Source organism: Podarcis raffonei, chromosome W (assembly GCF_027172205.1).
Source record: "Podarcis raffonei isolate rPodRaf1 chromosome W, rPodRaf1.pri, whole genome shotgun sequence".
Classification (NCBI taxonomy): domain Eukaryota; kingdom Metazoa; phylum Chordata; class Lepidosauria; order Squamata; family Lacertidae; genus Podarcis; species Podarcis raffonei.
Genome location: NC_070620.1, coordinates 30,075,110 through 30,219,288, shown reverse-complemented (window position 1 = coordinate 30,219,288; position 144,179 = coordinate 30,075,110).

Genomic DNA, 144,179 nt, shown 5'->3' with positions numbered 1-144,179 from the left:
GCTTCCGAAGTATTCAACAACCAAGGTTCCCCTGTAATGCTTTTTATAGAGTGGGACTGTAAGAGGCACTGGGGATGAGTCTATGGAACCAAGCGGGCAGCAGCCCCAGAAAGTTTGGGAACCACTGGCTTAGAAATCCAGAGTATGGTACAGGCAATCCTAGTTTTGCGTAAGGGTTTAGTTCCGGACCTCTGTGCAGCTTGGCGGACCGCATGTTCACTCCTTTTTTCACTCCTTTTTGTGACGTCTATATGACGTTTTAGGGCTATTTCTGGGTTTGGAGCCCTGCATGTGAGCAATATGAGGAACAAAATCAGATGAGCTTACGAAAATAAACTCATGAGAGTTTAGCATATTATGCTTGTCACAAATACACAAACACACACTCAACAAATGAAAAGAAAAAGCCACATGTTTTAACTTTATTCTCTTCTTTGGAGTTCTTAGTGTTAAGAAATATGATGAGATGCTACTTGAAATGTGTTTTACATGCAGTATTTCTTTTGATCAACATAACACCACAATGTGCAACTTACCTAGCATAAAAGTGTTGTCATGTGTGTCATTTAAACCTCTTTTTAGGACTGCCATAATCACTTCCCTGACTTTACCTTACAAGATTGCCAAAAACACAAGTTGGCCCTCGTGCTTCTGCTTTATTTGGGTTCCCAACTTACTATAACTATGTTTAAAAAATACAATATGCATTTAAACATGACATTCTTGCTTTTGTCTTGAGAAACTTTATTTGAAAAGCTATCAGTCACGATTACAATTAGATGATATAGCAATAACTGCAGAAATCAGTTTCTTGCACAACAGCAATTATTATTTGCTAAAGTAATAGTTCTGCTGCTCTGGTTCACCAGAAGCGGCTTAGTCATGCTGGCCACATGACCTGGAAGCTGTACGCTGCCTCCCTCGGCCAATAAAGCGAGATGAGCGTCGCAACCCCAGGTCAGGGGTCCCTTTACCTTTATCTTTTTCTCTCTAAGCCTGACACTTGTTTAAAGAAAATGTGGGGTGCATTTTTACAGGCACTTACAAGAGGGTCAATCTTGCTGAACTCAGTGGGGCTACTCAGTGAGTAAAACTGCTCAGGGTTGCACAGCTGGTCAATTAAATGTATGTGCTTCGGAAGTCGAATGGACTTCCGGAACAGATTACATTCAAGAACCAATGTACCACTGTACTATCAAATTCCAAATCCACATGAAAAAAACCCTCAGCATTCTAGCAGATTCCTTACAGGACTATAATTCCACACTGTATATATCACAATAAGAGACAGCATGCCTTCAACACATGGGCATCCAGTTCCTTAAACTGCATCAAGTCCATCAGTACCGATTTCCCATCAGATTGTTTCTGGGACAGAGTTGATCCTTGTTCCCCTTTCCTCTTGAAAGGCTACAAAATGGTTATCCTTGGGATGAGACAATATGTACATTAAAACATATATTGCAATGCCCACCATCCCTGACCATTAGCCATGCTGGCTGAGACCATCTGTATGGCCACAGATTGCCCGGCCCTGATATTTTATTTTTATGGGTTTTCCACACACATCTGCTCAGCTTCTGTGAGAACAGGATGCTTGAATAGTTGGGCCATTGGCCTGATCCAGCAGGCTCTTTTTATGTTCTTACGTTAGAGGTATGCTGCCTTTGTGCACGGCTGTTCCACTTACCTCTCATGTTCAAGCCATAATAAACCAGTGAGTGCCTGAGCATGTGCAGAGTGCCACCCTCCCTCAGTGGTGAAATAAATAATCACTACTTTTACTTGAAGCCCTGATAGCCATCGCACCCAGCAGCTCTGGTATGTTTCGTGCACACAATAGAGCACCCTTGATGGATCAAGACCGATGACACAATGCCACGTTGTGTTTCTGTTCCGTAGAAGTTGCTTCAACTTTTGTGCACGCAATTTCTGCTTTTGATGGAGACCTTGGCATTATGATAAGAGTAACAGGAACAGCACTTACAGCGCCAAAACAAAAGTGAAAGCAGAACAAGTTTGGACAAAACAGCACAGCAGTGTGTCAAAGTTCCCTGGAGTCCCAATTGCACATTTCCTCCCCTGCCAGGTAGATTTTGGCAATTCATAGTCTATGTTTTATGTGGCTCTGCCCACATATAATTAATGGAAAGGTCCATCTCCTGTTCCCATTGCCGATTGATATAAGAGGTGTGCTCAGTTTGTTTTTAGGGCGTCCTTCTTTTTGCAGGGAATGGGGTGTAGTATTTTTTGGTATTAATTCCTGTCAGGGAACTGCCATCGGAACGAGAGAAGGAGGAGGGGCTCCACGACGATGCTGGAGAGGGGCCAAGTAGGGAGAGAGGCAGGTCTCCTGTTGGGGAAGAAAATCAGTGCGACACCAGGGATGGAGGGAGGCCAATGGGGGAAGCGGAGAGCAGGCTCAGAGACTCTTCACTGGACACCAGCGGGGAGAGCACAGGTCCTCCGCTACCCACGCCCACCCTGCGCAGAAGGCTTCCGCGCAGGGAGGCTAGGAGGAGACTGGGCGTCAAAGAACTTTTATGTTGGAAAAGGTTGAAGAAACGCCCACTGTCGGATTCTGCCAGCGACTGAACAGCCACGAAGTGAGGGGCTGTCCAGTCAGGAAAGGTTTAACCAGGCCACCTAGCCAGGAGTGGCGGCAACTTACGCACGAGCAACCCCATAACCATTATAATTCCTATACTATTTTCATCGTCGTCATCGTCATCATCATCATCATCATTTATTACTTATACCCCGTCCATCTGGCTGGGTTTCCCCAGCCACTCTGGGAGGCTTCCAACAAAATATCAAAAATACAAGAAAACATCAAACATTAAAAACTTCCCTAAACAGGGCTGCCTTCAGGTATCTTCTAAAAGTATAAGTTACATATCATTCATAATTCCACTTCATATCATTTTCATATAATTTAATTGTGATATTATGTTTTCAATACAGTGGTACCTTGCTTCTCGAACTTAATCTGTTCCGGAAGTCCATTCGCCTCCCAAAACCATTTGAAAACCAAGGCGCAGCTTCCGATTGGCTGCAGGAGCTTCCTGCACTCAAGCGGAAGCCGCGTCGGACGTTTGGCTTCCGAAAAACTGGAACACTCACTTCTGGATTTGCGGCGTTTGGGAGCCGATTTGTTTGGGAGCCAAGCCGTTTGACTACCAAGGTACAACTGTAAGTCTGATTGAATTTGGTGGGGCTTACTCTCAGGCAAGTGGGTTTAGAATTGCAGCCTAAAGCAGCTTTGGAGGCTGGCTGTGTCCACACGATGAACTTAGGACTTGCCTGCACCAGAGCAGAATTTGCAGTCTAGAGTAGATTTGCATCACCCTGTCTCCCCATGAATATATGGGCCTTCAGATGAGATACTTCCCACCCCATTGTTCTCCTGGACCTTTTGCCCTTTAAATTCAGGGTTTTTCAGTCCTCAGAAAGTCCAAAATGGGCATGATCGAGAAACCCCTTTGCACGTAGTACAAGAAACATAGAATAAATTTTCCCCATCATATTTGGGAGACAGATAAAACTATAACAAAAGATTATTATTTCTTTTTCTTACAGAGGAACAGCACAATTCTATGTGTCTTTGCTTTAGGAAAGACATCTAGGAATTTCTGGTTACAAATCAAAACTTAGCCACTGTAATGCGTATGGGTTGCTCGTGCGTAAACTGCCGCCTCTCCAGTCTAAATTGCCGTGTTAAACCTTTCTGTCTGGACAGCACTTCTCACCGTGGCTGCCTCAGTCGCTAGCAGAATCCGTCAGTGGGCGTTTCTTAAACCTCTTCCAACATAAAAGTTGTTTGACGCCCAGTCTCCTCCTCCTCTCACTGCGCGGGAGTCTTCTGCGCAGGGAGGGCGTGGGTAGCGGAGGACCTGTGCTCTCCCCGCTGATGTCCAGTGAAGAGTCCTGGAGCTCTCCCGCCGACTCCCCCATCTGCCCCCCTGGTGTAGCGCTGATTTGCTTCCCCCTCTACTGAGCTGCCTCTCCCCCTGCTGGGCCCTTCGCCAGCATCATCTGGGAGCCTTCCCATCGCCTCTCGCTCTGATGTCAGTTCCCTGACATCCACCTCCCCCCCAGGACCCCCTCCACCCCCTGCCCGACCTGTAGAACCAACTTCGTCCCTTTCTTCGGCCGACGAGGCGGGGAACCCCCGGAAGGAGCTGTCGCCATCCTCGGAGGATTCGAAACCTGCTTCCCACCCGCTCTGATTCCTGCCTACAGGTTGGGCCTCCCAGTCTGATTCTTCTTCCTCCGAAACCTCTCCTCCCTCCCCCTCGGAGGCAGAAAACCCCTCAAAATCCTCTTCATCATCTGTGGTTCCAAATTGCTCTTCCCAGAATCTCGCTAGGGGTTTGGGTTTGTCCGGGAACAGGCGGTGGAATTCCTCCACCAGATACCTGTCATCGATTGCTTCCGCGGGAACCCACGTGTTTTCCGACCCGGGTTCCCCCTCCCAAGCTACCAAGTACTCCACCTGGCGTCCTCGCCACCTTGAGTCAAGTATTTCCGTGGCCAAGTGGTGGTGTTCCCTTTCTTCTACCTGCGGGTGTGAGGTGACTTCTCCCTCTCGCCCCGGGAATTCCCGCCCCTCCCTGTGCGGTGAGAGTAGGGACCTGTGGAACACCGGGTGTCTTTTCATGCTGTCAGGCAACTTGAGCTTAAATGCCACGGGATTCACCTGCTGTGTTACCTCAAATGGTCCCAGCCGCCTGGGCTGCAACTTCTTGCACCCCCCTTAAAGGGTAACCCTTGGGTGGACAACCACACCCGGTCCCCCACCCGTATGGTCTCCCCTTCCCTGCGGCGCTTCTCTGCCTGCCTCTTGTAAATTTCCTTGGCCCGCTCCAAGTTCATCTTAAGTTGCTGGTGCAGGGCCTCCATTTCTTCCACAAACTGCTCTGCCGCAGGTACGCTCCAGCTTTCCTCCCCACTCCCCGGGAAGGCCCTGGGATGACACCCATAATTGGCCATGAACGGGCTCATTCCCGTGGACACGTGTTCAGCGTTGTTGTATGCAAATTCCGCAAGCGCTAGTTTCTCTACCCAATCGTTCTGCCTCTTGCTGACGTAGCAGCGTAGGTATTGCTGTAGTATACTGTTCGCTCTTTCTGCTTGCCCGTTGGTCTCCGGGTGTCTCGCCGTCGAGAAGCCCACTTCGACCTGCAGCAAGCTCATGAGCTTCCTCCAGAACCGGGAAGTAAATTGTTTCCCGTGGTCGGAGATAACCCTCGAGGGAGCGCCATGCAACCTGAAGATGTGCTCCACAAACAACCGGGCTGTTTCCTCTGCCGTTACCGCATGTGAGCAAGCTATAAAATGGCACATTTTTGTCAGTAGATCGACCACTACCATGACCGCTGTCTTTCCCCAGGACTTGGGCAAATCAGTCATAAAATCAATGGACACCACCTCCCAGGGTTTTCCCGGCGTGGGTAAGGGTTCTAGTAATCCTGCGGGGGCAGCCCGCTCCCCCTTTGCCCTTTGGCAGCGGTCGCACCCCCGTACATATTCCCGTACATCCTCCCTCACCCTGGGCCACCAGAACTGCCTGGTGACAAGCATCATGGTTTTGTGCTGTCCAAAGTGCCCAGCTGTGGGGTTGTCGTGGAGTTGTTTGAGTACCTTTCCCCTCAGGGTCTCCCCCGGTACATACAGCGCCCCCTTATAGTACAGCACCCCTTCCTTCTCCTCAAACCCTCCTGGGGTTTCTCTTCCGTCTCAGAGTTCCCGGATTTTAGTTTGTGCGAACACGTCGTTTCTGGTAAGCCCAGCCAGTTCTCGTTTCCCCACCAAGGTTCCCCCACACACCCATCGGTCCTCGGGAATCACGTGTCGTTTCTCCGGCGGCCCCTCTCCTTCCATGTACTCCGGCTTCCGGGAGAGAGCATCTGCTCTTACGTTTTGCTCTCCTGGCACGTATCGGATTTCGAAGGAAAACTTGGAGAACTCCTGTGCCCACCGAATCTGTCTCTGGTTGAGTACTTGTGCGGTCCTCCAGTACTCCAAGTTCTTGTGATCTGTGCACACCTGGATCTGGTGTTGCGCCCCTATCAGTAGATGGCGACATCGACGAAAGGCCGCATAGATCGCAAGCAGTTCGCGGTCATACACGGTATAGTTTTGCTCCGACTTGCTCAGCTTTCTCGAGAAAAAGGCACACGGTTTCCATTGCTGCTTGCTCCTCCCTGGCTGCAAAAGGACCGCCCCAATGGCTCTGTCGGACGCATCGGTCTCTAGCCTCATGGGTTTCTCCAGATCTACGTGCAGGAGTTGCTCTTCCGATGCGAACACCTTTTTCAGTCTTTCAAAGGATTGCTGGGCCCCCTCTGTCCAGACGAACTTCCTTTTGCTTCTGAGACAATCTGTGATGGGCGCTGTCAAGTGGGCGAAGTTCTTGATGAACTTCCTGTAGAAGTTGCTGAACCCTAGGAACCTCTGCACGTCCTTCCGGGTTTTGGGAGCCTTCCACTCCAGCACTGCCTGCACCTTGCTTGGGTCCATCGCTAGGCCCTTGTCTGACAACTTGTACCCCAGAAACTCGACTTCTCTGGCGTGAAACTGACATTTTTCCAGCTTGACCCACAACTGGTGCTTCTGCAGTCGTTTTAGCACTTCCCTGACGTCTCTGACATGTTGCTCCTCATTGTCCGAATAAATTAAGACGTCATCCAAGAAGGCTACGCAGTTCTTGTACAGCAGAGACCCCAACACGTGGTGCATGAAAGCTTGAAAACAGGTGGAGCCCGACTGTAATCCAAAAGGCATAACTAAGTACTCAAAGGCCCCTAGGGGTGTGAAGATTGTGGTCTTCCATTCATCCCCCTCCCTCATCCTAATCAAATTGTATGCTCCCCTGAGGTCCAGCTTGGTAAAAATTTTCCCCTTCCTCACTCGTGTTAAAATGTCGCCAATCCTGGGCATTGGGAAGGTCACGGGTTCCGACACCAAATTGACGGCCCTATAGTCCACAACGAGCCTGGGTTTATTAGTGTCTTTTTTGTCCACAAAGAACACCGGACTGCCTCCCACCGCTTTTGATTCTCTTATGAAGCCTCTTTTCAGGTTCTTGTCAATAAATTCCCGCAACTCCTTCATCTCCCTGTCCGACATGGCATACAGTTTACCCACCGGCAGCTGCGCCCCCGGGAGCAAGTTGATCTGGCAGTCAAAGGGCCTATGGGGGGTAGTCTACCCGCCTCCTTCTCGCTGAAGACCTCCTGCAGATCCGCATATTGTGGTGGCACCTCCCCTTTCCGCTCCACAGCCATCCCAGCCACCCTGGCCATGGTCATCCTTGGGGTTTCCCCTCCTAGACAGTGTTCCAGGCAGTAAGCGGACCCAAAGGTGACTGTCCTCTGATGCCATGCCACCACTGGATCATGTTGTGCTAGCCAGCTCATCCCTAATATTATTGGGGGCCCTGCCAGTGAGGCGACGTGAAAGGCGATGGTCTCCGAGTGCCTGGAAACCCTCATTCTCATTGGTGGGGTCTGGTGTGTCACTTCCCCTCCCAGAAGCTCCCTGCCATCAATGGTGGTTACTTGCAAGGGGAAATCCAAGGGCAGCAGGTGGAGCTGGTGCTCTAGTGCAAAGTCCTTGCTGAAGAAATTGCAGGAACTGCCTGAATCCAACAGCCCTTTCACCTTGACTGGGTGCCCATTCGGGAGTTCTAGCACCACTTCTATGGCTATAGCCGCCCTGGGGGGGTCTGGTTGGGGCACTTCTACTGGTTGCTGGCCTGGCTGCTGTGCCCGCTGAGTGGCAGCCAAGCGTTCCCGTTTCCCTGCTCCTGCCCCTTTTCCACCTCCTCCTCACCCCCTGCAGCTCCCACCATTCCTTGCCAGGCCTTCCTTTGAGGATAGACCCTGGCAAAATGTCCTGGCCGCTGGCAAAGGAAACACTTCTTGGTGGTTTTCCAATCCTTTCCCTCCTTCTTGCAACCTTCGCTGGAACTTGAAATTTCCCCCGTGCGCGCCCCATCTATTTCCATTGGCTCCGCCGGCGGGAAAGGCTGCCTTGGTATTTCAGGAATGCGGTAGTCATGGCAACGTTGCTCTCTCCCTTCCCGCTTCTCCTGGGCCCGCGCTTGCCAATCGCAAGCACAGCCTTGGTCAGCTGATCCATCGACTGCGGGCGGGGTGCGCGGGAAAGCTCATCCTTCACCGTTGGGGACAACGCCTCCTCGAATAACATTTGTATGGGTTCAGAGTCCAGTTGCCACCCCAGCCGGTGAACTATCATGGCAAAGCGTGACCAGTAGTCTCTAACTGACTGGTTCCCCTGTTTACAGTTCATCAGTTCCCGCCGAGTCACACTTTGTTGTACATCACTGGAAAACATTGCATCCATTGCCTGAAAGAATTTCCTCAGGTCCTTCAAGGCGGCATTCTGCGTCGCCATTAGGGGCCTGATCCATTCTCTGGCCCCATCCTGCAGGTGACCTACAATATAGGCAACCCTCGCCCCATTGTCTGCAAAATCATCGTGCTGCAGTTCCAACGCGTACTCTATTTCCGTTCGGAACGCACTATAGTCCTGGGGCTTCCCTCAAAATTTGTGTACCAATCCCGGTACCTTCCTTGCTATGGGGGTGGGTCTGACCTGTGCATCTTGAGTCCGCCTTTCATCCAGCCGCGCCGTCAGAAGGGCCACATGCTGTTCCAAATCTCGGTTCCTCTCCACCAGATTTTGCCCTCCAGCTGCTCCCTCCGTGGCGTTCGCTTCTCCGGTTTTGCTCATGATGCTGCCTGCCTGCTGCTGTGCACAAGCAACTTCAGGGACTGACGGATTGCTGTAATGCGTATGGGTTGCTCGTGCGCAAACTGCCGCCTCTCCAGGCTAAATTGCCTTGTTAAACCTTTCTGACTGGACAGCCCTTCTCACCGTGGCTGCCTCAGTCGCTAGCAGAATCCGTCAGTGGGCGTTTCTTAAACCTCTTCCAACATAAAAGTTGTTTGACACCCAGTCTCCTCCTCCTCTCACTGCGCGGGAGTCTTCTGCGCAGGAAGGGCGTGGGTAGCGGAGGACCTGTGCTCTCCCCGCTGATGTCCAGTGAAGAGTCCTGGAGCTCTCCCGCCGACTCCCCCATCTGCCCCCCTTTATCCCTGGTGTAGCGCTGATTTGCTTCCCCCTCTACTGAGCTGCCTCTCCCCCTGCTGGGCCCTTCGCCAGCATCATCTGGGAGCCTTTCCTTCGCCTCTCGCTCTGATGTCAGTTCCCTGACAGCCACCATGCTGAAAATAATGCAGGGCCTACCGTAGCTTCATGGATCACTGCCTTGCCGTGGCGAAGGGTCTTGAATAACTCAGGGAAGCTATGAGCTATGCTGTGCAGGGCCACCCAAGATGGACAGGTCATAGTGGAGAGTTTTGACCAAACGTGATCCACCTGGAGCAGGAACCGGCAAGCCACTCCTGTATCCCTGCCAAGAAAACTCCATGGACAAAGACAACAGGCATATGAAAGTTATGATGCTGGAAGATGAGCCCCTCAGGTGGGAAGGCGTCCAACATGCTACTGAGGAAGAGCGGAGGACAAGTACAAGTAGAGTCAGAGCTGATGAAGCGGCTGGGCCAAAGCCGAAAGGACGCTCAGTTGCGGATATGCCTGGAAGCGAAAGGAAAGTCCAATGCTGTAAAGAAAAAATATTGCATAGGAACCTGGAATGTAAGAACCATGAACCTGGGTAAGTTGGATGTGGTCAAAAATGAGATGGCAAGAATGAATATTGACATCCTGGGCATCAGTGAACTAAAATGGATGGGAATGGGTGAATTCAGTTCGGATGACCATCATATCTACTACTGTGGGCAAGAAACCCGTAAAAGAAATGGAGTGGCCCTCATAGTCAACAAAAGAGTGGCGAAAGCTGTACTGGGATGCAATCTTAAAAATGATAGAATGATCTCGATACGAATCCAAGGCAGACCTTGGATCTGTAACATCACAGTAATCCAAGTTTATGCACCAACTACCAGTGCTGAAGAAACTGAAATTGAGCAATTCTATGAAGACTTACAACACCTTATAGAAATGACACCAAAGAAGGATGTTCTTCTCATTATAGGGGATTGGAATGCTAAAGTAGGGAGTCAAGAGATAAAAGGAACAACTGGCAAGTTTGGCCTTGGAGTTCAAAACGAAGCAGGGCAAAGGCTAATAGAGTTCTGCCAAGAGAACAAGCTGGTCATCACAAACACTCTTTTCCAACAACACAAGAGACGACTCTACACATGGACATCACCAGATGGGCAGCATCGAAATCAGATTGATTTTATTCTCTGCAGCCAAAGATGGAGAAGCTCTATACAGTCAGCAAAAACAAGACCTGGAGCTGACTGTGGCTCAGATCATCAGCTTCTTATAGCAAAATTCAAGCTTAAACTGAAGAAAGTAGGAAAAACCACTGGGCCGGTAAGATACAATCTAAATCAAATCCCTTATGAATACACAGTGGAAGTGAGGAACAGGTTTAAGGATTTAGATTTGGTGGACAGAGTTCCTGAAGAACTATGGATGGAGGCTCGTAACATTATACAGGAGGCAGCAACTAAAACCATCCCAACGAAAAGGAAATGCAAGAAAGCAAAGTGGCTGTCCAACAAGGCCTTACAAATAGCGGGGGAGAGAAGGCAAGCAAAATGCGAGGGAGATAGTGAAAGATACAGGAAATTGAATGCAGATGTCAGGGAACTGCCATCAGTGCCGGAGGGAGAGAGAGAGCTCCAGAGGGATCCCAGAGAGCGTCCCGGGATTGGGAGAGGCAGCCCATCTTCTGGGGAAGGGAATCAGCTCAGCTCCAGTGGAGAAGGGGGGCAGACTGAGAGGGAGTCACATGACTCCTTGCCGGGAACCAGCGGGGGAGGAAGGGTCCTCCGCTGCCTACGCCCTCCTTGCGCAGAAGGCTTCCGCGCAGGGAGAGTAGGAGGAGACTGGGTGTGAAAGAACTTCTATGTTGGAAGAAGTTTAAGAAACGCCCACTGACGGATTCTCCCAGCGATTGAGACAGCCACGGGTGAGTGGCTGTCCGGACAGGAAAGGTTCACTCAGGCAACCCAGCCAGGTGTGGGCACCGGCTTACGCACAAGAAACCCCTAGAACCATTACAGCAATCCGTCAGTCCCTGATGTTGCTTGTGCGCAGCCCCGGAGAGGCAGCACGATGAGCCAAACAGAGCCGGCCGGAGGAACGGAGCAAGAAGCCTGGGTGTGAGGTCTGGTCGAGAGAAACCGAGACCTGGAGGCGCATGTAGCTACCCTGACGGCGCGGCTAGAGGAGAGACGGGCTCAGGATGCACAGGTCAGAGCCACCCCAATAGGGAGGAAGGTTCAGGGGCTGGTACACAAATTTGGTGGAAAGCCCCAAGACTACAATGCATTCCGAACGGAAATCCAGTACGCTTTAGAACTGCAGAAAGATGACTTTGCTGATGACGGGGAGAGGGTGGCTTACATTGTGGGACATCTGCAGGATGGGGTGCGTGAGTGGGTCAGGCCCCTAATGGCGACGCAGAATGATGCATTGAAAGATCTCAATAAATTCTATGTCACACCTACTGTGATTTTTAGATTTTTTACCTCTGTTTCCATATATGTCATAAATTTATTCCATTCTTTGTTAAACTTTATGTCTTTTTGATTTCTTATTTTCTGTGTCATTTTTGCCAATTCTAAATAATCAAATAGTTTGGATTGCCACTCGTTTATAGTTGGGATTTTTGATGTCTTCCAATTCTGCGCTATTAGAGTTCTAGCAGCCACTGTCGTGTACTGAAAGAGTGTTTGATCTTCCTTTTTGATTTCTTCTCCAATTATCCCCAGCAAAAAGGCTTCGGGGTTTTTTATAAAGGTATATTTAAAGATTTTTTTTAGTTCATTGTAAATAGATTCCCAGAATTTTTTGATAGGCTCACACAACCACCACATATGATAAAAATCGCCCTCCTTGATCTTACACTTCCAACATAATTTATCACCAGTTTTATATATTTTTTCCAATTTTACGGGCGTTACGTACCACCTGTACATCATTTTATACATATTTTCCCTGAGTGTTGTGCATGCCGAGAATCTCATACCTTTGTTCCATAATGCCTTCCATTTGTCAAACTCTATATTATGTCCGAAGTCCATTGCCCATCTCACCATTACCTCCTTTACTTCTTCATCCTTGGTGTCCCATTCAAGTAACAGGCTGTACATTTTCGATAGGAGTTTTGTTTTATTTTCTAGTATTTCAATCTGGAATCTAGATTTTTTCTCACTTATCCCATTCTTTTTATCTTCAGTCCATATAGAATTAATTTGGTGAAATTGGATCCATCCTGTCAATTTGTTCTTTATTTCTTCATAAGGCCTAATCCTCCAACCAGTCTCTGTTTTTACTAGCAAGTCTTCATAGGTCCATCTTTCTCCTTCAATGTTTGTTTTTTTTATTGTCAGGATATCAATTGGCGATAGCCACCAAGGGGTCTTTTGTTCCAATATTTTTTTATTTCTTTCCCACACTTCCAGCAGTGGTCCTCTAAAAATGTGGTTAGAAAAACCTTTATGAACCTTTCCCTTGTTACGCCATAGGTAAGCGTGCCAACCAAATCTTATATTAAATCCTTCTAGATCTAACAGGTCTTTATTTTTAATAACAATCCAATCTTTGACCCAACAAAGACACGAGGCTTCGTAATACAACTTTAAATTTGGGACTGCGAATCCTCCCCTATCTCTTTGATCTGTAAGTAATTTGAATCTAATTCTGGGCCTTTTCCCTTGCCAGATAAATTTAGAGAGTATTTTCTGCCAATCTTTGAATACTGAGGTTCCCCTGATTATCGGTATATTTTGGAATAGGAATAACAGTTTCGGTAGTAAACTCATTTTAATCGCCGCCATTCTGCCCGACCAAGAAAGTTTTATTCTATTCCAGGTATCTAAGTCCTTCCTTATTTCTTTCCATGTGGTTATGTAATTATCTTCCATCAAATTTATATTCTTCATCGTTAACCAGATTCCAAGGTATTTTACTTTTTTAGTTACTTTAATACCAGTTTGGGATTCAAGATGGTTTTTTACCTCCTCTTTCACATTTTTAGTCATCATTTTAGTTTTTGTTCTATTTAATTTAAAACCAGATAATTTTCCAAATTCTTCTAACAAATCTAACACCTTACTAACACTCTCTTTTGGATCCTCCAAAGACAACATAAGATCGTCAGCATACGCTTTCAGTTTGTATTCTTTCACTCCAATTTTTATTCCGCGTATCTCTGGGGTTTTCCTTATCTTATTTGTAATTGCCTCTAACATCATGATAAACAGAAGAGGTGACAGAGGGCACCCCTGCCTTGTACCTTTCGAAATTTCAAAGGGTTCTGTTAAGTTATTATTAATAATTAATTTAGCACTTTGTTGTGAGTAAATTGCTTTTATTCCTTCAAGGAATGTGCCCTCTATCCCTGTCTTTTCCAGACATTTTATAAGAAGACGCCAGGATACATTATCAAAAGCCTTTTCGGCATCAATGAACATTAAAGCTGCGGGGATTTCATTTTTGCATTCTAAGTACTCAATAATGTTTATTGTATGTCTTATGTTGTCTTTTATTTGCCTATTAGGTAAAAAACCAGCCTGATCGGTATGGATGAGGTTAACTAAACACTTTTTAAGTCGGGTCGCCATTACGTCTGCGAAGATCTTATAATCATTATTCAATAATGAAATCGGTCTATAGTTCTTAATACTCAGTCTATCCGAATCAGGTTTCGGTATCAACGTAATGTATGCTTCTTTCCAGGACGCTGGTGTTCTTCCTCCTCCTAGAATCTCATTCATTACTTCACATAGCACCGGTGTTATAAGTTCTTCTAGGACTTTATAGTACTTGGCCGATAAACCATCTGGGCCTGGGGCTTTCCCCAGTTTCATCCTCTTTATCGCCTCTTGAATTTCCTCTGCTTTTATGGGTTTATGTGACGTAACACTTGTGATGTAAAGAGTTTTTTAAGGAAAAGAAACGGCAGATAAAAAATCATATAATATATTCTGAAACCGAGATGAAGGGAAGTCAATTAGTGTTGTGTGTTATTTAGTAAATGTAACCTAATTTGTTGGTATTTTATGTTAGGAGATGTTTTTTCTTTTGTTTTCTTTATTATTATTTCTCTTTTCTTATGTATTTCTTTTTTGTGTGTATGTGTTATGTATGTTTTTTTTCGTTTGTTTTAATGTTTGATGTAGCAAAACGAATTAAAATCAATAATAAAAAAAAGAAGAAAGAACTTCTATAGGAAGTTCATAAAGAACTTCGCTCACTTGACAGCACCCATTACGGATTGTCTTAGTAGCAAAAAGAAGTTTGCGTGGACAGAGGGAGCACAGCAATCCTTTGAAAAACTGAAGAGGGTGTTTGCCTCGGAAGAGCAGCTCCTGCACGTGGATCCGGAGACGCCCATGAGACTGGAGACGGACGCGTCCGACCGCGCCATTGGAGCGGTCCTTTTGCAGCCTGGGGTCAAGCAGAACTGGATGCCGTGTGCCTTTTTCTCGAGGAAGCTGAGCAAGTCAGAACAAAACTACACAGTGTATGACCGAGAACTGCTTGCCATCTATGCGGCTTTTCGGCAATGGAGACATCTGTTGATAGGGGCGCGGCACAAGATCCAGGTCCGAACTGACCACAAGAACTTGGAATACTGGCGGACCGCGTGGGTGCTCAACCAGAGACAGATCAGATGGTCCCAGGAGTTCGCCAAGTTTTCCTTCGAGATCCGGTACGTGCCGGGAGAGGAAAACGTAAGGGCAGATGCTCTCTCCCGGAAACCGGAGTACGTGGAAGGAGAGGGGCCACCAGAGACCAGGCACGTGTTCCCCGAGGACCGGTGTGGGGGGGGGGAGCGTTGGTTGGGAAACGGGAACTGGCAGGGCTCACCAGAGACGATGAGTTTGCTCAGACCAAAATCAGGGAACTCGGGGCCGGAAAGGAAGTCAGTGGAGGGTTCAAGGAAAAGGAAGGGCTATTGTACTATAAGGGGGCGCTGTATGTACCGGGGGAGACTTTGAGGTGGAAGGTACTTAAACAACTCCACGACAACCCAACAGCTGGGCACTTTGGGCAGCACAAGACCATGCTACTTGTCACCAGGCAGTTCTGGTGGCCAAGGGTAAGGGAAGACGTAAGAGAATATGTACGAGGGTGCGACTGATGCCAGAGGGCTAAGGGGGAAAGGGCGGCCCCTGCGGGGTTACTGGAACCCTTACCCACACCGGAAAGGCCCTGGGAGGTGGTGTCCATCGATTTTATGACAGATCTGCCCAAGTCAAGGGGAAAGACAGCGGTCATGGTAGTAGTCGATCTACTGACCAAAATGTGCCATTTCGTAGCGTGCTCGCATGCAGCAACGGCAGAGGAGACAGCCAAACTGTTTGTGGATCACATTTTCAGACTGCATGGGGCTCCCTTGAGGGTAATCTTGGATCGCGGGAAACAATTTACTTCCCGGTTCTGGCGGAAACTCATGAGCTTGCTACAGGTCGAGGTGAGCTTCTCGACGGCGAGGCACCCGGAAACCAACGGACAAGCCGAAAGAGCGAACGGCATACTCCAGCAATACCTGCGCTGCTATGTCGGTGAGAGACAGAACGATTAGGTAGAGAAATTAGCTTTGGCTGAATTTGCGTACAATAACGCTGAACACGTGTCCACGGGCATGAGCCCTTTCATGGCCAATTACGGGTGTCACCCCAGGGCATTCCCGGGGCGGGGGGAGGAAGGATGGAGCGTACCAGCGGCTGAGCAATTTGTGGAGGAAATGGAGGCTTTACACCAGCAACTCAGGCTGAACTTAGAGCGGGCCGAGGAAGTTTACAAGAGGCAGGCAGACAGGCACCGCCGGGAGGGGGAGGTCATACGGGTGGGTCATCCCAAGGGTTGCCCCTAAAGGGAGGGTGCAAGAAGTTGCAGCCTAGGCGGCTAGGGCCTTTTGAGGTCATGCAGCAGGTGAACCCAGTGGCATTTAAACTCAAGTTGCCTGACAGCATGAAGATACATCCGGTGTTCCACAGGTCCCTACTTTCACCGTACAGGGAGGGGCGGGAATTCCCGGGACGGGAGGGAGGGGTTACCACCCACCCCTGAGTCGAGGAGAGGGAACACTGTAACGAAGCCACAGAAATACTCGATTCAAGGTGGCGAGGTCGCCAGGTAGAGTACTTGGTAGCCTGGGAGGGGGAACCCAGGTCGGAAAACACGTGGGTCCCTGCTGAATCAATCACTGCAGAGTAGCTGGTGGAAGAATTCCACAGTTTGTTCCCGGATAAGCCCAAACCATTAGCTAGATTTTGGGAGGAAGAATTTGGACCCACAGACGACAAAGGGGACTTTGTGGGTTTTCCTGCCTCCGAAGAGGAGGGAGAGGAGGTGTCCGAGGGAGAAGAATCAGACTGGGAAGTTCAACCAGCGGGTAGAGATCCCAGTGGATGGGAGGCTGGTTTTGAATCCTCAGAAGAGGATGACGGCTCCTTTAGTGGATTCCCCGCATCATCGCCGAGGAGAGAGAGGAGGTTGTGTCGGAAAATCGCGCCGGGGGTGGGAGGGGTCCTGGGGAGGAGGTGGATGTCAGGGAACTGCCATCAGTGCCGGAGGGAGAGAGAGAGCTCCAGAGGGATCCCAGAGAGCGTCCCGGGATGGGGAGAGGCAGCCCATCTTCTGGGGAAGGGAATCAGCTCAGCTCCAGTGGAGAAGGGGGGCAGATGGGGGAATCTGAGAGGGAGTCACATGACTCCTTGCCGGGAACCAGCGGGGGGAGGAAGGGTCCTCCGCTGCCTACGCCCTCCTTGCGCAGAAGGCTTCCGCGCAGGGAGAGTAGGAGGAGACTGGGTGTGAAAGAACTTCTATGTTGGAAGAAGTTTAAGAAACGCCCACTGACGGATTCTGCCAGTGATTGAGACAGCCACAGGTGAGTGGCTGTCCGGACAGGAAAGGTTCACTCAGGCAACCCAGCCAGGTGTTGGCACCGGCTTACGCATGAGCAACCCCTAGAACCATTACAGCAGATTTCCAAAAAATAGCAAGGAGAGACAAGAAGGCCTTCTTAAACGAGCAATGCAAAGAAATAGAGGAAAACAATAGAATGGGAAAAACCAGAGATCTGTTCAAGAAAATTGGAGATATGAAAGAAACATTTCGTACAAGGATTACCATAATAAAAGACAAAAATGGAAAGGACCTAACAGAAGCAGAAGACATCAAGAAGAGGTGGCAAGAATACACAGAGGAATTATACCAGAAAGATATGGATGTCTCGTACACCCCAGGTAGTGTGGTTGCTGACCTTGAGCCAGACATCCTGGAGAGTGAAGTCAAATGGGCCTTAGAAAGCACTGCAAATAACAAGGCCAGTGGAAGTGATGGTATTCCAGCTGAACTATTTAAAATTTTAAAAGATGATGCTGTTAAGGTGCTACACCCAATATGCCAGCAAATTTGGAAAACTCAGCAGTGGCCAAAGGATTGGAGAAGATCAGTCTACATCCCAATCCCCAAGAAGGGCAGTGTCAAAGAATGCTCTAACTACCGCACAATTGCACTCATTTCACACGCTAGCAAGGTTATGCTTAAAATTCTACAAGGCTGGCTTAAGCAGTATGTGGACCGAGAACTCCCAGAAGTGCAAGCTGGATTTCGAAGGGGCAGAGGAACCAGAGACCAAATTGCAAACATGCGCTGGATTATGGAGAAAGCTAGAGAGTTCCAGAAAGACATCTACTTCTGCTTCATTGACTATGCAAAAGCCTTTGACTGTGTTGACCACAGCAAACTATGGCCACCTAAACATTAGGAAGAACTTCCTGACAGTAGGAGCTGTTCGACAGTGGAATTTGCTGCCAAGGAGTGTGGTGGAGTCTACTTCTTTGGAGGTCTTTAAGCAGAGGCTTGACAACCATATGTCAGGAGTGCTCTGATGGTGTTTCCTGCTTGGCAGGGGGTTGGACTCGATGGCCCTTGTGGTCTATTCCAACTCTATGATTCTATTCTAAGTTCTTAAAGAAATGGGAGTGCCTGATCACCTCATCTGTCTCCTAAGAAATCTCTATGTGGGACAAGAAGCTACAGTTAGAACTGGATATGGAACAACTGATTGGTTCAAAATTGGGAAAGGAGTACGGCAAGGCTGTATATTGTCTCCCTGCTTATTTAACTTATATGCAGAATTCATCATGCGCAAGGCTGGGCTGGATGAATCCCAAGCTGGAATTAAGTTCGCCAGAAGAAATATTAACAACCTCAGATATGCAGATGATACAACCTTGATGGCAGAAAGTGAAGAGGAATTAAAGAAACTTTTAATGAGGGTGAAAGAGGAGAGCGCAAAATATGGTCTGAAGCTCAACATCAAAAAAACGAAGATCATGGCCACTGGGCCCATCACCTCCTGGCAAATAGAAGGGGAAGAAATGGAAGCAGTGAGAGATTTTACTTTCTTGGGCTCCATGATCACTGCAGATGGTGACAGCAGTCACGAAATTAAAAGACGCCTGCTCCTTGGGAGAAAGGCGATGGCAAACCTAGACAGCATCTTAAAAAGCAGAGAAATCACCTTGCCAACAAAGGTCCGTATAGTTACAGCCATGGTTTTCCCAGTAGTGATGTATGGAAGTGAGAGCTGGACCATAAAGAAGGCTGATCGCTGAAGAATGGATGCTTTTGAATTATGGTGCTGGAGGAGACTCTTGAGAGTCCCATGGACTGCAAGAAGATCAAACGCATCCATTCTTAAGGAAATCAGCCCTGAGTGGTCACTGGAAGGACAGATCATGAAGGTGAGGCTCCAATACTTTGGCCACCTCATGAGAAGAGAAGACTCCCTGGAAAAGATCCTGATGTTGGGAAAGATGGAGGGCACAAGGAGAAGGGGACGACAGAGGAAGAGATGGTTGGACAGTGTTCTCGAAGCCACAAACATGAGTCTGACCAAACTGCGGGAGGCATTGGAAGATAGGAGTGCTTGGCGTGCTCTGGTCCATGGGGTCACGAAGAGTCGGACACGACTAAACGACTAAACAACAACAAATTAGCTTTGCAAATAAGCCCACAAGTTACTAGCCCTCAACATTTCACTTGTTCGCCTTGACCTCATTAAGTAGAGAAGTGTACTGTCATTTTGTGACAGAGAAGTTTCCTCCAAGGCAACTGTCCTAGAATGCCAGTCTGCAAAATTTGCCAGTCACCATTAAGTAGATATCTCATTCGCGAAGTCAGTTGTTTCATTTCACAAATGCTGTTTTTGTAAGAGACCCAAAGAAATCGGGATGCTCTGCTTACCTTTTGGCGTCGATGCTCAGTGAGGACGTCCAGGTGATGATTGTTCAACTTTGAAGATTGGGTATTGCTGCAGGAGTCTCTGTTTCTCTCGAGGTAAATGATTCCTTAAGCTATTACATTATTTCTAGAGGGTGGAGGAAATGCTTGTGCTTTCGGTTTAGAGAGCGAGGGGGAATTCAAGCAAAGAACGAAGCGTCAAAAGAGAGCTTTGTGGCTTGAGTATGACTTGATCTCAGTCCAGACAGATCAACCATATGTGGCCAGTTTACAAGCCCCCCTACCCCTGGTACCCTTTCTCCCTGTATTGCTGCTCCAGAACTTTTCACTGCTTAGAAATGTAGGACACAATATTGGATTGTCGGAGGGGTTGGATTCCTATTGGATCGGTTAGTCTAGGCTTAGCAGAGTGAGCAGGGCAGGCAGCCCCTAGCGCCGTATTTACATGTAAGCTAAACAAGCTATAGTTTAGGGCCCCACTCTCTTGGTCCCCCCCCCCTCAAATTTAAAGGAAATAAAACCTGGATGTACATTTCCAAAATATAAGGTAATAAAAACAAAAATAAAACCTACAGACAGCAACAGTGTTTTGTGTTGTGTAGGGACGCGGGTGGTGCTGTGGTCTAAACCACTGAGCTTCTTGGGCTTGCCGATCAGAAGGTCGGCGGTTCGAATCCCCGCGACGGGGTGAGCTCCCGTTGCTCGGTCCCTGCTCCTGCCAACCTAGCAGTTCGAAAGCACGTCAAAGTACAAGTAGAAGGTAAACGGCATTTCTGTGCGCTGCTCTGGTTCGCCAGAAGCGGCTTAGTCATGCTGGCCACATGACCCGGGAAAACTGTCTGCGGACAAATGCCAGCTCCCTCGGCCTATAGAGCGAGATGAGTGCGCAACCGCAGAGTCGTCCGCGACTGGACCTAACGGTCAGGGGTCCCTTTACCTTTTAGCCATCACAAATAATACTGCTTTCTCTCAAAGTTGACACCTTTCACGAAAACTGATAAGTTACCTGTTGTAGGGAATCATTTCTCCTCTTTTCTTAATCCAAACCCACACTTTTAAGCCACTTACTTAAGCAAACTTAGACAAATTCTTTTCGAAGAATAGCAAGGGTTGAGAGGAGGGCTAGATGTTACCTGGTTTTCAAAATTGTGATAGAGCACCAGCTAAATTTTGCAATGTACCAATATATCACCATGTCTGCAATCAGGATGGAGCTATGTAGAGGCACTAGCTGGCTTCACAGTTTTTCCCGCATGGTGATTTTTACATAGAGCACACACACATACTTTAAGGCTGGGCAATGTATCAATACATTTGGGGGTGAGGAAATAAGCCTCAAAAATGAGCCTCAAAAATAATAATCCTGCATTGCTGGGGGTTAGGCAAAATGACACTTGTGGTCCCTTCCAACTCTATAATAACTCTATAACTTTATAACGTTAACCACAGCTGAGAGTCTGGGGTGGTGTGCTAAACCAGCCTTCGCCACTCTGATTTCCTCCAGATGTTGCTGAATTCTTATGTCCCATCAACCACATGATAGTCAGGGATGACGGCTTCCAACAGGAGCTTTAAAATACATTAAAACATCAGTCATTAAAAAACTTCCCTAAACAGGGCTGCCTTCAGATGTCTTCTAAACATCAGATAGTTGTTTATTCCTTTGACATCTGATGGGAGGGCGTTCCACAGGACGGGAGCCACTACCGAGAAGGCCCTCTGCCTGGTTCCCTGTAACTTGGCATCTCGCAGTGAGGGAACCGCCAGAAGGTCCTCGGGGCTGGACCTCAGTGTCCGGGCAGAACGATGGGGGTGGAGACGCTCCTTCAGGTCTACTGCACCGAGGCCGTTTAGGCGGCTTTCAAGGTCAGCACCAACACTTTGAATTGTGCTCGGAAATGGACTGGGAGCCAATGTAGGTCTTTCAAGTTCTGTGGTCTGGGCGGCCGCTCCCAGTCACCAGTCTAGCTACCGCATTCTGGATAAGTTGTAGTGCAGGACCTCTGAAAGGGCCTCTGGTTCTCCATCCCTGTTATATACACTGCAGTAACAGCTTGTACGTGAGGCTGATTGTGGATGTAACTGTGATATCAAAGGGAACAAGATAGATGCTTCTAATTGACTTTACCCATTTTCAGTGCTTGATGTTCTTATGACTGCGACGGTCAGTCCTTCTGCATTTAAGTCAGATCATGCTGATGCTCCAGTGTCACCGTCTGTTTCAGAAGCTGCCACTTGGGGTCCTCAGGGAAGTGCTTCTTAATAAACAGAGCGGGGTGAGTAAGGAAGTAAAACTCATTGTACCTGCAAAAGGAGAAGGCGCAATAGTCTAGTATTTCATAATAATGCCTAAATCAGCACCAGGGCCAGACAGGCAAACAGAGTGGTGATCCAGAGCAGCTGGAGGGCATCTGGTTGAGGAAGCTGCTGTGTTGCAACAATCCCGCCTCCAGAACCCCCAGATTTTACACATGTAGCCCAGAATAAGCACAACACTCCAGAACTGTTCAAAGAGGATAAATAGATGGTATCTATCCCTGCCATCAGGACACTCCATGCCCATGGCTTAATAATAATAATAATAATAATAATAATAATAATAATAATAATAATGAAGAAATATTACTTATACCCCCGCCCATCTGGCCGGGCCTCCACAGCCACTCTGCACGGAATAACACTTCAAACAGTAAAAACTTCCCTAAACAGGGCTGCCTTCAGATGTCTTCTAAAAGTCAGATAGTTATTGTATTTCATTGACATCTGATGGGAGGGCGTTCCACAGGGCGGGCGCCACTACTGAGAAGGCCTGGTTCCCTGTAACCTCATTTCTCACAGTGAGGGAACTGCCAGAAGGCCCTCAGAGCTGGACCTCAGGCTGAAGGATGGGGGTGGAGACACTCCTTCAGGTATACTGGGCCGAGGCCATTTAGGGCTTTAGAGGTCAGCACCAACACTTTGAATTGTGCTTGGAAATGTACTGGGAGCCAATGTAGGTCTTTCAGGGCCGGTGTTATATGGTCTCGGCGGCCGCTCCCAGTCAGAACTTCCGGGTTAGCGCCATCGGCTAATGGCGGATTCCCTCCGAGCTCCGGAGGGAATCGGCTCCGTAGGAGTTGGGTCTTGCCGCGGCGGCGACGCGGGGACCCTCAGAAATCACAGGCAGTGAAGCCTGTGAACCTGGTGACTCGGCGGGCACCATTAGCGCCCCCCCGACCCGCGAAGTAGCCTTTTTAAAGGCTGCGGAACGGGGGACGGGGTGAGTGGCGCGCTGCTGAGAGTCTATTGCTTCTCCTGCGGAGTGAAGCCGCGCTGCCATGGCCGGAGAGCGCTGACTTTTTCTTGTGATTTGGACCTAAAAACAACAACCCGTGAGTAGTACGGAATTTGGATTTGTAAAGAAAATTTCTTGTGAATTAGGCACGATCGGGGAAGACGTAAACAGGAAGCCAGTCTCCCCGTCCTGTAAACAACCTAAAACAAGGACCTGCTAACTAAGGTCGTGAGAACTCTTTCTTTTATTGGGCAAAAGACATTAATTTCACGATTTGGCACTACAAGTAATTGTACTGGAGGATAAGAGCTAATTTTGAGCTGAGGTACCACCCCACCTCAGACCCGGGAGTGATCCGCGAGAAAGCCTGTTGGGAAGGTACTGAAGAATTTGACAGCTGTCAAACTAGCTGTCAAGACGGAAAAAGGGAACTTTGTTTCTACTGCTTCTGCTGGCTATATCTGTAACAATTTGATTATACTTTGTTGAAAATAAGGAAGAACTGATACAAACTAATTTGACTTTTGGATTTGAACTGTAAGGAACACTAAGTAACCAAAATCCCTCTAGAGGGGGTTTGGGACATTACAAGAATGGCTGAAGGAAGGGAAATTCAAGCTAAGTTGGACAGAGTTTTTGTTCTCTTGGGAAAGCTACAAGGCCAAGTGGATGTTTTGACTACAAATGTTGAAACTCTGGAGTTAACAGTAAACAAATTCATTGAATTTGATAAGGATTTGACCCAGGAAGCCTATGCAGCTGGCCAAGAAGAGAAACTTGAGAGATTTGAGAGTGAGGGGGAAGAGGTATATGTTGTTCCGGAGGAAAAGGAAGGAGAAGCTGTAATGTTGTTAAAGATAAAGGAAGGCCAGAGGCCTGACATGACGGCTACAAAGGAAAATAAGAACTTGATGAAGAAAATCTGGTTTGAATCGGAAACTGAAAAATGGAGGGATCTCCTTATGTGGAGATCTGAAGACCTAAGGATTACAAATTTGATCAAGGTGGAAAGTGGAGCTTTGGGGACATTTGGACTTGAAAGGATTAAGAAACAAGGTTCAGGCTCCACTTTTAAGTATGGAGGTCTGGCTGGAAGAAACATGGACCATATTGGACTAGAGCTCCTCCGAGATTTGGTGTTTAATACCAAGGACTATCAAAAAAACCGGCAGAGAGGAATGGAGAGAGAATTAAGAGCCTCGGACGTGAGGTCTCCAGGCTGATAGTAGATGGACTGATGGACGTTTGATGGGGATTGAAACCGGAAAAGGGGGAGGTGCAGTTTGGGAATCCAAAGGGTGTATAATCTAACTTGTTCTGTTTTTATTTTGTTTGGATATCTATATGAAAATTGGGGAAATCGTGGAAGGGAATTTAGGCCGACTTTAGGAAAAGGTTTAAAGAATAAGCAATGATGTATTAATATGAAGTCTATAAGGCAAAATTGGTTTTTTAGAAAAAGGAACTAAATATAAAAAGGTTTAAAAATAGGGATAAGAGCTTGTTGAACCAACAATCTGACCTGGAATACAAGAGGGAGAGGTGTGGGGAAGTCAGGGAAATATGTTATAGAAAATAAGGATTGTGAACCGTATGTGTTTTTAATTTTTTTTTGTTTTTTCTTTTTCTTCCTTTTTGATTTTTTATTGTATTACGGTGGAAAATTTTAATAAATATCATTTAAAAAAAAATAAAAAATTGCAAACTCTGACAAGTGGTCAAAGCAAAACAAAACCGCCTGAAAGCAAATGAAGTTAACTGTGAGAGCCAGTGTGGTGTAGTGGTTAAGAGCGGTGGACTCGTAATCTGGGGAACCGGGTTCGCTTCCCTGCTCCTCCACCTGCAGCTGCTGGGTGACCTTGGGCTAGTCACACTTCTCTGAAGTCTCTCAGCCCCACTCACCTCACAGAGTGTTTGTTGTGGGGGAGGAAGGGAAAGGAGATTGTTGGCCGCTTTGAGAGTCCTTAGGGTAGTGAGAAAGCGGGATATCAAATCCAAACTCTTCTTCTTCTGCTATCCCCTCAGTGTGTCCCACGCTCTGCCTGGTCTGCCTAACAACGTACCTGAAAGTGAACTTGCTAAAAGCAGTATTCACAGAGCCACTTCCCCAGGTGCAGTCTAAGAGATGCCACCTTCCATCAATGCGGACAGCATTCCAGGCATGGTCGCTCTTCCCCTTTACGCTGCAGCTGCCTATCAAATACTGGCACTGTATCCCTGCAATACTGAGAGGGGAAGGAAGGTATTCAGGAACAGTGTTGCTACCAAGAGGACAAGTGGTTGCTTTCACCGCTTTGATAGGCTGGAGTGGCCGTCCTTCATTTTGCTGGATCAGAGAAAACAGCAATCAGGTTCTCCACAGATTCTCATTTGCTCCAATTTGGCAGGAAAACACAACTTTTCCTGGGATGAAACAACAACAACAACATTTGGACACGGACCTGGAAAGCCAGGACCTGTGCCTATAAAGCACAGAGCAAAGGTAAGTATGGATGAGGAACTAAGTCACACAGCGAAGAGACCCATTAAATTCAAGTAATTTTTAAGTCTATGGATTCCAGTGGATCTACTCAATTCAATGCAGCCCTATATATGCAAGTTTGCTTCAGGATCATTCACAGTGTGGGCATTCCTCCACTTACATGGTGGGTCATGTTCCGGAACTCCATGCACATAAGCAAAAATTGTGTAAGTAGGTTAAGTTAAGTCCAGTCACAGACAACTCTGGGGTTGCGGCACTCATCTCACTTTACAGGCCGAGGGAGCCGGCGTTTGTCCGCAGACAGTTTTTCCGGGTCATGTGGCCAGCCTGACAAAGCCGCCTCTGGCGCAACAGAACACCGAAACCAGAGCAGCACACGGAAACGCCGTTTACCTTCCCGCCTATTTATCTACTTGCACTTTTTGGCATGTTTTCGAACTGCTAGGTTGGCAGGAGCTGGGACCGAGCAACGGGAGCTCACCCCGTCGTGGGGATTTGAACCGCCGACCTTCTGATCGGCAAGCCCAAGAGGCTCAGTGGTTTAGACCACAGCGCCACCCGTGTCCCTGTGTAAGTAGGGAGCACACACTAAAAAAAGCTCATTTTTCCCTGCTCTCCAGCTCTCTCTCCCCACAACACTCCTTTCAACTAGAGTTGAAGCTCTGGAGCTGGCTGGAGGACCTGTGGAAAAGCAGCAGCAGCTGCCATGCTGTGACGTGTGTCAGCTACTAGGTGGGGAGGCTGAGCAGCCTAAACAAAGCCCCACTGTGCCTCCGTTCTCTTTGGGGCTTCCTCCGCTCCCACTGAAGTCCTCTTTGGGTTCTGGGGAGGGTCTCCTCATGAGCCATGAGGACTCTCCAGCTCTCTCCCGCCATTTTCTGCTTAGAATCTATTGACTTACTTATTTCCAAGGGCTGTCACGTGCGAGTTGATCACGCCTAAGCATGGAGATAGCTGCCTAGGGCAAGGGGTGGGGAACCTGTGGCTCTCCAGATCTCCTATCGCTACAGCCAAGTAACAACCACTTGCCATGATGGCTGGAGCCAACAGAAGTTACCTGCACATTTCTTGAAAGAGTCGAGCATATCCACCGCAAATAGCCTTTCCTGACTGAAGGACATCAGCTGGTTTAAATGACACCTTGTCCAGGTTATAGCAGCCTTCCACATCATATTCTGTAGAAATAAAGACAATGAGCACCCATTCTGATTTGCTTGTGGGGTGGCAACACTTTCCATCACTTTCCATCGTGTTTCTCGATATCTTTCCTGGTTTCCAAAATCTGATTGGGGGGTGGGGTGGCTTGTCTTGCAAGAGCTCCAAATGAACTTTTGATTGCACAACATGAATTTGCCCATATGTGATTGAATCACACCTCAAAAGAGAAAGTCTGGAAGCACTCGTAAATCTGCTTTGTGTAGACCCAGGGTCTTGTTGCCAAATAAAAATGCACACTGGTGCAAGGGTTAGGAGTCGGGAGACACCTCCTCTCCTCCCGTGCTGCGACCTTTACTTTATTTTGACAAAGTAATAAGAATAAATAAATAAGAATAAAAATGTGCACCCCACCAGCGAGACCATTCCATTGTAACTATCCAACCTCCCAAAATTTCAACACCTCTAGCGATGGTTTGACCCCTTTCCGTTGTAACAGTACAAATTCTACAAACACCCTCCATATCTCCTCAAAATCATTCCTCCTGCATATTCCCCGTCTTACCTTAATGGCACATGTTCATTTATCATTAATAGCTATATATCCCACACCTCTTCATACCATTTTTCCATTTTATATTCTGCTTGCCCCTTCCACTTGCTAGCTATCATAATTCGTGCAGCTTTCAATAAATTTGTGAGCGAGTCCTTCACAGCCTGCAAACCTTCCACCCCATCGTAAATTGATAATAATGCTACCGCGGCACTTTCAGTGAGCTTTAACCCAGTGATTTCTGTTATCAATGAGCACCTCCTGATCCCTTCTGAGATTCATGGCTGAACAGAGATCCCAGTCAAGCTCTGTGTGAGCCAAACACCAAATCACTGATCCACACAGGTTACAATCCAGAATCCTTTGTGCAAATGGAGCTGACATGACTGGCTATGAAATGGTGAAAATGCCCGAGACAGCTGCAAAGAAGCCATGCTCGGAGTAGACCCACTAAATTTAATGTCCATGAGTTACTTACATCCTTTGATTTCAGCCGGTCTACTCTGAATATAACTTGCTTTGATATGCCCTTACGTATCCATCTTCCTTGGCTGGCAATCACTGGACTGGGTGTCTGCTAAAGAACTCTGCTACAGAGCTGGATTCATGGGCGCAGGGCAGTGACAAAGGCTGATCTTTTAATGCCGGAAGTTGTCAGAGGCAAGGGGACTCAAGTATGCAGAAAGGTGCTACCCCCACCTACCTATATGGTGGCAGATCCACATCCAAATGGCTCACACTTTCTCTTTTTTTTTTAATAAATATTTATTAAAATTTTCCGTTTTATACAAACAAAAAGAAGAAAGAAAAGAAAGCACAAAGAAAAAAGACAATATTAAAAACACATACCGGTAATTTTCAAAACCTGATTTCCAAACCATCGTCCCTTGACTTCCTCATACCTCCCCTTCTTGTTTTCTAGTTCAAATTATTTATCCAGCAAATCCTAATCTCCTAACTGCGCAATTAATTAACACCTTATTTTCTATTCAGCTTCTTAAATTATTATAACTTAAACCTTATTGAAACAAGAGAAAAAAGAAAAACATTTCTTCCATATTCTTTTACCATAGCAGCTAGAAACCATTAGTTTCAATCCAACTCCCTTCAAGATTCAGTAATGTTACAGTATTTCTTTAAATAGTCCTTAAATTTCTTCCAATCTTCTTCTGCCGACTCTTCTCCCTGGTCGCGGATTCTGCCAGTCATTTCTGCCAATCATATACAGTCAATCAGCTTCGTCTGCCATTCTTCCAGAGTGGGTAGGTCTTGCGTCTTCCAGTGCTTTGCTATAAGTATTCTTGCTGCTGTTGTTGCATACATAAAAAAAGTTCTATCCTTCTTTGGCACCAATTGGCCGACTATGCCCAAGAGGAAGGCCTCTGGTTTCTTCAGGAAGGTATATTTAAATACCTTTTTCATTTCATTATAAATCATCTCCCAGAAAGCCTTAATCTTTGGGCACGTCCACCAAAGGTGAAAGAATGTACCTTCAGTTTCTTTACATTTCCAACATTTATTATCGGGCAAATGGTAAATTTTTGCAAGCTTGACTGGGGTCATGTACCACCTGTATATCATTTTCATAATATTCTCTCTTAAGGCATTACATGCCGTAAATTTCATACCGGTGGTCCACAACTGTTCCCAGTCAGCAAACATAATGTTATGACCAATGTCCTGTGCCCATTTAATAATTGCAGATTTAACCGTTTCATCCTGCGTATTCCACTGCAACAGCAAGTTATACATTTTTGACAAAATCTTAGTTTTAGGTTCTAGCACTTCTGTTTCTAATTTAGATTTTTCCACCTGGAAGCCAATTTTCTTGTCTAGATTGTACGCCTCCATTATCTGATAATAATGTAGCCAGTCCTGCACTTTATTTTTTAGCTTCTCAAAACTCTGTAGTTTCAACCTGTCTCCTTCTTGTTCTAGAATTTCCCAATATTTCGGCCAATTGGCCTCCATATTGAGCTTTTTCTGAGCTTTCGCTTCCATTGGCGACAACCACCTTGGGGTTTTGTTTTCCAATAAATCCTTATATCTAATCCAGACATTAAACAGAGATCTCCTAACAATATGATTTTTAAACGCTTTGTGTGCTTTAACCTTGTCATACCACAAATATGCATGCCACCCAAAAACATTATTAAAACCTTCTAAGTCCAAAATGTCTGTATTCTCAAGAAGCAACCACTCTTTCAGCCAGCAAAACGCTGCTGACTCATAATAAAGTTTAAAGTCTGGCAGGGCAAATCCACCCCTTTCTTTTGCATCAGTTAAAATCTTAAATTTTATCCTAGGTTTCTTGCCCTGCCAGACAAATTTAGAAATATCTTTCTGCCACTTCTTGAAACAGTCCATCTTGTCCACAATTTGCAATGTTTGAAACAAAAACAACATTCTAGGCAATACATTCATCTTTATAGCTGCAATTCGACCCAACAAGGAAAGCTTCAGATTAGACCAAATTTCTAAATCCTTTTTCACTTCCGACCAACATTTTTCATAGTTATCCCTAAACAAATTCCCATTTTTAGATGTCATATTGATCCCCAGGTATTTCACTTTCTTCACAACAGTTAAGCCTGTTTCATTCTGAAACTTCTCTCTTTCAAACAATGTTAAGTTTTTCTCTAAAACCTTAGTTTTTGACTTATTCAGTTTAAATCCCGCCACTTGACCAAATTCTTGAATTAATTCTAAAACTCTTTTAGTACTAGATTCTGGCTCCTGTAATGCCAAAACTAAGTCATCTGCAAATGCTCTTAATTTATACTGTTTGGCTCCAACCTGTATACCTTTAACCAACCGGTCCTTTCTAATCATGTTCAGCAAAACCTCCAGGACCGATATAAAAAGTAAAGGGGAAATTGGGCACCCTTGTCGTGTCCCTTTTTCTATCTTAAATTGCTCCGTAACCATATTATTTACAATTAATTTAGCCTTTTGTTCACCTATACCATTTTCAAAACCTTGGCCTACCCCCATACCCTGTAGATTCTTTTTCATAAAACTCCAAGAAATGTTGTCAAAGGCTTTCTCCGCATCCACAAATATCAAAACAGCTTTAGTGTTTATGTTCACTTCTAACTTTTCCAAAATGTCAATTACATTCCTCAAATTGTCAGATAGGTGTCTTCCCGGCAGAAAGCCCGCTTGGTCCTTATGAATCTCTTCAATCAATACTCTTTTCAGTCTCTTAGCCAAAATATCAGCAAAAATTTTGTAATCCACATTTAATAAGGATATGGGGCGGTAGTTCTTGAGTCTTTTCAGTCTCTGTTTTCGGTATAAGTGTAATATAAGCCTCTTTCCACGTTTCTGGTGCCCTTTTCCCTTCCAAAATTTCATTGCAGACCTCCTTCAAAGGTTGAATTAACCAGTCCTTCAAAGATCTGTAATATCTGGAAGTCAGCCCATCTGGTCCCGGAGATTTGCCCAGCTGCATATTTAGAATGGCCCCTTCTATCTCTTGGTCAGAAATTTTACAGTTCAACAATACTTTACTTTCTTGTGAAATTTTTTGTAATCCATTTGTTTTTTAAAATTCTTCGATATCCCTCTCATTCTGTGGCCCTTGTGCATATAATTGTTTAAAGTACTTCTGGAAACAGTTTCTAATCTCATTTGGATTATGTATATCTTTTCCTTCTACTTCCAAATTTGTAATGGTGTTTAATTTTTGTCTTTTCTTCAGTTGCCAAGCCAGTAATTTCCCACATTTATCTGCTGATTCAAATGTCTTCTGTCTCATCTGTTTAATTTTCCATTCTATTTCCTGGTTCATAAGTTCCATATATTGAATTTGGTGGACCTTTATTTCTCTTAAAATCTCCTGTGACTTTGGCTTGGCTCTCAATTTTTTCTCACCTTCTTTTATTTTCTCCAAAATTTTATCTTTTTTCTCATTTTGCCTTCTCTTTTTTAATGCATTCTGTTGTATCAAGAACCCTCTCATCACGGCTTTACTTGCGTCCCAGATTACTCTTTTTTCCACATTTGTTGCCAAGTTTATTTCAAAATAGTCTCTTAAGGTCTTTGGGGCCTTATTGTACACTTCTTCATCTCTAAATAAGGTGTCATTCATCCTCCATCTAAAGGTGCCGGTTGTTGTTTGTTTCATCTCCATCTTTACAGCATTATGGTCAGAGCAGGTTTTAGGGCAGATCTCCACTTTTTTTATCTTCGGTGCCATTCCTCTAGTAATCCAAATTTGGTCAATTCTGGTCCATGTCATTTTGGCTTCAGAGAAAAAAGTTCCCTCTCTCCCCAGGGGGTTCTTAATTCTCCAAATATCAGTCAAATCCATGTTGTCAGTCATTTCAAAAAAAGTTTTTGGTAGTCTACCATCTTTAGTGACTACCTGTTTTTGCGCCTTGTCCATAAAGGTAGATACAACTCCATTCATGTCTCCCATCAAAATTATATTGTAATCCATAAAGTCCATAAGAGTCTCATGCAACTTCTTAAAAAATTCCGATTTCCCCTCATTCGGTGCATACACCCCTACTATCATAAATTTTTCTCCTTGAAACTGAATTTCAATTGCCAAATATCTTCCTTGCTCATCTTTAAAAATAAATTTCGGTAAAAGTTTCTCCTTAGCGTATATCACCACTCCTCTCTTTTTGTCAGACGAAATAAACTCTTGTCCTAATCTTTTATTAATAAGAATTTTCCTGTGTAGCCTCATTACATGTGTTTCCTGTAAGCAAATCAAACCCAATTGTTCTTTTTTCAATATGTGAAAGACAGCTTTTCTCTTTCTAGGGGAATTCAGTCCATTACAATTCCAGCTTAAGAGTTGCAGAGACATGATTGGTTATTTAGGTTTCCCTCCCACAGCACCAAGTTGTTGTTCTTCTTCTGTCGGTGGCTTGTCTTTCCCTGAACCAGGGAATCCAAATGATAAGTTTGCTATGTCCAAAATTCCTTTTCCTAACGCTGATGTGTCCTCTCCAGATTCCACTTCCTTCTGTAAATCCTCTTCGTAGTCTTTCAGAAATTTGTCCTTGTCATTTACTGTCCTTATTCTTATTTTTTCCCTCTGAACTTAAAAGACACACCCTGGGGAAATTCCCACCTGAAAAGTATTTTATTTCTCCTCAACAAGCCAACCAAGTCTCTGTAGTAGACCCTTACGTCCAAAATATGTTTAGGTATGTCCTTGAAAATTTCCACAAAAGCGTCTTCAATTTCTAAGGTCCTTTGGTAATGCAGGTTCAAAATTTTATCCCTTTCGTCCTTTGTTCTTAAGGCAATCAAACAGTCTCTTGCTTTATTCTTTCCTTGTCTTCTACCAAGTCAAAATGCACTCACTACCTTGAATTCTTCCTCACCCAGGCCTTGCTGCCAAAATTGTAACAGTTCCTTTGTGAGAAAGTCTGCCAAATTATCTTTCTCACTTTCTGGTACGCCCCTTAGTCTTAAATTCCTCTCCTTCCTTTGTAACTCTATCATAGACAATGTCAGGTCGTGCTCTTCTAATTTCTTATATACCGGTGGTATCTTCTCTTGGATCTCAGTTGAGATGTTTTTGGCTTCCTCGGCTAACTTTCTAGTTGAGGCCGATTCCTCCAATAATTTATCAATAGACTGTGTATTAGAATTCACCTTTTTCCCCAATTCATTGATACTTGAAGTGTTCAAGTCAATTTTTGCTGAGGCCTCAGCCACTTGTCTGTTTGTCTCTGCAACCTGGTTGGCTAATTTCTCCAAAGATGCATCTATCTTGCCCAGTGCTTGCGCCAATAACTCTTCAGATGACATAGCTTTTGTTTTTGCCTGTGAGGCAGCAACTCCTGCTGTACCCGCTACACCAGCTGTTGAGGCCCTTCTCTGATGTGTAGTATCAGTCTTGTATTGTCTACCAGACCTGGTGGTTTTTTCCTGTGACAGCTCTATCTTCCCTTTTCCATCTGCCATAACACTCTCATTCAAAACCCAAGGTCAGTCCCACGCCAAGGAAGTTTGTTTTAAGAAGGAATTTTCCACTGCTTGGTTACTTGACTCAGATGTTATTGCAACATAATACCTCTAGGGGACACATTCCAGCTTCATATTGCAACTTTAAAACAACTAAAGTCCTAATAGGTCCCCAATAACAAAAGTCCAATTTTTCCAAGTCTTAAAAAGTTACTTTCAATATGATTCTAAACAAAGTATCCTTTACAGAGTTGAATCAAAACTTTTTTACAAATGACATATCTAGATTTGTCTGGCAGGGCAAAAAGCCCAGAATAAAATTTAAGATATTAACTGATGCAAAAGAAAGAGGGGGGTTTGCCCTGCCAGACTTAAAACTGTATTATGAATCAGCGGCTTTTTGCTGGCTGAAAAATTGGCTACTTCTTGAGAATACAGACATTTTGGATCTGGAAGGGTTTAACAACAGGTTTGGTTGGCACGCATATATATGGTATGACAAGGTTAAAACTCACAAAGGTTTCAAAAACCATATTGTTAGGAAAGCACTATACAATGTTTGGATTCGGTATAAAGATCTGTTGGAAAATAAAACCCCTAGGTGGTTGTCACCAATGGAAGCTAAGGAAGTGAAAAAACTTAATATGGAATCTAAATGGCCAAAATATTGGGAAATTATAGAACAAGAGGGTGGAAAAGTGAAATTACAGAGCTATGAGAGATTGAAGTCTAAAGTAAGAGATTGGCTTCATTATTATCAGATAAATGAGGTGTTCAAACAAGACAGGAAAATTGGCTTTCAGGTGGAGAGATCAAAATTAGAAACAGAATTGTTAGAACCCAATACTAAGAATTTGTCAAGAATGTACAACTTGCTGTTGAAATGGAATACACAAGATGAAACGGTTAAATCAGCTATGATTAAATGGGCACAAGACATTGGTCATGACATTATGTTTGCTGACTGGGAACAGTTATGGACCACCGGTATAAAGTTTACGGCATGTAATGCCTTAAGAGAGAATATTATGAAAATGATTTATAGGTGGTACATGACCCCAGTCAAGCTTGCAAAAATCTATCATTTGCCCAATAATAAATGCTGGAAATGCAATGAAACTGAAGGTACTTTCTACCACCTTTGGTGGACGTGCCCAAGGATTAAGGTCTTCTGGGAAATGATCTATAATGAAATTAAGAAGGTTCTTAAGTGCACCTTTCATAAGAAACCAGAAGCCTTTCTCCTGGGTATGGTAGGCCAATTGGTGTCAAGGAAAGATAGGATGTTTTTTATGTATGCTACAACAGCAGCAAGAGTTCTTTTTTTTTATTATTAAATATTTATTAGCATTTTCAAATAACACACAACAAACAAAAACAAAAAATAAACAAAACAAAAAACACAAAAATACATAACATTCAAAACTAAACAGAAAAATAGAAAAAACACATAAAGTTTCTAATACTTATTATTCTTAACCTTATTTCTCAGACTTCCTCACACCTCCCCTTCTTGTATTCCAATTTAAATTGTCAGTTCAGCAAGTCCTTAACTTATTTCTTTACCTTAGCTTAAACATTTGTTCTAACATACTATTGCTTTACTTTACTTCTTTTTTCCATTTCTTCAATTTATTTTTAACAGCCTTATTTTCAGTTAATTTAAAAAGAAAAGAAACCAATTTTACCTTATTAAAATTACACATCAATACTTATACCTCATTGATTATTCTTAAACCTTTTTCCTAAAGTCGACCAAAATTTCCCTTCCACGATTTACCCAATTTCCTTACCACTAACAAAAAATATAAAAAGCAAATTATCCTTATGTACCCTTTGGATTCCCAACCTCCACCCACCCTTTTCCCGGTTCCAGTCCCCAACCAATATCCATCAGTCTTTATATTATTTATTTAGCCTGGAGATCTCACATCCGAGGCCCTTATATCTCTCTCAGTTCCTTTCTGCCGGTCTCTTTGATAGTCCTTGATGTTAAACCCCAAGTCTCGGAGGGGCTCCGGCCCAACAGAATCCCTGTCGCTTCCAGCCAGTCCTCCATACTTAAAGGCAAAGCCTATGGGGTGCTCCAACTCTTGTTTCAAATTTCTTTCAAATCCAGATGTCCCCAAAGCTCCAACTTTCACCAACAAATTTGTAATCCTCAGGTCTTCAGATCTCCTCCAAAAGGGATCTCTCCATTTTCCAGACTCCCATTCAGGCCAGGCTTTCCACATCCACTTTTTATTATCCTTTTTTATCATCATGTCAGGCCTCATATTGTAACTCTCCTTTGACTCCTGCAAATCTCCTGCTCCTCCTTCATTTTCTTCAAAAACAACATATTGCTCCATCGTATCTACACTTTCAGTTTCATTTATTTGTTCAGTTGAATGGGCTTCCTGTTTCAAGTCCTTATCAGGCTCAAAACTGTTGTTTACTGTCCAGTGTAGTAGTGATACCTTTGTAGACAAAGCATTGTACTCATCTTGCAAGTTTCCCAAGAGAACGAGTGCTCTGTCCAATTCTGCTTGGATTTTACATACTCCAGCCATTTTTGTGATGTAATGTCCCTATTACCCCTCTAGGGGGATTTTAGTTCCTTGTTGTTCCTTTCAGCTCAAAACCAAAAGTCCAGTTATTTTGTATCAGCCCTCCTTATTTTCAACAAGTTATACCAAGTAAACCAGCAAAAACAGCAGAAACAATGTTCTCTTTTTCCAGCTGACAACTAGCTGACTAGCAGCTCACTTGACAGCTGTCAAAATCTTCAATGCAACAGGCTTTCTCATAGGACGTTCCCGGGTCTCGGGGGGGGGGTGAAATTTCAACTCCCAAAATTCTTTTTATCCTCCAGTAAGTCTTCTTATAGTATCAAAACCGTGAAGTCAGGATCTTTCATTAAAAAACAAAAAACAGATTCTCTCGACCTTAGCTGCCCAGTCCTTTGCTTTAGATTGTTTACAAAGAGGGGGGGGGTGAACTTCCTTTTTAGCCCCTTCCCGCTCGTTCCAAATCCAACATTAAAAATTTTTAAAGTTCCAATCTCCGTATTACTCACGGGTTTATATTTTGGAGTCCAATCGGTCTTGGAAGAAGTTGGCGCTCTCTGTCAATGGCATGCGGCTTCACTCCGTAGGCGAGGGAGTACTCTCAGCACCACGCCTCACCATGCCTCCGTTCCGAAGCCTTTAAAAAGGCTCCGTCGCGGATTGGGGGGGTGCAAATGGTGCCCGCCGAGTCTCTGTGTTCACAGGCATCCGCGCCTGTGATTTTAAGGGTCCCCGCTTCGCCGCAGCGGCCAGACCCAGACGCTACGGAGCCGATTCCCTCCGGAGCTCGGAGGGAATCCGCCATTAAACAATGGCGCCAACCCGGAAGTTCCAGCAGCAAGAGTTCTTTTAGCAAAGTATTGGAAGACACAAGAACTACCCACGCTGGAAGAATGGCAGACGAAGGTGATAGACAACATGGGACTGGCTGAGATGACTGGCAGAATCCGTGACCAAGGAAAAGAGACGGTGGAAGAAGATTGGAAGAAATACAAAGTTTACCTTAAGAACTGTTATAAAATTAATGAGTGCTAAAAAGTCAAGGGTATTAAAAAAACCAAACAGAATTACAGCTGAAAATGACTGGGTAAGAGAAGAAGGATTAAAGAAAGTGAGTTATAAGTTAACTGAAGTGAGGGGTTGCTGAAGAAAATTTTAAAATAGGGATGCAGAAAAGGGAGGCATGGGGAAGTCGGTGAAATAAGGTTTATGAAAAAGAGGTTATGAAATTATACGTGTTTATATGTTTGTTTGTCTATGTATTGTGAATTGTAATGTGTTTAATTTATGTTGGAAAACCAATAAAAATTTTTTTAAAAAAACCAAAACTTTTTTACAAATGGCTCGCACTTTCTCCAGGTCACTGTGGGCTTTTTGGAGCAAGACACTCACCAGGTTTTTCACTCTATTCCTGACATTCACCTGTTTCACAGAAGGTAAATAGACTTGGAAGCAGTTAATATGGACGAGGGGGTACCAGTTCCTTTCTTCTACCTAAGTCCACTTGTTTAAAGAAATTTTAGGGTGCAATCCTGCGTGCACTTACAAGAGTGTCTCTTGCTGAATTCACCGGGATTGCACAGTTAGTCGATTAAGTGTATGTGTTTTACTTGATTGATCAATCAAAGAATTTATTATACTTGCCAAAAGTGTACCCTTGGGGGGGGGAGTTGCTCTGAAGGCAGACGCATGATTAACCTTTCCTTTTTTCAGGGTTCACAGGCATGTTATTTCTACAATCTTCAGCTGAAACCCAAATCCTCTTTGCTACTGTCTCCCCACAAGTGCAGAGTTCCCCCATTGCTACTGGCAGAGGAACGGGGGGGGGGGAGCGCACTGCCCCCGGCACCATCGGGGAGGGGGTACCATTGCGGCCGCCCCGACATGCACCGCGCACCCCCCCACCGTGCCGGGCACCACGCCCCCAGGATGCATGTCACGCCCCCGCAGGCGATGTGCCACGCCCCCGGGACACACGCCAGCCACGCCCCTGCCTGCTCTCCGCCCCTGGTGCCAGAGCATGCAGCTTCGCCACTGCCCATTGCACCTTTGGGTGGGTGGAAGTACAACGGGGAGGGGCATTCTGGGGGCAGGGAGGGACCAAGGCAACCCTGGATCCTGAGCCGGCCCTACTGTTGTCACTTGACAGCACTGGGGGAAACCCAGGGCTGATTACTGCGCCAGTATATTAATTTTATGCCAGTTTAATTCTGGCGAGGCCCCCCAGAGATTCCTGGGAGTTGTGGTTTGGCAAGGGCCCTGAGAATGTTCTGTTAATGACTGCTAGCCTTGTTCACAGAAGTATAGTACTCGGAGTTCCCCGAGGAGAGGAAATAACTACCAAATCAATTTCAGTCTGTAGTATAAATACGATCGAAAGTGAATTGTGAAAGAGAGAGGAGTCGTTCAAACCCTTTCATATTGCCTATGATTGCTAGCTCTCCTCCGAATTGACTTTGGAGCTATCTCCTGAATTTTTAAAGCAAAGCAATGCTGCAAAATAACTAAATATGGGTGTATATACATGCATTTAATTCACGCACGCACAGAGAGAGAAAAAGAATCCTGTGGTTTGTTAAGGGTTCTAGGATTTGTAGCTCTGTGAGGGGAAAACTACAGCTCCCATAGTTCTTTTGGGGAGTTGGTGTTCTTTAAATGCATGGTGCGTGCAGCCCATGTGAATAGGTGCTCCACCGTGTTAGTTTTCTGGAAAACAGGAGCAGCGTCTTGTGACTCATGATGTTCCCAGTTCGGACCTTCCATCTGAACAGAAGTAATTGCCTCCTATCAGGAGAGGACACTTGAAAGCACTCTCAAATTCCAAATGCACATTAAAAACCTCAGCATCCTAGCAAATTCCTTGCTGCATATATCACAATAAGAGACAGCATACCTTCTGTGCATAGGCATCCAGTTCCTTAAACTTTGCCAAGTCTATTTGTATTGATTTCTGATTGGATTTATCCCATGGATAATCTAGGAACAAAAATGGAAAAGTCATTCTTGAAACAGTGGGGAAAGGGAGGGGGAGCAAAGGATGACCTATGATGTGATTTAAAGGGTTGGAATACAGGGAACCAATAGGGAATAGAGATAGGGAGCCTTTTCTGCTTCTCCCCAAGGGAAATACAGCAGCAGGGAGTAGACCAACGTTGCTCTGCTTAAAAGGACACAGACAGAAGGAAGGAGAGGGAGAATGCTGAACCAGGTAGGATTTTGATCTGATCTTGCAAGACCATTTTGAGTACAGTACACAAGGCGTATGGCATGGTTTGCACTTCCCACTGGAAGAGCTGGTACCTCCTTAGAGAAGCCCTCTTCGCAGCAAACATCTGGCTTTGATAGGAATCCCTTAACCCCGGCTGCAAATTTCACTGCATCCGTCTGCAATATGCATTCAACAGAACGCCAACTGCAAGCTCATTTCAGGAACTATAATGGTAGCATAACAAGAACACAAACAGGGCTGCTTGAGGTGAGGGAGAAAATGTACCCACCCACCCACATGCCACATATTGAAGCTCCAGCCTTAGAGGAAAAAAATATAGTGCAGCTTTCCCCCCCCAGCCAGAACTCACTGGAACTGAGTTCTGGCACCTCTCAGGTCGGTGCCATTGCCATTGTAAAAGAACAAGGGAAGCGTTCGTGGTGAGTTCTGGCACCTCTTTTTCTAGAAAAATAACACTGAGCGCAGTTAATTTTTACCATTCAAGCCTTGTTCCCAGGATATCCCAAGAGGTGGGTGCAGAGATGTAGCTGGGGGGGGGGAGGGGGCACTGGGCGCCACACCACAGGGGGCAGCACTTCCCGCGGGGCCAGAAGCGCGCCCGAGCCACGCATCTCTCCTGGGAGTGACGTGGTGGCTTGGGCCCCTGAGCGGCTAGCTACGCCACTGGGTGGTTGAGTGACGGGCTCATAAAATGATTTCCTAAGATACGCAGCACTACTAAGTAGTATTAATATATACAGCAGGTGTAGGGGATCTTTGGCCCTCCAGATGCTGGGGAACTACAGCTCCCATAATCCCTGGCCATGCTTGCTGGGACTAACAGGTGTTGTCACCCAACAACATCTGGAGGGCCAAAGGTTCCCTGCAGCTGACACAGAGGATCCAGATCAATAGCCATACATAAGCTTCTATTTACCATACAGATCTTCTTCCTGAGGCAGCATTGATGCTTGTACTCCTCCCATCTTGAAAGCCTACTTGAAAGGCGCTCCTTGGAGGAACAGTTAAGTGCTTCGAGCCAGGAATGAAATGCCCAACTGGAGGGATGAGGGAAGAGCATGGCTTGATCTGGGTTTATCAAACCCTTGCTTGGAGACCTTGGCATTAGGAGACGAGTAGCAGGAAGAGCATCCATGAAGTCAAAACAAAGGGGGAAAGCATAACATGTTTGAGCAAACCAGCGCTGGAGTGTGTCAAAGTTCCCTGCGTGGGGAAGCGCAGATACAGAAGGTGTCCCCATTGCTCATTTCCTCTCCCCTCCTGTGGTTTCCAGCAACTGGTATTCAGAAGCATTTCTGCCTCCAACTGTGAAGGCAGAGCATAGCCATCAATGCTAGTAGCCATTGATAGCCCTCTCCTCCAAGGACGTGTCTAATGCTCTTTTAAAGCCATCGATGTTTCGAGGCCTTCACTGTCTCTTGTGGGAACAAGTTCCATAGTTTAACTATGTGCTCCATGAAAAAGAATATATATTTAGTAATTAGATGCTTTTTTTAGGTTAGCTATCAGACGCATCAGCCTTGTTAGAATTTCTATTTCGCTGCCAGGCCCCCATCCTATTTCTTGAAGCATCTGGATAGAAGCTTGTGCCAGCTTCCTCAGGTTGGCTCTCTCCAGCTAGGCTGAATAGGAAGGGAAAAGGGCACCGGAGTCGTGGAAGGAAGCGTATATCACACTTATACCGAAAACAGAGACTGAAAAGACGCAGCTCAAGAACTACCGCCCCATATCACTGCTTAATGTGTATTACAAAATTTTTGCAGACATTTTGGCAAAAAGATTAAAAAAAGTATTAGTGGAAGAGATTCATAAAGATCAAGCAGGCTTTCTCCTGGGTAGACACTTGTCTGATAATACGAGAAACATAATTAACATTTTAGAAAAATTGCAAGTGAATATTAATACCAAGGCAGTTCTGATATTTGTGGACACGGAGAAAGCTTTTGACAATATTTCCTGGAGTTTTATGAAGAAGAACCTACAGGGGATGGGGGTTGGTCAAGGTTTCGGAAATGGTATAAGTGCAATATATTCTGAACAAAAGGCCAAACTAATTGTTAATAATGTGGTGACGGAGGAATTTAAGAGAGAGAAAGGGACACGACAAGGTTGCCCAATTTCCCCATTGCTTTTTATATCGGTCCTGGAGGTCCTTTTAAATATGATTAGAAGGGACCAATTGGTTAAGAGTATACAAGTCGGAGCTAAACAGTACAAATTGAGAGCATTTGCAGATGACTTAGTATTGACATTACAGGAGCCAGAATCTAGTACTAAAAGAGTATTGGAACTGATTCAAGAATTTGGTCAGGTTGCAGGATTTAAGTTGAATAAGTTAAAAACCAAGGTTTTAGAGAAAAATCTAACAGCGATTGAGAGAGAGAGGTTTCAGAAGGAGACAGGTTTAACACTGGTTAAGAAAGTGAAATACCTGGGGGTTAATATGACAGCTAAGAATGTGAATCTATTTAAAGATAACTATGAGAAATGCTGGACGGAAGTGAAAAAAGATTTAGAAATATGGTCAAATCTGAAGCTTTCACTGCTAGGCCGTATAGCTGTGATAAAAATGAATGTATTGCCAAGAATGTTGTTTTTGTTTCAAACACTGCAAATTTTGGATAAAATGGACTGTTTCAAGAAGTGGCAGAGAGATATTTCTAGATTTGTCTGGCAGGGCAAGAAGCCTAGAATAAAATTTAAAATACTAACGGATGCAAAAGAAAGAGGTGGATTTGCCCTGCCAGACCTTAAACTTTACTATGAGTCGGCCGCATTTTGCTGGCTGAGAGAATGGCTGCTTCTTGAAAACACAGACATTTTGGATTTAGAAGGTTTTAACAATATATTTGGGTGGCATGCATATCTGTGGTATGATAAGGTCAAAGCACATAAAGCATTTAAAAACCATATTGTCAGGAAAGCATTGTTTAATGTCTGGATAAGATATAAGGATTTACTTGAAAATAAAACCCCAAGGTGGTTGTCACCGATGGAAGCGAAGGCTCAGAAAAAGCTCAATATGGAGGCCAAATGGCCGAAATATTGGGAAATTCTGGAACAAGAGGGAGATAAATTGAAATTGCAGAGCTTTGAAAAACTAAAAAATAAAGTGCGAGATTGGCTTCATTATTGCGTGGCAAGTACCCTCCCCCATGTGAAATAAAGACACGGACACAGTAATTAAGGTTAATGGGCGTAAAAGGCCACAACTTTATTGATTAGAGAATTGAAGGTATTGGCCTTAGGCATTGGCTCCTATCGACTACCCGGCATGGTGAGCGGGAAGGGTTGCACACAAGCCGTGGGGGTCCTGTTGAAGTACGCCAACTAGGATCCCACGGGTGTCACCGCTCGGGGGCGTGCCGGAGGCCCTTACCTTCCAAGGTTTCGGACAAGGCAGCGCCCCCCGGAGTCCTCTACCGGACTACCCTCTCCATTGGGGGAAGGTGATGGCAGTTCCTTCCCCCCCGACCATTTGCATAACAATTAACCCCTGCCAATGCCTAACCGCCACTCGAGCAGAGCTCGCCGCCAATACCTTCAACCCTGTAACCAACTCCTAATCCCTGCTACGATGTCCCCCAACCACATATCGTTACCGGCATCAGACAGATGCACGCCATCCCATCTGTAGAGGGCCTCGTTGCTGTACTGGATGCCTGGGTGATCTATGATGCACCCCCCCAGAGCCGCCACTCTACGTTCCACTGCCCGCTCCAAGACCTTTCTTGCCTTATTGATACCCACCGGGCTCACACAATCCCTCCATGTCCTCCTCTCAAGCAACGAGGACCACAAGATAGTAATGTTTGGGTAAACCGCGGTCAGGTCCGCAAAATCGTCAAAATTGTTCCATCTTAGGTCAATAGCTTTGCGGTACGCCAGGTCATTTTCCCCCAATTGGACAACCAGGGCGTCGGGTGGCCCCTGAGCGGCAGCTCTCGCCATCACTGCTGGCTTGAATTCGCTCCAGCGCATCCCTCCACGCGCTATCCACGCCAGCTCCACATTTTCAGGAAGGTTCAAATTTTGTCCCAACCCTGAGCCCATGGCACGCTTCCTGGCCCAATGCACTATGCTGTGGCCCACCAACCAAATGCGCACTCTCTTGCGTTCTGTAAGGCAAATGGATAGAAAAACCAAGGTCAGGCATACCCATGCTAGTCAAAGATTCTTTCTGACATAAGCTCTGTACGCATTGGATTTCCACCTCCCCAAGTCCTTTATCCTATCGGTGGAGAGCCCCAGGTGAACCGCAGTGGTAGCCGCCCCAATCCGAAAGGAGTGAGCCGCGAATTCAGCCGCGGGCAGTCCGCATGCTGTTAATGCCATGCGCATCACTCGCGTGAATTGGTGTCTGGCCAAGAGGGATCCATCCGCGTGTATAAGAAGGGGGCCAGGGCCAGGGCCATTGGGTCTTAAATAGAGGAAACGCCTCATGTCCCTAACCGGACAGGGCCCCTTGCCCTGTGCCGCTGGTAACTGGAGGAGGGCCCCTTTCCCCTGTTGGTCTGTCTTGGAGCTGCGCACCCGAACGAACAGATCAGACTCACTCGGAAAGGGTCAGATCGCTTAAAAGAATGCCCCTTTGAGAGTGGGCGACTCCCCCCTCGCAGACTACCTCACCCACTCGCAAGGCACCAAAGAAGGCAATGGAGTAAGCGGCAGAGAATAGGCGAGCTTCATATTTGGACCAGCATATAGCTCGCAAGGTTTTGTGTATCTGGGTCAGGATATCATATGTTATGGGCCTCCTCTTATCTGATCCTGGAGGTTGCTGCCGGCGCCAACCCTCCAAAGACTTATGCACGATGAATGCCGCGCAAGGGTCAGTGGCGAAAAAGGCTTTACAAAAATATGATATGCCCGCGGACTGAATATTGAGCGTCTTTGGTGCCCTGCCAAGCTGTTTCAGGTGGGCTAAGTATCGGAGAACCTCCTTTGTTGTGGGAATGGAATGCTGCCTTGTGCTGGCTATCCCGCTGCGAAACATTAAAAAGTCAGCCCAAGCCTTTTTATATGATCTCATTGTGGAAGGGGCCACTGCTCTGAATACTCCCTTGATCACTTCATGCTCCCAAGACTCCAGAGATGCTCCGGGAAAGGCATTGATGATGGCTCTGCATCCGGCGCTAATGAGCGGAAGCGCTCCATCTGAAAACGAGACAGAGCGTCGGCGATGTCATTATTAACGCCAGGTACGAATTTGGCTGAGAAATATATATTTCGCTCCAGGCACAGAAGGACGAAGGATCGTAAAAGGTTTCCTACCCTGGTGGAGCGCGCAGACTGTCTAGCAAGAACCGATACTACTGCCTGGTTATCTGTATTGAAACAAACCCTGTGGTTGCGAAACTGCTCTGCCCAAAGGTGTACAGCCACTACAATAGGGAAAAACTCCAAGAATGTGAGATCCCGTGTGATGGGCTGGCCCTGCCAGTCGGAAGGCCAATTTTGGGCACACCACTGGCCCCTAAAATAAACCCCGAAACCCAATGACCCTGCAGCGTCTGACTGGACCTGGAAGTCCGCCTCGAGTGCCATGGAATCTTGCCATAAGGATATCCCGTTGTACCTGTCAAGGAATTGCAGCCAGATACCCAGATCCGCCTTAACTTCTTTGGAGAGACGTACCCTATGCTGCGGTGCCCTGAGACCCGCTGCCAATCTGGCCAGGCGGCCACAAAAGGGGCGACCTGGTGCCACCACCCTACAAGCGAAGTTTAAGTGACCCAGCAGGGATTGAATTTGCCTTAGGGTAATCTTCCTTAGGGGCATTAGCTGTGTGATCAGAGCCTTAAGTGCAGCCAGTTTTTTATTGGGCAACCTAGATGTTTGGGCCACTGTGTCTAACTCGATGCCTAGGTAGACCATAGTAGTAGCTGGCCCTTCCATTTTTTCGGCGGCCAGGGGCACCCCTAGTTCTGCTGCCAGGGTTGTGAAAGCCTCCAAGAGGGCGGAGCACCGCGGGGTACTGTCTGCCACCAAAATAAAATCATCAAGGTAATGAGACACTCCCGACGACCCAGTCCTGTGGCGCAAGGCCCAATCGAGGAATGTGCTAAACGTCTCAAAGGCTGAGCAAGCAACGGAGCAGCCCATCGGCATTGCTTTGTCAATGAAATACGCCCCCTCAAATCTAAAGCCCAACCAACGAAAGTCATCAGGATGGACGGGAAGAAGGCGGAACGCCAACTCAATGTCACACTTGACAAGAAGAGCCCCTTGCCCAAACTTGCGAATCATTTTTACTGCCTTGTCAAAGGAGGCGTATTTCACTGTACAAAGTTCGTGGGGGATGGCGTCATTAATCTCAAAATTAGCTCTTATCCTCCAGTGAAATTACTTATACTGCCAAATCGTGAAATTAATGTCTTTTACCCAATAAGGAAGAAGAAATTCTCTCGACCTTAGTTAGCTAGTCCTTGCTTTAGATTATTTATAAGACTGGGAGACGGACTTCCTGTTTGCGCCTTCCCCGATCGTGCCTAATTCAAAAAAAAAAAATTTCCTTTACAAATCCAATTTCTGTATTACTCACGGGTTGTTGCTTTTAGAGTCCAATTGTTCACAAGAAGAAGTCAGCGCTCTCCGACCATGGCATGCGGCTTCACTCCGCAGGGGAAGCAGTCGACTCTCAGCACCACGCCGCTCACCCCGTCCCCCGTTCCGAAGCCTTTAAAAAGGCTCCTTCGCGGGTCGGGGGCGCAAATGGTGCCCGCCGAGTCACCAGGTTCACAGGCTTCAGTGCCTCTGATTTCTGAGGGTCCCCGCGTCACCGCAGCGGCAAGACCCAGATTCTGCGGAGCCGATTCCTTCCGGAGCTCGGAGGGAATCCGCCATTAGCCGATGGCGCTAACCCGGAAGTCGGATTTAGTGGCCTATTTGGCTCACGTGAGGCGGGCGCACTCACTCGCAGGAGAAAACGCTGCTTTAACGTATGATGAGAATTTTTGTAGGAATGCCTCTCTCCTGCCGTCTACCCGTTGGGACCTAACTGATCCTAACTACTGGGGCGAGGACGTCAATCCCTACATTGAAAAGAAAATCCAGGACCCAGCCAAAGTGGGTAAGACTGAAGCAAAAGGGCGCCGCCAGTGCTGGGAGTTCAATGGGGGGGTGTTCTCGCCCCTTTTGTAAGTATATCCATGAATGCGAGCGGTGCTGGGGTAACCACCCCGCCTCGTGTTTTAAGAATAAGCAGCAGCCCTTTCGGGGGGCAGGGGGTACTTCCACAACAACGCCAGAGGTGCCCCCGGACGCTCCCACCAGGGACCCGGTAACCGCCAGTAATTACAACCTCGGTCTAGCTTTTTCCCCTATTCGTCTTCAGCCCCTAAAAACCCTGCTGGATCAATATCCCAACAGAAAAGCCGCGCAATACCTCTGGGAGGGGTTCTCTTTGGGGTTCAGAATCCCCGTTGCTTCATCCCCTAGCACCGGAGAACCGCAAAACCAAAAATCAGTTAGGGAGAGGCCCGATATAGTCCAAAAGAAGATAGTGAAAGAAATTAAAGCGGGAAGGGTTGCAGGCCCCTTTTCCAAACCTCCCTTGGAAGGACCTCACCTATCTCCTCTGGGCATTGTACCAAAAAAGACCCCGGGGGAATTCCGTATGATCCATAACCTATCTTACCCTAGGGGGGGTTCGGTCAATGACGCCATCCCCCACGAACTTTGTACAGTGAAATACGCCTCCTTTGACAAGGCAGTAAAAATGATTCGCAAGTTTGGGCAAGGGGCTCTTCTTGTCAAGTGTGACATTGAGTCGGCGTTCCGCCTTCTTCCCGTCCATCCTGATGACTTTCGTTGGTTGGGCTTTAGATTTGAGGGGGCGTATTTCATTGACAAAGCAATGCCGATGGGCTGCTCCGTTGCTTGCTCAGCCTTTGAGACGTTTAGCACATTCCTCGATTGGGCCTTGCGCCACAGGACTGGGTCGTCGGGAGTGTCTCATTACCTTGATGATTTTATTTTGGTGGCAGACAGTACCCCGCGGTGCTCCGCCCTCTTGGAGGCTTTCACAACCCTGGCAGCAGAACTAGGGGTGCCCCTGGCCGCCGAAAAAATGGAAGGGCCAGCTACTACTATGGTCTACCTAGGCATCGAGTTAGACACAGTGGCCCAAACATCTAGGTTGCCCAATAAAAAACTGGCTGCACTTAAGGCTCTGATCACACAGCTAATGCCCCTAAGGAAGATTACCCTAAGGCAAATTCAATCCCTGCTGGGTCACTTAAACTTCGCTTGTAGGGTGGTGGCACCAGGTCGCCCCTTTTGTGGCCGCCTGGCCAGATTGGCAGCGGGTCTCAGGGCACCGCAGCATAGGGTACGTCTCTCCAAGGAAGTTAAGACGGATCTGGGTATCTGGCTGCAATTCCTTGACAGGTACAACGGGATATCCTTATGGCAAGATTCCATGGCACTCGAGGCGGACTTCCAGGTCCAGTCAGACGCTGCAGGGTCATTGGGTTTCGGGGTTTATTTTAGGGGCCAGTGGTGTGCCCAAAATTGGCCTTCCGACTGGCAGGGCCAGCCCATCACACGGGATCTCACATTCTTGGAGTTTTTCCCTATTGTAGTGGCTGTACACCTTTGGGCAGAGCAGTTTCGCAACCACAGGGTTTGTTTCAATACAGATAACCAGGCAGTAGTATCGGTTCTTGCTAGACAGTCCGCGCGCTCCACCAGGGTAGGAAACCTTTTACGATCCTTCGTCCTTCTGTGCCTGGAGCGAAATATATATTTCTCAGCCAAATTCGTACCTGGCGTTAATAATGACATCGCCGACGCTCTGTCTCGTTTTCAGATGGAGCGCTTCCGCTCATTAGCGCCGGATGCAGAGCCATCATCAATGCCTTTCCCGGAGCATCTCTGGAGTCTTGGGAGCATGAAGTGATCAAGGGAGTATTCAGAGCAGTGGCCCCTTCCACAATGAGATCATATAAAAAGGCTTGGGCTGACTTTTTAATGTTTCGCAGCGGGATAGCCAGCACAAGGCAGCATTCCATTCCCACAACAAAGGAGGTTCTCCGATACTTAGCCCACCTGAAACAGCTTGGCAGGGCACCAAAGACGCTCAATATTCAGTCCGCGGGCATATCATATTTTTGTAAAGCCTTTTTCGCCACTGACCCTTGCGCGGCATTCATCGTGCATAAGTCTTTGGAGGGTTGGCGCCGGCAGCAACCTCCAGGATCAGATAAGAGGAGGCCCATAACATATGATATCCTGACCCAGATACACAAAACCTTGCGAGCTATATGCTGGTCCAAATATGAAGCTCGCCTATTCTCTGCCGCTTACTCCATTGCCTTCTTTGGTGGCTTGCGAGTGGGTGAGGTAGTCTGCGAGGGGGGAGTCGCCCACTCTCAAAGGGGCATTCTTTTAAGCGATCTGACCCTTTCCGAGTGAGTCTGATCTGTTCGTTCGGGTGCGCAGCTCCAAGACAGACCAACAGGGGAAAGGGGCCCTCCTCCGGTTACCAGCGGCACAGGGCAAGGGGCCCTGTCCGGTTAGGGACATGAGGCGTTTCCTCTATTTAAGACCCAATGGCCCTGGCCCTGGCCCCCTTCTTATACACGCGGATGGATCCCTCTTGGCCAGACACCAATTCATGCGAGTGATGCGCATGGCATTAACAGCATGCGGACTGCCCGCGGCTGAATTCGCGGCTCACTCCTTTCGGATTGGGGCGGCTACCACTGCGGTTCACCTGGGGCTCTCCACCGATAGGATAAAGGACTTGGGGAGGTGGAAATCCAATGCGTACAGAGCTTATGTCAGAAAGAATCTTTGACTAGCATGGGTATGCCTGACCTTGGTTTTTCTATCCATTTGCCTTACAGAACGCAAGAGAGTGCGCATTTGGTTGGTGGGCCACAGCATAGTGCATTGGGCCAGGAAGCGTGCCATGGGCTCAGGGTTGGGACAAAATTTGAACCTTCCTGAAAATGTGGAGCTGGCGTGGATAGCGCGTGGAGGGATGCGCTGGAGCGAATTCAAGCCAGCAGTGATGGCGAGAGCTGCCGCTCAGGGGCCACCCGACGCCCTGGTTGTCCAATTGGGGGAAAATGACCTGGCGTACCGCAAAGCTATTGACCTAAGATGGAACAATTTTGACGATTTTGCGGACCTGACCGCGGTTTACCCAAACATTACTATCTTGTGGTCCTCGTTGCTTGAGAGGAGGACATGGAGGGATTGTGTGAGCCCGGTGGGTATCAATAAGGCAAGAAAGGTCTTGGAGCGGGCAGTGGAACGTAGAGTGGCGGCTCTGGGGGGGTGCATCATAGATCACCCAGGCATCCAGTACAGCAACGAGGCCCTCTACAGATGGGATGGCGTGCATCTGTCTGATGCCGGTAACGATATGTGGTTGGGGGACATCGTAGCAGGGATTAGGAGTTGGTTACAGGGTTGAAGGTATTGGCGGCGAGCTCTGCTCGAGTGGCGGTTAGGCATTGGCAGGGGTTAATTGTTATGCAAATGGTCGGGGGGGAAGGAACTGCCATCACCTTCCCCCAATGGAGAGGGTAGTCCGGTAGAGGACTCCGGGGGGCGCTGCCTTGTCCGAAACCTTGGAAGGTAAGGGCCTCCGGCACGCCCCCGAGCGGTGACACCCGTGGGATCCTAGTTGGCGTACTTCAACAGGACCCCCACGGCTTGTGTGCAACCCTTCCCGCTCACCATGCCGGGTAGTCGATAGGAGCCAATGCCTAAGGCCAATACCTTCAATTCTCTAATCAATAAAGTTGTGGCCTTTTACGCCCATTAACCTTAATTACTGTGTCCGTGTCTTTATTTCACATGGGGGAGGGTACTTGCCACGCAATAATGAAGCCAATCTCGCACTTTATTTTTTAGTTTTTCAAAGCTCTGCAATTTCAATTTATCTCCCTCTTGTTCCAGAATTTCCCAATATTTCGGCCATTTGGCCTCCATATTGAGCTTTTTCTGAGCCTTCGCTTCCATCGGTGACAACCACCTTGGGGTTTTATTTTCAAGTAAATCCTTATATCTTATCCAGACATTAAACAATGCTTTCCTGACAATATGGTTTTTAAATGCTTTATGTGCTTTGACCTTATCATACCACAGATATGCATGCCACCCAAATATATTGTTAAAACCTTCTAAATCCAAAATGTCTGTGTTTTCAAGAAGCAGCCATTCTCTCGGTCCCTTCTAATCATATTTAAAAGGACCTCCAGGACCGATATAAAAAGCAATGGGGAAATTGGGCAACCTTGTCGTGTCCCTTTCTCTATCTTAAATTCCTCCGTCACCACATTATTAACAATTAGTTTGGCCTTTTGTTCAGAATATATTGCACTTATACCATTTCCGAAACCTTGACCAACCCCCATCCCCTGTAGGTTCTTCTTCATAAAACTCCAGGAAATATTGTCAAAAGCTTTCTCCGTGTCCACAAATATCAGAACTGCCTTGGTATTAATATTCACTTGCAATTTTTCTAAAATGTTAATTATGTTTCTCGTATTATCAGACAAGTGTCTACCCAGGAGAAAGCCTGCTTGATCTTTATGAATCTCTTCCACTAATACTTTTTTTAATCTTTTTGCCAAAATGTCTGCAAAAATTTTGTAATACACATTAAGCAGTGATATGGGGCGGTAGTTCTTGAGCTGCGTCTTTTCAGTCTCTGTTTTCGGTATAAGTGTGATATACGCTTCCTTCCACGACTCCGGTGCCCTTTTCCCTTCCTATTCAGCCTAGCTGGAGAGAGCCAACCTGAGGAAGCTGGCACAAGCTTCTATCCAGATGCTTCAAGAAATAGGATGGGGGCCTGGCAGCGAAATAGAAATTCTAACAAGGCTGATGCGTCTGATAGCTAACCTAAAAAAAGCATCTAATTACTAAATATATATTCTTTTTCATGGAGCACATAGTTAAACTATGGAACTTGTTCCCACAAGAGACAGTGAAGGCCTCGAAACATCGATGGCTTTAAAAGAGCATTAGACACGTCCTTGGAGGAGAGGGCTATCAATGGCTACTAGCATTGATGGCTATGCTCTGCCTTCACAGTTGGAGGCAGAAATGCTTCTGAATACCAGTTGCTGGAAACCACAGGAGGGGAGAGGAAATGAGCAATGGGGACACCTTCTGTATCTGCGCTTCCCCACGCAGGGAACTTTGACACACTCCAGCGCTGGTTTGCTCAAACATGTTATGCTTTCCCCCTTTGTTTTGACTTCATGGATGCTCTTCCTGCTACTCGTCTCCTAATGCCAAGGTCTCCAAGCAAGGGTTTGATAAACCCAGATCAAGCCATGCTCTTCCCTCATCCCTCCAGTTGGGCATTTCATTCCTGGCTCGAAGCACTTAACTGTTCCTCCAAGGAGCGCCTTTCAAGTAGGCTTTCAAGATGGGAGGAGTACAAGCATCAATGCTGCCTCAGGAAGAAGATCTGTATGGTAAATAGAAGCTTATGTATGGCTATTGATCTGGATCCTCTGTGTCAGTTGCAGGGAACCTTTGGCCCTCCAGATGTTGTTGGGTGACAACACCTGTTAGTCCCAGCAAGCATGGCCAGGGATTATGGGAGCTGTAGTTCCCCAGCATCTGGAGGGCCAAAGATCCCCTACACCTGCTGTATATATTAATACTACTTAGTAGTGCTGCGTATCTTAGGAAATCATTTTATGAGCCCGTCACTCAACCACCCAGTGGCGTAGCTAGCCGCTCAGGGGCCCAAGCCACCACGTCACTCCCAGGAGAGATGCGTGGCTCGGGCGCGCTTCTGGCCCCGCGGGAAGTGCTGCCCCCTGTGGTGTGGCGCCCAGTGCCCCCTCCCCCCCCCAGCTACATCTCTGCACCCACCTCTTGGGATATCCTGGGAACAAGGCTTGAATGGTAAAAATTAACTGCGCTCAGTGTTATTTTTCTAGAAAAAGAGGTGCCAGAACTCACCACGAACGCTTCCCTTGTTCTTTTACAATGGCAATGGCACCGACCTGAGAGGTGCCAGAACTCAGTTCCAGTGAGTTCTGGCTGGGGGGGGGAAAGCTGCACTATATTTTTTTCCTCTAAGGCTGGAGCTTCAATATGTGGCATGTGGGTGGGTGGGTACATTTTCTCCCTCACCCCAAGCAGCCCTGTTTGTGTTCTTGTTATGCTACCATTATAGTTCCTGAAATGAGCTTGCAGTTGGCGTTCTGTTGAATGCATATTGCAGACGGATGCAGTGAAATTTGCAGCCGGGGTTAAGGGATTCCTATCAAAGCCAGATGTTTGCTGCGAAGAGGGCTTCTCTAAGGAGGTACCAGCTCTTCCAGTGGGAAGTGCAAACCATGCCATACGCCTTGTGTACTGTACTCAAAATGGTCTTGCAAGATCAGATCAAAATCCTACCTGGTTCAGCATTCTCCCTCTCCTTCCTTCTGTCTGTGTCCTTTTAAGCAGAGCAACGTTGGTCTACTCCCTGCTGCTGTATTTCCCTTGGGGAGAAGCAGAAAAGGCTCCCTATCTCTATTCCCTATTGGTTCCCTGTATTCCAACCCTTTAAATCACATCATAGGTCATCCTTTGCTCCCCCTCCCTTTCCCCACTGTTTCAAGAATGACTTTTCCATTTTTGTTCCTAGATTATCCATGGGATAAATCCAATCAGAAATCAATACAAATAGACTTGGCAAAGTTTAAGGAACTGGATGCCTATGCACAGAAGGTATGCTGTCTCTTATTGTGATATATGCAGCAAGGAATTTGCTAGGATGCTGAGGTTTTTAATGTGCATTTGGAATTTGAGAGTGCTTTCAAGTGTCCTCTCCTGATAGGAGGCAATTACTTCTGTTCAGATGGAAGGTCCGAACTGGGAACATCATGAGTCACAAGACGCTGCTCCTGTTTTCCAGAAAACTAACACGGTGGAGCACCTATTCACATGGGCTGCACGCACCATGCATTTAAAGAACACCAACTCCCCAAAAGAACTATGGGAGCTGTAGTTTTCCCCTCACAGAGCTACAAATCCTAGAACCCTTAACAAACCACAGGATTCTTTTTCTCTCTCTGTGCGTGCGTGAATTAAATGCATGTATATACACCCATATTTAGTTATTTTGCAGCATTGCTTTGCTTTAAAAATTCAGGAGATAGCTCCAAAGTCAATTCGGAGGAGAGCTAGCAATCATAGGCAATATGAAAGGGTTTGAACGACTCCTCTCTCTTTCACAATTCACTTTCGATCGTATTTATACTACAGACTGAAATTGATTTGGTAGTTATTTCCTCTCCTCGGGGAACTCCGAGTACTATACTTCTGTGAACAAGGCTAGCAGTCATTAACAGAACATTCTCAGGGCCCTTGCCAAACCACAACTCCCAGGAATCTCTGGGGGGCCTCGCCAGAATTAAACTGGCATAAAATTAATATACTGGCGCAGTAATCAGCCCTGGGTTTCCCCCAGTGCTGTCAAGTGACAACAGTAGGGCCGGCTCAGGATCCAGGGTTGCCTTGGTCCCTCCCTGCCCCCAGAATGCCCCTCCCCGTTGTACTTCCACCCACCCAAAGGTGCAATGGGCAGTGGCGAAGCTGCATGCTCTGGCACCAGGGGCGGAGAGCAGGCAGGGGCGTGGCTGGCGTGTGTCCCGGGGGCGTGGCACATCGCCTGCGGGGGCGTGACATGCATCCTGGGGGTGTGGCGCCCGGCACGGTGGGGGGGTGCGCGGCGCATGTCGGGGTGGCCGCAATGGTACCCCCTCCCCGATGGTGCCGGGGGCAGTGCGCTCTCCCCCCCCGTTCCTCTGCCAGTAGCAATGGGGGAACTCTGCACTTGTGGGGAGACAGTAGCAAAGAGGATTTGGGTTTCAGCTGAAGATTGTAGAAATAACATGCCTGTGAACCCTGAAAAAAGGAAAGGTTAATCATGCGTCTGCCTTCAGAGCAACTCCCCCCCCCCCCAAGGGTACACTTTTGGCAAGTATAATAAATTCTTTGATTGATCAATCAAGTAAAACACATACACTTAATCGACTAACTGTGCAATCCCGGTGAATTCAGCAAGAGACACTCTTGTAAGTGCACGCAGGATTGCACCCTAAAATTTCTTTAAACAAGTGGACTTAGGTAGAAGAAAGGAACTGGTACCCCCTCGTCCATATTAACTGCTTCCAAGTCTATTTACCTTCTGTGAAACAGGTGAATGTCAGGAATAGCGTGAAAAACCTGGTGAGTGTCTTGCTCCAAAAAGCCCACAGTGACCTGGAGAAAGTGCGAGCCATTTGTAAAAAAGTTTTGGTTTTTTTAAAAAAAAATTTATTGGTTTTCCAACATAAATTAAACACATTACAATTCACAATACATAGACAAACAAACATATAAACACGTATAATTTCATAACCTCTTTTTCATAAACCTTATTTCACCGACTTCCCCATGCCTCCCTTTTCTGCATCCCTATTTTAAAATTTTCTTCAGCAACCCCTCACTTCAGTTAACTTATAACTCACTTTCTTTAATCCTTCTTCTCTTACCCAGTCATTTTCAGCTGTAATTCTGTTTGGTTTTTTTAATACCCTTGACTTTTTAGCACTCATTAATTTTATAACAGTTCTTAAGGTAAACTTTGTATTTCTTCCAATCTTCTTCCACCGTCTCTTTTCCTTGGTCACGGATTCTGCCAGTCATCTCAGCCAGTCCCATGTTGTCTATCACCTTCGTCTGCCATTCTTCCAGCGTGGGTAGTTCTTGTGTCTTCCAATACTTTGCTAAAAGAACTCTTGCTGCTGGAACTTCCGGGTTGGCGCCATTGTTTAATGGCGGATTCCCTCCGAGCTCCGGAGGGAATCGGCTCCGTAGCGTCTGGGTCTGGCCGCTGCGGCGAAGCGGGGACCCTTAAAATCACAGGCGCGGATGCCTGTGAACACAGAGACTCGGCGGGCACCATTTGCACCCCCCCAATCCGCGACGGAGCCTTTTTAAAGGCTTCGGAACGGAGGCAGGGTGAGGCGTGGTGCTGAGAGTACTCCCTCGCCTACGGAGTGAAGCCGCATGCCATTGACAGAGAGCGCCAACTTCTTCCAAGACCAATTGGACTCCAAAATATAAACCCGTGAGTAATACGGAGATTGGAACTTTAAAAATTTTTAATGTTGGATTTGGAACGAGCGGGAAGGGGCTAAAAAGGAAGTTCACCCCCCCCCCTCTTTGTAAACAATCTAAAGCAAAGGACTGGGCAGCTAAGGTCGAGAGAATCTGTTTTTTGTTTTTTAATGAAAGATCCTGACTTCACGGTTTTGATACTATAAGAAGACTTACTGGAGGATAAAAAGAATTTTGGGAGTTGAAATTTCACCCCCCCCCCCCGAGACCCGGGAACGTCCTATGAGAAAGCCTGTTGCATTGAAGATTTTGACAGCTGTCAAGTGAGCTGCTAGTCAGCTAGTTGTCAGCTGGAAAAAGAGAACATTGTTTCTGCTGTTTTTGCTGGTTTACTTGGTATAACTTGTTGAAAATAAGGAGGGCTGATACAAAATAACTGGACTTTTGGTTTTGAGCTGAAAGGAACAACAAGGAACTAAAATCCCCCTAGAGGGGTAATAGGGACATTACATCACAAAAATGGCTGGAGTATGTAAAATCCAAGCAGAATTGGACAGAGCACTCGTTCTCTTGGGAAACTTGCAAGATGAGTACAATGCTTTGTCTACAAAGGTATCGCTACTACACTGGACAGTAAACAACAGTTTTGAGCCTGATAAGGACTTGAAACAGGAAGCCCATTCAACTGAACAAATAAATGAAACTGAAAGTGTAGATACGATGGAGCAATATGTTGTTTTTGAAGAAAATGAAGGAGGAGCAGGAGATTTGCAGGAGTCAAAGGAGAGTTACAATATGAGGCCTGACATGATGATAAAAAAGGATAATAAAAAGTGGATGTGGAAAGCCTGGCCTGAATGGGAGTCTGGAAAATGGAGAGATCCCTTTTGGAGGAGATCTGAAGACCTGAGGATTACAAATTTGTTGGTGAAAGTTGGAGCTTTGGGGACATCTGGATTTGAAAGAAATTTGAAACAAGAGTTGGAGCACCCCATAGGCTTTGCCTTTAAGTATGGAGGACTGGCTGGAAGCGACAGGGATTCTGTTGGGCCGGAGCCCCTCCGAGACTTGGGGTTTAACATCAAGGACTATCAAAGAGACCGGCAGAAAGGAACTGAGAGAGATATAAGGGCCTCGGATGTGAGATCTCCAGGCTAAATAAATAATATAAAGACTGATGGATATTGGTTGGGGACTGGAACCGGGAAAAGGGTGGGTGGAGGTTGGGAATCCAAAGGGTACATAAGGATAATTTGCTTTTTATATTTTTTGTTAGTGGTAAGGAAATTGGGTAAATCGTGGAAGGGAAATTTTGGTCGACTTTAGGAAAAAGGTTTAAGAATAATCAATGAGGTATAAGTATTGATGTGTAATTTTAATAAGGTAAAATTGGTTTCTTTTCTTTTTAAATTAACTGAAAATAAGGCTGTTAAAAATAAATTGAAGAAATGGAAAAAAGAAGTAAAGTAAAGCAATAGTATGTTAGAACAAATGTTTAAGCTAAGGTAAAGAAATAAGTTAAGGACTTGCTGAACTGACAATTTAAATTGGAATACAAGAAGGGGAGGTGTGAGGAAGTCTGAGAAATAAGGTTAAGAATAATAAGTATTAGAAACTTTATGTGTTTTTTCTATTTTTCTGTTTAGTTTTGAATGTTATGTATTTTTGTGTTTTTTGTTTTGTTTATTTTTTGTTTTTGTTTGTTGTGTGTTATTTGAAAATGCTAATAAATATTTAATAATAAAAAAAAAGAACTCTTGCTGCTGTTGTAGCATACATAAAAAACATCCTATCTTTCCTTGACACCAATTGGCCTACCATACCCAGGAGAAAGGCTTCTGGTTTCTTATGAAAGGTGCACTTAAGAACCTTCTTAATTTCATTATAGATCATTTCCCAGAAGACCTTAATCCTTGGGCACGTCCACCAAAGGTGGTAGAAAGTACCTTCAGTTTCATTGCATTTCCAGCATTTATTATTGGGCAAATGATAGATTTTTGCAAGCTTGACTGGGGTCATGTACCACCTATAAATCATTTTCATAATATTCTCTCTTAAGGCATTACATGCCGTAAACTTTATACCGGTGGTCCATAACTGTTCCCAGTCAGCAAACATAATGTCATGACCAATGTCTTGTGCCCATTTAATCATAGCTGATTTAACCGTTTCATCTTGTGTATTCCATTTCAACAGCAAGTTGTACATTCTTGACAAATTCTTAGTATTGGGTTCTAACAATTCTGTTTCTAATTTTGATCTCTCCACCTGAAAGCCAATTTTCCTGTCTTGTTTGAACACCTCATTTATCTGATAATAATGAAGCCAATCTCTTACTTTAGACTTCAATCTCTCATAGCTCTGTAATTTCACTTTTCCACCCTCTTGTTCTATAATTTCCCAATATTTTGGCCATTTAGATTCCATATTAAGTTTTTTCACTTCCTTAGCTTCCATTGGTGACAACCACCTAGGGGTTTTATTTTCCAACAGATCTTTATACCGAATCCAAACATTGTATAGTGCTTTCCTAACAATATGGTTTTTGAAACCTTTGTGAGTTTTAACCTTGTCATACCATATATATGCGTGCCAACCAAACCTGTTGTTAAACCCTTCCAGATCCAAAATGTCTGTATTCTCAAGAAGTAGCCAATTTTTCAGCCAGCAAAAAGCCGCTGATTCATAATACAGTTTTAAGTCTGGCAGGGCAAACCCCCCTCTTTCTTTTGCATCAGTTAATATCTTAAATTTTATTCTGGGCTTTTTGCCCTGCCAGACAAATCTAGATATGTCATTTGTAAAAAAGTTTTGATTCAACTCTGTAAAGGATACTTTGTTTAGAATCATATTGAAAGTAACTTTTTAAGACTTGGAAAAATTGGACTTTTGTTATTGGGGACCTATTAGGACTTTAGTTGTTTTAAAGTTGCAATATGAAGCTGGAATGTGTCCCCTAGAGGTATTATGTTGCAATAACATCTGAGTCAAGTAACCAAGCAGTGGAAAATTCCTTCTTAAAACAAACTTCCTTGGCGTGGGACTGACCTTGGGTTTTGAATGAGAGTGTTATGGCAGATGGAAAAGGGAAGATAGAGCTGTCACAGGAAAAAACCACCAGGTCTGGTAGACAATACAAGACTGATACTACACATCAGAGAAGGGCCTCAACAGCTGGTGTAGCGGGTACAGCAGGAGTTGCTGCCTCACAGGCAAAAACAAAAGCTATGTCATCTGAAGAGTTATTGGCGCAAGCACTGGGCAAGATAGATGCATCTTTGGAGAAATTAGCCAACCAGGTTGCAGAGACAAACAGACAAGTGGCTGAGGCCTCAGCAAAAATTGACTTGAACACTTCAAGTATCAATGAATTGGGGAAAAAGGTGAATTCTAATACACAGTCTATTGATAAATTATTGGAGGAATCGGCCTCAACTAGAAAGTTAGCCGAGGAAGCCAAAAACATCTCAACTGAGATCCAAGAGAAGATACCACCGGTATATAAGAAATTAGAAGAGCACGACCTGACATTGTCTATGATAGAGTTACAAAGGAAGGAGAGGAATTTAAGACTAAGGGGCGTACCAGAAAGTGAGAAAGATAATTTGGCAGACTTTCTCACAAAGGAACTGTTACAATTTTGGCAGCAAGGCCTGGGTGAGGAAGAATTCAAGGTAGTGAGTGCATTTTGACTTGGTAGAAGACAAGGAAAGAATAAAGCAAGAGACTGTTTGATTGCCTTAAGAACAAAGGACGAAAGGGATAAAATTTTGAACCTGCATTACCAAAGGACCTTAGAAATTGAAGACGCTTTTGTGGAAATTTTCAAGGACATACCTAAACATATTTTGGACGTAAGGGTCTACTACAGAGACTTGGTTGGCTTGTTGAGGAGAAATAAAATACTTTTCAGGTGGGAATTTCCCCAGGGTGTGTCTTTTAAGTTCAGAGGGAAAAAATAAGAATAAGGACAGTAAATGACAAGGACAAATTTCTGAAAGACTACGAAGAGGATTTACAGAAGGAAGTGGAATCTGGAGAGGACACATCAGCGTTAGGAAAAGGAATTTTGGACATAGCAAACTTATCATTTGGATTCCCTGGTTCAGGGAAAGACAAGCCACCGACAGAAGAAGAACAACAACTTGGTGCTGTGGGAGGGAAACCTAAATAACCAATCATGTCTCTGCAACTCTTAAGCTGGAATTGTAATGGACTGAATTCCCCTAGAAAGAGAAAAGCTGTCTTTCACATATTGAAAAAAGAACAATTGGGTTTGATTTGCTTACAGGAAACACATGTAATGAGGCTACACAGGAAAATTCTTATTAATAAAAGATTAGGACAAGAGTTTATTTCGTCTGACAAAAAGAGAGGAGTGGTGATATACGCTAAGGAGAAACTTTTACCGAAATTTATTTTTAAAGATGAGCAAGGAAGATATTTGGCAATTGAAATTCAGTTTCAAGGAGAAAAATTTATGATAGTAGGGGTGTATGCACCGAATGAGGGGAAATCGGAATTTTTTAAGAAGTTGCATGAGACTCTTATGGACTTTATGGATTACAATATAATTTTGATGGGAGACATGAATGGAGTTGTATCTACCTTTATGGACAAGGCGCAAAAACAGGTAGTCACTAAAGATGGTAGACTACCAAAAACTTTTTTTGAAATGACTGACAACATGGATTTGACTGATATTTGGAGAATTAAGAACCCCCTGGGGAGAGAGGGAACTTTTTTCTCTGAAGCCAAAATGACATGGACCAGAATTGACCAAATTTGGATTACTAGAGGAATGGCACCGAAGATAAAAAAAGTGGAGATCTGCCCTAAAACCTGCTCTGACCATAATGCTGTAAAGATGGAGATGAAACAAACAACAACCGGCACCTTTAGATGGAGGATGAATGACACCTTATTTAGAGATGAAGAAGTGTACAATAAGGCCCCAAAGACCTTAAGAGACTATTTTGAAATAAACTTGGCAACAAATGTGGAAAAAAGAGTAATCTGGGACGCAAGTAAAGCCGTGATGAGAGGGTTCTTGATACAACAGAATGCATTAAAAAAGAGAAGGCAAAATGAGAAAAAAGATAAAATTTTGGAGAAAATAAAAGAAGGTGAGAAAAAATTGAGAGCCAAGCCAAAGTCACAGGAGATTTTAAGAGAAATAAAGGTCCACCAAATTCAATATATGGAACTTATGAACCAGGAAATAGAATGGAAAATTAAACAGATGAGACAGAAGACATTTGAATCAGCAGATAAATGTGGGAAATTACTGGCTTGGCAACTGAAGAAAAGACAAAAACTAAACACCATTACAAATTTGGAAGTAGAAGGAAAAGATATACATAATCCAAATGAGATTAGAAACTGTTTCCAGAAGTACTTTAAACAATTATATGCACAAGGGCCACAGAATGAGAGGGATATCGAAGAATTTTAAAAAACAAATGGATTACAAAAAATTTCACAAGAAAGTAAAGTATTGTTGAACTGTAAAATTTCTGACCAAGAGATAGAAGGGGCCATTCTAAATATGCAGCTGGGCAAATCTCCGGGACCAGATGGGCTGACTTCCAGATATTACAGATCTTTGAAGGACTGGTTAATTCAACCTTTGAAGGAGGTCTGCAATGAAATTTTGGAAGGGAAAAGGGCACCAGAAACGTGGAAAGAGGCTTATATTACACTTATACCGAAAACAGAGACTGAAAAGACTCAAGAACTACCGCCCCATATCCTTATTAAATGTGGATTACAAAATTTTTGCTGATATTTTGGCTAAGAGACTGAAAAGAGTATTGATTGAAGAGATTCATAAGGACCAAGCGGGCTTTCTGCCGGGAAGACACCTATCTGACAATTTGAGGAATGTAATTGACATTTTGGAAAAGTTAGAAGTGAACATAAACACTAAAGCTGTTTTGATATTTGTGGATGCGGAGAAAGCCTTTGACAACATTTCTTGGAGTTTTATGAAAAAGAATCTACAGGGTATGGGGGTAGGCCAAGGTTTTGAAAATGGTATAGGTGAACAAAAGGCTAAATTAATTGTAAATAATATGGTTACGGAGCAATTTAAGATAGAAAAAGGGACACGACAAGGGTGCCCAATTTCCCCTTTACTTTTTATATCGGTCCTGGAGGTTTTGCTGAACATGATTAGAAAGGACCGGTTGGTTAAAGGTATACAGGTTGGAGCCAAACAGTATAAATTAAGAGCATTTGCAGATGACTTAGTTTTGGCATTACAGGAGCCAGAATCTAGTACTAAAAGAGTTTTAGAATTAATTCAAGAATTTGGTCAAGTGGCGGGATTTAAACTGAATAAGTCAAAAACTAAGGTTTTAGAGAAAAACTTAACATTGTTTGAAAGAGAGAAGTTTCAGAATGAAACAGGCTTAACTGTTGTGAAGAAAGTGAAATACCTGGGGATCAATATGACATCTAAAAATGGGAATTTGTTTAGGGATAACTATGAAAAATGTTGGTCGGAAGTGAAAAAGGATTTAGAAATTTGGTCTAATCTGAAGCTTTCCTTGTTGGGTCGAATTGCAGCTATAAAGATGAATGTATTGCCTAGAATGTTGTTTTTGTTTCAAACATTGCAAATTGTGGACAAGATGGACTGTTTCAAGAAGTGGCAGAAAGATATTTCTAAATTTGTCTGGCAGGGCAAGAAACCTAGGATAAAATTTAAGATTTTAACTGATGCAAAAGAAAGGGGTGGATTTGCCCTGCCAGACTTTAAACTTTATTATGAGTCAGCAGCGTTTTGCTGGCTGAAAGAGTGGTTGCTTCTTGAGAATACAGACATTTTGGACTTAGAAGGTTTTGATAATGTTTTTGGGTGGCATGCATATTTGTGGTATGACAAGGTTAAAGCACACAAAGCGTTTAAAAATCATATTGTTAGGAGATCTCTGTTTAATGTCTGGATTAGATATAAGGATTTATTGGAAAACAAAACCCCAAGGTGGTTGTCGCCAATGGAAGCGAAAGCTCAGAAAAAGCTCAATATGGAGGCCAATTGGCCGAAATATTGGGAAATTCTAGAACAAGAAGGAGACAGGTTGAAACTACAGAGTTTTGAGAAGCTAAAAAATAAAGTGCAGGACTGGCTACATTATTATCAGATAATGGAGGCGTACAATCTAGACAAGAAAATTGGCTTCCAGGTGGAAAAATCTAAATTAGAAACAGAAGTGCTAGAACCTAAAACTAAGATTTTGTCAAAAATGTATAACTTGCTGTTGCAGTGGAATACGCAGGATGAAACGGTTAAATCTGCAATTATTAAATGGGCACAGGACATTGGTCATAACATTATGTTTGCTGACTGGGAACAGTTGTGGACCACCGGTATGAAATTTACGGCATGTAATGCCTTAAGAGAGAATATTATGAAAATGATATACAGGTGGTACATGACCCCAGTCAAGCTTGCAAAAATTTACCATTTGCCCGATAATAAATGTTGGAAATGTAAAGAAACTGAAGGTACATTCTTTCACCTTTGGTGGACGTGCCCAAAGATTAAGGCTTTCTGGGAGATGATTTATAATGAAATGAAAAAGGTATTTAAATATACCTTCCTGAAGAAACCAGAGGCCTTCCTCTTGGGCATAGTCGGCCAATTGGTGCCAAAGAAGGATAGAACTTTTTTTATGTATGCAACAACAGCAGCAAGAATACTTATAGCAAAGCACTGGAAGACGCAAGACCTACCCACTCTGGAAGAATGGCAGACGAAGCTGATTGACTGTATATGATTGGCAGAAATGACTGGCAGAATCTGCGACCAGGGAGAAGAGTCGGCAGAAGAAGATTGGAAGAAATTTAAGGACTATTTAAAGAAATACTGTAACATTACTGAATCTTGAAGGGAGTTGGATTGAAACTAATGGTTTCTAGCTGCTATGGTAAAAGAATATGGAAGAAATGTTTTTCTTTTTTCTCTTGTTTCAATAAGGTTTAAGTTATAATAATTTAAGAAGCTGAATAGAAAATAAGGTGTTAATTAATTGCGCAGTTAGGAGATTAGGATTTGCTGGATAAATAATTTGAACTAGAAAACAAGAAGGGGAGGTATGAGGAAGTCAAGGGACGATGGTTTGGAAATCAGGTTTTGAAAATTACCGGTATGTGTTTTTAATATTGTCTTTTTTCTTTGTGCTTTCTTTTCTTTCTTCTTTTTGTTTGTATAAAACGGAAAATTTTAATAAATATTTATTAAAAAAAAAAGAGAAAGTGTGAGCCATTTGGATGTGGATCTGCCACCATATAGGTAGGTGGGGGTAGCACCTTTCTGCATACTTGAGTCCCCTTGCCTCTGACAACTTCCGGCATTAAAAGATCAGCCTTTGTCACTGCCCTGCGCCCATGAATCCAGCTCTGTAGCAGAGTTCTTTAGCAGACACCCAGTCCAGTGATTGCCAGCCAAGGAAGATGGATACGTAAGGGCATATCAAAGCAAGTTATATTCAGAGTAGACCGGCTGAAATCAAAGGATGTAAGTAACTCATGGACATTAAATTTAGTGGGTCTACTCCGAGCATGGCTTCTTTGCAGCTGTCTCGGGCATTTTCACCATTTCATAGCCAGTCATGTCAGCTCCATTTGCACAAAGGATTCTGGATTGTAACCTGTGTGGATCAGTGATTTGGTGTTTGGCTCACACAGAGCTTGACTGGGATCTCTGTTCAGCCATGAATCTCAGAAGGGATCAGGAGGTGCTCATTGATAACAGAAATCACTGGGTTAAAGCTCACTGAAAGTGCCGCGGTAGCATTATTATCAATTTACGATGGGGTGGAAGGTTTGCAGGCTGTGAAGGACTCGCTCACAAATTTATTGAAAGCTGCACGAATTATGATAGCTAGCAAGTGGAAGGGGCAAGCAGAATATAAAATGGAAAAATGGTATGAAGAGGTGTGGGATATATAGCTATTAATGATAAATGAACATGTGCCATTAAGGTAAGACGGGGAATATGCAGGAGGAATGATTTTGAGGAGATATGGAGGGTGTTTGTAGAATTTGTACTGTTACAACGGAAAGGGGTCAAACCATCGCTAGAGGTGTTGAAATTTTGGGAGGTTGGATAGTTACAATGGAATGGTCTCGCTGGTGGGGTGCACATTTTTATTCTTATTTATTTATTCTTATTACTTTGTCAAAATAAAGTAAAGGTCGCAGCACGGGAGGAGAGGAGGTGTCTCCCGACTCCTAACCCTTGCACCAGTGTGCATTTTTATTTGGCAACAAGACCCTGGGTCTACACAAAGCAGATTTACGAGTGCTTCCAGACTTTCTCTTTTGAGGTGTGATTCAATCACATATGGGCAAATTCATGTTGTGCAATCAAAAGTTCATTTGGAGCTCTTGCAAGACAAGCCACCCCACCCCCCAATCAGATTTTGGAAACCAGGAAAGATATCGAGAAACACGATGGAAAGTGATGGAAAGTGTTGCCACCCCACAAGCAAATCAGAATGGGTGCTCATTGTCTTTATTTCTACAGAATATGATGTGGAAGGCTGCTATAACCTGGACAAGGTGTCATTTAAACCAGCTGATGTCCTTCAGTCAGGAAAGGCTATTTGCGGTGGATATGCTCGACTCTTTCAAGAAATGTGCAGGTAACTTCTGTTGGCTCCAGCCATCATGGCAAGTGGTTGTTACTTGGCTGTAGCGATAGGAGATCTGGAGAGCCACAGGTTCCCCACCCCTTGCCCTAGGCAGCTATCTCCATGCTTAGGCGTGATCAACTCGCACGTGACAGCCCTTGGAAATAAGTAAGTCAATAGATTCTAAGCAGAAAATGGCGGGAGAGAGCTGGAGAGTCCTCATGGCTCATGAGGAGACCCTCCCCAGAACCCAAAGAGGACTTCAGTGGGAGCGGAGGAAGCCCCAAAGAGAACGGAGGCACAGTGGGGCTTTGTTTAGGCTGCTCAGCCTCCCCACCTAGTAGCTGACACACGTCACAGCATGGCAGCTGCTGCTGCTTTTCCACAGGTCCTCCAGCCAGCTCCAGAGCTTCAACTCTAGTTGAAAGGAGTGTTGTGGGGAGAGAGAGCTGGAGAGCAGGGAAAAATGAGCTTTTTTTAGTGTGTGCTCCCTACTTACACAGGGACACGGGTGGCGCTGTGGTCTAAACCACTGAGCCTCTTGGGCTTGCCGATCAGAAGGTCGGCGGTTCAAATCCCCACGACGGGGTGAGCTCCCGTTGCTCGGTCCCAGCTCCTGCCAACCTAGCAGTTCGAAAACATGCCAAAAAGTGCAAGTAGATAAATAGGCGGGAAGGTAAACGGCGTTTCCGTGTGCTGCTCTGGTTTCGGTGTTCTGTTGCGCCAGAGGCGGCTTTGTCAGGCTGGCCACATGACCCGGAAAAACTGTCTGCGGACAAACGCCGGCTCCCTCGGCCTGTAAAGTGAGATGAGTGCCGCAACCCCAGAGTTGTCTGTGACTGGACTTAACTTAACCTACTTACACAATTTTTGCTTATGTGCATGGAGTTCCGGAACATGACCCACCATGTAAGTGGAGGAATGCCCACACTGTGAATGATCCTGAAGCAAACTTGCATATATAGGGCTGCATTGAATTGAGTAGATCCACTGGAATCCATAGACTTAAAAATTACTTGAATTTAATGGGTCTCTTCGCTGTGTGACTTAGTTCCTCATCCATACTTACCTTTGCTCTGTGCTTTATAGGCACAGGTCCTGGCTTTCCAGGTCCGTGTCCAAATGTTGTTGTTGTTGTTTCATCCCAGGAAAAGTTGTGTTTTCCTGCCAAATTGGAGCAAATGAGAATCTGTGGAGAACCTGATTGCTGTTTTCTCTGATCCAGCAAAATGAAGGACGGCCACTCCAGCCTATCAAAGCGGTGAAAGCAACCACTTGTCCTCTTGGTAGCAACACTGTTCCTGAATACCTTCCTTCCCCTCTCAGTATTGCAGGGATACAGTGCCAGTATTTGATAGGCAGCTGCAGCGTAAAGGGGAAGAGCGACCATGCCTGGAATGCTGTCCGCATTGATGGAAGGTGGCATCTCTTAGACTGCACCTGGGGAAGTGGCTCTGTGAATACTGCTTTTAGCAAGTTCACTTTCAGGTACGTTGTTAGGCAGACCAGGCAGAGCGTGGGACACACTGAGGGGATAGCAGAAGAAGAAGAGTTTGGATTTGATATCCCGCTTTCTCACTACCCTAAGGACTCTCAAAGCGGCCAACAATCTCCTTTCCCTTCCTCCCCCACAACAAACACTCTGTGAGGTGAGTGGGGCTGAGAGACTTCAGAGAAGTGTGACTAGCCCAAGGTCACCCAGCAGCTGCAGGTGGAGGAGCAGGGAAGCGAACCCGGTTCCCCAGATTACGAGTCCACCGCTCTTAACCACTACACCACACTGGCTCTCACAGTTAACTTCATTTGCTTTCAGGCGGTTTTGTTTTGCTTTGACCACTTGTCAGAGTTTGCAATTTTTTATTTTTTTTTAAATGATATTTATTAAAATTTTCCACCGTAATACAATAAAAAATCAAAAAGGAAGAAAAAGAAAAAACAAAAAAAAATTAAAAACACATACGGTTCACAATCCTTATTTTCTATAACATATTTCCCTGACTTCCCCACACCTCTCCCTCTTGTATTCCAGGTCAGATTGTTGGTTCAACAAGCTCTTATCCCTATTTTTAAACCTTTTTATATTTAGTTCCTTTTTCTAAAAAACCAATTTTGCCTTATAGACTTCATATTAATACATCATTGCTTATTCTTTAAACCTTTTTCTAAAGTCGGCCTAAATTCCCTTCCACGATTTCCCCAATTTTCATATAGATATCCAAACAAAATAAAAACAGAACAAGTTAGATTATACACCCTTTGGATTCCCAAACTGCACCTCCCCCTTTTCCGGTTTCAATCCCCATCAAACGTCCATCAGTCCATCTACTATCAGCCTGGAGACCTCACGTCCGAGGCTCTTAATTCTCTCTCCATTCCTCTCTGCCGGTTTTTTTGATAGTCCTTGGTATTAAACACCAAATCTCGGAGGAGCTCTAGTCCAATATGGTCCATGTTTCTTCCAGCCAGACCTCCATACTTAAAAGTGGAGCCTGAACCTTGTTTCTTAATCCTTTCAAGTCCAAATGTCCCCAAAGCTCCACTTTCCACCTTGATCAAATTTGTAATCCTTAGGTCTTCAGATCTCCACATAAGGAGATCCCTCCATTTTTCAGTTTCCGATTCAAACCAGATTTTCTTCATCAAGTTCTTATTTTCCTTTGTAGCCGTCATGTCAGGCCTCTGGCCTTCCTTTATCTTTAACAACATTACAGCTTCTCCTTCCTTTTCCTCCGGAACAACATATACCTCTTCCCCCTCACTCTCAAATCTCTCAAGTTTCTCTTCTTGGCCAGCTGCATAGGCTTCCTGGGTCAAATCCTTATCAAATTCAATGAATTTGTTTACTGTTAACTCCAGAGTTTCAACATTTGTAGTCAAAACATCCACTTGGCCTTGTAGCTTTCCCAAGAGAACAAAAACTCTGTCCAACTTAGCTTGAATTTCCCTTCCTTCAGCCATTCTTGTAATGTCCCAAACCCCCTCTAGAGGGATTTTGGTTACTTAGTGTTCCTTACAGTTCAAATCCAAAAGTCAAATTAGTTTGTATCAGTTCTTCCTTATTTTCAACAAAGTATAATCAAATTGTTACAGATATAGCCAGCAGAAGCAGTAGAAACAAAGTTCCCTTTTTCCGTCTTGACAGCTAGTTTGACAGCTGTCAAATTCTTCAGTACCTTCCCAACAGGCTTTCTCGCGGATCACTCCCGGGTCTGAGGTGGGGTGGTACCTCAGCTCAAAATTAGCTCTTATCCTCCAGTACAATTACTTGTAGTGCCAAATCGTGAAATTAATGTCTTTTGCCCAATAAAAGAAAGAGTTCTCACGACCTTAGTTAGCAGGTCCTTGTTTTAGGTTGTTTACAGGACGGGGAGACTGGCTTCCTGTTTACGTCTTCCCCGATCGTGCCTAATTCACAAGAAATTTTCTTTACAAATCCAAATTCCGTACTACTCACGGGTTGTTGTTTTTAGGTCCAAATCACAAGAAAAAGTCAGCGCTCTCCGGCCATGGCAGCGCGGCTTCACTCCGCAGGAGAAGCAATAGACTCTCAGCAGCGCGCCACTCACCCCGTCCCCCGTTCCGCAGCCTTTAAAAAGGCTACTTCGCGGGTCGGGGGGGCGCTAATGGTGCCCGCCGAGTCACCAGGTTCACAGGCTTCACTGCCTGTGATTTCTGAGGGTCCCCGCGTCGCCGCCGCGGCAAGACCCAACTCCTACGGAGCCGATTCCCTCCGGAGCTCGGAGGGAATCCGCCATTAGCCGATGGCGCTAACCCGGAAGTTCTGACTGGGAGCGGCCGCCGAGACCATATAACACCGGCCCTGAAAGACCTACATTGGCTCCCAGTACATTTCCAAGCACAATTCAAAGTGTTGGTGCTGACCTCTAAAGCCCTAAATGGCCTCGGCCCAGTATACCTGAAGGAGTGTCTCCACCCCCATCCTTCAGCCTGAGGTCCAGCTCTGAGGGCCTTCTGGCAGTTCCCTCACTGTGAGAAATGAGGTTACAGGGAACCAGGCCTTCTCAGTAGTGGCGCCCGCCCTGTGGAACGCCCTCCCATCAGATGTCAATGAAATACAATAACTATCTGACTTTTAGAAGACATCTGAAGGCAGCCCTGTTTAGGGAAGTTTTTACTGTTTGAAGTGTTATTCCGTGCAGAGTGGCTGTGGAGGCCCGGCCAGATGGGCGGGGGTATAAGTAATATTTCTTCATTATTATTATTATTATTATTATTATTATTATTATTATTATTAAGCCATGGGCATGGAGTGTCCTGATGGCAGGGATAGATACCATCTATTTATCCTCTTTGAACAGTTCTGGAGTGTTGTGCTTATTCTGGGCTACATGTGTAAAATCTGGGGGTTCTGGAGGCGGGATTGTTGCAACACAGCAGCTTCCTCAACCAGATGCCCTCCAGCTGCTCTGGATCACCACTCTGTTTGCCTGTCTGGCCCTGGTGCTGATTTAGGCATTATTATGAAATACTAGACTATTGCGCCTTCTCCTTTTGCAGGTACAATGAGTTTTACTTCCTTACTCACCCCGCTCTGTTTATTAAGAAGCACTTCCCTGAGGACCCCAAGTGGCAGCTTCTGAAACAGACGGTGACACTGGAGCATCAGCATGATCTGACTTAAATGCAGAAGGACTGACCGTCGCAGTCATAAGAACATCAAGCACTGAAAATGGGTAAAGTCAATTAGAAGCATCTATCTTGTTCCCTTTGATATCACAGTTACATCCACAATCAGCCTCACGTACAAGCTGTTACTGCAGTGTATATAACAGGGATGGAGAACCAGAGGCCCTTTCAGAGGTCCTGCACTACAACTTATCCAGAATGCGGTAGCTAGACTGGTGACTGGGAGCGGCCGCCCAGACCACAGAACTTGAAAGACCTACATTGGCTCCCAGTCCATTTCCGAGCACAATTCAAAGTGTTGGTGCTGACCTTGAAAGCCGCCTAAACGGCCTCGGTGCAGTAGACCTGAAGGAGCGTCTCCACCCCCATCGTTCTGCCCGGACACTGAGGTCCAGCCCCGAGGACCTTCTGGCGGTTCCCTCACTGCGAGATGCCAAGTTACAGGGAACCAGGCAGAGGGCCTTCTCGGTAGTGGCTCCCGTCCTGTGGAACGCCCTCCCATCAGATGTCAAAGGAATAAACAACTATCTGATGTTTAGAAGACATCTGAAGGCAGCCCTGTTTAGGGAAGTTTTTTAATGACTGATGTTTTAATGTATTTTAAAGCTCCTGTTGGAAGCCGTCATCCCTGACTATCATGTGGTTGATGGGACATAAGAATTCAGCAACATCTGGAGGAAATCAGAGTGGCGAAGGCTGGTTTAGCACACCACCCCAGACTCTCAGCTGTGGTTAACGTTATAAAGTTATAGAGTTATTATAGAGTTGGAAGGGACCACAAGTGTCATTTTGCCTAACCCCCAGCAATGCAGGATTATTATTTTTGAGGCTCATTTTTGAGGCTTATTTCCTCACCCCCAAATGTATTGATACATTGCCCAGCCTTAAAGTATGTGTGTGTGCTCTATGTAAAAATCACCATGCGGGAAAAACTGTGAAGCCAGCTAGTGCCTCTACATAGCTCCATCCTGATTGCAGACATGGTGATATATTGGTACATTGCAAAATTTAGCTGGTGCTCTATCACAATTTTGAAAACCAGGTAACATCTAGCCCTCCTCTCAACCCTTGCTATTCTTCGAAAAGAATTTGTCTAAGTTTGCTTAAGTAAGTGGCTTAAAAGTGTGGGTTTGGATTAAGAAAAGAGGAGAAATGATTCCCTACAACAGGTAACTTATCAGTTTTCGTGAAAGGTGTCAACTTTGAGAGAAAGCAGTATTATTTGTGATGGCTAAAAGGTAAAGGGACCCCTGACCGTTAGGTCCAGTCGCGGACGACTCTGCGGTTGCGCACTCATCTCGCTCTATAGGCCGAGGGAGCTGGCATTTGTCCGCAGACAGTTTTCCCGGGTCATGTGGCCAGCATGACTAAGCCGCTTCTGGCGAACCAGAGCAGCGCACAGAAATGCCGTTTACCTTCTACTTGTACTTTGACGTGCTTTCGAACTGCTAGGTTGGCAGGAGCAGGGACCGAGCAACGGGAGCTCACCCCGTCGCGGGGATTCGAACCGCCGACCTTCTGATCGGCAAGCCCAAGAAGCTCAGTGGTTTAGACCACAGCACCACCCACGTCCCTACACAACACAAAACACTGTTGCTGTCTGTAGGTTTTATTTTTGTTTTTATTACCTTATATTTTGGAAATGTACATCCAGGTTTTATTTCCTTTAAATTTGAGGGGGGGGGGACCAAGAGAGTGGGGCCCTAAACTATAGCTTGTTTAGCTTACATGTAAATACGGCGCTAGGGGCTGCCTGCCCTGCTCACTCTGCTAAGCCTAGACTAACCGATCCAATAGGAATCCAACCCCTCCGACAATCCAATATTGTGTCCTACATTTCTAAGCAGTGAAAAGTTCTGGAGCAGCAATACAGGGAGAAAGGGTACCAGGGGTAGGGGGGCTTGTAAACTGGCCACATATGGTTGATCTGTCTGGACTGAGATCAAGTCATACTCAAGCCACAAAGCTCTCTTTTGACGCTTCGTTCTTTGCTTGAATTCCCCCTCGCTCTCTAAACCGAAAGCACAAGCATTTCCTCCACCCTCTAGAAATAATGTAATAGCTTAAGGAATCATTTACCTCGAGAGAAACAGAGACTCCTGCAGCAATACCCAATCTTCAAAGTTGAACAATCATCACCTGGACGTCCTCACTGAGCATCGACGCCAAAAGGTAAGCAGAGCATCCCGATTTCTTTGGGTCTCTTACAAAAACAGCATTTGTGAAATGAAACAACTGACTTCGCGAATGAGATATCTACTTAATGGTGACTGGCAAATTTTGCAGACTGGCATTCTAGGACAGTTGCCTTGGAGGAAACTTCTCTGTCACAAAATGACAGTACACTTCTCTACTTAATGAGGTCAAGGCGAACAAGTGAAATGTTGAGGGCTAGTAACTTGTGGGCTTATTTGCAAAGCTAATTTGTTGTTGTTTAGTCGTTTAGTCGTGTCCGACTCTTCGTGACCCCATGGACCAGAGCACGCCAAGCACTCCTATCTTCCAATGCCTCCCGCAGTTTGGTCAGACTCATGTTTGTGGCTTCGAGAACACTGTCCAACCATCTCTTCCTCTGTCGTCCCCTTCTCCTTGTGCCCTCCATCTTTCCCAACATCAGGATCTTTTCCAGGGAGTCTTCTCTTCTCATGAGGTGGCCAAAGTATTGGAGCCTCACCTTCATGATCTGTCCTTCCAGTGACCACTCAGGGCTGATTTCCTTAAGAATGGATGCGTTTGATCTTCTTGCAGTCCATGGGACTCTCAAGAGTCTCCTCCAGCACCATAATTCAAAAGCATCCATTCTTCAGCGATCAGCCTTCTTTATGGTCCAGCTCTCACTTCCATACATCACTACTGGGAAAACCATGGCTGTAACTATACGGACCTTTGTTGGCAAGGTGATTTCTCTGCTTTTTAAGATGCTGTCTAGGTTTGCCATCGCCTTTCTCCCAAGGAGCAGGCGTCTTTTAATTTCGTGACTGCTGTCACCATCTGCAGTGATCATGGAGCCCAAGAAAGTAAAATCTCTCACTGCTTCCATTTCTTCCCCTTCTATTTGCCAGGAGGTGATGGGCCCAGTGGCCATGATCTTCGTTTTTTTGATGTTGAGCTTCAGACCATATTTTGCGCTCTCCTCTTTCACCCTCATTAAAAGTTTCTTTAATTCCTCTTCACTTTCTGCCATCAAGGTTGTATCATCTGCATATCTGAGGTTGTTAATATTTCTTCTGGCGATCTTAATTCCAGCTTGGGATTCATCCAGCCCAGCCTTGCGCATGATGAATTCTGCATATAAGTTAAATAAGCAGGGAGACAATATACAGCCTTGCCGTACTCCTTTCCCAATTTTGAACCAATCAGTTGTTCCATATCCAGTTCTAACTGTAGCTTCTTGTCCCACATAGAGATTTCTTAGGAGACAGATGAGGTGATCAGGCACTCCCATTTCTTTAAGAACTTAGAATAGAATCATAGAGTTGGAATAGACCACAAGGGCCATCGAGTCCAACCCCCTGCCAAGCAGGAAACACCATCAGAGCACTCCTGACATATGGTTGTCAAGCCTCTGCTTAAAGACCTCCAAAGAAGTAGACTCCACCACACTCCTTACAAGCCTGGTAGATGAAGGGAACGCAGTGGATGTAGCCTACCTTGATTTCAGCAAGGCATTTGACAAGGTGCCCCATGATATTCTTGTAAAGAAGCTGGTAAAATGCGGTCTTGACTATGCTACCACTCAGTGGATTTGTAACTGGCTGACTGACCGAACCCAAAGGGTGCTCATCAATGGTACCTCTTCATCCTGGAGAAGAGTGACTAGTGGGGTGCCACAGGGTTCTGTCTTGGGCCCGGTCTTATTCAACATCTTTATCAACGACTTGGATGATGGACTTAAGGGCATCCTGATCAAATTTGCAGATGACACCAAACTGGGAGGGGTGGTTAACACCCCAGAGGACAGGATCACACTTCAAAACGACCTTGACAGATTAGAGAACTGGGCCAAAACAAACAAGATGAATTTTAACAGGGAGAAATGTAAAGTATTGCACTTGGGCAAAAAAAATGAGAGGCACAAATACAAGATGGGTGACACCTGGCTTGAGAGCAGTACATGTGAAAAGGATCTAGGAGTCTTGGTTGACCACAAACTTGACATGAGCCAACAGTGTGACGCGGCAGCTAAAAAAGCCAATGCAATTCTGGGCTGCATCAATAGGAGTATAGCATCTAGATCAAGGGAAGTAATAGTGCCACTGTATTCTGCTCTGGTCAGACCTCACCTGGAGTACTGTGTCCAGTTCTGGGCACCACAGTTCAAGAAGGACATTGACAAACTGGAACGTGTCCAGAGGAGGGCAACCAAAATGGTCAAAGGCCTGGAAACGATGCCTTATGAGGAACGGCTAAGGGAGCTGGGCATGTTTAGCCTGGAGAAGAGGAGGTTAAGGGGTGATATGATAGCCATGTTCAAATATATAAAAGGATGTCACATAGAGGAGGGAGAAAGGTTGTTTTCTGCTGCTCCAGAGAAGCGGACACGGAGCAATGGATCCAAACTACAAGAAAGAAGATTCCACCTAAACATTAGGAAGAACTTCCTGACAGTAAGAGCTGTTCGACAGTGGAATTTGCTGCCAAGGAGTGTGGTGGAGTCTCCTTCTTTGGAGGTCTTTAAGCAGAGGCTTGACAACCATATGTCAGGAGTGCTGTGATGGTGTTTCCTGCTTGGCAGGAGGTTGGACTCGATGGCCCTTGTGGTCTCTTCCAACTCTATGATTCTGTGATTCTGTGATTCTGTGATTCCTTGGCAGCAAATTCCACTGTCGAACAGCTCCTACTGTCAGGAAGTTCTTCCTAATGTTTAGGTGGCCATAGTTTGCTGTGGTCAACACAGTCAAAGGCTTTTGCATAGTCAATGAAGCAGAAGTAGATGTCTTTCTGGAACTCTCTAGCTTTCTCCATAATCCAGCGCATGTTTGCAATTTGGTCTCTGGTTCCTCTGCCCCTTCGAAATCCAGCTTGCACTTCTGGGAGTTCTCGGTCCACATACTGCTTAAGCCAGCCTTGTAGAATTTTAAGCATAACCTTGCTAGCGTGTGAAATGAGTGCAATTGTGCGGTAGTTAGAGCATTCTTTGACACTGCCCTTCTTGGGGATTGGGATGTAGACTGATCTTCTCCAATCCTTTGGCCACTGCTGAGTTTTCCAAATTTGCTGGCATATTGGGTGTAGCACCTTAACAGCATCATCTTTTAAAATTTTAAATAGTTCAGCTGGAATACCATCACTTCCACTGGCCTTGTTATTTGCAGTGCTTTCTAAGGCCCATTTGACTTCACTCTCCAGGATGTCTGGCTCAAGGTCAGCAACCACACTACCTGGGGTGTACGAGACATCCATATCTTTCTGGTATAATTCCTCTGTGTATTCTTGCCACCTCTTCTTGATGTCTTCTGCTTCTGTTAGGTCCTTTCCATTTTTGTCTTTTATTATGGTAATCCTTGTACGAAATGTTTCTTTCATATCTCCAATTTTCTTGAACAGATCTCTGGTTTTTCCCATTCTATTGTTTTCCTCTATTTCTTTGCATTGCTCGTTTAAGAAGGCCTTCTTGTCTCTCCTTGCTATTTTTTGGAAATCTGCTGTAATGGTTCTAGGGGTTGCTCATGCGTAAGCCGGTGCCAACACCTGGCTGGGTTGCCTGAGTGAACCTTTCCTGTCCGGACAGCCACTCACCTGTGGCTGTCTCAATCACTGGCAGAATCCGTCAGTGGGCGTTTCTTAAACTTCTTCCAACATAGAAGTTCTTTCACACCCAGTCTCCTCCTACTCTCCCTGCGCGGAAGCCTTCTGCGCAAGGAGGGCGTAGGCAGCGGAGGACCCTTCCTCCCCCGCTGGTTCCCGGCAAGGAGTCATGTGACTCCCTCTCAGATTCCCCCATCTGCCCCCCTTCTCCACTGGAGCTGAGCTGATTCCCTTCCCCAGAAGATGGGCTGCCTCTCCCCATCCCGGGACGCTCTCTGGGATCCCTCTGGAGCTCTCTCTCTCCCTCCGGCACTGATGGCAGTTCCCTGACATCCACCTCCTCCCCAGGACCCCTCCCACCCCCGGCGCGATTTTCCGACACAACCTCCTCTCTCTCCTCGGCGATGATGCGGGGAATCCACTAAAGGAGCCGTCATCCTCTTCTGAGGATTCAAAACCAGCCTCCCATCCGCTGGGATCTCTACCCGCTGGTTGAACTTCCCAGTCTGATTCTTCTCCCTCGGACACCTCCTCTCCCTCCTCTTCGGAGGCAGGAAAACCCACAAAGTCCCCTTTGTCGTCTGTGGGTCCAAATTCTTCCTCCCAAAATCTAGCTAATTGTTTGGGCTTATCCGGGAACAAACTGTGGAATTCTTCCACCAGCTACTCTGCAGTGATTGATTCAGCAGGGACCCACGTGTTTTCCGACCTGGGTTCCCCCTCCCAGGCTACCAAGTACTCTACCTGGCGACCTCGCCACCTTGAATCGAGTATTTCCGTGGCTTCGTTACAGTGTTCCCTCTCCTCGACTCAGGGGTGGGTGGTAACCCCTCCCTCCCGTCCCGGGAATTCCCGCCCCTCCCTGTACGGTGAAAGTAGGGACCTGTGGAACACCGGATGTATCTTCATGCTGTCAGGCAACTTGAGTTTAAATGCCACTGGGTTCACCTGCTGCATGACCTCAAAAGGCCCTAGCCGCCTAGGCTGCAACTTCTTGCACCCTCCCTTTAGGGGCAACCCTTGGGATGACAACCACACCCGGTCTCCCACCCGTATGACCTCCCCCTCCCGGCGGTGCCTGTCTGCCTGCCTCTTGTAAACTTCCTCGGCCCGCTCTAAGTTCAGCCTGAGTTGCTGGTGTAAAGCCTCCATTTCCTCCACAAATTGCTCAGCCGCTGGTACGCTCCATCCTTCCTCCCCCCGCCCCGGGAATGCCCTGGGGTGACACCCGTAATTGGCCATGAAAGGGCTCATGCCCGTGGACACGTGTTCAGCGTTATTGTACGCAAATTCAGCCAAAGCTAATTTCTCTACCTAATCGTTCTGTCTCTCACCGACATAGCAGCGCAGGTATTGCTGGAGTATGCCGTTCGCTCTTTCGGCTTGTCCGTTGGTTTCCGGGTGCCTCGCCGTCGAGAAGCTCACCTCGACCTGTAGCAAGCTCATGAGTTTCCGCCAGAACCGGGAAGTAAATTGTTTCCCGCGATCCAAGATTACCCTCAAGGGAGCCCCATGCAGTCTGAAAATGTGATCCACAAACAGTTTGGCTGTCTCCTCTGCCGTTGCTGCATGCGAGCACGCTACGAAATGGCACATTTTGGTCAGTAGATCGACTACTACCATGACCGCTGTCTTTCCCCTTGACTTGGGCAGATCTGTCATAAAATCGATGGACACCACCTCCCAGGGCCTTTCCGGTGTGGGTAAGGGTTCCAGTAACCCCGCAGGGGCCGCCCTTTCCCCCTTAGCCCTCTGGCATCAGTCGCACCCTCGTACATATTCTCTTACGTCTTCCCTTACCCTTGGCCACCAGAACTGCCTGGTGACAAGTAGCATGGTCTTGTGCTGCCCAAAGTGCCCAGCTGTTGGGTTGTCGTGGAGTTGTTTAAGTACCTTCCACCTCAAAGTCTCCCCCGGTACATACAGCGCCCCCTTATAGTACAATAGCCCTTCCTTTTCCTTGAACCCTCCACTGACTTCCTTTCCGGCCCCGAGTTCCCTGATTTTGGTCTGAGCAAACTCATCGTCTCTGGTGAGCCCTGCCAGTTCCCGTTTCCCAACCAACGCTCCCCCCCCACACACACCGGTCCTCGGGGAACACGTGCCTGGTCTCTGGTGGCCCCTCTCCTTCCACGTACTCCGGTTTCCGGGAGAGAGCATCTGCCCTTACGTTTTCCTCTCCCGGCACGTACCGGATCTCGAAGGAAAACTTGGCGAACTCCTGGGACCATCTGATCTGTCTCTGGTTGAGCACCCACGCGGTCCGCCAGTATTCCAAGTTCTTGTGGTCAGTTCGGACCTGGATCTTGTGCCGCGCCCCTATCAACAGATGTCTCCATTGCCGAAAAGCCGCATAGATGGCAAGCAGTTCTCGGTCATACACTGTGTAGTTTTGTTCTGACTTGCTCAGCTTCCTCGAGAAAAAGGCACACGGCATCCAGTTCTGCTTGACCCCAGGCTGCAAAAGGACCGCTCCAATGGCGCGGTCGGACGCGTCCGTCTCCAGTCTCATGGGCGTCTCCGGATCCACGTGCAGGAGCTGCTCTTCCGAGGCAAACACCCTCTTCAGTTTTTCAAAGGATTGCTGTGCTCCCTCTGTCCACGCAAACTTCTTTTTGCTACTAAGACAATCCGTAATGGGTGCTGTCAAGTGAGCGAAGTTCTTTATGAACTTCCTATAGAAGTTGCTGAAGCCTAGGAACCTTTGCACATCCTTTCTGTTTTTGGGGGCTTTCCATTCCAGCACTGCCTTCACCTTGCCCGGATCCATGGCTAGTCCCTTGTCTGACAGCCCGTACCCCAGGAACTCGACCTCCCTGGCGTGGAATTGGCATTTTTCCAGCTTGACCCACAACTGATGCTTCTTCAATCTCTGTAGCACCTCCCTGACGTCTCTGACGTGTTGCCTTTCATCGTCTGAATAGATTAAGACGTCATCCGAAAAGGCTACGCAATTCTTGTACAGCAGGGGCCCCAACACATGGTGCATGAATGCTTGAAAGCAGGCCGAGCCCGATTGTAATCCAAAAGGCATAACTAAGTACTCAAAAGCCCCCAGGGGGGTGAACATGGTCGTTTTCCATTCGTCCCCCTCCCTTATCCTAATCAGATTGTACGCTCCCCTGAGGTCTAGCTTGGTAAAAATCTTCCCCTGCCTCACACGTGTCAAAATATCGTCAATCCTGGGCATTGGGAAAGTCACGGGTTCTGATACCAGGTTCAGGGCCCTGTAATCCACGACTAGTCTGGGCTGATTAGTCTCCTTTTTGTCCACAAAGAACACTGGACTGCCCCCCACCGCCTTAGATTCCCTTATGAAACCTCTCTTCAGATTCTTGTCAATGAACTGCCTCAGCTCCTGCATCTCCCAGTCAGACATGGCATACAGCTTACCCACTGGTAACTGAGCCCCTGGAAGCAGGTTGATTTGGCAGTCAAAGGGCCTGTGGGGGGGGTAGTTTGTCTGCCTCCCTTTCACTGAAGACCTCCTTCAAATCAGCATATTGTGGTGGCACCTGCCCTTTTTGCTCCAGGGCCTCCCCGCCACTCTGGCTACAGTCAATCTTGGCTCCTCCCCCCCCCGACAGTGTTCTGAGCAGTAAGCTGACCCAAAGGTGACCGACCGCTGATGCCATGACACCACCGGGTCATGCATTGCCAGCCAGCTCATTCCTAGTATTATTGGGGGTCCTGCCAACGTGGCCACGTGAAAGGCAATGGTTTCCGTGTGCCTGCCGACCCTCATTCGCATTGGCGGTGTCTGGTGTGTCACTTCTCCTCCCAGGAGTTCCCTGCCATCTATGGTGTTCACCTGCAAGGGAAAATCTAGTGGCAACAGGTGGAGTTGGTGCTCCAGAGCGAAGTCTCTGCTGAAGAAATTACACAAGCTGCCAGAATCTAGCAGTCCCTCCACCTTGACGGGGTGCCCGTTTGGGAGTTCTAGCACCACCTCTATGGCTATTGCTGCCTTGGGAGGGTCAGGCTGGGGCACTTCTATTGGTTGCTGGCCTGGCTGCTGGCCCCACTGGTTGGCAGCCAGGCGTTGGCTTTTCCCTGCGCCTGCCCCTCCTCCCCCTTCTTGTCGTGGCCTGCAGCCCCCATCATGCCTTGCCAGGCCTTCCGTTGAGGGCAGACCTTTGCAAAATGTCCCGGTCGCTGACAGAGGAAACACTTCTTGGTAGTTTTCCAGTCCTTCCCCTCCCTCTTCCGACCTTCGCCAGCGTTTGAAACTTCGCGCACGCGCTTGCTGCATCAATTTCCATCGGCTCCGCCGCCTGGGAAGGCTCCCTCGGCATTTCAGGAATGCAGTTGTCATGGAAACGTCCCGCTCTTATCTCCCGCTTCTCCTGAGCCCGCGCTTCCTGGCGTACACCGATCGCAAGGACAGTCTTTGTGAGTTCATCCATCGACCGCTGGTGGGGCGCTCGGGACAATTCGTCTTTCACTTCAGGGGACAAACCCCCCTCAAACAACATTTGCATTGGTTCAGAGCCCAGATCCCACCCAAGCTTGTGGACTAACATCGCAAAACGTGACCAGTAGTTTCTGACGGACTGGCTCCCCTGCTTGCACCCCATCAGCTCCCGGCGCGTCACGCTTTGCTCAACCTCGCTGGAGTACATCGCGTCCATCGCGTGGTAGAATTTATTGAGATCTTTCTTTTTTATTATTATTGATTTTAATTCGTTTTGCTACATCAAACATTAAAACAAACGAAAAAAAACATACATAACACATACACACAAAAAAGAAATACATAAGAAAAGAGAAATAATAATAAAGAAAACAAAAGAAAAAACATCTCCTAACATAAAATACCAACAAATTAGGTTACATTTACTAAATAACACACAACACTAATTGACTTCCCTTCATCTCGGTTTCAGAATATATTATATGATTTTTTATCTGCCGTTTCTTTTCCTTAAAAAACTCTTTACATCACAAGTGTTACGTCACATAAACCCATAAAAGCAGAGGAAATTCAAGAGGCGATAAAGAGGATGAAACTGGGGAAAGCCCCAGGCCCAGATGGTTTATCGGCCAAGTACTATAAAGTCCTAGAAGAACTTATAACACCGGTGCTATGTGAAGTAATGAATGAGATTCTAGGAGGAGGAAGAACACCAGCGTCCTGGAAAGAAGCATACATTACGTTGATACCGAAACCTGATTCGGATAGACTGAGTATTAAGAACTATAGACCGATTTCATTATTGAATAATGATTATAAGATCTTCGCAGACGTAATGGCGACCCGACTTAAAAAGTGTTTAGTTAACCTCATCCATACCGATCAGGCTGGTTTTTTACCTAATAGGCAAATAAAAGACAACATAAGACATACAATAAACATTATTGAGTACTTAGAATGCAAAAATGAAATCCCCGCAGCTTTAATGTTCATTGATGCCGAAAAGGCTTTTGATAATGTATCCTGGCGTCTTCTTATAAAATGTCTGGAAAAGACAGGGATAGAGGGCACATTCCTTGAAGGAATAAAAGCAATTTACTCACAACAAAGTGCTAAATTAATTATTAATAATAACTTAACAGAACCCTTTGAAATTTCGAAAGGTACAAGGCAGGGGTGCCCTCTGTCACCTCTTCTGTTTATCATGATGTTAGAGGCAATTACAAATAAGATAAGGAAAACCCCAGAGATACGCGGAATAAAAATTGGAGTGAAAGAATACAAACTGAAAGCGTATGCTGACGATCTTATGTTGTCTTTGGAGGATCCAAAAGAGAGTGTTAGTAAGGTGTTAGATTTGTTAGAAGAATTTGGAAAATTATCTGGTTTTAAATTAAATAGAACAAAAACTAAAATGATGACTAAAAATGTGAAAGAGGAGGTAAAAAACCATCTTGAATCCCAAACTGGTATTAAAGTAACTAAAAAAGTAAAATACCTTGGAATCTGGTTAACGATGAAGAATATAAATTTGATGGAAGATAATTACATAACCACATGGAAAGAAATAAGGAAGGACTTAGATACCTGGAATAGAATAAAACTTTCTTGGTCGGGCAGAATGGCGGCGATTAAAATGAGTTTACTACCGAAACTGTTATTCCTATTCCAAAATATACCGATAATCAGGGGAACCTCAGTATTCAAAGATTGGCAGAAAATACTCTCTAAATTTATCTGGCAAGGGAAAAGGCCCAGAATTAGATTCAAATTACTTACAGATCAAAGAGATAGGGGAGGATTCGCAGTCCCAAATTTAAAGTTGTATTACGAAGCCTCGTGTCTTTGTTGGGTCAAAGATTGGATTGTTATTAAAAATAAAGACCTGTTAGATCTAGAAGGATTTAATATAAGATTTGGTTGGCACGCTTACCTATGGCGTAACAAGGGAAAGGTTCATAAAGGTTTTTCTAACCACATTTTTAGAGGACCACTGCTGGAAGTGTGGGAAAGAAATAAAAAAATATTGGAACAAAAGACCCCTTGGTGGCTATCGCCAATTGATATCCTGACAATAAAAAAAACAAACATTGAAGGAGAAAGATGGACCTATGAAGACTTGCTAGTAAAAACAGAGACTGGTTGGAGGATTAGGCCTTATGAAGAAATAAAGAACAAATTGACAGGATGGATCCAATTTCACCAAATTAATTCTATATGGACTGAAGATAAAAAGAATGGGATAAGTGAGAAAAAATCTAGATTCCAGATTGAAATACTAGAAAATAAAACAAAACTCCTATCGAAAATGTACAGCCTGTTACTTGAATGGGACACCAAGGATGAAGAAGTAAAGGAGGTAATGGTGAGATGGGCAATGGACTTCGGACATAATATAGAGTTTGACAAATGGAAGGCATTATGGAACAAAGGTATGAGATTCTCGGCATGCACAACACTCAGGGAAAATATGTATAAAATGATGTACAGGTGGTACGTAACGCCCGTAAAATTGGAAAAAATATATAAAACTGGTGATAAATTATGTTGGAAGTGTAAGATCAAGGAGGGCGATTTTTATCATATGTGGTGGTTGTGTGAGCCTATCAAAAAATTCTGGGAATCTATTTACAATGAACTAAAAAAAATCTTTAAATATACCTTTATAAAAAACCCCGAAGCCTTTTTGCTGGGGATAATTGGAGAAGAAATCAAAAAGGAAGATCAAACACTCTTTCAGTACACGACAGTGGCTGCTAGAACTCTAATAGCGCAGAATTGGAAGACATCAAAAATCCCAACTATAAACGAGTGGCAATCCAAACTATTTGATTATTTAGAATTGGCAAAAATGACACAGAAAATAAGAAATCAAAAAGACATAAAGTTTAACAAAGAATGGAATAAATTTATGACATATATGGAAACAGAGGTAAAAAATCTAAAAATCACAGTAGGTGTGACATAGAATTTATTGAGATCTTTCAATGCATCATTCTGCGTCGCCATTAGGGGCCTGACCCACTCACGCACCCCATCCTGCAGATGTCCCACAATGTAAGCCACCCTCTCCCCGTCATCAGCAAAGTCATCTTTCTGCAGTTCTAAAGCGTACTGGATTTCCGTTCGGAATGCATTGTAGTCTTGGGGCTTTCCACCAAATTTGTGTACCAGCCCCTGAACCTTCCTCCCTATTGGGGTGGCTCTGACCTGTGCATCCTGAGCCCGTCTCTCCTCTAGCCGCGCCGTCAGGGTAGCTACATGCGCCTCCAGGTCTCGGTTTCTCTCGACCAGACCTCACACCCAGGCTTCTTGCTCCGTTCCTCCGGCCGGCTCTGTTTGGCTCATCGTGCTGCCTCTCCGGGGCTGCGCACAAGCAACATCAGGGACTGACGGATTGCTGTAATGGTTCTAGGGGTTTCTTGTGCGTAAGCCGGTGCCCACACCTGGCTGGGTTGCCTGAGTGAACCTTTCCTGTCCGGACAGCCACTCACCCGTGGCTGTCTCAATCGCTGGGAGAATCCGTCAGTGGGCGTTTCTTAAACTTCTTCCAACATAGAAGTTCTTTCACACCCAGTCTCCTCCTACTCTCCCTGCGCGGAAGCCTTCTGCGCAAGGAGGGCGTAGGCAGCGGAGGACCCTTCCTCCCCCGCTGGTTCCCGGCAAGGAGTCATGTGACTCCCTCTCAGTCTGCCCCCCTTCTCCACTGGAGCTGAGCTGATTCCCTTCCCCAGAAGATGGGCTGCCTCTCCCAATCCCGGGACGCTCTCTGGGATCCCTCTGGAGCTCTCTCTCTCCCTCCGGCACTGATGGCAGTTCCCTGACATCTGCATTCAATTTCCTGTATCTTTCACTATCTCCCTCGCATTTTGCTTGCCTTCTCTCCCCCGCTATTTGTAAGGCCTTGTTGGACAGCCACTTTGCTTTCTTGCATTTCCTTTTCATTGGGATGGTTTTCGTTGCTGCCTCCTGTATAATGTTACGAGCCTCCATCCATAGTTCTTCAGGCACTCTGTCCACCAAATCTAAATCCTTAAACCTGTTCCTCACTTCCACTGTGTATTCATAAGGGATTTGATTTAGATTGTATCTTACCGGCCCAGTGGTTTTTCCTACTTTCTTCAGTTTAAGCTTGAATTTTGCTATAAGAAGCTGATGATCTGAGCCACAGTCAGCTCCAAGTCTTGTTTTTGCTGACTGTATAGAGCTTCTCCATCTTTGGCTGCAGAGAATAAAATCAATCTGATTTCGATGCTGCCCATCTGGTGATGTCCATGTGTAGAGTCGTCTCTTGTGTTGTTGGAAAAGAGTGTTTGTGATGACCAGCTTGTTCTCTTGGCAGAACTCTATTAGCCTTTGCCCTGCTTCGTTTTGAACTCCAAGGCCAAACTTGCCAGTTGTTCCTTTTATCTCTTGACTCCCTACTTTAGCATTCCAATCCCCTATAATGAGAAGAACATCCTTCTTTGGTGTCATTTCTATAAGGTGTTGTAAGTCTTCATAGAATTGCTCAATTTCAGTTTCTTCAGCACTGGTAGTTGGTGCATAAACTTGGATTACTGTGATGTTACAGATCCAAGGTCTGCCTTGGATTCGTATCGAGATCATTCTATCATTTTTAAGATTGCATCCCAGTACAGCTTTCGCCACTCTTTTGTTGACTATGAGGGCCACTCCATTTCTTTTACGGGTTTCTTGCCCACAGTAGTAGATATGATGGTCATCCGAACTGAATTCGCCCATTCCCATCCATTTTAGTTCACTGATGCCCAGGATGTCAATATTTATTCTTGCCATCTCATTTTTGACCACCTCCAACTTACCCAGGTTCATGGTTCTTACATTCCAGGTTCCTATGCAATATTTTTTCTTTACAGCATTGGACTTTCCTTTCGCTTCCAGGCATATCCACAACTGAGCGTCCTTTCGGCTTTGGCCCAGCCGCTTCATCAGCTCTGACTCTACTTGTACTTGTCCTCCGCTCTTCCTCAGTAGCATGTTGGACGCCTTCCCACCTGAGGGGCTCATCTTCCAGCATCATAACTTTCATATGCCTGTTGTCTTTGTCCATGGAGTTTTCTTGGCAGGGATACAGGAGTGGCTTGCCGGTTCCTGCTCCAGGTGGATCACGTTTGGTCAAAACTCTCCACTATGACCTGTCCATCTTGGGTGGCCCTGCACAGCATAGCTCATAGCTTCCCTGAGTTATTCAAGACCCTTCGCCACGACAAGGCAGTGATCCATGAAGCTACGGTAGGCCCTGCATTATTTTCAGCATGGTGGCTGTCAGGGAACTGACATCAGAGCGAGAGGCGAAGGGAAGGCTCCCAGATGATGCTGGCGAAGGGCCCAGCAGGGGGAGAGGCAGCTCAGTAGAGGGGGAAGCAAATCAGCACTACACCAGGGATAAAGGGGGGCAGATGGGGGAGTCGGCGGGAGAGCTCCAGGACTCTTCACTGGACATCAGCGGGGAGAGCACAGGTCCTCCGCTACCCACGCCCTTCCTGCGCAGAAGACTCCCGCGCAGTGAGAGGAGGAGGAGACTGGGCGTCAAACAACTTTTATGTTGGAAGAGGTTTAAGAAACGCCCACTGACGGATTCTGCTAGCGACTGAGGCAGCCACGGTGAGAAGGGCTGTCCAGTCAGAAAGGTTTAACAAGGCAATTTAGCCTGGAGAGGCGGCAGTTTGCGCACGAGCAACCCATACGCATTACAGCAATCCGTCAGTCCCTGAAGTTGCTTGTGCACAGCAGCAGGCAGGCAGCATCATGAGCAAAACCGGAGAAGCGAACGCCACGGAGGGAGCAGCTGGAGGGCAAAATCTGGTGGAGAGGAACTGAGATTTGGAACAGCATGTGGCCCTTCTGACGGCGCGGCTGGACGAAAGGCGGACTCAAGATGCACAGGTCAGACCCACCCCCATAGCAAGGAAGGTACCGGGATTGGTACACAAATTTTGAGGGAAGCCCCAGGACTATAGTGCGTTCCAAACGGAAATAGAGTACGCGTTGGAACTGCAGCATGATGATTTTGCAGACAATGGGCCGAGGGTTGCCTATATTGTAGGTCACCTGCAGGATGGGGCCAGAGAATGGATCAGGCCCCTAATGGTGACGCAGAATGCCGCCTTGAAGGACCTGAGGAAATTCTTTCAGGCAATGGATGCAATGTTTTCCAGTGATGTACAACAAAGTGTGACTCGGCGGGAACTGATGAACTGTAAACAGGGGAACCAGTCAGTTAGAGACTACTGGTCACGCTTTGCCATGATAGTTCACCGGCTGGGGTGGCAACTGGACTCTGAACCCATACAAATGTTATTCGAGGAGGCGTTGTCCCCAACGGTGAAGGATGAGCTTTCCCGCACACCCCGCCCGCAGTCGATGGATCAGCTGACCAAGGCTGTGCTTGCGATTGGCAAGCGCGGGCCCAGGAGAAGCGGGAAGGGAGAGAGCAACGTTGCCATGACTACCGCATTCCTGAAATACCAAGGCAGCCTTTCCCGCCGGCGGAGCCAATGGAAATAGATGGGGCACGCACGGGGGAAATTTCAAGTTCCAGCGAAGGTTGCAAGAAGGAGGGAAAGGATTGGAAAACCACCAAGAAGTGTTTCCTTTGCCAGTGGCCAGGACATTTTGCCAGGGTCTATCCTCAAAGGAAGGCCTGGCAAGGAATGGTGGGAGCTGCAGGGGGTGAGGAGGAGGTGGAAAGGGGGCAGGAGCAGGGAAACGGGAACGCTTGGCTGCCACTCAGCGGGCACAGCAGCCAGGCCAGCAACCAGTAGAAGTGCCCCAACCAGACCCCCCCAGGGCGGCTATAGCCATAGAAGTGGTGCTAGAACTCCCGAATGGGCACCCAGTCAAGGTGAAAGGGCTGTTGGATTCAGGCAGTTCCTGCAATTTCTTCAGCAAGGACTTTGCACTAGAGCACCAGCTCCACCTGCTGCCCTTGGATTTCCCCTTGCAAGTAACCACCATTGATGGCAGGGAGCTTCTGGGAGGGGAAGTGACACACCAGACCCCACCAATGAGAATGAGGGTTTCCAGGCACTCGGAGACCATCGCCTTTCACGTCGCCTCACTGGCAGGGCCCCCAATAATATTAGGGATGAGCTGGCTAGCACAACATGATCCAGTGGTGGCATGGCATCAGAGGACAGTCACCTTTGGGTCCGCTTACTGCCTGGAACACTGTCTAGGAGGGGAAACCCCAAGGATGACCATGGCCAGGGTGGCTGGGATGGCTGTGGAGCGGAAAGGGGAGGTGCCACCACAATATGCGGATCTGCAGGAGGTCTTCAGCGAGAAGGAGGCGGGTAGACTACCCCCCATAGGCCCTTTGACTGCCAGATCAACTTGCTCCCGGGGGCGCAGCTGCCGGTGGGTAAACTGTATGCCATGTCGGACAGGGAGATGAAGGAGTTGCGGGAATTTATTGACAAGAACCTGAAAAGAGGCTTCATAAGAGAATCAAAAGTGGTGGGAGGCAGTCCGGTGTTCTTTGTGGACAAAAAAGACACTAATAAACCCAGGCTCGTTGTGGACTATAGGGCCGTCAATTTGGTGTCGGAACCCGTGACCTTCCCAATGCCCAGGATTGGCGACATTTTAACACGAGTGAGGAAGGGGAAAATTTTTACCAAGCTGGACCTCAGGGGAGCATACAATTTGATTAGGATGAGGGAGGGGGATGAATGGAAGACCACAATGTTCACACCCCTAGGGGCCTTTGAGTACTTAGTTATGCCTTTTGGATTACAGTCGGGCTCCGCCTGTTTTCAAGTTTTCATGCACCACGTGTTGGGGTCTCTGCTGTACAAGAACTGCGTAGCCTTCTTGGACGACGTCTTAATTTATTCGGACATCGAGGAGCAACATGTCAGAGACGTCAGGGAAGTGCTAAAACGACTGCAGAAGCACCAGTTGTGGGTCAAGCTGGAAAAATGTCAGTTTCACGCCAGAGAAGTCGAGTTTCTGGGGTACAAGTTGTCAGACAAGGGCCTAGCGATGGACCCAAGCAAGGTGCAGGCAGTGCTGGAGTGGAAGGCTCCCAAAACCCCGAAGGACGTGCAAAGGTTCCTAGGGTTCAGCAACTTCTACAGGAAGTTCATCAAGAACTTCGCCCACTTGACAGCGCCCATCACAGATTGTCTCAGTAGCAAAAGGAAGTTCGTCTGGACAGAGGTGGCCCAGCAATCCTTTGAAAGACTGAAAAAGGCGTTCGCATCAGAAGAGCAACTCCTGCACGTAGATCTGGAGAAACCCATGAGGCTAGAGACCGACGTGTCCGACAGAGCCATTGGGGTGGTCCTTTTGCAGCCAGGGAGGAGCAAGCAGCAATGGAAACCGTGTGCCTTTTTCTCGAGAAAGCTGAGCAAGTCAGAGCAAAACTATACCGTGTATGAGCGCGAACTGCTTGCGATCTATGCGACCTTTCGTCGATGGCGCCATCTACTGATAGGGGCGCAACACCAGATCCAGGTGTGCACAGATCACAAGAACTTGGAGTACTGGAGGACCGCACAAGTACTCAACCAGAGACAGATTCGGTGGGCACAGGAGTTCTCCAAGTTTTCCTTCGAAATCTGATACGTGCCAGGAGAGCAAAACGTAAGAGCAGATGCTCTCTCCCAGAAGCCGGAGTACATGGAAGGAGAGGGGCCGCCAGAGAAACAACACGTGATTCCCGAGGACCGATGGGTGTGTGTGGGAACCTTGGTGGGGAAACGAGAACTGGCCGGGCTTACCAGAAACGACGTGTTCGCACAAACTAAAATCCGGGAACTCTGAGACGGAAGAGAAACCCCAGGAGGGTTTGAGGAGAAGGAAGGGGTGCTGTACTATAAGGGGGCGCTGTATGTACCGGGGGAGACCCTGAGGGGAAAGGTACTCAAACAACTCCACGACAACCCCACAGCTGGGCACTTTGGACAGCACAAAACCATGATGCTTGTCACCAGGCAGTTCTGGTGGCCCAGGGTGAGGGAGGATGTTACGGGAATATGTACGGGGGTGCGACCGCTGCCAAAGGGCAAAGGGGGAGCAGGCTGCCCCCGCAGGATTACTAGAACCCTTACCCACGCCGGGAAAACCCTGGGAGGTGGTGTCCATTGATTTTATGACCGATTTGCCCAAGTCCCGGGGAAAGACAGCGGTCATGGTAGTGGTCGATCTGCTGACAAAAATGTGCCATTTTATAGCTTGCTCACATGCGGTAACGGCAGAGGAAACAGCCCGGTTGTTTGTGGAGCACATCTTCAGGTTGCATGGCGCTCCCTCGAGGGTTATCTCCGACCACAGGAAACAATTTACTTCCCGGTTCTGGAGGAAGCTCATGAGCTTGCTGCAGGTCGAAGTGGGCTTCTCGACGGCGAGACACCCGGAGACCAACGGGCAAGCAGAAAGAGCGAACAGTATACTACAGCAATACCTACGCTGCTACGTCAGCAAGAGGCAGAACGATTGGGTAGAGAAACTAGCGCTTGCGGAATTTGCATACAACAACGCTGAACACGTGTCCACGGGAATGAGCCCGTTCATGGCCAATTATGGGTGTCATCCCAGGGCCTTCCCGGGGAGTGGGGAGGAAAGCTGGAGCGTACCTGCGGCAGAGCAGTTTGTGGAAGAAATGGAGGCCCTGCGCCAGCAACTTAAGATGAACTTGGAGCGGGCCAAGGAAATTTACAAGAGGCAGGCAAAGAAGCGCCGCAGGGAAGGGGAGACCATACGGGTGGGGGACCGGGTGTGGTTGTCCACCCAAGGGTTACCCTTTAAGGGGGGGGTGCAAGAAGTTGCAGCCCAGGCGGCTGGGACCATTTGAGGTAACACAGCAGGTGAATCCCGTGGCATTTAAGCTCAAGTTGCCTGACAGCATGAAAAGACACCCGGTGTTCCACAGGTCCCTACTCTCACCGCACAGGGAGGGGCGGGAATTCCCGGGGCGAGAGGGAGAAGTCACCACACACCCGCAGGTAGAAGAAAGGGAACACCACCACTTGGCCACGGAAATACTTGACTCAAGGTGGCGAGGACGCCAGGTGGAGTACTTGGTAGCTTGGGAGGGGGAACCCGGGTCGGAAAACATGTGGGTTCCCGCGGAAGCAATCGATGACAGGTTCCCCGCCTCGTCGGCCGAAGAAAGAGACGAAGTTGGTTCTACAGGTCGGGCCGGGGGTGGAGGGGGTCCTGGGGGGAGGTGGATGTCAGGGAACTGACATCAGAGCGAGGGCGAAGGGAAGGCTCCCAGATGATGCTGGCGAAGGGCCCAGCAGGGGGAGAGGCAGCTCAGTAGAGGGGGAAGCAAATCAGCGCTACACCAGGGATAAAGGGGGGCAGATGGGGGAGTCGGCGGGAGAGCTCCAGGACTCTTCACTGGACATCAGCGGGGAGAGCACAGGTCCTCCGCTACCCACGCCCTCCCTGCGCAGAAGACTCCCGCACAGTGAGAGGAGGAGGAGACTGGGCGTCAAACAACTTTTATGTTGGAAGAGGTTTAAGAAACGCCCACTGACGGATTCTGCTAGCGACTGAGGCAGCCACGAAGAGAAGGGCTGTCCAGACAGAAAGGTTTAACAAGGCAATTTAGACTGGAGAGGCGGCAGTTTACGCACGAGCAACCCATACGCATTACAGTGGCTAAGTTTTGATTTGTAACCAGAAATTCCTAGAGGTCTTTCCTAAAGCAAAGACACATAGAATTGTGCTGTTCCTCTGTAAGAAAAAGAAATAATAATCTTTTGTTATAGTTTTATCTGTCTCCCAAATATGATGGGGGAAATTTATTCTATGTTTCTTGTACTACGTGCAAAGGGGTTTCTCGATCATGCCCATTTTGGACTTTCTGAGGACTGAAAAACCCTGAATTTAAAGGGCAAAAGGTCCAGGAGAACAATGGGGTGGGAAGTATCTCATCTGAAGGCCCATATATTCATGGGGAGACAGGGTGATGCAAATCTACTCTAGACTGCAAATTCTGCTCTGGTGCAGGCAAGTCCTAAGTTCATCGTGTGGACACAGCCAGCCTCCAAAGCTGCTTTAGGCTGCAATTCTAAACCCACTTGCCTGAGAGTAAGCCCCACCAAATTCAATCAGACTTACAGTTGTACCTTGGGACTTCCGGTCGGCGCCAGCGTTTAATGGCGGTCTCCTGCTGAGCTCCGCTCAGGGAGACGACTTCACGAGTTCGGGTCCGACCGCTACGGCGAAGCGGGGACCCCTAAAATCACAGGCGCGGAAGCCTGTGAACAAGGAGACTCGGTGGGCACCTGAAGCGCCCCCCGTTACTGTGAAGGAGCCTTTTTAAAGGCTCCGGAGCGGCATCGGGTGAGAGCGCGGTGCTGAGAGTCGCTACCCAGCCCGTGGAGTGAAGCCGCGTCGCCATAACGGAGAGCGCCGATTCCTTCCTGGCATTTGGATTTACAAATTACCCGTGAGTAGGATTGGGAAACCTTCGGGATTTAAAGCAAAAAAGCTAAAAATTCGGCCGAAAACGGGAAAGAGTTAAAATAAGGAAGTCTGCCTTTCCTGGACTGCATGACAGCTAAAGTAACGACATACAAGCTGCAATTTGACGGAAGATAACTCTATTACCACTTAACCCAGACATTGAACTTGAACCTCCCCCCTTAGCAGCAGGAGCGGGGGGGGGGGTTTAATTTGAACTAGTACTACCTGCTGGAAAGAGGTGAAAGGAAAAATTTCTCCGCTGTTTTAAACCCTTGGGAAAGGACTGCTTTAAAAAAGGAGTAAGTCACCGGGACTGGAAACTGTCATCTGAGATTAGATACAAAGTTGGTGCATTGCAAGTTTGATATAAAGTTGAGACTTTATTTGCTATTGTTGGCAGTTTGGCTGAGGATACAAATTGACAGCTCTTTTAGTGGAAAGTTACTGGAAGAGTTGTAGCCATTTTTTTTCTTTGTTTCCCTGTACCTTGAACTGTGAGCTGCTCCCTCTAGAGGGTTGAGGAAAAATTTAACTGTGTAAAGAGCAAGTCAGTGGAGTTTTCCATTTGGAAACAATTCTTGTGGGAACGACCTTGGGACATGAGTGGCCAAGAAGATGAGATAAAAACAAGAGCAAAAACAAAAATTGCACAAAGGAAAAGAGGTTCTATATCAGGCTTAGCCCTTGCAGGTGCAGAAGGGCAGGAAAAAGGGATGGAAACAGTGACACAAGCATTATTAAAAATTAATGAGTCATTAGAAGCTTTGACCAAGCAAGGTACAGAAAATTCCAAACAATTAACAGAGCTATCAGAGAAGCTAGATTTGAATACTAAAAGTGTTGCATCCAATACAGAGACTATAAATAAATTAATTGAAGAAAATGTTGTAATCCGTAAGATTGCTGAAGAGGCAAAAATCATAGCAGAATCCACGCAAGTAAAGTTAGAACCTGTTTGTAAAAAACTGGAGGAGCATGAGGCGGCCCTGTCCTTAATAGAACTTCAGAGAAAGGAGAGGAACTTGAGATTGAGAGCTGTCCCAGAAAGTGAGCAGGACAATTTGGCAGAGTTCCTCACAAAAGAATTTTCGGATTTTTGGCAAGTGAGTTTGAAAGAGGAGGAATTCAAGATAGTTACGGCCTTCAGACTGGGCAGAAGACAAAATAAAAAGAATCCAAGGGACTGCCTGATAACTTTGAGATCTAAGGAGGAGAGAGATAAAATATTAAATTTACAATACCAAAAATCTCTGGAGATTGAAAATTCCTTTGTGCAGATCTATAAGGATATTCCTAAATATATCTTGGAAGCGAGAACTTACTATAAGGACTTGACCACCTTGTTGATGAAGAATAACATAATATACAGATGGGAGTACCCACAAGGCTTGTCTTTTAACTACAAAGGGAAAAAAACTAAAATAAAAACAGTGCAAGATAAAGAACAGTTTTTGGAAAGAAACCAAGAGGACCTCGTGAAGGGAGTGGTGGACCTGACTACTGAGGCAAAGGACTTAGCGGATATTTCGAACCTGACATTTGGACTTCAAACTCCAACAAAGGAAGAACAACTGCTGGGGGCGGTTGGAGGAGTAACCAAGTAAACAACAATATGGCCCTACAATTTTTAAGTTGGAATTGCAACGGTTTGAACCTTCCCAGAAAAAGACGTGAGGTTTTCCATATTTTAAAAAAAGAACAATTGGACTTGATTTGTTTGCAAGAAACCCACGTGACTAGAATACATAGAAAATTACTTGTCAACAAAAGATTGGGACAGGAATTTATTTCATCAGACAAAGTGAAAAAAAGAGGAGTGGTGATTTATGCCAAGGAAAAATTGGCCCCTAAGTTGATGTTTAAAGATGAACAAGGAAGATACCTGGCAATTGAAATACAAGTCCAAGGAGAAAAATTATTGATAATTGGGATTTACGCACCAAATGAAGGGAAGTCAGAGTTTTTCAAGAAACTACATGGGACATTAATGGACTATTTGGATTACAATGTAATTATGATGGGAGATATGAATGGAGTGGTCTCTACAAATATGGACAAAGCACTAAGACAGGTGGTTTCTAAGGATGGGAGACTACCTAAGACTTTTTTTGAAATGACAGATAATATGGACTTGATCGACATTTGGAGAACAAGAAACCCTCTGGAGAGAGAGGGAACTTTTTTCTCTGAAGCAAAAATGACTTGGACCAGAATCGACCAAATTTGGGTGACTAGTGGGATGGCACCTAAGATAAAAAAAGTGGAAATCTGCCCAAAGACTTGCTCCGACCATAACGCTGTAAAGATGGAAATGAACATAACAACAGCTGGTTCCTTCAGATGGAGGATGAATGACTCCCTATTTAGAAATGAAGAGGTGTACAGAAAGGCCCAGAAAACTATCAAGGACTATTTTGAGATAAATCTGAAAACAGAGGTGGAGAAAAGAACAATTTGGGACGCAAGTAAAGCCGTTATGAGAGGATTCTTGATACAGCAGAATACTTTAAAAAAGAAGAGACAGAATGAAAAGAAAGATAAGATTTTGGAAAGAATAAAAGAAGGTGAAAAGAAATTGAGATCAAAGCCAAAGTCTCATGAAATTTTAAGAGAAATAAAGTTTTACCAGAGACAATATATGGAATTGATGAACCAGGAGATAGAATGGAAAATAAAACAAATGAAACAAAAGACATTTGAATCGGCAGACAAATGTGGGGAACTTCTGGCATGGCAATTGAAGAAAAGGCAAAAGTTGAATATGGTTACAAGCTTAGAGGTTGAAGGAAAGAACATTTTTAGGCCAAATGAGATTAGAAACTGTTTTCAGAGTTATTTCAGAAAACTTTATGCCCAAGGGCCGGTGGACGAAAAAGAGATAGAAGAATTTCTTAAAAAATATGGATTACAAAAAATATCTGAACAAAGTAAAGTGACCTTGAACCAGAAAATAACTGAGCAAGAAATAGAGGGAGCCATTCAAAACATGAAATTGGGAAAATCTCCAGGACCAGATGGCTTGACTTCTAGATACTATAAAGCTTTGAAAGACTGGTTGATTCAACCGTTTAAGGAAGTCTGCAATGAAATTTTAGAGGGGGAAAAGGCACCTGAATCGTGGAAAGAAGCATATATTACACTTATACCAAAATCTGAGACTGAAAAGAACCAGATTAAGAACTACCGCCCTATATCATTGCTTAATGTGGATTATAAAATTTTTGCAGACATTTTGGCAAAAAGATCGAAGAGGGTTTTGGTGGGTGAGATTCATAAAGACCAAGCTGGCTTTCTCCCGGGAAGACATTTATCTGATAATGTGAGAAATATAATAGACATTATGGAGTTGCTTGAAAATAATATTAATACGAAGGCAGCATTAATATTTGTGGACGCTGAGAAAGCCTTTGACAATATCTCTTGGAGTTTTATGAAAAAGAATCTCAAAGTAATGGGGGTGGGCCAAGGCTTCGAGAACGGTATAGGTGCAATTTACTCTGAACAGAAAGCAAAACTAATTGTAAATAATGTGGTTACTGAGGAAATTGCTATTGAAAAAGGGACACGACAGGGGTGCCCAATATCCCCATTACTTTTCATATCTGTTCTGGAGGTGTTATTAAATATGATTAGAGGGGACAAGCTGGTAAAAGGGATTCAGGTCGGAGCCAAACAATATAAGCTGAGAGCGTTTGCAGATGATTTAGTCTTAACTTTGCAAGAGCCAGACACTAGCACTAAAAGAGTTTTGGAGATAATACAAGACTTTGGTCGAGTAGCAGGTTTTAAGTTAAATAAACAAAAAACAAAGGTACTGGGGAAAAATTTATCAGCGGAGGAGAGAGAGAAGTTTCAGAGTGAAACTGGATTAATGGTAGCAAATAAAGTGAAATATCTGGGGGTCAACTTAACAACCAAGAATGTGAACTTATTTAAAGATAATTATGAGAAATGTTGGACAGAAATTAAGAAAGATTTGGAAATATGGTCGAATTTGAGACTTTCCTTGTTAGGCCGAATTGCTGTTATTAAGATGAATGTTTTGCCAAGAATGCTGTTTTTGTTTCAAACATTGCAGATTGTGGACAGAATGGACTGTTTTAAGAAGTGGCAGAAAGACATATCGAGATTTGTCTGGCAGGGCAAAAAGCCCAGAATAAAATTTAAGATACTAACTGATGCAAAAGAAAGAGGGGGGTTTGCCCTGCCGGACTTAAAACTGTACTATGAAGCAGCAGTTTTCTGCTGGCTGAAAGATTGGCTACTTCTTGAGAACACGGACATTTTGGACTTAGAAGGGTTCAATAATAGGTTTGGTTGGCATGCATATATATGGTATGACAAGGTAAAAATTCATAAAAGTTTCAAAAACCATATTGTTAGGAAAGCATTATACAATGTTTGGATTCGTTATAAAGATCTGTTGGAAAATAAAACCCCTAGGTGGTTGTCACCAATGGAGGCCAAGGAAGTTAAAAAACTTAATATGGAGTCTAAATGGCCAAAATATTGGGAAATTGTAGAACAAGAAGGTGGAAATGTGAAATTACAGAGCTATGAGAAATTGAAGTTTAAAGTAAGAGATTGGCTTCATTATTACCAGATAAATGAAGTTTTTAAACAGGACAGGAAAATCGGCTTCCAAGTGGAGAAGTCGAAGCTAGAAACAGAGTTGTTAGAACCCAATACTAAGAATCTTTCTAGAATGTACAATTTGCTGCTGAAATGGAATACACAGGATGAAACGGTCAAATCAGCTATGATTAAATGGGCACAGGACATTGGTCATGACATTATGTTTGCTGACTGGGAACAGTTATGGACCACTGGTATAAAATTTACGGCATGTAATGCCTTAAGAGAGAATATTATGAAAATGATTTATAGGTGGTACATGACCCCAGTCAAGCTTGCAAAAAATTATCATTTGCCCAATAACAAATGCTGGAAATGTAAAGAAACTGAAGGTACTTTCTATCACCTTTGGTGGACTTGCCCAAGGATTAAGGCCTTCTGGGAAACGATATATAATGAAATTAAGAAGGTGCTTAAGTGTACCTTTCATAAAAAACCAGAGGCTTTCCTCCTGGGCATAGTAGGCCAATTGGTGTCAAAGAAAGATAGGACGTTCTTTATGTATGCTACAACAGCAGCAAGAGTTTTACTAGCAAAGTATTGGAAGACAAAAGAACTACCCACGTTGGAAGAGTGGCAGACGAAGGTGATTGAATATATGGGACTAGCAGAGATGACGAGCAGAATCCGTGACCAAGGGAAAGAGACGGTGGAGGAAGATTGGAAGAAATTTAAACTTTATCTTAAAAATTGTTGTAAAATTATTGAGTGTTAAAATGTCATGGGTAAAGAATAGCAGATTTGCAGCGATGTGATTGGAAAAGAGGAAAGAAAAGGGTTATAGAAAGGAACTTATAAGTAATTCAGACCAGGGGTTGCTGAAAAAAGTTTAAGACAGGGATGCAGAAAAGGGAGGCATGGGGAAGTCGCTGAAATTGGGTATATGAAAAAATTTATGAAATTATACATGTTTATATGTTTGTTTGTTAGTGTTTGTTGTTTGTATTGTCTTATATTATATGTTGAAAAACCAATAAAAAATTTTATAAAAAAAAAAATACAGTTGTACCTTGGTAGTCAAACGGCTTGGCTCCCAAACAAATCGGCTCCCAAACGCCGCAAATCCAGAAGTGAGTGTTCCAGTTTTTCGGAAGCCAAACGTCCGACGCGGCTTCCGCTTGAGTGCAGGAAGCTCCTGCAGCCAATCGGAAGCTGCGCCTTGGTTTTCAAATGGTTTTGGGAGGCGAATGGACTTCCGGAACGGATTAAGTTCGAGAAGCAAGGTACCACTGTATTGAAAACATAATATCACAATTAAATTATATGAAAATGATATGAAGTGGAATTATGAATGATATGTAACTTATACTTTTAGAAGATACCTGAAGGCAGCCCTGTTTAGGGAAGTTTTTAATGTTTGATGTTTTCTTGTATTTTTGATATTTTGTTGGAAGCCTCCCAGAGTGGCTGGGGAAACCCAGCCAGATGGACGGGGTATAAGTAGTAAATGATGATGATGATGACGACGACGATGATGAAAATAGTATAGGAATTATAATGGTTATGGGGTTGCTCGTGCGTAAGTTGCCGCTACTCCTGGCTAGGTGGCCTGGTTAAACCTTTCCTGACTGGACAGCCCCTCACTTCGTGGCTGTTCAGTCGCTGGCAGAATCCGACAGTGGGCGTTTCTTCAACCTTTTCCAACATAAAAGTTCTTTGACGCCCAGTCTCCTCCTAGCCTCCCTGCGCGGAAGCCTTCTGCGCAGGGTGGGCGTGGGTAGCGGAGGACCTGTGCTCTCCCCGCTGGTGTCCAGTGAAGAGTCTCTGAGCCTGCTCTCTGCTTCCCCCATTGGCCTCCCTCCATCCCTGGTGTCGCGCTGATTTTTTTCCCCAACAGGAGACCTGCCTCTCTCCCTACTTGGCCCCTCTCCAGCATCGTCGTGGAGCCCCTCCTCCTCCTCTCGTTCCGATGGCAGTTCCCTGACATCCATCTCCCCCCCAGAACCCCCTCCACCCTTGGCCCGACCTCTGGATCCAACTTCGTCCCTGTCCTCGGCCGACGATGCAGGAAATCCTCGGAAGGAGCTGTCACCCTCCTCAGAGGATTCAAAACCCGCTTCCCACCCTCTCTGATCTCTCCTCGCGGGGTGGGCCTCCCAGTCTGAATCCTCCCTCTCCGACGCTTCTCCTCCCTCCTCTTCGGAGTCAGGAAAACCCTCAAACTCCTCCTCGTCGTCGGTGGTGCCAAATTGCTCCTCCCAGAATCTCGCTGGTGGTTTTGGTTTGCGTGGGAACCGACTGTGGAACTCTTCCACTAGATACCCGTCATTGATTGCCTCCGCGGGAACCCACGTGTCTTCAGACCGGGGTTCCCCCTCCCAAGCGACCAAGTACTCTACCTTGCGCCCCTGCCACCTGGAATTGAGTATTTCCGTGGCTTGGTTGTGGTGTTCGTTCTCCTCTACTTGTGGGTGTGTGGTGACTTCTCCCTCCCGTCCCGGGAATTCCCGCCCCTCCCTGTACGGAGAGAGTAGGGATCTATGGAACACCGGGTGTAACTTCATGCTGTCAGGCAGCTTGAGCCTAAATGCCACAGGGTTCAGCTGCTGTGTTACCTCAAAAGGTCCCAGTCGCCTCGGCTGCAACTTCTTGCACCCTCCCTTAAAGGGTAACCCTCGGGTTGACAACCACACCCGGTCCCCCACCCGTATGGTCTCCCCTTCCCGACGGTGCTTGTCTGCCTGCCTCTTGTAAATTTCTTTGGCCCTCTCCAAATTCATCTGGAGTTGCTGGTGCAAGGCCTCCATTTCTTCCACAAACTGCTCTGCTGCCGGTACGCTCCACCCTTCCTCCCCTCTCCCCGGGAAGGCCCTGGGGTGACACCCATAATTGGCCATGAACGGGCTCATTCCCGTGGACATATGTTCAGCGTTGTTGTATGCAAATTCAGCCAGCGCTAGTTTCTCTACCCAATCGTTCTGTCTCTCGCTGACGTAGCAGCGTAGGTATTGCTGGAGTATACTGTTCGCTCGTTCCACTTGTCCGTTGGTTTCTGGGTGTCTCGCCGTCGAGAACCCCACCTCGACCTGCATCAAGCTCATGAGCTTCCTCCAGAACCTTGAAGTAAATTGTTTCCCGCGATCTGAGATGACCCTCGAGGGAGCGCCATGCAACCTGAATATGTGATCTACAAACAATCTGGCCGTTTCCTCTGCCGTCACCGCATGCGAGCAAGCTATAAAATGGCACATTTTTGTCAGTAGGTCGACTACTACCATGACTGCTGTCTTCCCTCTTGATTTGGGCAAATCAGTCATAAAATCTATGGATACCACCTCCCAGGGTCTTCCCGGTGTGGGTAAGGGTTCCAGTAGCCCTGCAGGTGCCGCCCTCTCCCCCTTTGCCCTCTGGCAGCGGTCGCACCCCCGTACGTACTCCCGTACATCTTCCCTTACCCTTGGCCACCAGAACTGCCTGGTGACAAGCAGCATGGTCTTGTGCTGACCAAAGTGCCCTGCTGTTGGGTTGTCGTGGAGTTGTTTGAGTACCCTTCCCCTCAATGTCTCCGGTACGTACAGCGCTCCCTTATAGTACAGTACCCCTTCCTTTTCCTCAAATTCTCCCTGGTTTTCCCTTCCTTCCCGTAGTGCCCTGATTTTAGCTTGGGCGAACTCGTCATCCCTGGTGAGACCGGCCAGTTCTCGTTTCCCAACCAACACTCCCCCACACACCCATCTGTCCTCGGGGAACACGTGTCGGGCTTCCGGCGGTCCCTCTCCTTCCATGTACTCCGGCTTCCAGGAGAGAGCATCGGCTCTAACATTCTCCACTCCCGGCACATACCGGATCTCGAAGGAAAACTTGGAGAACTCTTGTGCCCATCGAATCTGTCTCTGGTTGAGTACTCGCGCAGTCCTCCAGTACTCTAAGTTCTTGTGATCCGTGCAAACTTGGATCTTGTGCCGCGCCCCTATCAACAGATGTCTCCACCGGCGAAACGCTGCATAGATAGGTAGCAGTTCGCGGTCATACACCATGTAGTTCTGCTCCGACTTGTTCAGCTTCCTCGAGAAAAAGGCGCACGGCCTCCACTCTTGCTGGGTTCCGGGCTGCAAAAGTACGGCTCCTATGGCCCTGTCTGATGCATCAGTCTCTAGCCTCATGGGCTTCTCCAGATCCACGTGCAGGAGTTGCTCTTCCGACGCGAATGCTTTCTTCAGGCTTTCAAAGGATCGCTGGGCCCCTTCCGTCCATACGAACTTCTTTTGCTGCTGAGACAGTCTGTAATGGGTGCTGTTAAATGAGCGAAGTTCTTGATGAACTTCCTGTAGAAGTTGCTGAATGTTAAAATGTCGTCAATCCTGGGCATTGGGAAGGTCACGGGTTCTGACACCAGGTTGACGCCCCGGTAGTCCACAACGAGCCTGGGCTGATTAGTATCCCTTTTGTCCACAAAGAACACCAGACTGCCCCCCACCGCCTTTGATTCTCTTATGAAACCTCTTTTCAAGTTCTTGTCAATAAATTCCCGCAACTCCTGCATCTCCCTGTCCGACATGGCATACAGTTTACCCACTGGCAGCTGAGCCCCTGGGAGTAGGTTGATTTGGCAGTCAAAGGGCCTATGGGGGGGTAGTCTATCCGCCTCCTTCTCGCTGAAGACCTCCTGCAGGTCAGCATATTGGGGTGGCACCTTCCCTTTTGGCTCCACAGCCATTCCCGCCACCCTGGCCACTGTCTGTTGGGATACTGCCAGGGAGACAAAGTCCATCTTAACCCCAAGCCGGCTGCCGGACGATCCATCGATCTCCCGTAGACAGGCAGTATCAGCTCTTAGCGACACGAAGCCTCAGAATAGATTGCCACATTCTTAGGCTGGTGCACACTCTATAAGCAGAATTCACACAGCGAGAGATGCACAGCAGGAGAGCATATTCACAGTTTATTCAGCATTGGTCAGAACAAAGAAACCATGACCGCCTGCATCGGTATGTTCAGGCAACAGGAAGAAAACGAAAGCAACGACACAACAGAAACATCCTGTGAGACAGGAAATACGCAGGCTGTGACACAAACATCCTGCTCCCTTTTAAGGTGGAACGGAAATATCCTAACATCCTCCCCCTTTCCGTGTAACCTGTAGTACCTGTGGTTCAACCCAATTGCAACCTTTGTATGTAAACCTTAAGTTGTTCTCTATTAACAACCTTAGACAACAGATCAGCAGGAATTTCATTTCCTGGCATGTAGGACACCTGAATGAGTCCTTTCTGAATACACTCTCTTGCACGATGTAGCTTAATCTGCAAGTACTTGGTTCTTTGCTTCCAAGTCTCCGAGTTCAGCAAAGCCAAACAAGATCTATTGTCTTGATACACTTGTATAGGACATTTCACAGAAACCCCGATGTCCTTAAACAGTTGCATCAACCATTCACAATCCATGAGTGAAAATGACAGAGCATTGAGTTCTGCTTCACAGGAACTTAGGCTCACTGTCGTCTGCTTCCTGCACAACCAGTCAAACAGACAGTGGTTGTACATGTAGCATACTCCAGAAGTGCTTGTACCATCCGTGGTGTCACTTCCAAAACTCGCATCTGCAAAGATTTCAAGACCTCCAGTCTTCTGACTGGTGAACCTCAGCCTGTAGTGCAAAGTCCCTTTCAAATAGCGGGCTATGCGCTTCAGAGCTTTCCAATCCTGAACAGTAGGATTGTTAGTATGTCTGCTAAGCAGGTTAGTGCTTACAGCAATGTCAGGTCTTGAACATCTAGCAATGAAATTCAACTTGCCTAGAATACATCTGTATAGCGTAGTGTCAGAAAACGCTTCAGCAGTACCATCTACCTGGTAACCTGTCACCATCGGTGTGTCTGCTGGGTTTGCATCAACCAAATTCAACCTGGTTAATACATCAGCAATTTTCTGTGTTTGGTGTACCAGAAAATTACCTGCTTGGTCCTTCTCCACCTGCAGAGAAAGATAGTTGGATACCTCACCAAGATCCTTCATGTCAAAGTGCTCCTTCAGTTGAGCTAGGGTGCTTTGGTAAAAAGCCTGATTCTTCCAAAACATCAGAAGATCATCAACAAAACATAAACAATACAGTTTGTTTTGCCCCTCCTCCTTGACAAACACACACGGATCAGCTTTGCCCTGGTGAAAACCTAGAGAAAGCAACGTCTCAGTGAGTTTTGTGTTCCAACACCTGGCACTCTGCTTGAGACCATATAAGGATTTCCGCAGTTTACAGACCATTCCCTTCTGTATCTGCATCCCGTCAGGTGGAAGCCTGTACAGCTCCTCCCCCAAAATCCTGTACAAAAAAACTGTATTAATGTCATGATGGGAAACATGCAGTTTCTCCTCCGCAGCGATCTTGAGCATCAGCCGAATGCTCTCATATTTGATGGTGGGCGAGAAGGTCTCGTGGTAATCCTGTCCTGGTACCTGTGAAAAACCTCTGGCGACCAATCTGGTTTTGTGCCTGACAACCTTGCTAGTCTGGTCTGTCTTGGCCTTGAAGACCCATTTGCTACCAACCAGTCTCATTCCTGGGACTACTGGCACTAGCTCCCAGGTTTGGTTCCTATTAAAGGAATCAACTTCAGCCTTCATGGCATTAAGCCATGGTTCAGCATCTTTAGAAGTTAATTCTTGCACCTCTTGGAAGCTTGATGGTTCTCACACCTTCTCTGAGCTACTAAGAACAGCAGTTGCTATCTTAGCAAACTCATCAGCAAATCTCTTTGGAGGTTTGCCTTTTGTGGCCCTTTCAGATCTGCATGCTAGACGCAAGTCTTCTGCACTCATCTCCTCCTTCTTAGGAGAAAAGAGGCCAATGGTGAACAGTGGTTCTTCCAGTTCAATGTCAGACGCATCAGATGGTCTGACTGAGGCCTTTGCGCTCTTGTAGTCTGCTGTGTCATCACTGTCGCTGACAGCAGCACCAGCGCTGCTCACTGAGCTGGAATCCGAATTCTGATGATCATCCTCAGCTTCCTCTTCTACCTCATCATCTTCATCCTCCTCTGAGTGACTCTGAAAAATTCCCACATTCCCCCCCCATTTGGGATTGTACTCAACACTCTTTGTGACCCTAATGGTCTTAGAATCAGTCATGAATACCCTGTATGCACCTTTTTCGTACCCCATGAACAAACTATGTGCCCCACGCTTCCCAAGCTTGCTGCTCTGTGGGGTGTGGACCCACATGTCAGAACCAAAGATTCTCATGTGCTTGACGTTAGGTTTCTTACCAAACATCTTCTCATAGGGAGTACAACCAATAGGTGATGACAGTCTCCTGTTATAGGAATAAAGGAAACACGATAAAGCTTCAGCCCAATATTTCTCAGGGAGATTGGCATCATGCAACAAGGTTTTAAGGCCTTGCAGCAAAGTCTGGCTTGCCCACTTGCAAAGTCCATTGTCCCATGGAGATCTGGGACTTGAGAGGTCATGCTGGATTCCCTTCTCAGTCAGGAAAGCTTCAAACTGCTGAGAAGTGAATTCACCGCCTCAATCAGTAAATAAACAGCCAGTGCGTTTACTGTGAGCATTCTCCAACCAAGCACAGAATGCCTTGAACTTAGGAAACGCTTCTGACTTCGGCTGGAGCACAAACACATGAATGTACCTGGAAAAAGAATCAATTAAAACCATGAGGTGCATTGCTCCACCCAAAGAGGGTGCAAGTGGACCTACCAGGTCTGCATGGACTAGCTGATAGGATTTGGAAGCCTGTCTGTCAGACTCCTTGCCTTTCGGAGCAATCTTTACTTTGTTTTCAGCACAAGATATACATTTCATGTGAAACTTACAGGGTTTGATGGACATACCCTGAACCAACCCAGGCATCTTGGCCAGTGCTTGCCATGACATGTGACCAAATCTTCGGTGCGCCTCGTGAATACATCCTGCATGAAGAACTTTGTTAGTTCGTGCAACACAACAAGATTCAACATTAGACACATCAACAGCATTGTCATCATAAGTTATCAAGAACAAGCCACCCCGTTATCCAATTCGATTGATAAGACAATCAGAAAACATTGGCACCTGATACAAGACGTACCAGGCTGCCCTTTTATACCTCCACGGATCAGTTTCCGTAGAACCAGGAACTTTAAAGACATGCTTGTACACGCAGATATAACAGATAAGAACCAGCCGCAAGATTGCAAGATAAAGGGACATTTTAAATGCAGAAGATGTGCAGCGTATAGTTTAACAGTTGAGATGAAAGATTTTATTATACCTGGAACCAACAGCATTATCAAACTGGAAGCATTTACCAACTGTAATTCCCGTGGAGTGGTATATGCAATTCAATGTATTTGCGACCGTTGGTACGTGCGCAGCACTACAAGAACGGTTAAAACTAGAATGCTAGAGCATAAGAATCGTATTTTTAACAAGGTGTTGGAAGCACCTCTTACATCTCACTCACTTTTTAAACCTTTTTGTAAAAGCAGCACTAGCATTTTCACAGTTGAGTCCTCAACCCTTCATTACTGTGCTTTGCTTTCTTCAAGTTGGGCTTTGTTTAAAACTTGCCATTTAGGTTTTCAAACTTTTTTTGTAAATTCAGTATTAGAAACTGTACTTTTGAGTCCTCAATCCTTTATTACTGCGCTTTGCCCTACCTAGGTCAAGCTAGGATTATAATACTCCAGAATTTTGGGGGGTTCTACCCCCTTTTTTGAATTTTGTTCATTTAAAGTTTATGATTTTTCTATTTCCTTCCGAGGAAACTGAATAGTTCAGTGAAACGAGGTTTGTAGCCGGCATCCCGTCTTTGTGTCTGGCTTTGTGTCTGACAACCTTGCCATTCTGGTCTGTCTTGGCCTTGAAGACCCATTTGCTGCCAACCAGTCTCATCCCAGGGACTGCCGGTACCAGTTCCCAAGTTTGGTTCCTGTTCAAGGAATCAACTTCAGCCTTCATGGCATTAAGCCATGGTTCAGCATCTTTAGAAGTTAATTCTTGCACCTCTTGGAAGCTTGAAGGTTCCCACACCTTCTATGAGCTACTAAGAACAGCAGTTGCCGTCTTAGCAAACTCATCAGCAAACCTCTTCGGAGGTCTGCCTTTGGTCGCCCTTTCAGACCTGCGAACCAGACGCAAGTCTTCTGGACTCATCTCCTCCTTCTTAGGAGAAAAGTGACCAATGGTGAACAGTGGTTCTTCCAGTTCATTGTCAGACGCATCAGACGGTCTGACTGAGGCCTTTGCGCTCTTGTAGTCTGCTGTGTCATCACTGTCACTGACACCAGCAGCAGCGCCGCCCACTGAACTGGAATCCAAACTCTGATCATCATCATCATCATCCTCAGCTTCCTCAGCTTTCTCAGCATGATCTGCTTTCATCACATCACCTACATCCTCCTCTGGGTAACTCTGGAAAATTCCCACATTTCCCCCCCACTTAGGATTGTACTCAACACTCCTTGTGAACTTTATGGATTTAGAGTTAGTCATCCATACCCTGTATGCACCTTTTTCGTACCCCATGAACAAACCATGTGCCCCACGCTTCCCAAGCTTGTTGCTCTGTGGGGTGTGTACCCACATGTCAGAACCAAAGATTCTCATGTGCTTGACGTTAGGTTTCTTACCAAACACCTTCTCATAGGGAGCACAACCAATAGGTGATGACAGTCTCCTGTTAAAAGAATAAACAAAATTCGAGAGAGCCTCCCCCCAGAACTTCTCAGGGAGGTTGGCATCATGCAACAAGGTTTTTAGTCCTTGCAGCAACGTTTGATTTGCTCGCTCCACAAGCCCATTCCTCCATGGCGATCTAGGCGTTGACAAGTCATGCTGGATTCCCTTCTCAGTCAGGAAAGCTTCAAACTGCTGAGAAGTGAATTCCCCGCCTCGATCAGTAAACAGACAGCCGATACGTTTACCGTGAGCATTCTCCAACCAAGCACAGAATGTTAGTTTGTGCAACACAACAAGAATCAGCATTAGACACAGCAACAGCACTGTCATCATAAGTTATACAGAATAAGCCATCCATAAACTTTGCATGCAAAATGTCCTCTTTGCCTTTCCTGATGACACAGACGGTCCTCTTGAAGGATATCTCAAAACCACGCCCAGTAAGCTGTGGGACACTAAGCAAATTGTCCGCAGCTCCTGGAACAAAAAGTACATCTCTGATGGTAGTATGCAGACTTGCAAGTTTCACAGTCCCAACTCCTGCAGTTTGCAAAGTCCTTCCATCAGCCAGGTGGATCTCACCATCTTGAGGTGTGAAGGAGATAAACAGGTGCCGGTCCTTCGCACCCTGAATCCACAACAAACCTGGCCTTGGCCTTTGGAGCAGGTTTTCCAGCAAGCAAAACCTTGTTTCCCACCGGCGTGGGCTTTTGCAGCTTGCCTTTAGCCTTTGGTGAAGCTGTGCCAGCAAACAAAGCCTTGTTTTTCCCTGGCTTGGGCTTTCCACCCCCCTGCTCCTGGCCATCAGACGTGCCTTTAGCCTTTGGTGAAGCTGTGCCAGCAAACAAAGCCTTGTTTTCCACTGGCGTGGGCTCTTCACCCTCCCTCTGCTTCGGGCCATCTGCAGGCTTTTTCCTTTGTTTATTTCCAGTCTTTGGACAAAACTTCTGAGTATGACCTTGGTTCCCACAGGAAACAGAGCTCTCAGCTGCTGACTCCTTGGCTCCCCCTGGAGGCTGGAATGCTGCCTGGGATGACGTGACAGTCTGCTCCCCCTGCAGCTTGCAACCGGTGCCCTCAGCATCCCTGCATTCACTCGCATTCTGGGAAACAGCCAGGACCTCTGATGCAGTCAAACTCTGGGCTGGGATGATTGGCAGATGGGCAGCTTTCAAAGCATTCCACATCTCACGTGCCGTCGTATTTCTAGCTAGCGTTTTTAATTCCTCCAGAGAGACGGACAAGACTATTACGTCTATGGCCCTCACATTCTGGGCACTCCATTTCTCTGTCCGAGGAACTGGAGGGGCTTGAGACACGGTATGCCACACTCCAAACTGACACAGCAAACTCTCACACCATTTTGCCCAGGTCTCATAATTGTGCCGATTTAACTTTGGGCACTCAGTGGCCTCAGAAGCTTGGAAAAACTCCATTCCAGCTTTTTACTTGAGCCATGAGCCTTTATGCCTTCAAAGACGTCTTATCTCGGCAGCCCATTAATCACGAATTCTCTGGCGCCGCTCCCAGATCTATTAGTCTTGCCGGACATCAAAAGCTCTTGCCGGCATTCAGAAAAGCCTCTGCTTTCGCTTTTCCAACACATACCTTTCAGCAGTCTGTCGCAGTCTTACTCTCCTGTAAGTGCTGTGAATCTGGGCCCGAAACCTGTTGTTGGGATACTGCCAGGGAGACAAAGTCCATCTTAGCCCCAAGCCGGCTGCCGGACGATCCATCGATCTCCCGTAGACACGCAGTATCAGCTCTTAGCGACACGAAGCCTCAGAATAGATTGCCACATTCTTAGGCTGGTGCACACTCTATCAGCAGAATTCACACAGCGAGAGATGCACAGCAGGAGAGCATATTTACAGTTTATTCAGCGTTGATCAGAACAAAGAAACCATGACCGCCTGCATCGGTATGTTCAGGCAACAAGAAGAAAACGAAAGCAACGACACAACAGAAACATCCTGTGAGACAGGAAATACGCAGGCTGTGACACAAACATCCTGCTCCCTTTTAAGGTGGAACGGAAATATCCTAACACTGTCATCCTTGGGGTTCCCCCCCCCCATGCAATGTTCCAAGCAGTAAGCTGACCCAAAGGTGACTGTCCGCTGATGCCATGCCACTACTGGATCATGCAGTGACAGCCAGCTCATTCCCAGTATTATTGGGGGCCCTGCCAGTGTGGCTACGTGAAAGGCGACGGTCTCCGTGTGCCTGGAAACCCTCATTCTCATTGGCGGGGTCTGGTGCGTCACTTCCCCTCCCAGAAGTTCTCTGCCATCAATAGTGGTCACTTGCAAGGGGAAATCCAGGGGCAGCAGGTGGAGTTGGTGTGCCAGAGCGAAGTCCTTGCTAAAGAAATTGCAGGAGCTGCCTGAATCCAGCAGCACCTTCACCTTGACTGGGTGCCCATTCGGGAGTTCTAGCACCACTTCTATGGCTATTGCTGCCTTGGGGGGCTCTGGCTGGGGCACTTCTATTAGTTGCTGGCCTGGCTGCTGTGCCCGCTGATCGGCAGCCAAGCGCTGGCGTTTCCCTGCGCCTGCCCATTTTCCTCCTCCTCCCCCTCACCAGCGGCTCCCACCATTCCTTGCCAGGCCTTTCTTTGAGGGCAGACCCTGGCAAAATGTCCTGGCCGTTGGCAGAGGAAACACTTCTTGGTGGTTTTCCAATCCTTTCCCTCCTTTTTGCGACCTTCACCGGAGTTTGAAACCTCGCGCGCACGCGCGCTCCATCTATCTCCATTGGCTCAGCCGGCTGGGGAGACTGCCTCGGCATTTCAGGAATGCGGTAGTCATGGCAACGTTCCCCTCTCCCTCCGCGCTTCTCCTCCGCCCGCGCTTCCTGGCGTACTCCAATCGCAAGCACAGCCTTGGTCAGCTGATCCATCGACTGCGGGCGGGGCGCGCGGGAAAGCTCGTCCTTCACCGTTGGGGATAACCCCTCCTCAAACAACATTTGAATGGGCTCCGAGTCTAGATCCCACCCGAGCCGGTGAACTAACATGGCAAAGCGTGACCAGTACTCTCTAACTGATTGGCTCCCCTGCTTGCACCCCATCAATTCCCGGCGAGTCACATTTTGCTCCACTTGGCTGGAGTACATTGCATCCATCGCGCCAAAAAATTTCCTAAGGTCCTTCAAGGCAGTGTTTTGCGTCGCCATTAGGGGCCTGACCCATTCCCTGGCGCCATCCTGTAGATGCCCAATAACATATGCGACCCTCTCCCCATCATCAGCAAAGTCATTATGCTGCAGTTCCAAAGCGTACTCTATTTCCGTCCGGAACGCGTTATAGTCTTGGGGCTTCCCCCCAAACTTATGTACCAGTCCTGGTACCTTCCTTGCGACGGGGGTGGGTCTGACCTGTCCATCCTGCGCCCGCCTTTCTTCTAGCCGCGCCGTCAGCAGAGCTACATGCTGTTCCAAATCTCGGTTCCTCTCCACCAGATTTTGCACTCCAGCTGCGTGCTCCGTGGCGCCTGCTCCCCCGGTTTGGCTCATGGTGCTGCCTGCCTGTCGCTGCGCACAAGCAACTTCAGGGACTGTCGGATTGCTATAATGGTTATGGGGTTGCTCGTGCGTAAGTTGCCGCCACTCCTGGCTAGGTGGCCTGGTTAAACCTTTCCTGACTGGACAGCCCCTCACTTCGTGGCTGTTCAGTCGCTGGCAGAATCCGACAGTGGGCGTTTCTTCAACCTTTTCCAACATAAAAGTTGTTTGACGCCCAGTCTCCTCCTAACCTCCCTGCGCGGAAGCCTTCTGCGCAGGGTGGGCGTGGGTAGCGGAGGACCTGTGCTCTCCCCGCTGGTGTCCAGTGAAGAGTCTCTGAGCCTGCTCTCTGCTTCCCCCATTGGCCTCCCTCCATCCCTGGTGTCGCGCTGATTTTCTTCCCCAACAGGAGACCTGCCTCTCTCCCTACTTGGCCCCTCTCCAACATCGTCGTGGAGCTTCTCCTCCTTCTCTCGTTCCGATGGCAGTTCCCTGACAGGAATTAATACCAAAAAATACTACACCCCATTCCCTGCAAAAAGAAGGACGCCCTAAAAACAAACTGAGCACACCTCTTATATCAATCGGCAATGGGAACAGGAGATGGACCTTTCCATTAATTATATGTGGGCAGAGCCACATAAAACATAGACTATGAATTGCCAAAATCTACCTGGCAGGGGAGGAAATGTGCAATTGGGACTCCAGGGAACTTTGACACACTGCTGTGCTGTTTTGTCCAAACTTCTTCTGCTTTCACTTTTGTTTTGGCGCCGTAAGTGCTGTTCCTGTTACTCTTATCATAATGCCAAGGTCTCCATCAAAAGCAGAAATTGCGTGCACAAAAGTTGAAGCAACTTCTACGGAACAGAAACACAACGTGGCATTGTGTCATCGGTCTTGATCCATCAAGGGTGCTCTGTTGTGTGCACGAAACATACCAGAGCTGCTGGGTGAGATGGCTATCAGGGCTTCAAGTAAAAGTAGTGATTATTTATTTCACCACTGAGGGAGGGTGGCACTCTGCACATGCTCAGGCACTCACTGGTTTATTATGGCTTGAACATGAGACGTAAGTGGAACAGCCGTGCACAAAGGCAACATACCTCTAACGTAAGAACATAAAAAGAGCCTGCTGGATCAGGCCAATGGCCCAACTATTCAAGCATCCTGTTCTCACAGAAGCTGAGCAGATGTGTGTGGAAAACCCATAAAAATAAAATATCAGGGCCGGGCAATCTGTGGCCATACAGATGGTCTCAGCCAGCATGGCTAATGGTCAGGGATGGTGGGCATTGCAATATATGTTTTAATGTACATATTGTCTCATCCCAAGGATAACCATTTTGTAGCCTTTCAAGAGGAAAGGGGAACAAGGATCAACTCTGTCCCAGAAACAATCTGATGGGAAATCGGTACTGATGGACTTGATGCAGTTTAAGGAACTGGATGCCCATGTGTTGAAGGCATGCTGTCTCTTATTGTGATATATACAGTGTGGAATTATAGTCCTGTAAGGAATCTGCTAGAATGCTGAGGGTTTTTTTCATGTGGATTTGGAATTTGATAGTACAGTGGTACATTGGTTCTCGAATGTAATCCGTTCCGGAAGTCCATTCGACTTCCAAAGCACATACATTTAATTGACCAGCTGTGCAACCCTGAGCAGTTTTACTCACTGAGTAGCCCCACTGAGTTCAGCAAGATTGACCCTCTTGTAAGTGCCTGTAAAAATGCACCCCACATTTTCTTTAAACAAGTGTCAGGCTTAGAGAGAAAAAGGTAAAGGTAAAGGGACCCCTGACCTGGGGTTGCGACGCTCATCTCGCTTTATTGGCCGAGGGAGGCAGCGTACAGCTTCCAGGTCATGTGGCCAGCATGACTAAGCCGCTTCTGGTGAACCAGAGCAGCAGAACTATTACTTTAGCAAATAATAATTGCTGTTGTGCAAGAAACTGATTTCTGCAGTTATTGCTATATCATCTAATTGTAATCGTGACTGATAGCTTTTCAAATAAAGTTTCTCAAGACAAAAGCAAGAATGTCATGTTTAAATGCATATTGTATTTTTTAAACATAGTTATAGTAAGTTGGGAACCCAAATAAAGCAGAAGCACGAGGGCCAACTTGTGTTTTTGGCAATCTTGTAAGGTAAAGTCAGGGAAGTGATTATGGCAGTCCTAAAAAGAGGTTTAAATGACACACATGACAACACTTTTATGCTAGGTAAGTTGCACATTGTGGTGTTATGTTGATCAAAAGAAATACTGCATGTAAAACACATTTCAAGTAGCATCTCATCATATTTCTTAACACTAAGAACTCCAAAGAAGAGAATAAAGTTAAAACATGTGGCTTTTTCTTTTCATTTGTTGAGTGTGTGTTTGTGTATTTGTGACAAGCATAATATGCTAAACTCTCATGAGTTTATTTTCGTAAGCTCATCTGATTTTGTTCCTCATATTGCTCACATGCAGGGCTCCAAACCCAGAAATAGCCCTAAAACGTCATATAGACGTCACAAAAAGGAGTGAAAAAAGGAGTGAACATGCGGTCCGCCAAGCTGCACAGAGGTCCGGAACTAAACCCTTACGCAAAACGAGGATTGCCTGTACCATACTCTGGATTTCTAAGCCAGTGGTTCCCAAACTTTCTGGGGCTGCTGCCCGCTTGGTTCCATAGACTCATCCCCAGTGCCTCTTACAGTCCCACTCTATAAAAAGCATTACAGGGGAACCTTGGTTGTTGAATACTTCGGAAGCCGAACAATTCAGAACCTGAACGCCGACAACCCGGAAGCAAATGCTTCCATTTTTGAATGCACCTCGGAAGTCGAACAGAAGTCCATTTTTAAAAAAGAATTTGCCGATCGGCAATTGATCCTTGGTTGTCAAATGTTTCGGAAGTCGAACGGTCTTCCGGAATGGATTATGTTCGACAACCGAAGTTCCACTGTACAGTCGTACCTTGGAAGTTGAACGGAGTCCGTTCCAGAAGTCCATTTGACTTCTGAAACGTTTGGAAACCAAAGTGCGGCTTCTGATTGGCCTCAGGAAGCTCCTGCAGCCAATCAGAAGCCGTGGAAGCCCCACTGGACGTTCAGCTTCCAAAAGAACGTTTGACTCCCAAGGCATTCGGGAGCAGAGGTACAACGGTATCCAGAATAGTGGTTTGCATGACCAACTAAGGAAGATAATAGCACAATAAAATTCAAAACAGCAACGATCAATTGCACATTTATTCCAAATCCAGTTAAAACTATTTAGTTCAATTAAATCAGTAAAATCGATGAGCTTGATCGAGTGATACCGGTTTTTCAAATTCTGATAGTTATACCCCCAATGCCCCTCTTGCCTCCTAGCACCCTCTGGTTAATCCCACAGCCTGTGCCCACTCTGGGAACCCCTGTTGCGTGGACAGGCGGAGTCCCCAGATCCCCCGCGGTCCCCCCGTCATGCGGAATAACGACTCGAGACAACGTGCTATGGGATTAAATTGGCCACAACTTTATTGAATTTCAAATGTGGGTAGACCTTGGCTCAGGCATTGGGCGTTCTCCCTCCCCAGTCCCCAGCCGGGGATCTAGGGAGCATCAGGGTTATCCAGTGTGTGTGGGGGGGATGGGCCGGCTCTGGAGAACATATGTTCAAGCAGAGACAGCCGCCCCCGTTACGCCGCCGCCGCAGGGGAGAGCAATGACAACCTTTCGGCGCACGGCCAAAGCCTCCCTTCAGAAACCCCTTTAACGGGGAACCCTGGTATCGCCGCCGCAAAGAGGAAGATGGACTAAAGGATTCCGCCCAAGGCCTGATACCGCCAAAGTTGTAACGTTTTGCTACGGGAAAGGCGAAACCTGCCAATGCAGGGAAATTCCTTTCCGGCCCTTTAACAGCGACCTTACGTAGCAGCGCCCGCATACCTGTGAAGAAAAGTTAACCTGCGAAACCTGTGAAGAAAAGTTAACCTTCAAAATAAGACATTAACTGAGGGTGGGTAGGGTGGGAGAAGCTCTGGAGCCAAGTGAGGATTCCCCAGGTAAGATCCTCCCTCTATTGTGTGGGCAGGTAATCCCTCCCCTACCTGGACTGGTCTCCTTGGCAACGCTTCCCCCAGGTGGGATTGGGCAAATGACTGAGGTAGGCGGAGACCTCCAGGTACCCCACCTGAGGGAAGGCAAGGCCAAGCCTAAGCTATTGGAGCCGCTCGAGATCCAGGGGCTGCACGCGTCCACGCAAAGGGCGCCCCCCGTTTTTAAGCGGGGAGCGGTCATTGCGTGGACAGGTGGAGTCCCCAGATCTCCCGCGGTCCCCCCGTCATGCGGAATAACGACTCGAGACAACGTGCTATGGGATTAAATTGGCCACAACTTTATTGAATTTCAAATGTGGGTAGACCTTGGCTCAGGCATTGGGCGTTCTCCCTCCCCAGTCCCCAGCCGGGGATCTAGGGAGCATCAGGGTTATCCAGTGTGTGTGGGGGGGATGGGCCGGCTCTGGAGAACATATGTTCAAGCAGAGACAGCCGCCCCCGTTACGCCGCCGCCGCAGGGGAGAGCAATGACAACCTTTCGGCGCACGGCCAAAGCCTCCCTTCAGAAACCCCTTTAATGGGGAACCCTGGTATCGCCGCCGCAAAGAGGAAGATGGACTAAAGGATTCCGCCCAAGGCCTGATACCGCCACCCGAGACCGCAAAGATTGCGGTCTCGCCGCCAAGACTACCTACATCTGAAAAGCGCCTTTGCCATCCTCCAACCAGTCAGTCAGGCCATGCCTGATGTCGCTCAGCCAACGCTCGTTACCAAGGTCCGATAGGTGCACGCCATCGGGCCGAAATAGCTCCTGCATGTAAACTTTAATGTTGGGGTGTTTCACGACGCGACCTCCCATGCGAGTGGTTGCAGAGCGCAGTGCCCTATTGATTTTTTCCACAGTGTAGTTAAGTCTGGTGGGTTTGATGTTGCCACGCCAATGCAAGCGTGGCAGAAGTTCGGACCAGAAAATCGTAATACTGGGGTGAGTGGCGTGTACGCTTTCCAGGTCTGCGATAGCTGTTTTGATCAGAACTATGCTTTTACGCACGACCAAGTCGTTTTCGCCAAGGTGGAGCACAACCGCGTTTGGCGGGTGGCGGAACGCAAGTTCGTGACGCAACCGAGGGAGCAGGGCATCCCACCGCATTCCACGTTGTCCGAACCAGGAAATGGAGATCTTTGGCTGAAGACCCAGATGCTCTCTGCCTGGACCAGTAGTGGCATGGATGGCCGCCCAATGCACAATGCTGTGGCCGAAGATCCACACATGTTTGGGGGTTGAGCCTGAAAGAAAGGATTATATGGAATCTGTCAATGCCTGTTGGTAGTCTCTAATGTAGCCTTTGAAGGCAGCTGAACGCCACCGCCCCATTGTCTTTATGTGTTCTGCCGGGAGGCCGCTTGCAGCTGCCGTGGTTGCTGCACCGATGCGAAAGGAATGCCCGGAAAATTGTGCCGGGTCGCCTCCACAAGCGTGGATGGCCTTGCGCATTAATGAGACAAATTGGCAACGGGTCATGGGGCGGCCTGATGCATGAATGAGGAGAGGGCCTGGTCCTGGAGGACGTACCTTCAGGAATTTGCGTGTGTCCGCAACAGGGCATGGTCCAGTGTGCGGGGAGGAGGCTAGACTTAGCGTGGAACCCCTACCTAGTTGATCGGTTTTGGAGGCTCGGATTTTGACTTGTATCATGTGCCTGTCAAGGTTGATATCAGCCACAGACAAGCCCCTGCGATGAGGTGACAATGTGCCCCCTATGCACTCTCCGATACGGAGCGCACCAAAGAAGGCCAGGGAGAAGGCTGCCCTGAAGAGCCTGACCTCATAGTTGGACCAGCAAATACTGGGGAGCGCATCCCATATCAGCCGGAGGATCTCTATGGTTACTGGCCTCCTCTTATCTGGAATGGGCGGGTGGGAGCGACGCCACCCCGCAAGAAGCTTCCTTACGTGGAAAGTGTTACAGGGGTCTGGGAGCCAAAAACAGTTGCTGAAGTAGGAGATAGCGGCCTTGTGCAGGCTGATGGTTTTAAGGGCCATGCCCCTACGCTTTAGGTGAACCAAATATTTTAGAACATCAGACTCCTTAGCTGTACGTCTGCGTCGTGAGCCAAACTTATCTCTGAACCCCTCGAATTGGGACCATGCTCTGGTGTAGGACCGCAGCGTTGATGGTGCAAGGGCACTCAGAACTCCTGCTGTCACTTCTCCCGTCCAATTTCCCAGAGGTCCTCCGGAAAGGCTTCTGGGAGTTGATCGGCCTCGGGTGCTAGGTCGCGAAAGCGCTCCATCTGAAAGCGAGACAGGGCATCTGCAATGTCGTTATTGAGGCCCGGGATGAACCGCGCAGAAAAGGAGATGTTACCTTTCAGACATTCTAGCACGAAGAGACGGAGCACGCGAATTACCCTGTTGGATTTTGCGGATTGCTTCGCAATGATTCTTACCACCGCCTGGTTGTCCGACCAGAAGCACACCCTGGTGTCCTTGAGGAGGTGCCCCCAAACACGGAGGGCCACTAGGATTGGGAAGAACTCAAGAAAAGTTAAATCACGTGTAATGCCCTCCTCGTGCCAAGATGTCGGCCAAGGCTGCGCGCACCAGTGACCCCTGAAGTAGACGCCGAAGCCAAAGCGACCAGAGGCGTCAGAGTGCACCTGTAGCTGTTCCTTAGGCAGCAGCCAATCTTGCCAGAAGGACACCCCATTGTAACTTTCCAGGAAGGTTAGCCATATTTTGAGGTCTTCCCTTATGGTGTGGGTGACCCTGATGTGGTGATGGGGGGCAACACCGCCAGCCGTGAGACGGGCTAAGCGTGCGCAAAAGGCGCGACCGGGCGAGATAACCCTGCATGCAAAGTTGAGGTGTCCTAAGAGTGTCTGGACCTGACGCAACGTGGTCTTTTTCTGGGCCATCATGTTAGTTATCAATTCCCTCAACGTGGCGAGTTTGGCAAGGGGCAGGCGTGAGGTTTGGCTGACAGAATCCATTTCAATACCCAGATATGAGATGACAGTGGTTGGACCTTCGGTCTTGTCCGCCGCCAACGGGATGCCCAATTCAGCTGCCAGCTGAATGAAGCATGCCAGCGCCCTAGCACACGCGTCAGAGCCCGCTGGCTGCACGAAAAAGTAGTCATCTAGGTAATGGGAAATGCGGTGGGACCCTGACCTGCGTTTCATGGCCCATTCCACGAATGTGCTGAAGGTTTCAAATGCAGCGCATGCGATGGAACAGCCCATGGGCATAGCTTTGTCAAAGTACCAGTGGTCCTGGAATTTGAAACCTAGCAACCAGAAGTCCCTGGGGTGGACTGGTAACAGACGGAAGGCCGATTCGATGTCACATTTTGCCATGAGCGCGCCCGGGCCACACTCCCTAACCAGCCTGATTGCCTGATCAAGAGATGCATATTTGACTGAGCATTGTTCTTGGGGAATGGCATCATTTACTGACCCACCCTTTGGGTAAGAAAGGTTATGTATTAATCAAAACTCGCCTGGGGCCTTCTTAGGTACAATACCTAGTGGAGACACTATGAGGTTAGGAAATGGAGGTTCTGTGAAGGGACCTGCCACTCGCCCCAGCAAGCGTTCTTTGGTGATCTTCTTCTCGGCAATGTGTGGCATATCTCGGACAGACTTTTGGTTGGGGGGATTGGTGCATGAGGGGGTGCCTACCACTGGGATGCGGAAACCTTCCTTAAAGCCCTCCTCAATGTATTTTGCTGCCTCTTTGTTGGGGTACTGGTGTAACAAAGGCAGCATTGCTGATAGAGATATGGGTGAGGGGGCTAGGGAAAGGAGAGCGCTATTTGCGGGCATTGTTTTTGCTTTGCTGGGCGCCAGAGGAGCCTGTAGAGGCTCCGGCCTCTCTTTTGTCTTGAGATGTGCTTGCGCCTGATCCGCGGGAGCCTCAAAAAAGCTTCTTCCCCCAAAAACATTTTATGGTGGGGTGAGATCCACTACAGCGCTCGCATTCATGAGCAAATCGACATTTTTCTCTGAAGCAGGAGCCGTTGTTATACTCCCAGCAAGATCTCTTGGGGGCCTTGGATTGATATTTGGACTGTTTCACATTGTCGGGCCCTTTCTTGAAGAACGGGGAAACCAACTCAGACCACACGTCGTCATCTTTGATATCCCATCTAACTGTGTCGTCCTCTGCCGCCCGCTCCCTGAATGCCTGGTCATAGGCGAGTGCCGCCTCCCCTCCCGCCATGGCTTCAGCCTTTAGGATGATGAGTAGGTAGTTGGTGAGGTGCCAACCCCTGTCAGGGTAACTGGCGACTATAATACCCATGTAATTGGTATATGCAGTGAGCCAATTACGAAAGGTACGCTCAACACTCACTTTTTTATCTTTTTTTCTCTGCTCGGCGGATTTAGATTTTAGGGCTGTCGAAGCGGCAGGGGATAGCAGATCAAACAAATCCACGAACTCCCCATTAAGGATGCGTTCCCGCAACTTCTCACGGATGCGAATGCCTGGGGGCTGGTCGGTTCTTTTGTGGTTGGATTTCCTAATTCTACCTCTGGAGTCAATGCCCTCCTCCCCGCACGGCGCGATAGCACCATGTTCACGCCTGTGCCTCCGGTTGCAGCGCCGCCAGACCCAGTGCGGCAGCCCTGGGGCGTCGGGGCCTGTAACCCAATAGCCTTTGATGCTCCCCCCCTGTTCACTATCAGTGGAGCTGGACCTACCTGAGGAACTAGATGATCCAGACGAGTCCCTCTTGGACTTGTGGCCCCTCCTCCTGGATTTGTGGTGTTTCCTCCCGCGATGACGCGATCTGCGCGACTCAGGGCTCTTGTCACTCTTGTACCTGTCCGAGGAGCTGGAATGGGGGGACCTACCTCTGCGCCTGGTGGATGCGGATGATGAACGTGACCCGCCTTCCTGAGCACGGCGGTCAGAGGAGCTGCTACTGCGCCCTCGCCTGCGGCCGTGAGGTGACCCGTAGCTCCCTCTGCGCGAATCCTGCCGCTCCAGGCGGCGCCTCAGCCGGGCGATGGTCCTGTCCCTACTGTCTCCACGCACCGAGTGCGAGAGACTGCTACTAAGAGAGGAGCGGGTGGAGGAGGAGCTCTCTGCACGTCTCGGCTTGGCAGCCAACCCCCTGCCGGCACGGCATGCCAAGGCTAGTGGGCTTATGGACCCAGAAGACCCTCTAGGTGCCGCTGCCCTCTTGGGCGCGGCTTTCTTGGGCTTGGGCTGCTCCTCCCTGGTTGCACGCGCCTTCCGCTGTCCGGTTGCCTGTCTCTGGGCAGGCTTGGTGGGCGCACCCCTTACGATGCCCCTTCTGGTGCGGGGAGGAGAAGCAGCCTGACGCTTTGGTGGCATGGTGTGGGGCTAATAGAGTGGGGTATGCTAAGGAATCCGTAAGAAGGGGGGGCAATGATTGGTAGGAAATGCCCACTATTAATTTGCAAACACAGACTAGTGATAAAGGTAAGGGTACAATTGATGGGAGGGGAGGGGATAAGGCAAGAACTGAGTCGCAGCAGGGATCGCTACTGAAGGCTGCAAAATAAGACGAGCAATAGTTTAGAAAATCACTGCACAGGTTTCAGTTGGGGTCCATGGGTCTCCCCTTGTTGATAATGAGCGCGATGCCTGCTGTCCGCTGCACCTGCTGGCAAGCCATGATGGTGAGATGTAAAACCAATACGTACCGAATGAGGCCATAGGTGTGATGACCACCGCCATGCAGCCAGATCCAGGATGGCTGCTACCATGCGGCCACCGGCACAATGGCTGCCGCCATGCGGTCACCATTGAAATGGCTGCAGACGTGGAGCCACCATTAAGCAGGCCCTGCCATGGTTTATGGGGGTGTGGGGCAAGCAGAGGCCCATGCTGCCATGCAGAGGCCATCCCGGGGGGGGTGGTGGGTATGCCCGCCGGGTGCAGAAGACCCCCCCCGCCGCCCAGGGGAGGTTCCAGGGTCGCCAGAGACCTGGCGTAGGCCATGTGAGGCGGCAGGACCTCCCTGCGCCCTTACAAAGGGCCGGCCAAAGGTGGGGGAAGGCCACATGGTGTGGCCTGCGGCCCCCCCACGGAACGTGGGGGCGGCAGGAAGGCCCCCGCCGCCCAGGGGAGGCTCCGAGGCCGCCGAAGGCCCAACTAGGCCGCACAACCTGGCGGAGCCTCCCTGAGGCCCAGCTAGGCCTCCCGGAGCCAGGGGAGGGCACGGGCCATGGCCCGCGCCCCCCCGGCGATCGTGGGTGTGGCGGGAAGGCCCCCGCCACCCGGGGGGAGGCTCCAGGGCCACCGGAGGCCCGATGAGAGGCTCCAGGGCTGCCAGAGGCCTGCCTAGGCCGCGAGACGCGGCAAGGCCTCCTCGAGGCCCAGCCAGGCCTCCCTGAGGCCCCGCTGGGCCTCCGGAGCCGGGGGAGGCCGCGCGGCGCAGCCCGCGGCCCCCCCGGCGATCGCGGGGGTGGCGGGAAGGCCCCCGCCACCCTGGGGAGGCTCCAGGGCCGCGGGAGGCCCGCTAGGCCGCCGGATGCGGCAGAGCCCCCCCCCCCGAGGCCCAGCTAGGCCTCCGGAGCCGGGGTAGGCCGCGCGGTCCGCGGCCCCCCCAGCGAACGTGGGGGCGGCGGGAAGGCCCCCGCCGCCCAGGAGAGGCTCCCGGGCCGCCAGAGGCCTGATTAGGCCGCAAAACGTGGCAAGGCCTCCTCGAGGCCCAGCCAGGCCCCATTGAGGCCCAGGTAGGCCTCCGGAGCCGGGGAGGCCGCGCGGTGCGGCCCGCGGCTCCTCTGACGATCGCGGGGGCGGCGGGAAGGCCCCCGCCACCCAGGGGAGGCTCCAGGGCCGCGGGAGGCCCAACTAGGCCGCGGAATGCGGAGGAGCCCCCCTTGAGGCCCAGTAAGGCCTCACAAAAACGCGGCGGGTCTCCCTGTGGCCTAAACGAGGCCGCTTGGTGGCCTCCAAGGCCCTGGGGGGTGACTGGGTACCCCCCCCCCCGCCACCACCCACCGTACCCCGGGGCCGCCAGGCCTGGCGGGGAAAGGGAAGTGCCGCGTGTGGCGTTGCCTCCCCCCCCCGCGGCCCACACGCCCCCGCAGGCACGGGGGGGGCAGCTAGAGGGGCCCCCATGCCACCACCCAACACCCCGGGGCATCAGGGCCCGCCTCGGGAAAAGGATCCCCTTTTAAATGGGGTATCCTGAAATCCATTACCCCCCCCCCCGTTATCCTTTGGGAACCCTGTCGCGGGGGGGGGGAGGCCAAAGGCCCCAGGCTTACCTTTTGGAGCAAGGAAGTCCAGCGACGTCCTTCCTGGAGAAGCTCTGGAGCCAAGTGAGGATTCCCCAGGTAAGATCCTCCCTCTATTGTGTGGGCAGGTAATCCCTCCCCTACCTGGACTGGTCTCCTTGGCAACGCTTCCCCCAGGTGGGATTGGGCAAATGACTGAGGTAGGCGGAGACCTCCAGGTACCCCACCTGAGGGAAGGCAAGGCCAAGCCTAAGCTATTGGAGCCGCTCGAGATCCAGGGGCTGCACGCGTCCACGCAAAGGGCGCCCCCCGTTTTTAAGCGGGGAGCGGTCATTCTAAGCAGTGAAAAATTATGGGGCGACAATACAGAAAGAAAGTGCTTTTTTAAAAAGCCAGTCCTTTTTTAAAAAAAAATGTTTAGGGGTACTCTCATTTTCCTAGGCATATTGAAATACTGCCCCTCAATGAGGCCAAACGTAGATTCACAAGATGTTTAGGGGTATGCGTATGCCCCTCGCGTCCCCTCAGGAAAAAAAGCACTGGGTAGGACAATACGCAGGCCACATCTGGGTGATCTTTCCTCCTGGGACTTTATTCCTTGATTACACAAATGCAGAGTTCCCCGTTACTCACCAAATTCACACTGCTATGCCGTTGTGATGGTGACACACCTTGGCTGTATATATATATATTTAAAATAATTTTTATTGAATGGTTTTATGTTTCAAAAAGCAATACAGCCATACTACCACAAAATATAATTAAGAAATAAAAATTAACATACATCGATATTTAGTTTGTTGTTTGTTATTTACCGTCTTATTTCCTCCCAAACATTGCATACAACAACAACACATATGTGTAGACACCCACACACCTACACCCGCACAGAAAATGATAATAAAAGTAAATATTTTTTCCCTTTTATCTTCCAAAATCTTTTCTTCAACTTTGACTTCCTGTCAAGTCCCTTTGCATATGTTTTATCTTACATTTAAATGTACACAAAGCAATAAACCTTTCTATATAAGTTTTCTTTTTTTAAAAAAATATTTTTTATTAACCGACCAATCAAATCAAATCAAATCACATCACATAAATTCCGAATTACAAAGCCGAATTTTAAATTTTTGTTGAGGGGACCCATATTTCAAGTACCGAAGGGGGATTCTGATCATCTTCTTGCTACTGCGTTAATATCCAAATCAGTGCAAATAAAGTTCATAATTCTATCCAGTCTTATCTTGCTGTTTCCACATCTCATCTTGTTCGTATATTTTTTCTTTTTTTCTTTATGATCTCTTCTGATAATCTCCTTAAGCAGATAAACACCAATTATATCCTGTGTGGATTTTTCCGTTCGTCCAATCCTCATATCGAGATGGTTTCCATATATCATCACTTTCATAAATAACATCGCTCTTTCCATCATTAATCTCAGGATCTGTCGTTCTTAAGTCCCACTGAGGAGCCTCACCCACAATATAAGAACAGCTCTTTTCCTCCTCCCAGACTCAAGTCCTCCGACAGAGCTTGCCAACATGGCGACGGTATTTTTAACTGCGTCATTCCAAAACTCTTAAACTTTCCACGCTCTTCTTAAAACATGCTTTGGTTAGAAAATTTATCTCCACACAGTCGTAAATCCACAGCTTAAGTCATTAAAACGGCATTTCTGACTTGTGGGGGGGGGATTCTTGTTTAATCACATAGAGGAAAGAAAGGAAAGTTTTCCCCCCCTCCCCCATCCAGTCCCTTTGCCATACCGAGTCTTGGCATATCTTCTCATGATTGATTCTTGTTCCTCCGACTTGTCTTGTTTATCAGATAACTCTTCAGTTAGCAGTCTTTACTCCCCCTCCTTCCTTGAAATATGTGCATTCGCTTCTTCCTAATTGTTCCTTTTGAAGTTCTTGCAGCTAGCGGCGCGCATCAGAGACAGCGTCCAGGAGCACCGAGATCCACAGGAGGGCATTCTGCCTAGTGCCCCCATCCCCACAAATTCGGGGGTGGTATAGGGCACAGCAGGCAAGGGCAGCCCCCCCCCATAACCTTGGGGGGGGTAGGGAGGCTATTTACTCCCATCACAGCCTCCTAAATACCTCCTGTGGGTCGGAGAGATGTTATTGTCAGCCATCTTCCGATGCGCCCCTAGTGGCCCCTCCTTCTATATAATTTTTCTAATACATTCTGAAAACATAATAAATCCTTAATTATAGTCCACTTCCTTTTATTTCCTTTATCACTCAAATGCTAGCACGGAGTCAAAACTATTATTGTATTTTTGAACATATTTTTTATAAACATCCCATTTTTCCGCTAATTTTTGCTTTGAGTTTCCTCTGAGTTTACTAGTCAGTTGAGCCGTCGCCACCAATTCCTGTAATTTGATTTGCCAATCTGTTATTTTTGGAGCCTCGTAATCTTTCCATCCCTTGGCCACAAGTATGCGAGCCGCTCTTAAATTTTTTGGGATCTCTTTATCTAAAATACTTAATAGAAATGCCTCCGGTTTTTTGGTAAATGTTATCCCCATCATCTTTTTTTAATTCATCGTGTATTTCCCCCCAAATAATCTTAATCTTTCCACACGTCCACCAGATGTGGATCATGTCACCGTTATTTCCTCCACATCTCCAACAAGCATTCGCCAAATTTTTATACATTCTTGATAATCTGGAAGGAGTGAGGTACCACCTATGAGCCATTTTCATCACGTTCTTTCTTATATTATAGCTGGCTGTAAATTTCAAATTTACCTTCCTTACTGGTGCTCCTTACTGAGGACATTGAATCCATAAAGTCCTACCTGGACATTTGCACAAAAATTCTTACCATCATGGCTGACTCCTGTAAAACTTTCTGGAGAAAACCCGTCGGAATGCCTGCAGAATCAGAAAGTAACCATGGCCTCGCCTCCACCCTCTGTAGGAGTGGCCCATTAAGGAAGGGTAAGAAAGCCTGCAGAGCTAATGCTTGTAAAAGAAGACCCATAGTTGTAAAGAATGTTAAAAAAAGTAAAAACATAAAAAAATTTAAGTCAGTGCATTATAAAAAAATGGTTTTTAAAAAGCTTTTTAACCTACTTGAGAGCACAACAGCCTCTGGGACTAGAGGGAACCTGGTGAAGTCTTTAGCCAAGAAGTCAGTTAAACAGGATTTGCCCCCAAACGTCTGTGCTGATAAAGCTCTGGATTGTCTAAAACCTTCAGCGCATGCTCCACCACCAAGCCCTAAGCAAGATTTATTGCCCCAAGACCCATGGTCCTACGTTTTAACCATAGACAACTCCAAATCCAATAAGGAGAGCATTCCAACAAATAAGAACTGGAAGCTGGTGTTGCTTCAAAACAAGCTTGTTTTTTCAAGCTATCCTAAGCCTCCAGGATTTATATCACAAGAGGATCGCAAAGTCCATTTACTGAACTTCCTTAAGGCATACATGCCAGGTACTTTGAGTAATCCCTCGGAGTTGGACAAAGTGGAATATCTATTTTTTGATGGCTTGCTTGCCAGGGCGGTGGTTACATTCCATGATCGGAGATTGGCAAAACTGATATATAAACACAGAGAACACCTAAAGACAAGTGGTGTAAAAATATCAAGATACTTTAAAAATGAGGCCTCTCCTATCCCACTATTCCCCAGTCCTGAATCCTCGACTGCAGCACCTCATCAAAAGGCTGAATACCACACTTTAATTGATATAAAAGCCACTGAGGACTCGCCTAATCACCATCCAGAGTTACTTACTAATGATCTTCTAAGACCAGACTCTCCTGGGACTTTATATGAGGCGAGCCAAGGTAACGGGTTCGAAAGTTTTGAAAATAACTTAATTAACTCCTACTGCGCTCTCCCCCAAGAAACTCAGAACAAAATACTCTATAGACTGAATAACCTTCGTTCTTGTCTGACAAAGCTGACGAAGGACCAACTGGGACCACACAACCAAAACATATCTGATTATGTCCCAGATCAGGCTTCATGCTTCTATCGTCACGAGCTGGATTTATGGGTCGGGAAACCCTCCGTCACCCCAGGCCAATTGGTTGTTGCGGAGATGAATCCATCCTCTCAGATCTTGGAATCGAAACGCCCCTCCTATAACCCAGCTCGCATGCAACCCATCTCAGAGGCAAACCTGGTCACTACATTAGCATGGGATAAAATGAGAGAATTAAATGAGACTGAATTGGGCTCCCCAAATAAAGTCCCCAGCATGGGTGCGCCAGGTTGCAATCTTAGCATTCCACCCTCCTCAAATGTGAGCATACTGAATACATCTTTAAACATCATCGAATTAGCATCTGAACTATATGAACCCGATGAAAGGGCTAATAGTAAGAATCAGAGGAACTTGGTGTGACATCCGGAATGCACCACGCATACCTCACTAGCACCCTTAAATCAAAGATCTCTCCAAACTCTTTCTATTATGTCCTGGAATGTAGCTGGACTCTCATGTAAATTAGCTGATTCTGATTTTATAAATTTTCTTGAGTCTTATGATATAATACTTCTGCAGGAAACCTGGTCTCTTAAACCTTTAAATATTCCTAATTTTATTACTTATAATTTACCTGCTACTAAAATGTCAACAAAAGGTCGCCCTAAAGCTGGTTTGATCTGTGGTATCAAACAGTCTTCTAACCTTAAAATTAATTATATCAGAAATATTGGACAGTATGCACAACTGTTATCATTTTCCATTGTTTACAGGGAAATTCTTCTTTTAAATATATATTTTCCTCCCTTAGAGTTAGAAATTAGACCAGATTATGGTTGGAATATAGTCTCTGAAGAGTTGTATTTAATACGTAGTAAATCCCCAAATATCCCCCTGATTGTAATGGGAGACACCAATGCTCGAATTGGATCAGATAATACAGCTCTCTATAAACACTATGTCTCAAATCTAGCTGAAGACGCCCCTCTTCCATTGAGAATAGGGAGGAATTCAAAGGACATCATTATTAATAAAGCGGGAGGAAAACTCTTACAATTGGTTTTAGAATTTAACCTCTCATTTTTGAATGGCTCAATGTGGCCGGATATTCCAGGAAATTTTACCTTCAGCTCCAAAAGGGGTAGGAGCGTAATCGACTATTCTCTAGTTTCCGTTGAAATGTTAAATGAAGTTGCCTCTTTTACAGTTGTACCTCGCTCAGAAAGTGACCACTTCCCAATAGTTTTAGAGATGTACATGAATCCTAGAAATAATGATATTAGTCCTCTTATTAGTATTGATAAGACTATCTATGCCAAAAGAGTTTATATAAGTGATAAAAATAGGGAGGATCTATTAGCAGTATTTGAAAATAACCCAGTTATTCTCGAACCTGTGGCTAACCAAAATTTGATGCCCCTGGAGGAGAATGATTGTTATTATAAGACTATCCAGGATTTATTTTCTTCTTTTTTAGACCCTCAGTTCAGCAACAAACCTTCAAATAAGTATAACTGGTTTGATAAAGATTGTATTAACTATAAGAAAGAACTTAGAACTTGTCTAAAAGAAGCCTATATTACCAACTCTCAAGGTCTCTGGAAGACTTATTTTGAAATGAAAAAAGCTTTTAAGAACATGCTCCTGGAAAAAAAATCTGAGTTCGCACTAGCCAAATGGTCTAAAATTGTTACTGCATTAGAAATTAAAGATACCAAAACTTTTTGGTCACTTCTCTCAATAAAAGATATCAGTGATTTCCCTAATATAAGCGATGAGGCTTGGATTTCACATTTTACTGCAGTTTTTTATGATCACCAAGTTTGTAAAAAGGAAAATTTTAAATTTTCTCTGGCAAAAACCACACAATTTCAAATTACTGTTGAGGAGATGAAAAGGATAATCTTTTCGTTTAAGCAAGGGAAATCACCTGGTATGGATGGCATTCCAATAGACCTGTTGAGATTAGATGTAGAATGGTGGGCCAATAAACTTGTACCGCTTTTTAATTCTATCTATCACTCAGCTCTTGTACCTAAGTCGTGGAACAACTCAATAGTGGTACCAATCTTTAAAAAAGGTGATAGGAATTGCCAAGAGAACTACAGGCCTATAAGTTTGTTACCATGCATAAGTAAAATCTATGCCAAATCTCTGCTTATTAAATTGGAAGAATGGATGCTGACAAAAGGTCTACCTGGTAAAGAGCAGGCTGGTTTTAAGGCAGGCTCGTCAACTCTTGACCAGTGTCTAGTGTTAAGTCATCTTGTGGATAAATATGTCATGAGAAATAAACGAAAACTCTTTGTGGCATTTGTGGATTTAAAAAGTGCCTTTGATTCGGTCGACCTTCCATAAGTTTTCCCAATCTTTTAGCGTAATTGGACGGCCCACATTATCATTGAAGCCTTAACCTCCTCATCCATTACTTCGTAGTCTAAAAGAAGTCTATACATTTTTGCGATTATTTTAGATTTACTGTTCAGTAATTCTCTTTCAAATCTTGAAGGCTCCTTTTCAAAACCTATCTGCTTATCCTGTCTGAACATTTCATTCACCTGGAAGTAATCTAGCCAACTAGAAAAGTGATCTTTTATTTTCTCATAACTTATCAATATTAGTTGACCTTCCTCTTCCCTTAATACTGTGTTATACATTATCCAGTTCTCTTTAATGTTGTTGTTTTTAACAGTGATTGCTTCTAATGGAGAGTTCCATCTTGGGGTTTTCTGTTCCAAATATCTTTTGTATTTTTCCCACACCTTATATATAGCGTTTCTTATTATATGATTTGAAAAACTCCGGTGCGCCTTTATTTTCCCATAATTAAGATAGCCATGGCACCCAAAACGTGCTGTAATGGTTGCTAAGGGGTTGCTCGTGCGCAAGCAGGCAACTATCTCCCTGGCTGGGTGCAAACACCTGGCTGGGCTGCCAAAGTAAACTTTATCTGTCTGGACGCCACTCACCCGTGGCTGACTCAGTCGCTGGCAGAATCCGTGAGTGGGCGTTTCTTAAACTTCTTCCAGCAAAGAAGCTCTTTGACGCCCAGTCTCCGCCTACCCTCTCTGCGCGAAAGCCTTCTGCGCAAGGAGGGCGTGGGCAACGGAGGACCCCTACTCTCCCCTGTCCATTAAACTTTAATTAGTTTAATGTTAAGTAAACGTCCAGTGCGCTTCCAACGCCGTAAATCTTATCTCAGCAGAGAATTTCGTGCAGCGGTTGAAGAAGGCAGGAGAGTCAGTACCTTTCAATGAAGAATCCTGGAGCAAGCACTTTGGAACTCAGGAAAAAACTTTATTTACAAAAAAACCCTGGCGATAAAGCACACATGCTTTTATCTCCGGCATAAAGAAAACTTTACTCTAAACTTAACTTATATCAGCAACCACGCCCATGGCCACAAACTGAGTCTGCGAGTCAGATCAAAGGGGGGAAGGGGAGGACACACAGGTGAACTGACTATTTATACAAACTCACTCACATTCCTGGATGCTTAATGACTTCCAGCTGCTCAGTGATTAGAGCGACTTGTTACCTCTTAACCCTTTAGTACCAACACCCCCTCTCGCTCGTAACACTGAGCTGTACCAACCTTAATTCAAATTTAAACCTGAACAGAAATATTTATGAGATTGCGGACTCAAAGCTTTTGTAAAACCGTCTGCGAGATTTTCTTTGCTCGGACAATACTTTAGTTCAATTAAACCTTGTTTTACACTTTGGCATACATTTTGATAACGGATATCCAAGTGTTTTGTGAGTGCCTTGAATTGACCTGATTTAACTAGTTTAATACAAGGTTGATTGTCTTCCCACACTCTGATAGGTAGGGGACATTCTCCAAACAATTCTTGTACCAGTTGCTTATAAAATTCCAGTTCTCTACATACATCTGATAATGCATTGAACTCAGATTCAGTTGAACTTAAAGCTATAAGTGATTGCTTTCTTGATCTCCAACCAATTAGTGCATTTCCAAATTTTATCGCCATTCCTGACACTGATTTTCTATCTGGTCCAGCATCTGCCCAACTGCTGTCGGCCCAACATTCAAGTTGTGTGCTGCCCTCTGCTGATAGTTTTAAGCGAAACCTTTTGGTAGTTTGGAGATACCTTAAAACTCTTTTTACTCCTTGCCAAGCATGCATTGATGGTTTTTCAGCTTGTCTACACAGCATGTTGACAGCATATGTTATGTCGGGCCAAGTCCACTGTGCAATGTGGAGTAGACTGCCTATCGCTGACTGGTAAACCCCGGGATTACTGAACTCTGCCTGTTGCTCGGCTTGAGCATCCTTTGTGTAACTTAACTCCATTGGGGTTTTAACACCAGCACAGTCGTCCATTTTAAACCTTTCCAGCAACTGCTGGATCTTAGCTTCTTGGCTGAGCCAATAGTTCCCATTTTCATCTTGCTGAATTTTAACTCCTAGATAAACAGATACAGTGCCTAGTGATTTTATCTGAAACTTTTCTCCAAGCTTTGTGGCAAAATGTTGTGCAAGTTTATCGTCCTTTCCACTGTATAATAAATCGTCAACAAATATCAAAACTGCTTCTTGTTCACATCACGAGCCCTTTAGATAAAGACACGCATCTGCTGCGCTCTTTCTGAACTCCATGCTCTCTAGAGCATTGTTTAAGCAGGAATTCCAATTACGGACGGACTGTTTCAACCCATAAATGGATTTGTGTAGGCGCCAGACCTGGTTTGGCTTGTCTCCTTCAAAACCTGGTGGTGGTGTCATATAGACTTCCTCCTGTAAGTCTGCATTTAAATAAGCCACATTGACATCAAAATGAAACAGCTTATTTCCCTTCTTAGCTGAAGAGGCTAAAAGCATTCTTAATGACTCCGATCTTGAAGTAGGGGCATAGATTTGAGAATAGTGAACACCTTTGCGCTGCGAAAATCCTTTTGCAACTAGTCGGGCTTTATATTGCAACTCCTCAGTAGTTGTGGGCTTTGAACGATATACCCATCGACAACCTACAGCTTGTTGCCCTTTCGGAAGCTCTGTACTTGTAAACACACCGAGAGACTTCATTGAAGCCATCTCCTTTTCCATTGCTTCCTGCCACTTTACGGCTTCTGAGCTTGGAAGCTGTTGTACCTCTATATAGCTATCTGGCTCACACTGTGCCATATTTATGTATACACTTGTCACCTTAAACCGCTCTGGTGGTTTGCCCTTTGTGGCACGTTTTGATCTGCGCAATTGTTCCTCTTGTGCCCCCTCTGACCATTGGCTGTCAGAATCTGTCTCAGACTTTATATCTGGGTGCGCTCCTAGGGATAAAGACCTCCGTTTAGATACCTCCCTTGGGCTTGGTGTTGCAGGCGACCTGCTTCGCTTTTGCTGTCTGCTAGGCCTACTGACTGGCGATGTTGGAACACTCCTAGATTCTGGCTTTTCTACCTTAGGAGAAGAACCTTGTGCCTGGTCAGAATCTGCATCTGAACCATGTGCACCATCCCTGTGATGGGATGATGAGCTGCTTGTGCGTGAAATTCCAAGTCCCTCAGAGTTTGGCTAAGTCCACAAACCTCTGTCTGTAACGGAGCTCCTTAAGCATGGCTCCGTCAGTCGCTGGTAGAATCTGACAGTGGGCGTTTACGGAACTTCTTCCAGCATAAAAGCTCCTTAACGGAAACGCGTCTTCTGGACTCTCGGCGCGACAGTTTCCGGCGAGGAGTGGGTGTCCCTATAGGAGGTCCTGAAACCTCCCCACTGTTTTCGCTGGAAGTGTCTCTGAGCCATCCCTCCGACTCACTTTCCCTTGGAGCTCCTCCTCTCCCCCTGCTGGTTCCCTCCTCAGCTGATAAGTCTCTCTCAACCTCTGTGAGCCCTTTCACCTCCTGTTCTTCCGATGGCAGTTCCCTGACATCCACCTCCCCTCCAGGGCCCCCTTCACCCCCTCCCCTCCCCTCCTCTGCGGGCGGCGAGGGAGCAAAACCCCTGAAAGAACCTCCCTCATCTTCCGAAGTCTCGAACATTTCCCTCCACCGGTTGCTGTTCCTGGTTTCTAAGTACTCCTCCTCATCGGAGTCTATTCCTTCTTCCAACTCCGATTCCCTGAATCCTTCCAGTTCCTCCTCCTCGTCGGTGGTGCCAAAGTACTCCCTCCGGAACCTCGCTACTGACTGAGGTTTCCTGGGGAACCTTTGATGGAACGTTTCGATCAAGATCTCGTCATTGACCTCCTCTGCCGTCATCCAGGCGTTTTCCGACTCCGGTTCCCCTTCCCACGCTACCAAATACTCCACCTGATTACCCTTCCACCTGGAGTCGATGATTTCCGCCACATGGTTGCTGCTTTCCCTCTCTTCTAAGACTGCTCCCCGTGTGGAAACCCCTTCACCTTCCCCCCTATACGGTGACAGTAATGACCTGTGGAATACTGGGTGCAGTTTCATGTGGTTCGGTAACCGGAGTCTGAAAGCCACCGGGTTGACCTGTTGAATGACCTCAAATGGTCCCAATCTTTTGGGTCTCAATTTCTTGCAACCCCCCTTGAACGGCAACCCTTGGGTTGACAGCCACACCTGACTCCCCCCCCTTATGGTTTCACCTTCCCTTCTGCTCTTGTCTGCCTGCCTCTTATGTTCTTCTTTGGCCCTTTCTAAGTTGAGTTGGAGTTGACGATGGATCGCTTCCATTTCTTCTACAAACTGTTCGGCGGCCGGGACGCTCCATCTCTCCCCTCCTCCCCCTGGAAACGCCCTGGGGTGGCACCCATAATTAGCCAAAAAGGGGCTCATCCCGGTGGACACATTCTCCGCATTATTGTAGGCAAATTCCGCCAGCGCCAACTTTTCGACCCAATCGTTCTCTCTGTCATTGACATAACACCTCAGGTATTGTTGGAGGATACCGTTTGCTCTCTCCGCCTGCCCGTTGGTTTCAGGGTGCCTGGCAGTCGAAAAATTGACCTCTACGTGCAGTAAGCTCATGAGCTTCCTCCAGAACCTGGACGTGAACTGTTTGCCTCTGTCGGAGACCACCCTCAAGGGGGCGCCATGCAGCCTAAAAATATGTTCTACAAACAATTTCGCTGTCTCTTCCGCCGTGACTGCATGTGAGCAAGCTACAAAGTGGCCCATCTTAGTTAACAGGTCTACTACGACCAGGATGGCGGTTTTCCCCTTGGATTTCGGCAGATCAGTCATAAAATCTATCGATACCGCCTCCCACGGTCGTTCTGGTGTGGGTAACGGTTCTAATAACCCCGCCGGCGCCCGCCTTTCTCCTTTGGCTCTCTGGCATTGGTCACACCCTCTTACATACTCCCGTACATCTTCCCTCACCTTGGGCCACCAAAATTCCCTGGTAACCAACCACATGGTCTTGTGTTGCCCAAAATGCCCCGCTGTGGGGCTGTCGTGCAGCTGTTTGAGTACTCTCCCTCTCAATTCCCCTTCGGGTATATATAGTGCCCCTTTGTAATACAATGCCCCGTTTCTTTCTTCAAAACCTCCGGGGTTTTCTCCCTCTCTCCTTAAACATCTGAGCTTATTCTGGGCGTATTCATCATTCTCCGTTCCCTCTACCAGTTCCCTTTGCCCCACCAATGCCGCCCCACACACCCAGCGGTCCTCTGGGATGATATGTCTCTCTTCGGGTGCTCCCTCCCCCTCCAAATATTCAGGTTTGCGTGAGAGAGCGTCCGCCCTGACGTTTTCTGGACCTGGCAAATAGCAAATTTCAAAATGGAATTTGGAGAACTCCTGGGCCCACCTCACTTGTCGTTGGTTGAGCACTCGTGCCGTTCTCCAATACTCTAAATTCTTGTGGTCCGTGCACACTTGCACCTTATGTTGTGCACCAATTAGTAAGTGTCTCCATCTCCTGAACGCTTCGTGAATGGCGAGTAGTTCTCGGTCATATACCGTGTAGTTCCTCTCGGATTTGTTTAGCTTACGCAAGAAGAAGGCACACGGTCTCCACTCCAACTTACTCTTCCCCGGCTGAAGAAGCACCGCCCCCACCGCCCGGTCTGATGCATCAGTTTCCACTCTCATTGGTTTTTGTAAATCCACATGCAGGAGCTGTTCTTCCGAAGCGAATGCCTTTTTCAATTCCTCAAATGCTTGCTCCGCCTCCGCCGTCCAAACAAATTTCTTCTTGCTGCTGAGACAGTCCGTAATGGGAGCCGTTAAGTGGGCAAAGTTCTTGATGAACTTACGATAAAAGTTCCCAAACCCTAAGAATCTTTGCACATCCTTTTTCGTTTTTGGTGTCTTCCATTCCAGCACCGCCTGGACCTTGCCTGGATCCATGGCTAATCCCTTGTCTGACAAGCGGTACCCCAGGAATTCCACCTCCTTGGTGTGAAACTGACACTTCTCCAATTTCACCCACAGCTGGTTTGCTTGCAGTTGGCTCAACACTTCCCTGACATCCTTTACATGCTGCTCCTCATTCTCTGAATATACTAACACGTCATCTAGGAAGGCCACGCAATTCTTGTAGAGCAGAGGTCCCAGGACGTGGTTCATGAACGATTGAAAACATGCTGAGCCTCCTTGTAATCCGAAGGGCATAACGAGATATTCAAAAGCCCCCAAAGGGGTGAACATGGTGGTTTTCCATTCATCCCCCTTCCTTATCCGTATCAGGTTGTATGCCCCCCTCAGGTCCAGTTTAGTAAAAATCTTTCCCTTCCTCACCCTGGTCAAAATGTCATCAATTCTGGGCATGGGGAAAGCCACTGGTTCCGACACTGCATTTAGGACCCGGTAGTCCACTACAAGTCTCGGTTTATCCGTGTTTTTTTTGTCGACAAAAAACACTGGGCTGCCCCCCACCGCTCTGGACTCTCTGATGAAACCTCTCTTCAGGTTTTTATCAATAAACTCCCTTAACTCCTGCATTTCCCTGTCTGACATGGCGTACAGCTTGCCCACTGGGAGCTGGGCCCCAGGGACTAGATTGATTTGGCAGTCAAAGGCTCTATGCGGTGGTAGTTTGTCTGCTTCCCTTTCGCTGAAGACATTGCTCAGGTCAGCGTATTGTTTGGGCACCTTCCCTTTGTCCGTTACTTCCGTCCCTGCTAGAAAGGCTTTTGCCCCTTCCGGAGCCTTCCCCTCTTTGCAGTGTTCCAGGCAATGTGCTGACCCAAAGGAGACCACTCTCTGATGCCAGCCCACTAGCGGATCATGCAACGCTAGCCAGCTCATTCCCAAAATAATGGGAGCCCCTCCCAAGGTGGCCACATTGAACGCTATTCTTTCGGTGTGCCTGGCAACCCTCATAACCATTGGGACGGTCTGTAGGCTAACTTCTCCTCCCAACAGCTCCCTCCCATCGATCGTGGTCACCTGCAGGGGGTTACTTAAAGGGATTGTCTGTATCTGGTGTTCAGCTGCAAACTCCTTACTCATAAAATTACAGGAGCTGCCTGAGTCCAATAGCGCCTTTATCTTTAGTGGGTGTCCGTTTGGCAGCTCTAGCAACACCTCTATCACTAGGGCTGGTCTTGGAGGTTCCGGCGTGGGCACTTTTACTGCTCCTTGGCCTGGCTGCTGTGCCCTGACGGTGTCAGCCAGGCGTTGGCTTTTACTTGCTCCTGGACTTCCTCCTCCTTTCCCCCAACAGCTCCCGCCATCCCTTGCCATTCCTTTCTTTGCGGGCAGACTCTGGCAAAGTGACCTGGCTGCTGGCAGAGATAACATTTCTTGGCGCTCTTCCCCTCCTTCTTCCGCCCTTCACTGGGATTTGAAACTGCGCGCGCGCGCGCGCTGTTCCAATTTCCATCGGCTCTCCTGGCGGGAAAGTTGGCTCTGGAATCTCTGGAATGCGGAAATCCCTCCAACGCTCCCCTTTCCCTTCCCGCTTCTCCAAGGCTCTCGCCTCCTGGCGCGCTCCAATGGTCAGCGCTGATTTGGTCAGCTGGTCCATAGACTCCGCCCTGGGCGCCCGGGAAAGTTCGTCTTTCACCGCCGAAGAAAGCCCCTCTTCGAAAAGCATTTGAATGGGTTCCGCCAATAGATCCCACCCCAATTTATGTATCAACATGGTAAACTCAGTCCAGTACTCACGGACAGATCGGCTCCCCTGTTTACAAGCCATCAACTGTCTGCGCACCACTCCCTGCTCAATTTCGCTGGAAAACATCAGGTCCATGGCGCGAAAAAACTTCCTCGTGTCCTTCAGGACGTCATTATTCCCTGCCATCAGGGGTCTAACCCAGTCTCTCGCCCCCCCTTCGAGATGGCCAACCACAAACGCCACTCGCGATTCCTCGTCGGGAAAGTCGTCAAACTGCAGATTGAGAGCATACTGCATCTCTGTCCTAAAGGCTTGATAGTTCCTGGGATCCCCCCCAAACTTCTGCACCAATCCTGGCATCTTTCTTGCCAGTGGGGAGCCTTTTGCCTTTTCTGCATCCTGCGCCCTCCTCTCCTCGAGCCTCGCCGTTTGCAGCGCTAGCTGGACCTCCAACACCCGGTACCTTTCTTCCAGGCTTGGACACACTCCAGCTCCTCCTGCTTCTCCGGTTCCGGCTGGGTTGCTCATGATGCCTCTTTGCACAAGCTGCCTTCAGGGACTGTCGGATTGCTGTGATGGGATGATGAGCTGCTTGTGCGTGAAATTCCAAGTCCCTCAGAGTTTGGCTAAGTCCACAAACCTCTGTCTGTAACGGAGCTCCTTAAGCATGGCTCCGTCAGTCGCTGGTAGAATCCGACAGTGGGCGTTTACGGAACTTCTTCCAGCATAAAAGCTCCTTAACGGAAACGCGTCTTCTGGACTCTCGGCGCGACAGTTTCCGGCGAGGAGTGGGTGTCCCTATAGGAGGTCCTGAAACCTCCCCACTGTTTTCGCTGGAAGTGTCTCTGAGCCATCCCTCCGACTCACTTTCCCTTGGAGCTCCTCCTCTCCCCCTGCTGGTTCCCTCCTCAGCTGATAAGTCTCTCTCAACCTCTGTGAGCCCTTTCACCTCCTGTTCTTCCGATGGCAGTTCCCTGACAATCCCCTTCTGGCTCACCACCCTCTGGACTTTCATTCTCAGCATAAATGCCTAAATCATCTCTCAAAATGTCAGGGTTAGCATGTAAGTGAGTCCATCCGGATTGCTCACAAAATTCAGCGCTCCTACTGATGACCACTCTTGTAGTATCCCCATCTGGGTTCACGAACCTCCAAGATTTGGCGTGTGGTTCGTACCCACAAAAGATGAGTTTCCTAGCCCTTGGACTTCCCTTTTTCCTTAACGCTTTTGGGATAAGTACATAGGCTTGAGATCCAAACACCCGAAAGTAATTAACTTTGGGCTTCTTCCCGTATAAAGCAAAATATGGCGTAGTATCAATTACCGAATTATATACTCGGTTCAGAATATGAGTAGCCGTCTGCCAGGCTTCCGCCCAGTAACTTTGAGGGAGTTTAGAATCAAACAACATAGAGTTTGCCAACTCTTGCAGAACCCTGTTTTTACGTTCGGCCACGCCTCCTTCTTGGGGGGAATAAGGTGTAGACAGACAATGCTTAATTCCCTTTTTCTTAAAGAAATTCTGCAACACAGACCCGGTAAATTCTGACCCTCTGTCTGTCTGAAAAGCAAGTACTCTAGTACCGAATTCAAGTTCTACTGCATGAACCCAATTTTTAACTGTTTCTGCAGTATCTGCTTTTGTTTTGAGAGGAAAAAACCATGTGACTTTTGTTTTGTCATCCGAGAGACACAGTGCATACTTCGAACCTCCCATGCTAGCAACAGGCATTGGGCCACATAGGTCCATATGCACAAGTTGGAATACTTTGTCAGATTTCCTATATGAACTGGGATAGCTGCATCTATGAACCTTCACCCTTTTGCATGCAGTACAATCCATTTGTTCATTTTGCACCCTTCTGATAATTCAGGTTGCCTTTTAACATACTGAAAATTAATATGTCCTAAACGGCGGTGCCATAAATGAACACAAGAATTATGGGTAGGCGAGTTCACACAACCAGCATGAACCTGTTCAACTTCATCTGGACTTGTCTCAAAATAATATAACCCATTTCTGCATTCCACCTGCAAAAGAGATACGTTATTCTTTGAAATAGTGCAAACCCCATTTTCAAACACAGTTTTAAACCCATCTCTATCAAGTTCTGACACAGACAAAATACACCCCTTCATTCCCTTTAGCACGTTGGCATCAATTTCTGTATGCAAACAATTCAAGAACACTGTGCCTACGGTCTCTAAGGAACGTTTAGTTGAATCTGCCATTGTCACAACTTTAAGGGTTTGCAAATGTCTGCAATTCTGCAAACGGACACTAGATGGCGCCACCAGGTGGTGAGATGCACCACTGTCGATCAACCAGCGTAGATTGCTGCCTTGGCCACACCCTTGCATCAACGCCATTGCTGAAGCCATGTGCTGTGTGCTGTGGGAGTAGCCACGACCTCCTCCTCTTCTTCGACGTCCCCTGGAACTCCTTGTCTGGTAACTAGGGGTAACGGCCTTGGTGCTGTCTTGACCAGGTTCATGTGTGCAGTTCTTGATTAAATGGGAAGAGGAACCACAGCGAAAACAGTGTCTAGCTGCAAAAGCATTTACTGTGTTCTCAAACTCAGCATCCCCACTCTTAGGCACAGCACAACTCCCCTTTGAAGACAAACCTCTTTCTCTTTGCCTTTTATCCTGTTCATCTGCAAGCCGAGAAGAAATGTATTCAAGGGTTAATTCAGCTGAAGGCATAGCTTCCAAAGTTAAAGCTAGAGTCTCATAGCTTTTATCAAGAGAAGACAACAATATGTATGACTGCTGCTCCATAGAGAAAGGAATGCCCAGCTGTCTTAGTTGATTAAAGGCAAACACTATTTTGGCAATATGTTCTTTCACACACGCTCCCGGTTGGAGACGTAAATCAAACAAACATCTTGTAGCATGGATCTTGGCCCCCGTAGTGTTTCTGGAATTTAGCCGCTGCAGAACCGTCCAGACCTCATGCGTGTTCTTTAACTCAGAAACATAAGGCATTTGCTCTGGCCCCACTGCCAAAACTAATAGACCTTGGGCTTTCCTGTCGCGTTTCTGTGAAGCTGCTGCTGCTGCTTTGTCTCCTGCAGACGCGTCTGCAGCTGCCTGTAAAGGCGGTGCTTCAGTACAACTCCACAACTCTTTTGCTTGCAACCAAACCCTTACTCTAGCCTTCCAATCTTGCCAATTTTCCCCATTGAGTCGCGTAAACGGGACAGCAAAACTTTCCTGGGACTCTGCTATCCTCCCTGGGGCTTAGGAACGATACTCACACACCTGTAGACCGTTTCCCAGCTGCTGAGGTGGCTCCTTGAGGAATAAGACGTCTTCCAGCGAGTACAAACTGCGCAGTGCCTGTTTAAAACTTTTTTCTAGGCACGTTGCAGGACTCAAGCTGCTTTGAAGGCTTTCGTTGTCGGCAACCGCTTCTGTCTTCGCTCCAGTCCTTTCATAAATCACTCTGAACTGCACTCCTTATCTCCTTCTTGACGTACAAACAACCATAACCTGTCCATTAAACTTTAATTAGTTTAATGTTAAGTAAACGTCCAGTGCGCTTCCAACGCCGTAAATCTTATCTCAGCAGAGAATTTCGTGCAGCGGTTGAAGAAGGCAGGAGAGTCAGTACCTTTCAATGAAGAATCCTGGAGCAAGCACTTTGGAACTCAGGAAAAAACTTTATTTACAAAAAAACCCTGGTGATAAAGCACACATGCTTTTATCTCCGGCACAAAGAAAACTTTACTCTAAACTTAACTCATATCAGCAACCACGCCCATGGCCACAAACTGAGTCTGCGAGTCAGATCAAAGGGGGGAAGGGGAGGACACACAGGTGAACTGACTATTTATACAAACTCACTCACATTCCTGGATGCTTAATGACTTCCAGCTGCTCAGTGATTAGAGCTACTTGTTACCTCTTAACCCTTTAGTACCAACATCCCCGCTGGTCCCAGGAAAGGAGTCATGGGACTGCCTCGCCGCTTCCCCCCTCTGTCCCCCTTCTCCACTGGTGCTACGCTGATTCTCTTCCCCAGAAGATGGGCTGCTTCTCCCGATCCCTGGACGCTCTCTGGAATCCCTCTGGCTTTTGCTCTCTCCCTCCGGCACTGATGGCAGTTCCCTGACACGTAAGTCATGACCTTCTAGATCTAAAATATCCCAATTTTTTAATAAACACCAATCTTTCAACCAGAGAAGACATGAGGCTTCGTAATATAGCTTCAAATCCGGTAACCTGAAGCCACCTTCAGTATCTATTAATATCTTATGCTTTATTCTTGGTCTTTTACCCTTCCACAAAAAGTTAGAAATTTCTTTTTGCCACTTGTCAATATTGCTGGTCTTTCCTATAATTGGAATCGTTTGGAATAAAAAGAGTAGCTTCGGTAAGACTATCATTTTAATTACCGTAATACGGCCCAGGAATAATAAGTTTAGGCTTGTCCATGTCTCCAACTGTCTTTTGATATCTTTCCAACAGTTAATATAATTATCTTCATACAAGTTAATATTCTTTGGTCTTATCCATAATCCTAAATACTTGATTTTGGGGTAGATTTTAATTTGTATTATTTTTTCTAATTCTGCTTTTTCATCTGGCGACAAATTTTTAACTAATAGTTTTGTCTTGTTTAAATTCAGTTTGAACCCCGCAACTTTACCATAGGCATATATTATTTCCAAGGCCTTTGTTAGACTCTGTTTTGGTTGCTCCGTAGTTATAATTAGATCATCAGCAAATGCCCTCATTTTGTAACTTCTATTTCCCAGCATAATCCCTTTTATTTCTTTTTCTTCCCTAATTCGTTTACATAAAACTTCCAATGTTAGTATGAAAATTAAGGGGGATAGTGGGCAACCTTGTCTGACCCCTTTACTGATTTCACACTCCTGTGATAAATTTCCATTTATTATGATTTTAGCTTTTTGTTTTGAACATATTGCTTCAATCCCTTTTATATACTGTATACCAAAATCCATATGGTGTAATAGACCTTTCATAAATTTCCAGGAGACCCTATCGAAAGCTTTTTCAGCATCTATGGCCATTAAGACTGCCTTCTTTTCTATTCTTAAGTCTAAATACTCTAATAAGTTTATAATGTTTCTGGTGTTGTTATAAATGTGCCTCCCGGGCAAACAGCCAGCTTGGTCATTGTGTATAATCATCTGGAAGACTTTTTTTGATCTTTCGGCTAAAATATTTGCATATAATTAATAATCGCTATTTAGGAGTGTGATAATAAAATAATAATAATAATAAAATAATTTATTATTTATACCCCGCCCATCTGGCTGGGTTTCCCCAGCCACTCTGGGCGGCATCCAACTGAATATTAAAAACAGTACAGCATCAAACATTAAAAACTTCCCTAAAGAGGGCTGCCTTCAGATGACTTTTAAAAGTAAAATAGTTGTTTATTGCTTTGACATCTGCTGGGAGGGCGTTCCACAGGGCAGGCGCCACTTCCGAGAAGGCCCTCTGCCTGGTTCCCTGTAACCTTACTTCTCGCAATGAAGGGAACCGCCAGAAGGCCCTTGGCGCTGGATCTCAGTGTCCGGGCTGAACGATGGAGGTGGAGACGCTCCTTCAGGTATACAGGACCGAGGCCGTTTAGGGCTTTAAAGGTAAGCACCAACACTTTGAATCGTGCTCGGAAACGTACTGGGAGCCAATGCAGATCTCTCAGAACCGGTGTTATGTGGTCGCGGCGGCCGCTCCCAGTCACCAGTCTAGCTGCCGCATTCTGGATTAATTGCAGTTTCCGGGTCACCTTCAAAGGTAGCCCCACGTAGAGCGCGTTGCAGTAGTCCAAGCGGGAGATAACTAGAGCATGCACCACTCTGGCAAGACAGTCTGTGGGCAGGCAGGGTCTTAGCCTGCGTACCAGGTGGAGCTGGTAGACAGCTGCCCTGGACACAGAATTAACCTGTGCCTCCATGGACAGCTGTGAGTCCAAAATGACTCCCAGGCTGCGCACCTGGTCCTTCAGGGGCACAGTTACCCCATTCAGGACCAAGGAATCCCCCACACCCGCCCCCTGTCCCCCAAAAACAGTACTTCTGTCTTGTCAGGATTCAACCTCAATCTATTAGCCGCCATCCATCCTCCAACAGCCTCCAGGCACTCACACAGGAGCTTCACCGCCTTCACTGGTTCTGATTTAAAGGAGAGGTAGAGCTGGGTGTCATCTGCATACTGATGAACACCCAGCCCAAACCCCCTGATGATCTCTCCCAGAGGCTTCATATAGATATTAAAAAGCATAGGGGAGAGGACGGAACCCTGAGGCACCCAACAAGTGAGAGCCCAGGGGTCTGAACACTCATCCCCCACCACCACTTTCTGGACACGGCCCAGGAGAAAGGAGCGTAACCACTGTATAACAGTGCCCCCAGCTCCCAGCCCCTCTAGACGGTCCAGAAGGATGTTATGGTTGATGGTGTCAAAGGCCGCTGAGAGATCCAGCAGAACTAGGAAACACTTCTCACCTTTGTCCCTAGCCCGCCGGAGATCATCAACCAGCGCGACCAAGGCACTTTCAGTCCCATGGTGAGGCCTGAATCCCGAATGGAAGGGATCCAAATGGTCCGCATCCTCCAGGCGTGCTTGGAGTTGTCTGGCAACCACCCGCTCAATCACCTTGCCCAAGAATGGTAAATTTGAGACTGGGCGATAGTTGGCCAAATTGGCTGGGTCTAAAGATGTTTTTTTTAAGAAGCGGTTTAATGACCGCCTCTTTCAGCGGGTCTGGGAAGGCTCCCTCACAGAGGGAATCATTCACCACCCCACAGAGCCCATTGCCCAGCCCTTCCCGGTACGCTTTTATCAGCCAGGATGGGCAAGGATCAAGGAGACAGGTGGTCGGTTTCACTTGTCCAAGCAGCCTGTCCACATCCTCGGAGGTAACAGATTGGAATTGATCCCATGTAACAGGACCAGAGAGAACTCTAGCACTCTCCCACCCTGGCCCTGCTCCCACGGTGGAGTCTACCTCCTTCTGAATCTGAGCAACTTTATCTGCAAAAAACTTTGCAAAAGCATTGCAGGAGATCTTGGGGTCCCTACCAGGCCCCGGTGGTGCAGGTGGTTCCGATAGATTGCGAACCACCTGAAAAAGTCTCCTGCTGCTGTTTTCTGCAGATACAATGGAGGCGGTGAAGAAGGCCCTCTTCGCCGTCGCCATTGCCACTTGGTAGGCTCGACGTTGAGCTCTAGCCCGTGTCCGGTCTGATTCAGAATGAGTTTTCCGCCACCGGCGCTCTAGCCGTCTCAACGATTGTTTCATCACCCTCAGCTCCGGGGAAAACCACGGGGCTGCCCAGGCTCCATGCAATCGGAGAGGGCGCTTCGGAGCCAGACAGTCAATAGCCCTGGTTAACTCCGCATTCCAGCGGTCCACCAGGTAATCAGCTGAAAGGCCATCAACTTGGGATAAAACATCCCCTACCACTCTCTGGAAGCCAATTGGATCCATTTAGTGGCGGGGGCGGACCATCCGAATCGGTCCCACCTCCCTGCAGAGGGGAAGGGTCACGGAGAAGTCCAGTTGCACCAGGAAGTGATCTGACCATGGCACTTCTTTTGTTTCACTTTTAGTTAATGTCAGATCACCAACATCCATAGAGGTAAACACCAAGTCTAAGGCATGTCCGTGGCTATTAGTTGGGCCAAACTTATTCAGGGACAGCCCCATGGAGGCCATGCTTTCCACGAAGTCCCGAGCGGCCCCTTGTAAGGTCGTGTCGGCATGGATGTTAAAATCCCCCAGGACAACCAAGCTAGGTGTCTCCGCCACGACCTGAAGCAGCTCAGGCAGGGAATCCTTGGTGTAGCGGGGAGGTCGGTACACCAATAGGAATCCTGTACTGCCCCTATTGCCCAACTTCCAGAACATGCACTCAGAAAATTGGGTCTTCCCAATAGGACGCCTGGTGCAGACTAATGACTTCCTAAAAATCACTGCAACCCCCCCTCCCCGCCCACATGACCTGGGTTGCTGTGCGTAAGAGAAACCTGGTGGGCAAGCAGTGGCAAGGACAGGCCCATCTGCCTCATCCAACCAGGTCTCTGTCACACATGCCAGGTCAAATCCTCCATCCACAATCAGGTCGTGGATGGCAGTGGTTTTATTCACAGCACAGCAACACTTTCAGGTCATGTGGGTTTCCCTTGCTGATTCCAGTATCCTTCTGGTCAGGACCAGACCTGGAGGCAGGGATAGTCCTCAAACAACGACTAACCCTGCCTCCTCGGTAATGACATGGTCTGGTCTTAGCGTAACTCCTCCTCTGGCCCGTGATCACTGAGATCGGGTGTCCCAATACATTCCCTCCTGTGGAACCTGCCCCAGCCATTCTATTGGCTGAGGCCCACTCCCAGGCATCCCTGACCCTTCCCCTTAAAAGGCAAAATACAAACTATATAATAACTTAACAGAATAATAAAAATAGAAGCACAGCAAAAAACAATAGTGCTAAAATTAAACTATTCCCCACCCTAACTAAATACTTAACCAATCGCAACCAGAAATAAAATTATAAAATTATAAAACATTATAAAAAACAACCACCACCATTTAAGGTGCAGCAAATTAAAAGCAGTTAAAACATTTAAAACCATTTTGTCACTTGCTGCAGGTAGCTGCTCAGGCCTCTAAACTGTAGTGGTGAGTGCAGGCCCTGCCCGCTAGGCCAGATGGAATTGGCAGGAGAGGGAGCGGTCCTCCCAACACTCACGGAGGCAGCAACAGCAGCAGTGTCCCAGAGGCCTTGATGGAGGCCCTCAAGCTGCGGTGATGAGTGCAGGCCCCGCCCCCCAGGCCAGATGGAGTTATCAGGAAAGGGAGCGGTCCTCCCAACACTCACGGAGGCAGCAACAGCAGCAGTGTCCCGGAGGCCTTGATGGAGGCCCTCAAGCTGTGGCGATGGCCTCTAAAGTGTAGTGGTGAGTGCAGGCCCCGCCCCCTAGGCCAGATGGAGTTGGCAGGAAAGGGAGCGGCCCACCCAGCACTCACTAGAGCAGCAGCAGCAGTAATGTCCCGGAGGCCTCCCTCAGGCCTCTTAAGCTGTGGCGGTGAGTGCAGGCTCCGCCCCCTAGGCCAGATGGAGTTGGCAGGAAAGGAAGCGGCCCACCCAGCACTCACCAGAGCAGCAGCAGCAGTAATGTCCCGGAGGCCTTGATGGAGGCCCTCAAGCTGTGGCGATGGCCTCTAAAGTGTAGTGGTGAGTGCAGGCTCCACCCCCTAGGCCAGATGGAGTTGGCAGGAAAGGGAGTGGCCCACCCAGCACTCACTAGAGCAGCAGCAGCTGCAGTGTCCCGGAAGCCTCCCTCAGGCCTATTAAACTGTGGCGGTGAGTGCAGGCTCCGCCCCCTAGGCCAGATGGAGTTGGCAGGAAAGGGAGCGGCCCACCCAGCACTCACTAGAGCAGCAGCAGCTGCAGTGTCCCAGAAGCCTCCCTCAGGCCTCTTAAGCTGTGGCGGTGAGTGCAGGCTCCGCCCCCTAGGCCAGATGGAGTTGGCAGGAAAGGGAGCGGCCCACCCAGCACTCACTAGAGCAGCAGCAGCAGCAGCAGTGTCCCGGAAGCCTCCCTCAGGCCTATTAAACTGTGGCGGTGAGTGCAGGCTCCGCCCCCTAGGCCAGATGGAGTTGGCAGGAAAGGGAGCGGCCCACCCAGCACTCACTAGAGCAGCAGCAGCTGCAGTGTCCCAGAAGCCTCCCTCAGGCCTCTTAAGCTGTGGCGGTGAGTGCAGGCTCCGCCCCCTAGGCCAGATGGAGTTGGCAGGAAAGGGAGCGGCCCACCCAGCACTCACCAGAGCAGCAGCAGCAGCAGTTGTTAATAAGTAGATTGTCAGTTCCCTGTTTTGGAATTAATGCAATAAGGCTTTCTTTCCATGAGTCCGGCATGGTTCCATCTTTTAAAATGTTGTTCATGATACTTCTTAATGGGTCAGACAGTATGTCCTCAAATTTTTTATAATATATTGCCGGTAGGCCATCTGGCCCTGGTGACTTTCCTATCTTTGCTTCCTTAATTGCTCTTTGAATTTCGTACAATGTAATAGGGGCATTCAACAGTTCTTTTTGTTCTTTAGTAAGTTTCGGAAGACCGTTCTGTTCTAAATATTCTTTAACTTCTTCTGATGTTTCATTTCCTTCCTTATAGAGTTCTCTAAAGAATTCGACAAATCGTTTCTCTATTTCTTTTTTTTAAAAAATAATTTTTATTAGTTTTTTTAACATATCATTTTCAACAATTATTAAACATACTTTTATATCTTATACATATTTTTTTTACTTCCATCAATCACATCTGACAATTTCCCAATCTTTTCACTTATTTTACATTTCTTACTTTCACTATTACATTTAAATCTCATAACTAATATCTTTTTTTATATATATATAAATTTTTATTGATTTTCCAACATAAATTATAACACATTACAACTTACAATACAAAGACAAACAAACATATAAACATGTATAATTTCTTAACCTTTTTTTCTTAAACCCAATTTCAACGACTTCCCCATGCCTCCCTTTTCTGCATCCCTGTTTTAAACTTTTTCAGCAACCCCTAATCTCCATTACTTATAATTCACTTTCTTTAACCTTTTTCTCTTACCCAATCATTTATCACTGCAAATCTGCTTTGCCTTACCCATGACATTTTAGCACTCAATAATTTTACAACAGTTCTTGAGGTAAAGTTTAAATTTCTTCCAATCTTCTTCCACCGTCTCTTTTCCTTGGTCACGGATTCTGC